The sequence below is a fragment of the Patella vulgata genome, chromosome 3 (assembly GCF_932274485.2).
Source record: "Patella vulgata chromosome 3, xgPatVulg1.2, whole genome shotgun sequence".
NCBI classification, from domain to species: Eukaryota; Metazoa; Mollusca; class Gastropoda; family Patellidae; genus Patella; species Patella vulgata.
The window spans coordinates 65,618,738-65,729,679 of record NC_065881.2 but is presented as its reverse complement, the minus strand read 5'-3'; the positions used below and the strand labels follow the sequence as shown (position 1 = coordinate 65,729,679).

At 34.4% G+C, this 110,942-nt stretch overlaps 3 protein-coding genes across 5 annotated transcripts; 1 reads left to right on the top strand and 2 right to left on the bottom strand.

Moving 5' to 3' along the window:
• Window positions 1–3,380: 3,380 nt before the first annotated feature.
• LOC126816890 (ras-related protein Rab-27A) lies at window positions 3,381–66,654 on the bottom strand. 3 transcript variants are annotated; one of them, XM_050543690.2, is made up of 7 exons: window positions 66,508–66,654; window positions 47,579–47,791; window positions 22,269–22,364; window positions 19,803–19,909; window positions 17,003–17,088; window positions 9,841–10,068; window positions 3,381–6,414 (listed from the first exon to the last, which is right to left on the bottom strand). In XM_050543690.2, the coding sequence occupies exons 2-7, from the start codon at window positions 47,586–47,588 to the stop codon at window positions 6,228–6,230; spliced, it is 714 nt and encodes a 237-aa protein (XP_050399647.1). In that variant the 5' UTR covers window positions 47,589–47,791; window positions 66,508–66,654; the 3' UTR covers window positions 3,381–6,227. The 3 variants fall into 3 exon arrangements, with proteins under 3 accessions (XP_050399647.1, XP_050399648.1, XP_050399646.1); XM_050543691.2 differs by lacking the exons at window positions 47,579–47,791; window positions 66,508–66,654 and adding an exon at window positions 46,793–46,971; XM_050543689.2 differs by lacking the exons at window positions 47,579–47,791; window positions 66,508–66,654 and adding an exon at window positions 30,124–30,155.
• Window positions 66,655–68,925: 2,271 nt separating this feature from the next.
• Window positions 68,926–80,642, bottom strand: LOC126816891 (AP-3 complex subunit sigma-2). The gene is made up of 6 exons (XM_050543693.2): window positions 80,498–80,642; window positions 76,974–77,065; window positions 75,268–75,379; window positions 74,768–74,839; window positions 72,567–72,674; window positions 68,926–71,526 (listed from the first exon to the last, which is right to left on the bottom strand). The coding sequence occupies exons 1-6, from the start codon at window positions 80,564–80,566 to the stop codon at window positions 71,407–71,409; spliced, it is 573 nt and encodes a 190-aa protein (XP_050399650.1). The 5' UTR covers window positions 80,567–80,642; the 3' UTR covers window positions 68,926–71,406.
• A 4,679-nt stretch (window positions 80,643–85,321) lies between these two features.
• Window positions 85,322–105,643, top strand: LOC126815395 (cysteine dioxygenase type 1). The gene is made up of 4 exons (XM_050541010.1): window positions 85,322–85,790; window positions 97,205–97,443; window positions 100,261–100,430; window positions 102,906–105,643. The coding sequence occupies exons 1-4, from the start codon at window positions 85,558–85,560 to the stop codon at window positions 102,954–102,956; spliced, it is 693 nt and encodes a 230-aa protein (XP_050396967.1). The 5' UTR covers window positions 85,322–85,557; the 3' UTR covers window positions 102,957–105,643.
• The last annotated feature ends 5,299 nt before the right edge of the window (window positions 105,644–110,942 follow it).

The window sequence follows — 110,942 nt, the reverse complement described above, 5'->3', positions numbered from 1 at the left end:
CCACAACCACAGATGTTCAGCTTGTGACATGCTGACTACTCTCAGTAAAGAAGTGTTAATTAATCTTTCTCACCAATACAATAGGCTTAATCAAGACCTGTTCAATACTATATGTGATCTTAAAATAAACCTAACTAAACCAACAAGGAGAGGAACAAGGGGTGGAAAGAGAAAACAAAAGAAGTTTGATGTGTTCACAAGAAATTTAGTTAAACATGACATTAATTCTCTTAAGAATAACCTTACTACTACTATCACCAATATAGATACAAATAGTTCAAACTTTCTTAAAATTGGGTTATGGAATGCTCAATCTGTTAAAAATAAAACAATTTCTGTTTCTGAATTAATATTGGAATCAAATCTAGATGTGTTGTTTATCACAGAAACTTGGTTGAGAGAAGATGGCGATCAGAGTAAAATTGCAGAGTTAATTCCTGATGGCTATAAATTTATCCATGTCCCTAGGCTCCAAAGGACCGGTGGCGGATTGGCTCTTTTACATATAAAGAATTTAGTTCTGGATATTTCAAAAATACCTGCAGAATTTTCATCTTTTGAATTATTGACATGTATAATTAGCTGCGGAAAAAAGTCTTTACGCTTTGTGTGTCTGTATAGGCCACCTCCATCGAAGAAAAACGAACTGACACAATCCAGTTTTCTAACAGAATTTGCTACTCTTTGTGACCTTCTAGATAGGAAGAAAGAAAGCACCATCATACTCGGAGACTTCAATATTCATTTTGATTCTCAAGATAATTTCCTAACAAAGAAAGTACTCAAGATTCTTGACAGTCATGATTATATTCAACACGTTCCAACTTCAACCCATCGTAGTGGTCATATTATTGACTGGGTGCTTACCAGAGATGCTTCCCTTATTCAAAACATAGAAGTGTTAGATAAACAAATTTCAGATCATCTCCTTGTATCCTTTGATGTTATTTTTGATAGACCTGTAGCACCATCAGTCACATGCACCTTTCGTGGCTTGAAAAATATCCATATTACTGACTTTACCCATGAATTGTCGCAGTCTGTCTTAACACCACCATTTGTCTGTGATTCTTCGCAACTGTTAGATAATCTTACTGATGTTCTTACAACTCTTCTTGATAAATATGCACCATTAAAGACAAAGACTATCCGTCAACGTAAAAACACTTCCTGGTTTTCACCCGATATTTTAGAAGCAAGAAACAAGCGCCATAGTTTAGAACGTAAGTGGAGAAAATCAAAACTTGAAATCGATAGACAAATACTAAATTCAGCTCGTAATTCCGTAAATTTAATGATCAAGAACGCTAAATCTGATCACATCAACACTATTATTAATAACAACCAACAGAATCCAAGAGTTCTTTTCTCAACTCTCAACAAACTTTTGGGGAAATCACAGGATGTCATTCTGCCTCGAGGTGAAGAATCTGATGTAGCCAACAAATTCTGTGAGTATTTTACTGATAAAATTAACAAAATCAGATCTGCACTAATACCAGAAACAGATGAAAATCAACAAGTCAACACTTTTCAAGGTAAACCATTCACATCATTCAAGGAAGTGACTGAAGATGAACTAAAGAAAATTATTTTATCTTCAAAACCAACGTCTTGTGTTTTAGACCCAATTCCAACCAGCTTTATGCTAAAAATATTGGATGTTTTATTACCTATCCTGACAGCCATCATTAATAACAGCTTAATCTCTGGTTTTGTGCCACAGCCATTCAAGCATGCTTTGATCAAGCCCTTACTTAAGAAACCATCTCTCGAGTCGGAAGTATTAAAAAATTATCGCCCTGTTTCGAACCTTCCATTTATCTCCAAAATCTTAGAAAAAGTTGTCAAAATACAACTGTTGGAACATATGCAAAATCACAGTTTAATGTACGAGTACCAGTCAGCTTACAGAAACAACCACAGTACCGAAACTGCTCTAAACCACGTTTTCAATACGATCCGAAGTGGAGTTGACCAAGGTTCCATCGCTATGCTCGTTTTGCTTGATCTATCTGCTGCCTTTGATACGCTGGATCATAGCAGAATACTCAACAGACTGGAATCCGAGTATGGTATCAATGGCCTTGTGTTAAACTGGTTTTCATCATATTTAATAGGTAGAACACAGGCAGTTATGGTTAACAGCTCCTTTTCTAACACAGTCGATCTTACATGTGGTGTACCACAGGGATCAGTATTGGGACCAATTATTTTCTGTATGTACACAAAGTCACTCAGCAATCTTCTCATTAAAAAGGATCTAAATCACCACTTTTATGCTGATGACTCTCAGATCATGGACTTTTTCCTCCCTGAACAAAATAGTCAACTATCTTGTTGTGAAAAAATTGAAACATGTGTGACAGATGTAAAAAGCTGGATGACAAACAATATGCTTAAACTAAATTCGGACAAAACAGAACTGTTATTGATCGCCCCTACACGCAGACTACATAAGAGCGACATAACCCATTTAAAAATTGAACAATCTTACATCAATCCATCAAAATACGTCAAAAACCTCGGTGTTATTATGGATACGAATTTGTCTATGGAAAACCACATCAGTTTTCTGTGTAAAACATGTCACTACCACCTTCGGAATATTGGCTCAATACGTCATTTTATAACATCAGATGCTGCAGCTACCCTCGTCCGATGTCTTATCCTCTCTCGCCTCGACTATTGCAACAGTGTGTTATCTGGGATTACCAATGAGCAAACAAAACGCCTCCAACGTATACAAAACTCAGCAGCCAGACTAGTCTCAAGAACCAAAGTCCGTGACCACATATCTCCAGTTTTATCCTCTCTTCATTGGCTTCGTATTAATGAACGTATAGAATTCAAATTGTTGTGCCTAACTTATCAAGCTGTTTATAAGACTGCACCTGTTTATCTTCAAGAACTTGTTAACGAACATTTACCAGTCAAAAACCTTCGATCTAGTAACACTTGTCAACTACAATTACCAACATACAATTTAAAAACTTTTGGAGCAAGAACATTTTCATATCAAGCTGCTTTCCATTGGAATAAACTCCCAACTTCCTTAAAACAGTGTCCGTCCCTAGCAAGTTTTAAATCATCACTGAAGACACATCTGTTCCGTCGCTATATGTAATGAGATGACACAGTATATTGTTCAGACTTTGCAGAATTGACTTGAGCGCTATGAGCATACTACACAGTGTGGAATAGCGCTATATAAATGTTATTATTATTATTATTATTATTAATGAATGAAAAATGTGCTTAATGTTTAAATGTAGTTAGTTCCCTTTAGGTGACCAACATTCACTATTAAAATTTTCCCTTCGTGTACAAAATAACATTCCCCTTTTCCCCATAGGCATGTGGAAAAGTCCATTATGACAAAAGCTTCAAAGATTTTATTAACTAAGCCCAACTACAAGCAAACATATAAGATTTTTTTTTATTTCTCAAAAAATATTTATGAAGAAAAAAACAGAAAGTAAAATATACAGAAATATTAATTATATTCTTGATTATAACAATATTATATATATTATTACATAATATCTTTTTATTAATAGTTTAATTAATTAAATAGAGAATAATTAACAATAACAACATAACGACCCATCTTTACAATGGCAAAGTAGTAAGACATACATTTGATATCTAGACTGCATTAGACTTTGTTTTTTCTTCAACAATACCATTTGTTAATAATACAAAAATCTAACTAAATGCACCAATCACAGATCTTGTTACAACTACCCAACCATTTTGATCTTCTCATAAATAATTTTTTTTCTTTTTCATCAGAGCATATGACAAAGCCAGCTAATGCAGTCTAGGTATAAGATTTATGTTATGGTACCTTGACAATGTAACAATAATAATATATATATAGTTTATATTTACATAATATACTGAGTTCAATTAAAAGAATTGAAGATGATTAGTTTGATTTAAGAATGTGGAATTAAGAATGTGGAATAAACAATTGAAAAATTACAAGCAATATTAACAACAATTATGTGTATCAATAAAATTATTTAAAATAAAAATAGAATTATAACAATACTGATTAATAATGTAGGTATAAGATTTATATAAATTAAGCAATAAACATATTTCACAGCTGCATATTATGACAAGAGGTGGCAGAAACAAAATCATAAGTTTAGATCAACAATTTTCTTTCTAAATTATCCAACTTGGAAACACTACCATTTTATGATCCAAATCAAACAAAAGTGTCAGAAATTGGAAGTATAAATAATGAGAGTGAAAGCTCCTTGATAATTATCTTGGGACTTTGGAATGGTATAATGTTTATTAGTCAAAAATATATTTGGTATTAATAGGAAGATAATAAGAACAGGTTGTAGTAATGTTATCAACTTTAGCAGCTTTTATATTATTAGAATTTTAAGTATTGATCACTTTGCAGTCTTAAATTCTAATCTCTATTAAAAATTTGACTTTTAAAGTGTTCACAAGAAATTGTGGACGGACAGATGATGACAAAACATGTCCACATGTGTGCAAAACAAAAAACAGATTGAGGAAATTTTCCACTTTTACTAATTTTACTTTTAAACTTCGAAACATGAGATAACTACCGGTAAGATAAATTTTATACAATTAACATTGTGGGGCTCACGAATTACAATAAATTTATATAAATATAAACAATAATACAGAAATCACAGCAGTTTAGAATACCATTACAGTCAAAATACTCATAATAATTAACATCATATGCATTATTAATGCTATGTTTCAGCACTTGTAAAGTTATGAGCAATAGTTATTAGATATAACTTTCTACATTTAACTAAGACATTTCCATAAAATACTTTCCCTCCCAAATTGTTTATATAAAAAGAAGTACAGACAACAGCATTCAAATAATAAAATACATACAAATATGTACTGTAAGATAAAGTTAATTTGGCTATAAATTTTAAGATATTTCACTAGAAATGATAATATGATAAGATCTTTGTGACATATTAAATTGTTGGCGAAGAGGGATTGGAAGATCGGCTTGGCCAGGCTAAATATAGGTAGACAGCATTATGTGGCCTTATTTAATATTTATATGGTAGCTGTTGATAAACCAGTAGAATAGATGGAGAATGTCATCCATAATTCTACTAACATTGGCATTTAATATTACATTCTGGTTGTGAAATATGTGAAATGAATAATAACCAAGATATTATAAGTTCTAAACCAATAGCCACAGCACCAGAATTTGATACAAGTAGATATAACTGTGCAAATCTAACAGGAGTTGTAAATAAACTAAATGCAGTTTTATTTACATACAAATTGATATATATAACATCAGTAAGTAAAACTAATCATATTGAATTACCGGTAAATAATTATATGTAAGTACACTGGTATTTAGTTACAACGTACAATATAATATATTGTATACCATATTCTTTTTTTTTAATAAGGACTTAATTTCTTTGCTGGCTTCATTATATTTTTACTGACTGATATTGTTATCCAGTAGTCTTTAAATTCCCACGGTCAAAGAATCGTTTATGTTGTTCAATTTATTTCAGCAATGCAAATAGTGTTTCAGAACTTTACCATCCAAAATGCACAAATTTCTTTATTTTAGCTTTGCTGTTCAGTCATTCAAATTATTTATATCTTGCCCTTTTCATTAATGTAGGCAGGTCCATTAAAGTTTACTTTTCGCAAGATCACAACCATTCACATCAATAAAGACATTATGACTATCATCATGTCAATAATTCTAATAAGTCATTAATTTGCCATTATGTCACTAACAAAAAATATATGTGATCTTACTTTGAGGCATAGATTCTACATGCTAACATAGATTTAACTCATTTGCTACCACAAACCACTCACAGCAACTTGTCTTTCCGTCAAGCTTCAACACGAGCTGGCTTCAGAGTATTTATGTGAAAAAGCACATGTATTAAAAGATATTTATTAAATGAAATGGGGTTGAACATTCTACTGTTCTGCTCCAACTGGGCTAATGAAGACGGAATATTTTTGAAAGTGAAACTGATAAAGTATAGTATTTTTGCTCTTCGGACAATTTTATTTGGGGTATTATAGTAAAAAAAACAATTAAAATTTTAATTTGTTTCCTTGGTCACCGTATGGTTGTTAACTTGGTAGCAAAAGAGTTAAGTATGTGAACATCTGAGGTCGTAAAATGTGGAATTAAATGTAACCAAATAACATATTAGGTGTTAGCAAAAACATCCTGTCTCACCGCCATCTTTTTGTTTATATGTTTGACCATTGCGTTGTCGACTGCCAGGTAATTTGGTTTTATCTGTACATTTTTCCATTCTTGTCATCACCATGTCTAATAAACATTCAACAGCTTTAGAAACATTGTGACCTGTAGCAGCACTTGTCTCAAAATATGGCAAACTGTAAAATAGTTTATATATATATATATACACGGTAAATAGCATATAATTTTATTAAGAATGTCCATATTGAAAGTGTAGGATATTGTTGTATGTAGTAGTACCTTGGTTCTTTAAAGTCTGCTTCCACTTGTTGTATGAAGGGAAGATGTTTTAAATAGTTGGAAATAATGCTAGTAGTTATTGATACTAGTCATGATTCGACATGTATCGCATATGTAGTATTTGACATATTCAGGTCATAAATTTAACATGGAAACACATCCCAGATCTACCGGTAGTTGAACATGTGTATTAACACATATGAAGAGGACTATCTACAGTCATGTTAATTTTCTCTCATTGATATTATGAAGTATAATTGTTGCATGCGGACCAAATACAGTTATTGTAAACATGTATGCCCCTAAAGCCGAAATATTGTCTCAGATCTTCTGATTTTATAAAATTCGCTTTTTTTTAATATAAAGATAGGTTGCCAGGCAATGAAACATACGCCCACAGCAGCTAAATCGTCCGAGCAGTCGACAAGGGTTGTCGCATATTTATTCTTTTGCAGGTAATTGGGGGCATTTACAAGACAATTTCATACAAATCAGATTATAATTTTTGTCGTTTGAGGGTTCACAAGGTTCTACAAACTGAAAAAAGGGCCTTAACTCTGGAAGTAATTTACAGAAATTATTGAAATTTGACAGCTTTTTCGTTTTACTAATTTAAATAAATTGTCATTCGAATGTTCATAAGGTTCACAAAGTGAAACAAAAGCCATAAATCTAGAAGTAATTGATGGAAATTGCTGAAATAAAATAGAATTCGTCGTTTCACTAATCCAAATGATGCATATAAATTTCATACAGACTGGACGATAACTTTTGTCGGTCGAGCACTGACGAGGTTGAACAAAGTGAAACAAGGGTCATAACTCTTATAAGTAATTACGGGAAATTATTGAAAATAAGCTTCTTCATCTCACTAATGTAAACAACATAATATATAAATTTTAAAACAATTTGCAACAAAGTAATTAATTAGGCTTCTTCATCTCACTAATGTAAACAACATATACTATTCAAAAAAAGTAGGGGATATTTGATTTTTAAGTGTTATTAAAGTCACCTAATGAAACTGACGAAGAAACAAATGACAAAATGAAATGAAGTTCACATTCATCGATTTATTCCAAATGATCGTTAGACTAAGTAAGGCACAGACTGACCATTATAAGGGTAAAATGATACCCGGGGTCAAACAGCAAAGTTACCACAGCATCACAACCAAGTCAGTAACGGGTAAATCCTCCTCTGTTTGCCAAACAAGCATTGATCCGACGTGGCATACTCCTAATGAGACGTCTAAGGTCATTTTGGTCCAGATTGTCCCATTCCTGTTGCAACGCAGCCGCAAGTTCTTGGACATTGGCAGGACGTTGTTGACGTTGACGTAACCTCTGTCCAAGCATGTCCCAGACATGCTCGATGGGGGAGAGGTCGGGACTCAGTGCTGGCCAAGGTAATGTGGTGATGTTCTGTTGTTGGAGGTAACCTGTAACGATCCTGGCCCTGTGACATCTTTCGTTGTCATCCTGGAAGATGAAACGGCGGCCATGACGTCGTGCGAACGGCACAACATGGACTGCCAAGATGTTGTCCCGGTAGTACTGGCCTGTAACACGCCCTGCAACAACATGTAAAGCCGTTCTTCCAGCAACAGTGATGCCTCCCCACACCATAACAGAACCACCCCCAAATCGATCATGTCTGATGACGTTAACGTCTTGGAAGCGCTCGTTTCGACGACGCCACACCCTCCTACGTCTGTCCAAAAAATCAACAGTGAACCTTGACTCATCTGAAAACATCACATTGCTCCAGCGTCGATTATCCCAGTGTTGACGATCCCTACACCAACGACGTCTTGCCTGAATGTGATGATCTCTCAAACAAGGGATCACGCGAGGACGTCGGGCGCGAAGGTGACCCCTATGCAGTTGATTCCGAATCGTCTGGCCACTCACTCTCACACCAGTGTCTGTTTGAAGACGAGCGCTGATCTGATTTGCTGTGATGACACGATTTCTCAAGGCCAGGGTACGGATAAATCGATCCTGGGCTTGAGTTGTCGCCCTTGGTCGACCTGAGCGTGGTCTGTCCTGTACAGATTGTGTATCACGGTATCTGGACCATAGCCTGCTTATGACAGACTGAGAAACATTCATCGTCCGCGCCACAACCGTCTGTGTTGTGCCGATCTGTAGCATGCCAAGGGCACGTAACCTTTCATTTTGGGTAAGCCGACGCATATCAAAATTTGTTTTCTGGTCACTAAAACAATTAAACTGATGTTTCCACCCTGGAATTCAATGCCACAATGACTGTAACATTCAAAGTCAGAGTCGTGCAAATCTTGGGTTGGACCCCCATGATGATCCCAAGCATCACCTGCATTCCATGCGGTAGCTATTGGTGCGTTTGGGCGTCACATGTAACTGGAAATGTTTCTTCTGTTAGGTTCTATAGTGACTTTTTTCGTAGTCATTTGCATATTTTAGTATTATGCCCCCAAAATCAAATATCCCCTACTTTTTTTGAATAGTATATATCAATTTTAAAACAATTGGATGATAACTTTTGGCGTTCACAAGAAATTGTAGATGACAGACAGCATACATTGTACATGTAAGCAAGTGTAATTCTTTATTAAAACAACAACAAAAACAACTCTCATCTCACTGAAAGTGACATTACTAATATGGATGACTTTTTGTAAGTTTACATATTCATTCACTCTGACATTTATATGAAATGACCTGCTCTGGTTAAATGAGACTCATTAGTAGATAAAATAATTGATCAAATCTAGCAAGTTTATGTAGCAGACCCCATATATTTGATTTGATCAATATAGACTTTCCAGCACATATTTGCCTTCAAAAATTACCTTTTTAATTCCCCCGAAACTTAAGCAAAATGCTGGAGTCTTGCTTGCTTTGTTTATATTAGGTACTTTTAATCGCTTTTTTCTTAATATAATGGTATTTATATCAACTTCTAAACTGAATATACCTGCTATTTTCTAAGATAATGCATGTCACATACCGGCGCCAATTTAAAAATCTTTAAACACAGAATTTAAATTCAGAGAGAGAGAGAGAGAAATGGGGTTTAACGTCTACTCGACACAACTAGGTCATTTCGGGACTAACATATGGTTTAATTTTATTTCAATAATTCGCTTGCGCATAGGGGTCTTTAGCAGTGGGAGGAAACCGGAGGACCCTACTCCTTGTCACGTACAACCAGGGATGAATTTAAATTCATCTATTGTTGTATAGATTTTGTGGTCAAATTAACCTCTGTATTCTGTTGTATTTGTACTTTGTTTTGCAGTCAGTTAGACAACATTATCTCTTAGTACTACTGCTTACCCAAATTTTTCTGCCATTTCTCGTCCCCGATCTTCTCGTATTTTTCTTTGATCTTCTAAATCCATTTTATTTCCACATAGCACAACATCAGGATTCTCACAATAAGCATGAGTCTGAAGCTGGGATAGCCAGTTACGAATATTCATCAAAGACTGTTCATTAGTTAAATCAAATAATAGGAGAAAACCCATCGCATCACGGAAGAAGGCTGTAGTTAAACTACGAAACCTGAAAAGAAAAACATTAAACGGATTCATCTTGTTGTTCCATGTTTCAAAGTAGAAAATTCATTAATTGTCGGAGTAATATAACAGCTTTGTTACCTTTATCACCCGTCAAATATAAAATCTAAAGTATTCTGCCATTTAAAAGTGTTAATAACAAGGGCAATAACTTTGTTCATCTGCAAGCTTTGAAAGGACTATACCCCTATATCATATATGGATGGCTCCAAAGTACCATATCATTCTATTTGTATAAGTCTTTGGATAAAATAACTATCATAGGCGATAACTATAACTATACCAGAGGCCTAAGTCGGCAATTCACGATACAACAATACAAAAACACCAAAACAATGTCAACTGATTCAACAGCATCTAAACAGTCGATCCATTCTGTAATACAATAGTTGAGTTCATGTCAAATGCATTGTATTAAGTTGAAGTACTGAGATAAAGATTGACTGAAAATATAAATATTATGTCCTTTAACTATCTAATAAATTACAACTTATTTGTGATATCACATTGAACCATAAGGCTTAAGGACCTTCTATGGCATGACAATGACAATTTGCAAAGACAACAAACGCAACTTGGATAATTTCTTATGAATAAGCTCGTTCCTCCTATGTACTAGGCAATGCTGTAACTAAATACTCTAAATAAGCTTGTAAAAAATAATTACGATTGCATCGATCATAGCTCAGCTCGTGCAGCTCCCCAGAAATGATCGAAATTTTGAATTTCATTTAGCAAAGACTTTCAAATCATACTTTTACTACATAAGAAACTTTACTGTTAAACTATTGGCTTGAGGTGCCTGTGCCCGTCATCATAAAACAAAAGGCTAAATTAACCAGTCTTATTATTGAATAATATAATTAGCATTGCGTCACACGATCATCCAGACTACTACTAATTTGACCATTACACCTCCATTAAATCTTTTATTGATGTTACTAGGAAAAAAATGTTGTTAAGTGTTAAAACTGATGTTAAATGCCATCAGAAAAGTGTGCTTCCTACCCTAAAATGTTAGAATTGGCACAATAATAATCATGAAAAAAAAATCCACCTAGTTACTAACTGTAAATTTTTCCATGGAGGTTCCCCAGGGCCTGGCAGGGCCAATCACAAAAAGATAATGATTAGTACCTAATTCTACTCATGGAGGAAATCGATAAAGTTCTTACTGAATCCTTAACAATTTTGATGCATTGTAAATAATGAGAATGGCAAGTTTAATCTTGATTTGTCATACATCATGTGACATTTTGATTGGCTTATCTAGAAACACACAGCATATTTCCAGTAAGATGACAATGTGGCTTCTATCTCTTGACGGGCAAGTTAAAATTTCATGAAGGAAATGAGTTTCATGTCATATATTATGACAGAATTCATTCTTTCAACCCTCCCAATAGAATTAGAAATAAATTCATTAATAAATAACTATTCATCGCACAGTGAGGTAACATAATATTTATTAATGATTATGAGGAAATTATTAAAGGGACAATGTCTCTTATAATATGTACATAATAGTCAACACAAATTTATTATTATCCAGATCAAGATTAAAGATACATTCCCGCGTACAAACTGGGTGATTTAATGGTATATGTGGACTAAAAACATATTCAAACTAATTAATTTGTCGTAATTTTTCTTAAAATCCTTCTCAAAAATTGTAATTGCGAAGGAATGCCCTGCTATAAAAATTTGATCAAACCAGGTCATGTTTACGTCACATGACTTACCTCTCTTGGAAGTCAGAGGAGAATTCAAATACAACAAATAAATAACATTTTAAAATAAAAAAAAAGAAGATAGGTTGCCAGGCAATAAAACATACGCCCACAGCTGCTAAGTCGTCTGGGGAGTCGTTAGTTAGTTGTTAGTTGTGTTTTACGTCCGCTTCCACCGAGGTGATATCGCAGACAAGTCAGGGGAGTCAACAAGGGTTGTCTTATATTTTTTCTTTTGTCAGAAATGAAAACATTTTCAACACATTAAAATGTGATTACGAGTAACACCCATTTGGCTTCTAGTTCTGCCCTACTCTAACATTTAGCATACAAAACAGTTATTATCAATTGCCATAATCATCGGAAAACGTTGAAAATTGATAGGCTTTTTTGTCTCATTACCTTAAACACTGTGTATAATTTAAAGTCAATCAGATATTAACTTTGGTTTCTAGAGCATCCACCTGATTTTTCAAAGTGATCAAGGGCCATAAGTCTGACAGTAATTATCAGAAATCATAGAAAAACGATAGGCTTCTTTGTCTAATGACCTTAAATACTGTGTATAATTTAAAGTCAATCAGATATAAAGTTTAGTGTCTAGAGCATCCACAAGCAATTGTGGACACCGGACCAACCGACAGTGGCGACAACAATATATGACCACATTTCAATGAAGGCTATAAAAAGCAAAATATTGCTTCATGAAACTTTGTGACTTTTTACATCACACAGGAGAAGGATGTAATTTATACTAATAAAACATAGACAACCTTCATTACATAAAAAACTGTTATCTGATCCAGGATGCATTTTTTGTATGCTAGTCTGAATAGTATTGGTTGAAATTCTAGTGCAACAGAAATGAAATAGTGTTTAACATCCTACTTTTCAGCACCAACCTAGTGTAGAAGAACCTGAGTATTAGAATTGTTTTATGGGCATAAAGGCAATTCATTAATTACAATATATTGTGTAATGTGGTACAACACAGGGTGATAAGGGGGGGGGGGGGGAACTCTTGTGATAAAAACACCAATTTTGATTGTTTTTGATCTGTTGTGTTTTTCAGCAAAAACTCTATCAAAATTATTCTAAGCTAAAAAATCTTGTTGAATTTAGAACACTGATATCGGCGCTTTAGAAGAAAATTTTGAAAAATTCTTGGTGAAAAACACCACAGAACTCTTGTGGTAAAAAACACCAGAGACCAAAACCACTTTATCAAAATCATGTTAAATTCAAAATATTTACCAAAATTCATTTGTCCTTTTCCTATAATCAGTATAGAACCTACATCCATATTGAATATTAACTATATTGATTAGCATTATTTCTTATATACATACAAAGGCCCAGTCTACTAACTTATTAATGAACTAGCACATTTGATCATTTTCCAATTTATTCATATAATATTGATCCGAGCTTGAATATTTTTCTGTTTTTGTTATATTCTGACTAGATATAATACATATAATATTTAATTGTTATATTACTATTTATGGAGCCTACGATTATCATCAATAATTTATTAACAGTGAATTATCACATCTCTTGCCATCTATATAACAGTACACTTGATAGGAACAAGCAGAATTTTTAGCAGAATAAAGTACCAATGGTAATGTTTCATATGTATACAATTGATATTAATCACCAGTCAACTGCAAAGAATGTAGAAATGTGAGCTTGGTGATAGTGTTGACCTAGGAATACAAAGTTATGGTAATTGACAATATTTCAACAACACTTTATATTTTAACAATTTGCAAATGCAAATTCAATGCCTACAAATGACAAACAACACGCAAAGTAAAATAAATAATTTTGATTATGAAATCACGATTAATATAATATAAAGTGTGATGATGGTGACACAAAATTACCAAAGCTATATTCTTCAATATCCACAAGATTAGTTTACTATTCTGTATTCTGCTGTCAACAGTTCCAACGGTTCTAAAAAATTCCATTTTAATGGTTTGGTCTTACATCAATACAAGATTCTTGTCACGTTTGTTTCAGTGATGCATGATACATCAATAATCAAAATGGTCTATATGGGTATTTTTGTATATACACTAGGTATACAATATGTCTATGGAATCAATAAACAAGGGGATGATTTCTTTATTCATATGGACAGAGAAACCTGGATTTTATTTTAATTCCTTATGCTCATAAATAATATGAAAAACCAGCGGTTGCTAGGCAAGATATGCTCACATTTTGCAAGAGATGAATAGAGAACAAGCTAAAAACAAAAGCGATTTTACGTACATTCAGGGGCCATAATCTAGAAAGCTATGGTCTGAAATGTGCAAATATCAAAAGGAATTGAGATCTTTTGGATATAAAGATATATTTTAAGTTTCATCAAAATCCATAACCTTTGTATTACATACTTATAAATTGCGTACAAAGAGCAGCCATTTTGTAGGGCACTTTCACGAAATTCCAATTCAACCTCCATTATGGTGGAATGGTGATATATCTAAACAGTTTTCAAAATCGGAAAAAAATTTGTGACCTCTAGAGAATCCACAGGCTAAAATGCGATTTTTCAACCAATTGGGGGCCATAATCCATGAAGTTATGGTCCGGTACATGCCAATATCGAAAGGAACTGAGATCTTTGGGGGATAGACCTATATTTCAAGTTTTGTCAAAATCGGATAAAAATTGTGACCTGTACAGTGTCCACAAACAAATTGTGGACGAACAGAGAGACGTGGATGGACATGGGCGAGTCATGAAATTCGAACTCAACCATCATTATTGTATAACTAGGATATATTCACACATTTTTTTTTTTAAATTGGATAAAAATTGTGACCTCTATAGGGACCACAAGCTCAAAATTTGATTTTTTTGTACGATCTGATATGCACGAATATTGAAAGGAACCAAGATCTTTACGTTATAAACATGCATTTGAAGTTTCATCAAAATCAGATCAAAATTGTGACCTCTCGAATGTCCACAAGCTAAAAACATGATTTTTCTTACAATCAGGGGCCATAATCCATGAAGTTATGGTCCGATACATGCCAATATCGAAAGAAACCAAGGTCTTTGGGGAATAGACCTATATCTCAAGTTTTGTCAAAATCGGATAAAAATTGTGACCTGTAGAGTGTCCACCAACAAATTGTGGACGGACAGACAATATACGTCCACATGAAAATGTGGGCGTAAAAAAATGCGATTTTCCGAACAATCGGGGCCATAATCCAGGACGTTACAAACGGATTTGCATGATTATAGTGTGACGGACAGACAGACAGATGGATAGATAGAAAAACATACTCATTTTGAAAGTCTTTGTTCCTTTATGCCCAGATAAGATAAATAACAATTATACTTCTTGAAAAAATCAATTTCAAGACTTTCTCACTCGACTTGTGATATATTCATCTGAATAATTTCCCTGACACCATGCATTAAATTGGCTGACATTTCAGCAATCAGGTATGCATTTTAGGTTTACGGGTCAACAGTTAAATGACAGTTATTGAAATGATCATTATCTAAGATGTGGAAGTAGTTAGTAAAATATACAAGCAGATTATACTGTGGTCGCCAGAACAATATTTTATCAATGAATTAAATTTTCACATAGGAGGAAAGATTTCAACACATTATACCGGTACCAACATTTATCATTCATATTGAAAAAGGTAATTAACCATACATGTTCATGGATCACATTGATATCCAGACTCTGGTTGGAGACAGTTATTACACACATATTTAGGGTTTCACACTGCGTAACTTGTGTGGAACACTATTATTTACTAAACTTATTATTAGTCTTTGTACTACTATGTAATTATCAGTAATTATCAGTCAATCGGATATTAACTTTAGCCTCTAGAGCGTCCACAATTGCTTGTGGATGCCGGATCGATGGACGGACCGACGGGGATGACGACAATATACAACCACATGTATTTCTATCCTTTAAAATAAATTTTTATTAAGTATGATTTGCTACGTTGTGAAAATTTTAACTTTTAGCTTAAATCAACAGATAAATAAAAAGAATACGGTCATACAGACATCACAAAATCTTTTCTAACTTGTTCAGTTGCAGAGAAATAGACGATTTTCTACAAGTCACTTTTCAAGGTTTTTGGTCCATAAAAGTGTCAATTATTATTCGATTTTCATAAACTTTTCAACATGTGAAGTTTAATGCCATTTATGGTTTCATAAAATTATTTTAAGATTTTCACTATCACCAAAAGTATTAAAGTAATGTCATTTTTAGTCTCCAAAACAAATATTTGTATGAAGTAAGTAATATTCATTATTCGAAAAAAAATTAAAATATTTGATTCCAATGGACAAACAGTATGAATCAATAAATCATATAGATATGACAAATGTGCTTCTAACATCTTCAAGTGCCAAGAAATAACCAATTTTGTCAGTATCACTTTTTAAGATTTTTTTCGCTTTTTAGTAATGGCTTGATAAAGGGTTAATTCTGTTCAATTTTTAATGAATTTTTCTGTCATCAAACGGACAATCAGACTGGTTATTTCTGTAATCTGATTTAAATATTTTGTTGATAATGGAAGTGATGTCAATGTGTCGAGTCTTCGTTTACTGCATTTTATTTTATGACATATATAACAAATCTATAAATGGAACCGATATTACTGGATTTACTGGCTAATTATGCATCCATTTTATAACATCTGCGCAATGCTCATGTGGAAATCTGTTTAACGGTTCGATGGTGTCATTTCAATGGTAAAGTGGCACCGGTGAAACCCGTCATCACTGCATCACAGTTCTAGTTATAGTTTTAGTTGTTGGTTTTAACTGGATTGACAATCAGATGGCAGTGAGCTAATTAAAATGTACCAAAGGCACTATGTTCAAAGAATGTTTATTTCAGTTAATTGGAAGTAGCTACTGCATTTAAAATGATAAATCTGATTGTATTTAACATGCAGATGGAATTTATGTTAGGGTAGACACATTGAACAAGAATATAGTTAGTTGATTTCTATGTTCATTAAAGATATTGCATTTCATAGAATGAAAAGAATTGCCATAGACTAATTTAAACAATCCATATATGGTGTTAATGCTTGAACACAGGCAAGTGATTGCAATAAAATGTATGCATTACTATTTCAACACCCTTAATAAATTGATAATATAATGTAATACCTTTCTTGCCCAGCAGTGTCCCACAATTGTAAATGTATTCTTTGGCTTCTGCCAATAGATCCATCTGCTGCTGGCATCCGATGTACCTAAATAAAAAATTCATTTTAAATCTGATTATCATAATCGAAGCAAACATACAACAGAAACAGGATCCATATAATTGCGATCCAAAACTTGCTGCAGTATTATAACAGAACAATACGTTTTTGTAAGACTCTGAGAAAATCATGCCAAGATCTGAACATTTTTTCTACTACGGTTTTGAAGCCGAGATAAGAATTAATGAGATTAAGAATTTGAAGGCAGATTTAGCTCTTACATAATGCATGATTAATTGTTTTTTGCGATATAAACTATTAATTAGACATTTATTAACATGACAAGACCATAAACAACTCTCGATGCCATCTGATGGGTTCGATTTTAAACAGATCTGAATCCGGCAATTGATGATTAACCGTAAAAATGTATAATCAAGACTTCGTTTATTATCAATGACAATCAAGGCTACAGTGTTATTGAAATGAAAATTTCTTGGCTCAGAGTGAAGTAATTTGACTGAAATTTTCGGCATATTCCCTTTACATTGTCTATTTTTTAACTCTTATTATAGCAAAAACTGTCAGCTCTTTATCTAATCTCCCATAATGCTGCTTCAAATGTTAACAATTGGAACACAAGTTTCAATTTTATTGATACCTGTACGCAATTACTACCCACAAAAGTATTTATCCGGTGGTTATTTCCAATAAAAGTATGGCAATTTTGGTAGATATACATGTATGGAAAGTAGAAACATCCAATCTTACTAAAAAAAAAAGTACTGGATTCCCTGAAAAACACCCATGAAGTGCATACAGGACAAAAATATAAGGATTTCCCTAACTGGCAACCCGACGATTAAAAGTATGTCTGCTCGAGTGACGTCAAAGGTAGCACGCAAAGGTTATCTGATCTCTCAGTCTCAGCATTAATGAGCGTTTGATGTATATGTTTATAAACTTGGTGGTGAGCTTAAACGTACAACAGTTTCAGAGATAAAAACCACAGAACTAGGTACCGCGGCAGCTAAGTCACGTGACACAAACATGGCTTCTTTTAGTAGATTTTTTTTATAGCAGGGGTATTCCCTCACGAATACAATGTTTTGAGAAGGATTTGAGGCAAAATTTTGATTGTATATTTTTTCGGTCCAAATCTATCATCCAATCACCCAGTTTATACGCGGGAAGGTATCTTTAATACGTAGGGATGTTTCGACGAGGATACATGTACTCTCGTCTTTATCAAGCAAATGATAATGAAACAGAAATATCTTTCAGCCAGATTTGAATGAACTAAATAAAAAATTATAAAGTTGTTGTTTTACAGTAACAATATCCTAACTATTTATTCACTGTCTGGTTTGGTTCACAGCCATTTTATTAGTCCTCTGCTTTCTTCAAAAGGCATGTGACAATAAATATGTAATATGTGTCATTAGTTTAATATAACCATTTGTTAGCATTGAAAGATTAATAGGTGTATAACTTAAGGAATGTATCAGTGAATATATTATTGAATGAATGAAAGAAAAAATAAATAAATACAAAAATGTTACACTATTCATTCCCTAATTCTAATCTACACAATGTCTGGATGAATTTGTAAACATACATTTACATGTACCGAAATTGTAAATATACATTTTACAGTATTATGTATCAGGTAGGTCTATCAGACACAAAGCTTATAATAGTTGGTCATCCGTAGCATATAGTACTCTCAGGTGAAGCAGTTCAAGATATTAAAACTATTTGTTTTACATTATATATATATCAAATACATAATCATCCCACGAAAATTGAATTAGAAATATCAGCAAATGTACCAAAATGACTTGTTAAACATACATTATGCACGAGCTAAATCTGCCTATTGCAGGTATTTCTTTAGGCCTGAAATGTTATCTAAATTATTAATTAGACATTAATAAACTCATCCAGACCATAATCAACTCTTGATGGCATTGCTAGCCTGCGATGTTTATTGGATTAGGTTCCAATTTGCTGTTCGACTTCCATTCATAATAAAATCAAAAAATGGATAATCAAGACTATGTTTTTTTTATCCTACCGACTTTAGTAATGATGATCGAGGCTAGGCCCAATATTCAATCGCTAAAATCTCGGTTCAGAGTGGATCAATTTGACTGAAATTTTCAGCAAATTCCCTTTACATTATCTAGTTTTTAACTATTATAGTGAGAACTGCCAGCTCTTTATCTAATCTCCCATAATGTATCTTTAATGTCAAGAGGACCTTAAACCCATTTTCACTTTCTATCTTATTATCATGATCAGGTCTACTGAATTCTGTATATTATGTCTGCCTACAATGTTAATTACAAAAATGTCAATCATGTTTTTGTAACAAAAAAAAAATAAATGGTACTGAACGAAAACAGGTACCGAGTCAAAACGCTGTACACAGTGTTGAGGCTTTGACCATGTTGTAAATACATGTACTATAATCACAGTTCATCACATACAAACACTCAAATGTTGATTGGGATGATATTTTATTGAGACCTAAAACAATCAACCACAATCACGACCAATTTATCAAAAGCTAAATGGAGGTTTCTAGCTCTCACATTTAAATGGTAGATAAAAGTCTAAAATTCCTGAGGGAATTCACTGTATCACATACCTCACTAATCAAGATCAATCAAACTTTATGGTTGTTCTTTGAAAGGTAGAATAAAAGACAGAAGTAATTGTCTTTTTAAGAAATCTATAGGGAGAAAAATGAAACTAACCACACGTTTCTCTCTGAAATCTATGCCGACAGTAGAGATGAATTTATTATTAAATGTATTGTCTGTATACTGGAATAATAGACTTGTTTTACCTACACCGGAATCACCTGAAAAGAGAAATACTTCAAAATTTGTATCCGATAAAATTAATTAAGAGAAGCAGCCATATCAAATCTGATTAAGACTGACCAGGTGTGGGGGTTCATTAACTTCTCACAATAAGACATCAGTCATTTTATGACTAACATCATGATAACTTTTATTTCTATGGTTACAATGTTTCTGTTTACTATTCACACTTTCGAAAATTTTAACTGCTAAAGATTCTTTATGTTCAAGAACTGCAAACCAATCTGTACCCAAAAGGATCTAAAGTTTTCGACACATCCGAACATACTTTTACAGGGCCAAGGATCTACATATGTCACCCCATCTTTGTAGGGGAATCTTTATTGCACTGAACCTTGCACTGAATATTCCGGAGAGCTACAGTACATATTAATTGTTTGGTTTTTTTTACATACTTTCACAATTAAGTGCTCTTTTTCTACTATGATAGAATACAACAAAATAGGCTTTCCCCTTAACTTAAACATGCATTATGCAAGAGCTAAATCTGATTATTTCAAGTCTTAATTTAGGCTTCAGATGTTATAGAAATTATAAATTAGATCTTTATTTAAACAACAAGACCAAAATCAACTCTGTAGACCCACGGATGGCTCGGCTACAGCTCGGATTTAAATAGGATTTCACTAATTGATTAAATCAAATAAGGGGTAACCTGATGAAAATACGTCAGTTAGATCGAGGCTAAATGATAGAGTGTACTTAGCGAGGCCGCTGTAAAGCGTTTCCGTATGCCATTGAAAACTTTACTTGATAATCGAGATATGTAGGTGGAGTTAACGCCTGTCAATCAAACGATCTGCAAAGGTGAAGACACATTTAGCTTCCATTTCTAGGCAAATATTACAACGATGATAACTATGTTCAGAATAAAGTAATTTGACTGAATTTTTCAATATATTCTTCTTTCATCATCTACTTTTGAACTGTTATAGCAAGAATGGCCAACTCTCTATAAAAATCTCCCATAATGTATCTTTAATGACGTATGGGCAAATAAACAAGCCAACAGTGATCGTTTTCAAAAGCATCGAGCAATCAAACTGATTATCAACTATACACTAAACTTCATCACTCTCTATCAGATAGAATCAAAGTTATCTTGTCTCAAAGCATCGACCAATGAAATTGCTTAGTTCTGCTTAGCTTTTGCGGCAGCCGGGAAATGTGAATCATTGAACTCAGTCAAGACATTCAACTAATGAAAATCTAGATCAAGTTTAAACATTCTACCAAAATTAAAAGCAGAGTTGTTATGCTCCAAAGTCTTGACCAATCAAATTGCTTATCGATCCTTAGCCTAAGCAGAAAATTCTCATCATCGAACTTAGTCAAGGTAATGATATAATGAATCTATACTCAGAGTTTTATCGCTCTCACTTAATTATAACCAGGGGGGTTGGATGGCTGAATGGTTAGCGTGCGCGCACTATATCATAAAGTCTGTCATTGAGTCGACTGGCGTGGTTTCGAATCCCCGGTTGTACGTGACAAGGAGTAGGGTCGCCTGTCCAACCTCGTGGGTTTTCTGCATGTCCTCCGGTTTCCTCCCACTGCTAAAGACCCCTATGCGCAAGCGAATTATTGAAATAAAATTATACCATATGTTAGTCCCGAAATGACCTAGTTTGTGTCAAGTGGACGTTAAACCCCATCTCTCTCTCTCTAATTATAACCAAAGTTATCGTGTCCCAAAGCACCAACCAATCAAATTGCTTATCTCTGCTTACCATAAGAAGACAATGCTCATCTTCGAACTCCATTAAGACATTCACATAAACGCCTAAACCAAATTAGACCGCATGCTATTGGTTCCATCCAAAGTCTTGATCAATCAAATTGCTTATCGCTCTGCTTACCCTCAGCAGAAAATGCTCATTATCAAACTTAGTCAAGGTACTGATGTGATGAAAGTATACACCAAGTTTCATCACTCTCAATTACTTAGAACAAAAGTTATCGTGTCCCAAAGCACCAACCAATCAAATTGCTTATCTCTGCTTACCCTACTAGACTAGAGATTCTGTCCTACGTGGATTGGCAAATGTCTGACCTCATATATGCCTAATCAGACATAAAGATATGGTAAATCAAACTCAAAATTCCAGAAAGGTATCTAGCGTTCACTGATCATTTTTGAAATACACACGCTAGACTATACTGTACAAACATAAGTGCATGTGTCCACTAAAGCTTTTGAAAGCCACTCTATTAAGCAATATAATAATGAGTTATAAGAATTTTAAAAAGTCTATTTTTTTGCAATGTATAGTCAGATCTGTCAATATAATCACTTTTAAAACATTTACAATCAGTGCAGTTGCCTCTTTAACTTACCTAAAGCAAGGAATTTAATGAGGTAATCATAATCAGGCTGATTGTTGTTTCCCACAGGTCCATGGGCATGTGGAGCCGAATCACCCATCTCCAGATCTGAAAGTTAGATACATAAAGAGAAGTTGATTATTAAAAGTGAAAAGTTTAAAAAAAAAATAACATGACCAAAGGCTGAAATGGTTACCTGACTGCAGCTTTGATTGCTTGCAACCTAATCTGACATGTTAGTAAAAGAAAATTTCGGATTTTTCACAAAAATCACAGTAATTCAACATTTGACCGCAAAGTTCTTTTAAACAGATCTTGTCTACTATATTCCTGTGAGGTGAGGTGAAGTACTATCTCAGATCCATGCACCCGTAAAAGTTTGCTTCAAATTCGCAAGCATCTGTTGCCATAGGTACCAAAATGCCAGGTGCACAATTAGATCATTGGTCTGACATAACAAGCAATTTTTGTCAAGTTCTAAGCAGTAGTGTCAGAGATGACAAAGCAAAAAAGAAACAAACCAACAGAATGACATCTCAACAATTAGAGTAATATCTAGCATCATTTAACGATAAACAATTTTTAAGAATAAAAACGATATATTTTTTATTGTTGAACATGTTTGTTCTTTAATTAATTAGTTATGCGCAATTACTTTCGATGAATTATTGTTCAAAGACAGCTTAATTCCATTAGTCTTTTTGAACATCAAAATGTCAGCAGGACTGGTTTTAATAGATTAGATAATCACAAAAATGTTATAGCAATTTAATGATGGCTGCCAACAGACAAACAGAAACATATCTACCAAGAATAAGCTGAGAACATAAAAGCTTTTCGTCTTAAGGATAAATGGAACTAAAAATAACCATAAAAGAGAATTTTGTATCAAGATTTCTCATAATGGAATTTATAAGTATTATTCTATTTCTAGAATTAGAACAATATACGTGTGCTGATCAATCATCATGGAAGTTTCAATGGTTCAGGCAAAAATAGAAAATCTAATAGATTACATAAAATGAATTTTAAAATTCATCTACCAGTATTTGTATGTTGGGATAGAATAGTTTTAACAGAAGGAAATAAGTGCTTTTAACTCAATACCGAAAAGTGCAAAGAAAGGGTGCCAGGCAATGAAACATACGTCCACAGCAGCTATATCGTCCGAGCCGTCAACAAGGGTTGTTGGATATGTATTCTTTTGTAGGTAATTGGTGGTATTTACAAGATAATTACATACAGATCAGATCATACCTTTTTCGTTTGAGGGTTCTACAAACTGAAACAAGGGCCTTAACTCTGGAAGCAATTTACATAAATTGTTGAAATTCGACAGGCTTTTTTGATTTACTAATTTAAATAATGCACATAAATTTCATACAGATCAGATGATAATTTTTGTCATTTGAATCTTCAAAAGACTCAACAAAGTAAGGGCCATAACTCGAGAAGTAATCAACAGAAATTGCTGAAATTCAAAAGGTTTCTTCGTTACCTTAAATCAAATGATGCATATAAAATTCACACAGATCGGTTTATAACTTTTGTTGTTGGAGCGCTGAACAAGGGCCATAACTTTAGAAGAAATTAACGGAGATTGCTGAAATTCAATAGGATTCCTTGTCACACTAATTCAAATGATGCATATAAATTTCAAATACAGATCAGATGATAATTTTCTTCATTCAAGCCGTCATAAGGTTCAACAAAGTCCAACAACGGCCATAACTGTAGAAAAAATTAACCGAATTTGTCGAAATTCCATAGGCACCATCGTTTCACTAAATTAAATGATGCATATAAATTTCATACAGATCGGATGATGACTTTTAACGTTCACACGGTTCAAAAAAGTGAAATGAGCCTTAATTAACAGAAATTATTGAAATTAAATAGGATTCTTCATCTCACTGATGTAAACAACATACAGTGGACTCTTGTCAAATCCAACATCGTAGGGGATCGTTACAATATGTCGGATTATGCAGAGTGTCGGAATACTCAGTTTTCTCAAACCACGAATTATTATTGTAACTTCGAAAAAAGGAAGTATTATTATAATGTAGCTTCGAATCCCAAGAAAGTTATTCCCAAACAATGATAAACCTTTCTGTACATTCAAAATTTTATTACATTAATTTTTATTTCATTTAACATGCGTAGGTCAAGTCTGTCGTTAATTCATCCTCTTCATCGTATTCAGTTGATCACACACTTGTCTTTGGTGTCACATGTTCATTGATAATCTGTCGTGCTTTGTCCAGGTCATCGTCACTCGGTTCGTAAAATTCAGGGGTATTCTTGAGTATTTGTCACAAGTGATTATAAAATTATCAAAGTTATCAACAAAGTTTAATCTCACCGATAATTGATTGGTGATTGCCTGTTATTCTTTTGTGGCTTCACACCCACCGAATGAAGGCCGGATTATACAGTGTTGATTCAATGGAAATCATGTGACGGGACGGCTGATTGATGTCGTAATTCGGAATATTCAGAGTATGGATTGCCGGAGTATTCAGGTCGGATATGACAGAGTCCACTGTATATCAATTTCAATATAATCAGAAGATAAATGTAGTTTTTACAAGAAATTGTGGACAACAGACGTACGGAAGGACATAAGGACGTCGGCGAGGACAATATACGACCACATTTCCATGTGGACGAGTGGACGTATGGTAACGGAAATTAAGAACTTTAGAATCATAAAATTGAAATAAAAGAATTTACTTTCTTTCTTTGAATGCTCTAAATTTCATAAAAGCTATAAATATTGCAACATATTCAGAATAACAGTACTCTATGTTTTCGCAATCGGCATCCATATTCAAAATTAACTTCATATACTCATTCAACATTTGTAACTGATAACAGATACTTGAATAAATTTGATTCAGATAAATAATAGGATGGTGAAAGTAGGAAAGAAACACTGAATGCAATTATCTCTTAATCCATGATAAACAACAAAATGAATCAATTCATCTCATCAACAACAAAATGGATCAATTCATCTCATCTGCTTACTGGCACACAAATTCTAATCCTGTCAGTATGGACACAAACATGGATCCCAAACGACTTGGTTTAGGGAAAAGCAATGTCAACCTCGTTAAATATGGAATCAGTTGTAATTCCATCATCAGTAATCAACTATCCATAACCGATAATAATCTGTTGTCAGTAAAAATATGTACTGTATAAGAGTTAAATTTGTCTATTGCAGGTCTTTTTTATGGCTTCAAATGTTATATAAATTATTATTTAAACATTTATTATCATGACAAATCCATAACCAACTCTCTGGGCCATCTGATGGATTTGTTTTTAAGCAGATAATACATACCGCCATTTAAGAGTTTAATAAATACCTTTTCTACGATGATAACCAATCTACACTACAGTTTGTCAAAACTTCAAACATTCCTAACTTCGCACAGAGAGAGAGAGCGAAATGGGGTTTAATGTCCACTCGACACAAACTAGGTCATTTCGAGACTAACATATGGTTTTATTAAAAGTTTGCTTCAAATCCCCCTTAAAATCAGTATTATGTCCTTGACATGTTAATTTAAAGTATTGTAATGTAGACTATTGTGTAACCTGCTTCCGTATAAACATATATAACAAGAAATTGTTGTAATATTGTTCCTGATAAACATATAATTCAGCTGTTGAAAATACATACACAGCGTTTGAAGTCCTAAGTGAAGTTGAAGTCCAAAAGAAGAAAATTACAATAACATCCACTCCAGAGTCAAACCTAGATGATCACAAGGCTAACAAAAGATATGTAGTCAGATAGTGTTACTGTGGGTGCCCCATTGGTGTTTGTAATGGAATCCAGAATTTTTTTTAGTAAGATTGGAGATCTCTACTTTCCATATATACCAAAATATGCCATACTTTTAATGAGAATTACTACTGTATAAATACTGTATAAAGTGAGATATTGATTTAGACTGTTAAGACTAGAAATGCAGATTAGATACCATCTTGGCAATATGAAATGAATAGAATTGCTACTGCTGTTAGATGGACATAAACATTTATCAGGTTTTTGGAACAATATGGACTGGAAGTCTACATTCGCTGTTAAGTTACTTTATATAAAGCTGCTGATCGTCATTTGTAATTTTTTTTAACAATATCTAATTTTTAAAGCTTAATGCACACTAAATTATAGTCACATTAATTATTTTATAAATTCAATATATCAACTGAAGATATTAAGCCTAGCTTAAAAATGAGGATCATTAGCCTATTAGTCAAATAATATAGACATAGTTACATGACAACAAGGTATATATATTCAAGGTATAAATATGCAAAAACAGTAAATTCAGCTTTCAACCACCAATAATATTTGGAAAGAATATTCCACAAAAAAAACAACCTAAAAGGCCCCACCATGCAAGAATAAAGGTTAAATACTAGATGTATTGAGTTTTAAGATACCGGTATGACCAAACGTTTTTGTATGAGAATTTCAAATCAATCAATTCTCACTTTACTCTTTAATTAAGAAAAGACAGTGACAACAGCTACTGGTTTTCATTATATACTACTGGAAATCTCCCAATTGCTAATAAATATGTAAATGATGAAAATTGACCAACCAAGCAAACTGTGTATTTGTGTATTGTGTATTATATGATGAGTCCCCCCCCCCCACTCTCTTACCCTGACATTGTTTCCAGTTTTACTAATTATCTGCTCAACAGGTCATACTCATGTTGTCTGAGTGGATGTACAGTCTTTAGTTTAAGCATGCTTTAGGACATTGTTTTTGTTTTTTTTTATATTCCCGAATCATGATGTGCAATATTTTGCTAATATACTGAGGATTAGTTAAAAATAAATTGATGGAGACCTGCAGAGACCATACTGATTTTTAGATAATTTATAATCTTAAAATTTCAATCAAAAAAACTGATCCAGATTAGTAAGAAAAAAAGTTGCATATTTGTTCTTTAGGCTTATGCCAATATATACTTTTAAATTTCAAGTCTAAAGTCAACTGGGAGCGACTCGCTACAACTGAAAGGATACGATAAGTTGCCAGTTTATGTCGATATACGCACGCTTGCAACTGTAAAACCACCAGTTGACATTCTAATTTTCAGGCAGCTAGTTGTACTTAGTTTCTCTAAAATTATCTATGTTTGCGCAACTAATTGTATTTTGTATGACTTTTGATGTAGATGCAGCCATGAGGTTGTTTTTCTGTTTTGCAATTTTGATGTATGCCAAGCGCATAGATCAATTGCAACTGATCAGTTGTGTTACTCCCTGTTACCGTGTCAATGCAGGCAAAGCCTTAGGCACACAATATCAATATTTATGTGTTATGGCTACTTTTGTAAAGAATGATCGAAAAACTGAATTTACCTAAAAGTATTCTGTACAGATGTGTTAAAGAGATAGTCAATCAAATTTGTAGCTGAAGTATACTAACCCTTTCGCTGTGGGACTCAAAATGGATTAATCAATGCACAGTGCTAAGTGCAAAATGGCTGTTTTAAACAGAAATGCATGAATATATTCTGGGCCCAAAAAAATCCCAAAAACCAAGATGAAATGGTTTTCGACATTTTATGTAATTAAAGAAGTTGTTACATTTGAATTTGATTATTACTTTCCATTCATCAGATTTAGAAGTTTATACCATTATGCTAATTTCTTTGACTAGGCCTATTTTGAGGAGGGGGAGGGTCAGATTCAGAATATTTGTTTAACGCTGGGTCTTTGCGGGTTTTTTTTCTATATAGCTAACCGATATTTTGACAGTGTTTATCCCCACACATTAGAATCCGAAATTTTGTCCTGTAAATCGATCACATAAACCACTCGAATCGAGCAATGCCGCCTCAGAATCACTGTCAGTGAATATGTCTTACAGCACTGGCTCCACAATTTGTACATAAGTTTAGGTCCTCAAAGTTTTTAAAAAGAAATACCAATTGTTTACACGCTAAAATTGAAGCAGAAGCATTTATCGGTCACACAGTGCCACCTATAAACAAAGGGAGGGAGTGAATGCACTTCATTCCGCCGGCCAACTTTCGTTCATACAACAAAGTCGTAGAAATGCAATGTGTCGCATGAATGGAAAATAAAGCCCGTCATATTTTTGCGACTTTTCGCAGCGAAAGGATTAAAGGGACTGGAAGCTTACTGACCATATTTCCTGATGCTGACAACCTCTAAAAATTTTCAAACAGCATTCCTGATCTATTGAAGGATTAAGTAACACTAATTCTCCGATCTTCTTTGTAAAAGCTAGCCAGAGTCTTTGTGAACATATTTTTTATACACAGGTGTGTTTAATCACTTTACAAGAGCCCTAGTGGACTTAATCACTCATCAATGGGTTGAGTGAGGTTATCATAAATAGAGATTAATATAGTAATCAAATTTGTGTTGATGTGATGTGGTTTAGATGATGTCTGGCATGTTTTAGTCTGAATAAGTTCAGTAAAGAACATGAAGATAGGGTAACTATTACTTGTTGCCAATTTGAATAGTCATGTTTCAGTAATTTTGTAGATTCCGGGGGGAATGTTGTCGGAGACTGAAAAAACAAATAATTTATCTGTTTAAGTGATAATGTCTACACTTGCCCAATTCTAGCTTGCACCTAAAACCAAACTTTTCCAGAAAATGTTGTTAAGTTATAATAATTCCTCTTTTAATGTGGACCTGGGAACTATATTTGAACATATCTGTATAAGTATCATCCAAGCAATACAACATTTCACTGAAATGCATCATGTAGTTTAATAGAAGAAGTCAAAAGGGTTAAATTTGGTTGAAATCCATCAAGCGGTTCTGAAGTAAAAAAATTAAAAGATAGATTGCCAGGCAACGAAACATACGCCCACAACAACTAAGTCGTCCAGGCAGTCAACAAGTGTTGTCGCATATTTTTCTTTTGTCAGTAATGTGAGCATTTACAACACATGAAATCTGATTACAAGTAATTAATAAGCCATGAAGTAATTATCAGAAAACATTAGAATTTGTTTCTACTGTTTGTCTTGTGACCTTAAACAATTTATATTAACTTTAACCTCTAGAACATCCACAAGAATTTTCAAAGTGATCAAATGCTTTAACTCTTGGAAATCGTTGAAAATGAATAGGATTCTTTGTCTCATGACCTTAAACATGTGTATAAGTTTAAAGTCAATCAGATATTAACTTTAGCCTCAAGAGCATCCACAAGATATTTTAAAGCGATCAAGGACCATAATTCTGGAAGTAATCATCTGAAATTGTTGAAAATCAATAGGCTTCTGGGTCTCATGACCTTAAACACTTTGTATAAATTTAAAGTCAATCGGATATTAACTTTAGCCTCTAGAGCAGACGGACGGATGTGACGACAATATATGACCACATTTCAACGTGGGCGTATAAAAAGGTGATTGTGATGTACCAAGACGGGTAAGGAATAAGGGATATGACATAAGCCTGACCGGTTGAAAATAGTTTATTTGTTTACATCTGAAATGTATGTATGTGAATATATATTGTGGATGATTATGGATTTATCTTGGGGTAAAATTCACCTACAACTTAAATTGTTTTTAAAAAAAGTATCAGAAATTTATTCAAGTCATAACATTATTCTTGTATTATAGTTTTTTAATGTTTCAATGACATTTTCAATTCAAGTTCATTTAAATTTGATTTTCTAATTCAATTTCCTTTACCAACAAATAAAATTTACATATGAAATCCAAATAAAACTAATACATGTAAAACAAAAATAACCATCACCAAATTAATTTCATTAAAAGAATTCAAAATCCACAAATTCAGGCAAATAAATTAGAATAATCACGAATCAACTTACCAAAGTACTCATTCATTAGGCTATTAGCAATACTGAATGGGAAAACAAATCTTTTAAGATATCACTTTCGATAACGATTTTCTATAGGAAACCTCTACTAAATATTGCACAAGACAAATTACAGTAAAAGGTTGTGCAGTAAGAAAATACAATGAGAATACTGATTACAGTAATTTGCACCCACATTACAATCTGATATTTTATTACAAGTAACATAATACTACGAAAGCCCAGAAGGCTCATTCCAAATTCCAAATTCTAAATGCGAAATTCAAAATTCCAAATGCGAAATTCAAAAGTCATGTCTTACCAATCAAATGAATCAAATAGCAAATTGGCAGCCCCCTCAATTAAACAAATTAGAATTTAAATAAATTGTAATTTTACACAACTAATTACTGTAATTAGTGCTAGTTTACCTATCTGATGCCTGGGCCGGATAGATACCCGTTCCAAATTATTAGGGTTTCACACTGCGTAGCCAGTGTGAAACACTGTTGTTTTTGTTCGGATTATTATTTTTATTATTATTATTATTATTTTTCCATTTGAGCATATCTCAGAAACTACTTGTCGGATCGATTCGATGTCTTCGGTTTTACTGGAAAAGTGGGTTTGACTTAAATTTTAAAGCTATTTCCAACATTCTGCGACAATGCGAAATGTCCGAAATCGCCGAAGTTGTCATTTTTCCATATTTTGCCGTAATGTTATCAATAATTGTCGGATTGTAATATTTGATACATTTTGACATAGCCAGAGACAAGGCACATAGCGAAGGTTCTTTGAGATATTAGGCGCCAAATTTTGAAAATTTAAATTTTTACAAAAAACTTTTTTTATTAATGAATATTTTTATGTGGTATTTTACCAAGGGTTAAAGGGTCATCTGATTTGACAAAAAATGTCAAAATTTTTTGTCACCGTATTTTTCCTTGGTCCCCATTGGCTAATTCAGTTTTTCAGTCCTGGATTAATTATTTATTGTTCGATTTGTATAAAACAAAGTTCATATGTTCCGCGGTCCAAAATAGACGATTTTCTACAAGTCCCTTTTCAAGATTTTTGGTCTATAAAAGTGGCAATTATTATTCAATTTACATAAAATTTTCTCCATGTGATGCCTTATGCCATTTCTGAATTCATAAAACTAATTTAACATTTTCATTATCACCGGAATTAATGTACTTTTGTCAGTATCACTTACATGTAACAAATGTATACAATGAATTGATATTGCTGGATTTGGTTGATTCTGCGTACATTTTATTTGATGTGTGCAATGCTTATGTAGGAACCTGTTTAATGGTTTCATCGGTACCGGTAGTGACATATGTTCAAGGGTAACAGGGTACCGGTGAAACCCGTCATTACTGCGTCGCAGTTCTAGTTAGATTTGAAATTGCAAATCCCAAATGTGAAATTCCAAATTCCAAATTCAACATAATCACGTGACATTACAAACATCATGGCTGCTGCAGAGAAGATAATACGCCCACAGCAGCTAAATCGTCCGGGCAGTCAACAAGACTTGTCGCATATTTTTACTTTTTGCGGTAATGAAACATTTATAATACACTAAAATCTGATTAATAGTAACAACTCGTTAAGTAATTATCAGAAAATCATTAGAATTTGTTTGATTTTTATAAAGTTCTGCCCCATGCTAATGTTTAGTATACGAAACATTTAATATCATGGATTTAGCTGTTCAAGTTATCAAAATTCAATGAAAATCAATATACTTGTTCGTCTCATGACCTTAAACTCTTCTGAAGTCAAGCCGTGATAACTTTAACCTCTAGAGCGTCACAAGATTTTTCAAAGTGATCAAGGGCCATAACTTTGGCAGTAATCATCGGAAATCGTTGAAAATCATTAGACTTTTTTCTTTCATGACCTTAAACACTGTGTATAAATTTAAAATCAATCGGATATTAACTTTAGCCTCTAGAGCGTCCACAAGATTTTTTGAAGTGATCAAGGGCCATAACTCTGGCAGTCATTATTCGAAATCGCTGAAAATCAAAAGACTTCTTTGTCTCATGACCTTGAACACTGTGTATTAATTTAAAGTCAGTCGAATATTAACTTTGGCCTCTAGGGCGTCCACAAGATTTTTTTAAGTGATCAAGGGCGATAACTCTGGCAGTAATAATCGGAAATAGCTGAAAATCAACAGGTTTCTTCGTCTCACGACCTTAAACACTGTGTATAAATTTAAAGTCAATCGGATATTAACTTTAGCCTCTTGTGCGTCCACAAGCAATTGTAGACGCTGGACGGATGGGCGGACGGGGGCGACGACAATATACGACCACATTATACGATCGCATTTGGAATTTGGAATTTCGCATTTGGAATTTGGAATGAGTCTTCTGGGCTTTCGTATAGGTAAACTAGCACCAATTAGTTGTGTAAAATTACAATTTATTTAAATTCTAATTTGTTTAATTGAGGGGAGATGCCAATTTGCTATTTTATTGGTAAAACATGAATTTTGCATTTGGAATTTGGAATGAGCCTTCTGGGCTTTCGTATAATACTTATATAGTTATTTCTGTCTAAATGTTTACAGGTTGACAGAAACTAACAGAGTATCTTCTTGAAACATTTTTATTTGGAAACAAAATTGGAAAATTTCCACTTTTGGATAATACTGGTCCCTTAATATACACCAAAGGTTGCCAGGCCACAATAGATATCCTTCCTGAACAGACTATACCAATAACAGAATTTAAATTTATTTTTTATACCATACTTCTTCACAAATCTTGTTATCTAATGTTGAAATACAATTAAAGAAAAACACTATAGGTCTACCTCATAAATCAATGTAAATATATGATCATATAATAAAGGATTCTCTAGAACTACAAATCAACTTAATATTGAATTATTTAAAGATATATTATGGTGTATATATGGTTTCCATGCCTCCTGCAACAATAGTTTGACCAGACTGAGTCCAATAATTACTTCCACAGTTGTCCCATATAATAGTCAATAAACTAGATGACCGTTTATTGTACATGTAGCCTATATGATAGTTTATTTCTATTAGGAATAAATAATACCAGTCTAGGTCAACAAGCATAGTTAAAGTTACATGAATACAGGTCATTAATTCCTTAAACTGGTTACCCTTGAATCTAGTGCAAAAGCTAATTACAGTCCTCTCTCTCTCCCCTTTTGCATGTTGTTTTTGGTGTAGAATCCAAGAAGGGGGTTTGAATATACATTTTCTGCCAGGTTTTGGTCATTAATCATGATTTAAGGCAGAATTATAAGAGAGTTAAGAGGTTGGTTACCTTGAAATGTAGGGCGAACAGTTGCATGTTTACTTATATGCTACTTCCAGTTTGTTTATCAAGATTTCCATACATGCATTTGAGTAAGAGGTAGCCATATGATCTTTAATGATCTTTAAGGGGCATTTAGTAATTATCAGTGGTCTCACTGATCCTTCATATGCACTCTAGCTGCCTTTGATCATGTTGTTTTCATGCCTTTGACCTTGTTGTTGTCATGCATGGTTTCTGATTTGTTGTTATTGCTTGTCCATATATAATTGCCCTACACACTTGTTACTGTACATGTACTTACTTGAAAACGTTGAGAGAATACTATTCGAAACGTCGCCTAAATAAATCAGTAATTGTTCTTCCATAAGTATGTGTTATAGTTTAGGTTCCCACATGTTGCTCCATATGTGGTAGAAAGTGCCCAACCCCAAATCTTTTTTGAGAAAAGTCAAAGAAAATTAACATTTAGAGTCAATGGGGAAATTTTTTGTGTCTACTGCAGCCATATCGTATCTTGTTTATATCTACAATAAATTCAGTAAACTTAGATATTTCGTTTTTATATCCAGGGTATATTGTGAAGGGCTAGAAATAAGACAATTAGTGCTCTTACGGTTAGGACTTTTTGTTATTCGAATAGCCGTAGCTATTAACCGGTTAGTAACCGTTAACCGTATGGTATCAATTTTAAACATAAAACAGAGCTTGTCAGGAGGTGCGAGTCATTACTCGTGCGCACGCTATACTCGCCTAGACATGTACAATTCTTTAATGAGAATTTAAACTACCTTAGGCCGTAGTAATTTATTTACCTAGTTAACTTGGTTCATTTGAAACATTTTTTAATTCAATATAACAATAATATACAAAACAATACTCTGTTTCCCTTCGTACGATTACACAATGTTACTAAGAATAGAATAAAGTAAATTGGAAGGCGTCTATTGATTGTACAATAAAGAAATAATTCCTCGCTTGCAAGTAGAATTTTTATGATTGGTTAATTTAACAAAAAACCAAAGTAAATTCTTGCGAGAAATTACGAGATATGAAACGTGTTGAATGTCGTAACGAATCTAGTATAATGTCATTTTCTAGCCTTTATGATTATATTTTGAATGGTGGTTACGTTTTGAAGTAAATAATAAACAAGGTAGAATATAGTTAGAAATGCCGAGAAGTATTTAGATTGGATTAACAATAGCTAAAGTCAGAACGTTGACTTTGCCGTATGACTACGACGAGTGCTATTAATAGTATTATTTTTTAGCAGTCGACATCGTAGGACGACTGTTACATTCTAAGATTTTCAAACATCAAAATGACAACGGGCAAGTTTTGTTATAAAGAGGAATATAATCAGACACAACTCTGTGTAATGGGGGACATCTCCGAATAACCGTACCGTTGAATTCAAACCGTTTAACCGTCCAGTTCTAACCGTTTACGGCTATCCGACTAGTCATAGGAGCACTAAAGACAATAGTATGAATATTCCATGGCACCATCTCAAGATTTCTGACAACACAGGAAAATTCTATGTAGTGTTTTAGAGAAGAAGCTCATCTACCATGACTACCTCACAATGTTATCACTATCCCCATCAGGGCTGCCGACAACCAGTATCGCAGCGCAATTTGCGATACATATTTTGTCCGTTGCTAATCAAAAATTAAAATCTAAAGTTTTTGATTCGCAGTAACTGCGAATCATTAATATGCCTGTCATTTTGGATATTAACACAAGGATAATACACATTTGAAGACTAGAAGGCTTTCTGAACACTTTCAACGTGTATAAAATATTGAATAAAATTTTATAAACAAAACTAAATTCTCTGAGTGACATTTTCTACTCGAACTACCCAGACACAATTCATTATACGGTACTATATAATACAGGGACATAACTCTATGAATAGGGACTATTAAACCGGAAATAGGGAATCAAGTAGTACCACTCACGTTGCGAGACATCAAGTAATTATATCATATTCATTTTGAAAGAAATAAATCCAGTGTATCCCCCACGTATTGTAAATAAAATATAAAAAAATAAATATATGTTAACGTATTGTAAAATGATAAATCAAAGTAAAAATTCCCGTAAAATATCGTGTGTGTCTAGTTAATCGAAGTGCGCCCGATTTAACAAAAATAGCAATACACGATAAAAAGCAGACGAAATTGTTTTCTAACGATGATTTCTAACGTAACAAAAAATAACAATTAAAATGATTGCGGCTTCGGAAGTCACTGTTAAGAATTGGCTTCAGACATAAGACCTAACTAAATGTCTACATCACATTCACAAACTGTCACAAGTACTTGTGGCAGTGCTAAAAAAATCTAAGAATAGTAAGAATGGAATCTAATCATATTTGTTATGAGCTAAAGTAATATCTTCTTATTTAGGTGTTTTATGTTGAAACTGAAAAACTGCTAATCAATTTTTAAATTTGCTAATCAAATTTGGCAAGATTGGACTTTTTGATTAGCAGTGCTGCTAATCAACTGTGAAAAATTACCGACAGCCCTGATCCCCATGGTTTTATACATGTAAAAATCATCTATGAAAATTCACACAATAAAACGTAAAATGAGAAACCATTTATTTTGTCAAAAAAAAAACAAGAACAGACTGATTGGAAAGCTTCTTCTTGCTGAGCACATTTTTCCGTAAGAATTCCAGAAGACAAGACAGTTACAAAAATTTTTTTTTTCCTTGAATTTGCAAAATGTATGATTCACAAAACCAAACAAAATAGTCTAATCCTGTTATATCATTCTTTTAGGATTACACTCCATATTGCAATCAATATACCAGTACAATGTCTTAACAGTATTATCTTTTTTGCATGCAACTAGATGCAAGTTGATTCAGAATTCAACTACAGCATTTACAAGAAAATTTAATCAGTTCCTTTAAATAAACATGTATGCACTTTTTTCTATTTCAATCATGAATTACTATTCGTGCTTAAAATCTTCAATGGATTAACTTCAATTAAGACAACTTTATTTTCATTCCAATAAGCAGAGACAATCTTTATTACTTGTCTCTCGAGGCTAAGAAGACATCAAATTACAAAACAGAGCTATCGTTCCATGGCAAATTGACCATACTTAGTGTCAGAGAAAAGCCAATCTGCGTGGTTTTAATTCTTCTTTTGTATTGAGACAATTCAAGGACATTTATAAACATTTTCTTCATTCTTGTCACAGGATTCAGTTTTAAGTAGAGATGGAAATTCAGACTAGTGCCCATAGGAAATCATCAATCAGTTTTGACATCCCAGAGCTTCTCAAAGAAATGAGAAAGATCTCTTGTTTATTGATAAATTAATGAGTCAATAAGAAGGTAAAACGAACAAAATGTAATGCCAAATAAATTCACTGTTAAATAAAAATTACTAACAATTGAAACAAATAAAAGAAATTTGGTGTAATTTTTACTCACTTTTGGTTGAATAGTATTCCATTTTAAAGTTCTATATTTCTCCTATAGATTTCAACTGTATACAGATACTAAACTTTGGAATATTTTGCAATTGAGTTTAAATGATACTTTCACTCAGATACAACTGAAACTGTGGCATCATTTTTTTCTATGACACTGGAATTTGGAAGCAATTATAAATTTCAAATCTACACATTTTCATACAGAAAACTCATTATGTGTCAAGTGGCTATATAAAGGAGAAACATGAAGATTTGACAAATAAAGACTGAAGGACAGAAAAGATGTGACAATATTAGTTTATGTATATCCCATAGGAACACTTTACTTTGTTCCACACTTTGCTCAAATCCATTAAGCAACATAGAAACCATTGTGCTGAGAAGATCTGACAGCTTATTAATGGACAAAGTGATTCCTATATTTTAAGATTGTTGCCACTTATTTACATACCATGCACCAATTTCTAAATACATAAAATCAGATGTGTCAACGCATACTGAATAGAACAAAATTACATATTTGAATCCTTTATCATATTTTTAACTAAAGACACATGAATGTGAAATAAGATAACATTGGTTAAAAAGGATGTGCGCAAAATAACAAATTTGCTAAAAATAATGAGTACCGGTAGGCTTACAGCCTTACTTTATTATCACAGGGATGCAATGTACCACTTCTAATCATCCAATGCGTCACATTTGGCCATCTCTGTGCTAGCAGATCATTATTATCATTAGTAGTATTATTATTACAGCATATTTATAGTGCGCCCTTTCATATAACATGTTCAAGGGCACTTTACAAAGTGACAATGTAATCATAAATAAACAACAAGATTATGGACATGTTAACGATTGTATACAGAGTCAGTTAAAAGCCTGATTAAATAAATGTGTTCTAAGTTGTTTTTTAAAAGAATATAGAGATGTACAACATCTTAAACTAAATGGTAGATTATTCCATAAAACAGGTGCTTGATAACTAAAAGAGCGCTGACCATAAGGGACTATTGAACAGTTTTTGGCTTTAAAAGTAGTTTATCTGATGTACGTAATGTTCGGCCAGGTGTATAAAGTTCTAAAAGATCTGAGAGGTAAACAGAAGCTAAATTATTTAAACATTTAAAAGTAAGTAATAAAATCTTAAAATCAATTCGATATTTAACAGGTAACCAGTGTAAATTATATAAAACAGGAGTTATGTAGTCACATTTCTTAGTTAAAGTAACAAGTCTAGCTGCAGTATTCTGTACTTTTTGTAATTTATCTATAAGCTTTAAAGGTAAACCAACTAAAAGTGAATTAAAGTTATCTAATCGAGAAGAGACCAGAGAATTAACAAGTAATTTAGTGGCCTCTACAGTTACAAATTTGCGTATTTTACCTATATTTCTGATATTAAAATAGCACAATTTACAAATATTATTTACTTGAGCTCCCATAAGCATAAAACTATCAAAGATTGCACCAATATTACGAGCAGAATAAGATGAAAATATATCACAATTACCAATTACAACAGGGGGGTTATCATGTGCAAATTTACATAATTGATGCCTTGAGCCTAATAACAAATACACATATTCGGTTTTATCATCCTTCAATTTTAGAAAGTTCTTTGACATCCATTTTCTAATTTCACTAATACAGTTCTCAAGTTGCAATTTTGATAAATTGAAAGAAAATGGACAATTAGGTGTAAATGAAATATATAATTGAGTATCATCGGCATACAAATGAAAGCTGAGGCCATATTTTCTGACAATATCACCTAATGGTGATGTATAGAGGGTAAATAAAATCGGACCAAGAACAGAACCTTGAGGAACCCCAGATGACAAAACAGATTCAGATGACGATTTACAATTAACTAAAATACACTGTTTTCTACCCACAAGATAGCTTTCTAAAAGATTTAAAGCAGAGCCACAAATACCAAATTTAAATTGAAGTCTACGTAGAAGAATGGAAGATAAATCTAATAAAATTAAAAATTTACATGTTCTATTATCAATTTCCATTAAAATATCATTTGAAACCCGGGTTAAAGCTGTTTCAGTACTGTGAAATTGTTCATAAGCACGTTGAAATGGCTCATACAAACAGTTATCATCTAGATGGGCCTTTATCTGAGAAGCAATACATTTCTCCAATATTTTAGAAGTAAAACTTAAGTTAGAAGAAGGTCTGTAATTTTTAAAAACATTAGGATCCAGTGTAGACTTTTTAATTAAAGGGGTAACATAAGCTTGTTTGAAAATGTTGGGAATAGTAGAGGATGATATACAAGAATTAAAGATACATTATGGGAGATAAGATAAAGAGATGGCAGTTCTCGCTATAATAGTTAAAAACTAGATAGTGTAAAGGTAATTTGCTAAAAATTTCAGTCAAATTGATCCACTATGAGCCGAGAAAGAAGCAAGTGAAATTTTTGCATAGTCTCGGTCATCATTACTAAAATCATTAATATAAACAGCATAGTCTCGATTATCCACTTTTTCTGATTTAATTATCAACGGCCGTTAGCGGCATATAGGAATCTAATCCAGCCAACATCGAAGGCTAGCCTTGACATCGAGAGTTTATTATGGTCTGGATAAGTTAATTAATGTCTAATTGATAATTTAGATAACATTTCAGGCCTAAAGAAAGACTTGTAATAAGCAGATTTTGCTCTTGCATAATGCATGTTTAATAATATTGGTAAAAACTGGAATAACTTCAGCTAGACAGTCCTAAAATAATCATATTCAAATCAAATATCTATGAATATATACTTATCATTGCAAGTAGTAATAGTATTGTAAACTAGTATTGTTCTCACAAGATAGAAGTATCAGCATTATCATAAATAAATAAGTAAAGTGGTATCAGGTATTTTAGAGAAAGTAAGCATATCCTGTCTCGTCTTGGCTCCCTCTCTTACTCATAACTAATGGGAGCTATAGTTATACTGAGGGAATTAAAAAGCACTGCTCCAGTCAGACATGTCACTAATAATTATATGGCAGATTGCGATTTCTATCATGTCAAATCTCTATGGAAAAGTCTTGATTCACTAACAGTGCCGTTAATTATTTACCAGAGACAGAAATGTTACTGAATATTTGTTCATGGTAAATCCAAATTGAAAGTGCAGCTAAACTGAAATCAAATCAGCTATATACATCCACATTTCCATGTGGGTGTTTAAAAATGGTCAGAGAAGATAATTCTTAGCACAGAATTAATATATCAATGACAGATTATGCAAGGATTTTGTCACAAACAGAATATTCAATATTAGGGTTTACATTTATATTGCTAAATAACGTTTGCTAAATCATGAAATGACCACTGTTTACTACTGAATTAGTCCACAAGTCTCAGGCTTTAACAACTAACAAATAACGCGACAAGATGTTACACTTTGGTGGTAACATATATCCTTACCATTACATATACCCCAATGAACCCAACACAAGAATGGAATTTAACAGAACCATCTAAACTGTTTTAATTTACATGAAGTATTTTCATTTAAACCTTTTTGGACTAATTGCTGACCATCTGCCGATTTATATCTCAATATGAACATAACCTACTAGACAAACATTTGCCTAATATATCAACAAACATCAATGAAAACCTTATCTGCCTATATTTGGATTCCAAAGATTAATCTTTGCTACAGAAATTGATCCAATTTTATCAATAGTTTTATCATCCTGACCTTTCTCACAAGTCGAAATACTGGAGAATTCAAATTTCTAATTACTATTAGATTTCTATTTACCATGTATTTTATTAAATTTTTCCTCTGCTACATATCTTAATGTTGGACTTGTTTAATAATCTTGACTATAAATTTACCATATAGTGGCAAGCAAATCAAGTTCTGGTATATTTCATTATTGGTTCTTAGTCACTGTCTCAAAGTTACCGAGTTGATAATGAAAAATGTTTCAAGATTGTTTCATCCATCGAATATCAAATCCATTAACCATCAATTTCCATTCTGTATATATTTGAGACTGTATATAAAATGGAATGGAATGGGGTTTGATGTCTCATCAACAAAATACTTCGGTTATTTTGAGATTTGAAAAATCCAATGGTTTTTCTTGGGCCACAAAACTGACATTGAAGTCGAGCAACCAGTGTTCTCCCAACTAACTTTTCCATGTCTTAGTTGACTGTGTATACAATATGAGAGAGAGACAAATGGGGTTTAATGTCCGCTTGACACAAACTAGGTCATTTTGGGACTAACATATGGTTTAATTATATTTCAATAATTCGCTTGCGCGTAGGGGTCTTTAGCAGTGGAAGGAAACTGGAGGACCCGGAGAAAACCCATGAGGCTGGACAGGCGACCCTACTCCTTGTCACGTACAACCAGGGATTCGAAATCACGCCAATTGACTCAATGACAGGTATGATGATAAAGCACACGCGTGCTAACCATTCGCCATCCAACCCCCCATGTACAATATGAACATGCACAACAATAAGAATGAGTACAAATTGTATTCTAGGTATTATCATAAATAACTATATACTATGTGCAATAAAATACAATTACCTATATCTCCTAGCTGAACAATATTCTATCATCTTTCATAACACATATTTTTATAATTAATAATGAGGATTCTAACATTTATGTAAGCGGTCAAGAAGTTATATATGAGGTGAGTGAAATCGATTTCTACTATTACTAGTCCCCAATATAAAACGTATACAACTTTGAGATGCTGTAGATGCTGTAATTCTGAGATGCTGCACTGTAGAGATAAAATTTCCTGTGTGAGGACTGGTAGTGTTTGAATGGGTCTACAGATTGAAGTTTTGTAACTCTAGCAAACTACATTGTGTAATTGAGTTGTATGTTGTACCAATTGAATAACGTCCTATTACACATGATGACAGCTTTATGTATAATTGAATAAACACCAAAGCAAGAATTCCTGAATGTCTTACATTACATTACTCTCATGATCAATTTCATGTTGGCATGAACGTTCATGTCTCTGCATAAAGATTTGGACAAAAAATTAAGACCAATATTGCATGCTGTAAAGTAAAATTCTAAAAATCTCAAATATTACATATCTAACTTAAAATCCATTCTTAATATAGTAACATTCCATGTACAGAAATGGAATAAGAGACCTTTCAATAGGATGGTACATGCATAGGCGTACGAGCTCGGGGGGGCTGGGGGGGGGGCGGCCGCCCACCCATTTTGGGCACCAAATGCTGGGAAAATTTGGGCACACAATTGTACTTTGTAAAAGTTGTATAAAAAAATATTGTGTTCTTGAATGCGTCCAATTTAACAGCAAATTTAAATTCAGAGTGTCTATAGTTAGGCAATTAAATAGAAATCTTAAGACTCGAACCCTCTAATGTTTGGAGTACAGTAAGCCACGAATTACAGTTACATAAACAACTGTTTTTAGTTGTGTATATTACAAGTGAATAAAATTTAGTTCTCTTTTATTGATGATTTAGAAATTAAGAACTTATTCATCGCAAAAGAGATATTATGATTATTATGTAACATATGTGACATATAAAGTATTAATAGGGTTCATAAATCAAGGGGAGCAATTCTAAGAGTAATTCTGGAAAATTGTTCAAAATATAACTGTATTTTAAAATGATTCAATCACATTGACTGTGAAATGTAAACCAGGGTTCATAAACCTAGGGTTGTAACTCCTGGAATAATCATTCAATATCAATAGATGCCTTCCTTTTAATAAGCTGAACAACCAATTAAAATATTAAAATGATCCTATGATTTCTGTTGTCTCCAGAGTGATACCAAGAAAGAGATAATGAAATTTAAGACAGACTTGTGGACAGGGGAGAGAGAGAGAGAGAGAGAGAGAGAGAGAAATGGGGTTTAACGTCCACTCGACACAAACTAGGGGTCTTTAGCAGTGGGAGGAAACTGGAGGACCCAGAGAAAACCCACGAGGTTGGACAGGCGACCCTACTCCTTGTCACATACAACCTTGTGGATAGGGTGACAACACTATATGAAATGTGGGCATATAATAAAATGGGTCAATTTAAAATCCAAAATTAAGTACATGTATGCCTATTTATGATTAAATAAATGTCACGGGTTTGCAGCAGATGTTCCATTTGAATGTGATTATAAAATATCTCTCTTAGGATTAACTTTATGACTATGTGTCCTCTGTTAAAATATTTAAGTTTAAAATCAAAAACATCATACAAGAATAAGTTTTCAGATGCATGCACATTAGACATTTTTGTGGACATTTTAACCCAAAATATACTTCTAAAACATGTGTTTTAGGCCACACTCTTTGGAATTACATGTCAATAAGGCAATTGTGTTATTTGCGTAAAAACTGTTAAGCAGAGAAGTACACAGAAAATTGTTCATGATTTGCTACTTATCACTATATTAAAAATGTCCAGTCTACTCACGAAAAGCACCTATATTTGATCTTACGTACATGTTTTCTTGCATGTACATTCACAGATTTGTATACTGTTTAATGCACATATAAATGGAAAAATCAATAGTTTCTCCGAACATTTATAGCTAGAATTAATTTCTGAGACTTACAACACATGATCAGCTAACTGATTAGATAATTATACCACCATATTCATATACTAGACTTAACTTTCCTCTCCCCAATTCATCATGTTGTATCTAATAAGTTATATCCTTTCAAAATACAATAACATACACAGAAATCATGCCTAAAGACATTTTTCAGTCCAAACTCCCAAGTCAAGCAAATATTTATTTCACTATTTGAAAGATATTAATATTTTCTGTAAGGTGTCCACAAGAAAATCAATACGCTTCTTCATTTTATGAACACAAACAATGAGTATCAATTTGAAGTCCTTGTAAACTAGAGCATCTACAAAGAAATCAATAGGCTTCTTTATCTCATTACCATGAGCTCTGTGCATAAATTTCAAGTCAATTCAGATAACTTTAGGCTCTAGAGCAGTGATTCTCAACCAGTGTGATGCGGCACATAGGTGTGCCACGCGATCTTCCTAAGTGTGCCGCAAAATTTTGAACAGCACACTAAGAAAATTTCTCACTAAAGAAGCCAGCTATTTAACTGATGAAATTTGAAACACTGCAATAAAGTATGTTCTTTATTTAGTTTGAGTCATTCTATGTGTCTACGGTTGTATGTCGTCTATGACTTGCCATGTTTTTATTTTGCAAAATTCAAATATTTTTCATATATATTTAACCAGGTGTGTCGCTATTTTTTCATGTGTTCCAAGGTGTGCCGTTGGCTAAAAAAGGTTGAGAACCACTGCTCTAGAGCTTCCACAAGATTTTCGAGATTGATCAAGGGCCATAACTCTCCCAGTAATTATGAGAAATCAAGCATCTTATTTATCTCATGACAACAGACAGACAGTGATGATGCCAACATATGACCACATTTTAATATCTGTGTATAAAAAGATACAGGTGCTGTATTATACAATTAATCCAGCTTCTGAAATGAAATGAAATGCAATGGGGTTTAACGTCCTACTGTTCTGCTCCTATACTGGGCTAATGAAGACGGGCATACGCCATACAGTGTGCTATGAGGGAAATTTTGCCCGGGCACTGGCACTATTGCCTACTCTTATATCGAATTCCAACTGCCAAGGGATCTTTTATGTGCATTCCAATGTATACAGGGACTTTGTTTTTTGTCTCATCCGAAGGACTAGACAGCTGTCCGTTCTGCACCATTGACAAGGGGAAACCACGTCGGAAAATTAGGATGAACTTTCTAGGCCAATGCAGGGATCGAACACCCGACCTCCAGGCTAGCGAGCCAGCGTCTTAACCACCTAGCCACCGTGGCTCCCCTCGAGCTTCTGAAAATTCAGAAGTATTTCATAAAAATATATATCATAATCAAACAAATATATAAGTATTCAATCAATATAAACAATTTATTTTATTTCATCAGGTCATATTTTTTTTGTGTACACAGATTCTGATTTCATACCTTAATCAATTGGCATGAATGATTTGATCAGCAGACTGCAATCCGAGTTTCCAGTTTGCAGTCATTCTATTAATCTCACAGGAAATACTGTCTAGCCTATGTCTTGTTTTATATTGATGGTTACAGAAATTGATTTCAGCCTATTGTTGATACAATTTATCCCCAACCATTCTTCATCTTCATCAACTAACTAAACAATTATAAGCTATCAGATACAAGATTACAACTCACAGTCATTACCAACAGAATAAACAGGGGAGATCAGCCATTAATGTTTGAGGTCATTCATGAAAATAATAGATGATTTATATATATTACCATCATGTCCAAAGTCAAGTAAATATTTATTTCCCTTAAAAGATATTAAAATTTTTTCTGGCTATTTGAAATTTGTGTATCAAATCATAGCTAATCTTAAACTATACTGGCTTTTGTTTACATGTGTCACTTTTCTTAAAATGTATTATCGCTTAAACTTTTACAGCATTGATGATTGTTAAGAAAAGAACGGCATGAAATGTTGAGCAATATGGTTCTAACTAATATAGTTCTACTGACCAACAATGATCCTATCCCAAAACATTACTGGTACCACATTTCAAAGGTGTATCTATTGTCCATCCAAGTATGGCTGCTTTAATTTGGACTAAACACAAAATTGTTAATTTCAAGGATTTTATGTATTGCTTTACTTTGGAGGATGCCAATCTGCCTTGATGAAAATACCATGTCGACAGATAATTTCAGTTTTAACATGTAATCAATTTTTGAGATCCATCGTCATCACAGTAAGGCAATTAAAATTTGTAAACAAGTTCATTTGTGCGTAATCTGTCAAAACAAAAGATAGGTTGCCAGGCAACGAAACATACGCCAACAGCAGCTAAATCGTCCGGTAGTCAGTAATGAAACTTTAAAATCTGATTAAGAGTAACAACTCATTAAGTAATTATCAGAAAATCATTAGAATTTGTTTGGTTTTTATAAAGTTCTGCCCCATGCTAACATTTAGTATACGAAATATTTATTATCATGGATTTAGCTGTTCAAGTTATCAAAATTCATTGAAAATCAATATACTTGTTCGTTTCATGACCTTAAACACTGTGTATAAATTTAAAGTCAATCGGATATTAACTTTAGCCTCTAGAGCGTCCACAAGATTTTTTGAAGTGATCAAGGGCCATAACTCTGGCAGTAATTATCCGAAATCAATAGGCTTCTTCGTCTTATAACCTTAAACAATTTAAAGTCAATCAGATATTAACTTTAGCCTCTAGAGCTTGTGGACACCAGAGCGATAGGGCAACACGATATACGACCACATTTCAATGTGGGCATATAAAAACTGATCCTATAGCGCTTTCCCCATCACTTATCAAATTCGCCCAATCAAATTCTTAATTCTGATGTAACATTACTCAAAATGTAGTCTGTATCACCTCTTGATGGTTAATATTTAAGAGCAATATAATAAGAGTGTAAGCCAAGGTCTAGTATTGAATGGACTTTCCAATCCTTCAGATGATGGTACCCTGTTCTTACTAGGTAGGAATACACATACAATGTACCTCAACCGATATAATGTTGGGATGCAGGTACAAATAGAATGACTGAAAATACAAAACTATCCAAATACAATGTATTGGAAAAGACCCCAAATCCTGAGAAACTTCTGGAACGGAGAGTACCCGAATTGAGAGCCACCTTATTTTTCTGATTGTAACTGACTAACATCTACCAAAAATAGTTATCACTAGACCAAGAAGAAATTTGAGCAATGTGATTACTGAAATTTTAACAAGTCTGCATTCAGAACACTTCAGTTTTAGCCGCAAGTTAAATGATGTTTATCCTTGTCAGTAATTATCTGAGATAAAATAAATACCTGGATTAAACTACAAAGAATAGTCACAGCAAACTATTCAAATCTTACTGCCTTGGGGTCCTTTAACCACAACAACATAACAAACTTCAATAATTATGTGTTGGGAGTCCCACTAAAACCTTACAAAAACATTTGCTGTTGCAATATCAGCCATTATAAAACACAGCAGCCTATGTACGCATGTGATGTTGCACATAAACCACGAACAAAGAACCAAATATTTATATAGGCGTAACATCTTTAAAGTTATGTTTAGTATACCACACTGATAAGTTTATCATACTTGGGTAGTATATGAAACGGATATGCATGACAGAAGTTTCCATTCATAATATATGATGTCTGGATGTTAGCCAACCAAGTGTCAAGTTTCTATACTGTGTAAAAATTGTCCTTTTATTCACTGTGTATCATTTATTAGACCTTTTTCTACAGTAATCTTTAAATATCCCTTTCATGCAACACCGCCAATAACAAAGATATGCAATATAAGACACGCAAAATCCGGTTTAAATACGTAATTGAAACATGCAATCTAAGTAAAAATACATATACAGTTACATCCTACTTGAAAAACGTGTATACAAATACTTACATGAATATACAATGTACATGTAAACTGCTGTCCTTGTAAGTCATCTACAACTTACTAGAATCTCAATCCATTACAAAACATATTTCAATAATACACTTATATCGGTATATACATCCACTATTCTTCCAGATCAAAGAAGTTAAAATAATTTCAGAGCTAGTGAACAAAAATAATCAATAAAATATACTTACTAGTGAACATGCAGCTTCAGATAATCAATAATGCAATTACATTCAATCCTTCTGGATCACACTGTTCTAACCTCTAGTATCCCTTGCCACCATATTGTCACCATACTACCATCACTACTGTCAAACTGAGTTCAAAACCTATTATCACAATCAAGCTCCACAATGGCAGACAGCTTGTTTTCTGCTGACCTTATCACTGTATGGGTATATGAGCTACCAATATAAAAATACATTCATCTATAAATCATTGGCTAAAATATTAATGTCTGTTGTTTTGTTATGTAATGGGTATTACTACATAAAAAAAGCTGAAATGATTAATTTCAAATGAGAATTAACACTGCGACTCTACTCAACTCTGGTTACTATGGCATTACTACCATTAATGTAACATTTTTTGTAAACCAGCCCTGCGATAGGGTACATGAATACAGCTTGTTAGTGTATCAGTAGTTCTGTACCATGCAAGTCCACAACGTTGTAAAATAATATCACCGTTTTATTGATCCTAATATTGGATGAGCATCTAATTTAGGCCATTAGGGAAAGATAAGTCCCTAATTATATCTAGAAAATCATTTCTTCTATTAGATGTCTAATCCCAAATGCATGTCACACAAAATCATTTCCTGAAGCAACATTACGCCATTTATTAACAAGAATTCATGACGCTCTGTTCAAACGACAAGATTCATTCAATATTTTTTTAATGATTGTCTTTCTTGTTTGAAGCAATATGGGCAAGGATTTAAATGAATGTACTTTCAACGAAGAAGTACACAAATTCTGTGGTAATTATGAAAGAAATCTCTGGTATAATTTTACATAATATTAAGTCAATTGCTAAGATTTATGTTTTAGGATATGCTTTACGAAACAAAAATATCTTTCAATAAAGCAAGAAATTTTTTTTAATCAAAAAAATCCATCGTAAACAAGGCTGTCACATTTTTATTCTTTTAAAATTTATCTAAACATTCTCCATTGATGATATGATGAAAAGTTGCTGGCAAGAGATTTACTGAATTATTCAAATTCCTCCAAATCTATACTAATATTTGTGACTGTGGTTTGCCTGTCTGTTCAGGGTCAGTGGCTATACAAGGGCTATCCATAGGCTGAAATTTGGTATATAGGGGCAGCTTTTACCAGCGAGTAATAATGGCCTGGTGACGTTGACCTACCGCTTCCAATGTGGGAGTTACAGCCGTTACAGGATGATTCTGTCTACTTCTGTTTTTGTTATTTGACATCAATGGCCAATAGAATTATAAGTACATGTACATCTGTAACCCCAAAGCTACACACTTGCCAGGAGTCATTTAAATGGTAGGCCATTGGATGTTGACTGAGAATGGACAGAGGTCGTAAAATGTGTTAAATTGTCAATTACATTAGATGGAATTCAAAGGGGACACACCACTATCCAGGCAAATTTAACTATTTTTTTTATCACTGTTGAACAAATTGGATGGAATTCTTAACAATATTAAATCCCAGGCATTAAAATAACGATTTTAGTTGCATCTGACACAAGAGCATCGCTAACGCAGCAATATACGTCCACATTCCTGTTTTGTTTGATATGGTCCAGTTTGCATTGAGGGTCTGTGAAATAAAACTGGGTTGTAGGACTGCTATCAGTTTAACACTTCGTTCACATTAACAGAACACAATTTTTATTTTAAAACAATCGATGTCTTTATTCTAAAAGCATGACGTTTCGAATAGGTATGCAAAGTTTCAAAAGGATCTGTTAAGAATTGCGGTCTGTAGGCAAAACACAGGACACACAAACGTTAGGCGTGGCTCTGTCCCAAGGGGTCGAGCATGCACCAAAAATAATAATAGAGGTCGGCCTTAGGATTAAGGAATAAGTATAAAAAGTAGCCTTAGGCTATAAGGAATAAGTATAAAAAAGTTTTCAAGATGATCGATTAAGAAATGCGGTCTGCAAGTGACACACAGACATAAAAAAAGAAAATGGGCGTAGCTCTGCCCCTGGGTGTTGGGTATTCACCACTAATAATAGGGATGTTCCTTAGGATAGAAGGAATATGTATGCTAGGTTTCAAGGTGATACGATAAGAAATGCGATCTGTAGATGACAAACAAATAAATAAATATAAGGGATGGGCGTGGCTCTGCCCCTGGCGGTCGGGCATGCACCAAAAACAATAGGGATCATCGTTAGGGTATAAGCAATTCATATGAAATTTTTTCAAGACGATTGATTAAGAATTGTGGCCTGTAGGTGACACACAGACATAAAAAGAAAAGAAAATGGGCGTGGCTCTGCCCCTGGGGGTAAAAAAACAATAGGGATGATCGTTAGGGTATAAGCAATTCATATGAAAAAATTTCAAGACGATTGATTAAGAATTGTGGCCTGTAGGCGACACACAGACATAAAAAAGAAAATGGGCGTGGCTTTGCCCCTGGGGGTTGGGCATGCACCCAAAACGATAGGGATGTTCCTTAGGGTACAAAGAATAAGTATGCAAAGTTTCAAGATGATACGTTAAGAAATGTGGCCTGTAGACGACAAACAAACAAATACAAAAAATGGGCGTGGCTCTGCCCCGGGGAGGCTTGCATGCACCAAAAACAATAGGGATCATCCTTAGGGTATAAGGAATAAGTATGTAAAGTTGATACGTTAAGAAATGCGGTCTGTAGATGACAAACAAATAAATAAATATAAGGAATGGGCGTGGTTCTGCCTCTGGGGGTCGGGCATGCACCAAAAACAATAGGGATCATACTTAGGGTATAAGCAATTCATATGAAAATTTTTCAAGACGATTGATTAAGAATTGTGGCCTATAGGCGACACACAGACATAAAAAGAAAAGAAAATGGACGTGGGTCTGCCCCTGGGGTCGGGCATGCACCCCAAACGATAGGGATGTTCCTTGGGGTACAAAGAATAAGTATACATAGTTTCAAGATGATACGTTAAGAAATGCGGTCTGTAGATGACAAACAAATAAATAAATATAAGGAATTGGCGTGGCTCTGCCCCTGGGGGTCGGGCATGCACCAAAAACAATAGGGATCATACTTAGGGTATAAGCAATTCATATGAAAAATTTTCAAGACGATTGATTAAGAATTGTGGCCTATAGGCGACACACAGACATACAAAGAAAAGAAAGTGGGCGTGGCTCTGCCCCTTGGGGTCGGGCATGCACCCCAAACGATAGGGATGTTCCTTAGGGTACAAAGAATAAGTATGCATAGTTTCAAGATTATTAGTTAAGAAATGTGGCCTGTAGACGACAAACAAACAAATACTAGAAATGGGCGTGGCTCTGCCCCGGGGGGTCGGGCATGCACCAAAAACAATAGGGATCTTCCTTGGGGTATAAGGAATAAGTATACCAAGTTTGAAGAAAATCCATGAAGAATTGCGCCCTGTAGGCGAACCACAGACACACACACACACACACACACACACACACACATACATACATACACACACACACAGACAGGGGCGACGGCATAATACGTTCACATTATGAATGTGGACGTATAAAAATGGCTGGCACCACTGAATTAGTACCAAAATTCATTTATTTTAAACGTTCTTTAACTAGTTCATGACATTCTGAACTTTTTCAGAGATGTTTTAATAAATCAATTATTAATGAAATCAATAGAAAAGACAAATCTGTACTAGACAGGCTTGTTAACGCCAGTTGATCGGTGTCTAGAACAAAGCAACAGCATTTCGACAGTTTGGGATTGAAAGTTACCAGGTAAACTACCACAAGAACAAATAACCAAATTAAATAACTTAATCACCAAAATCTATTACAGATTAAAGAGACTGACAGAATTTTACACCTCAAATCTTGTTCATATGGGATAAATCATCCATTTAATTTGTTGAAACAATACATATTTGTAAAGAAATTCAAATTATTTTTTAATTATGTAAAAAGTATTTTTCTTTGAATATATAAGTGAGAGCGGGAACAGCAACAAAAAGGCAGCAGAGACTAGACAAGTCGGTGAATCTGAGTAGTAGGATGATCAAAAGCTGACGCAGGTGGATTTTTTAATCATCTAATATACAAGTACAAATTTACATTTAATCAGTCGACTTGGATTTCTTCAACCATATCATTAGATTAACAAGCCAACAGTGAGGCTGATGTCCCCCGCCGAAATAGGAAAATAATTAGAGGACACATATAAATTTATCACAAATTATCTTTTACAAAGTATTGAACAATCAAACAGTATATCTTTACTTATAGTCTAAGCATACAATGTTTTTGATGGAATAATTATAGCATATTAAGGGGAAAACATGCTCTATGCCTACAGATCTAGAGTTTGGTTGTATCAACGGGTCTATTTTCCATCTTGCTGCAAGTTGTGCAAAGTTCACTGTTTTCTTTCTGTCATTAAATGTCAATTCATTATTGCATACTACATATTTAATTAATTTATAATAGTTTCTTTTTCAATTTGTTTTTTCCATTTATTTGTTTATTTACCTTGCCTATATTCATTGTATTGGATTGTATTGGAATTGCTCAATTGATGCTTTTATGAACCCATTTTAATAGTTCCCTGCTTTCTTCGAAAGGCGGGGGACAATCAAAGTAGGAGAGTTATTGTTTTCCAAAGTCTCGACCAATCAAATTGCGTATCGCTCTGCTTACCCTGAGCAGAAAATGCTCATTATCAAACTTAGTCAAGGTATTACTGTAATGAAACTATACACCAAGTTTCATCAATCTCACTTAATTAGAACTAAAGTTATCGTGTCCCAAAGCATCAACCAATCAAATTGCTTATCTCTGCTTACCCTAAGCGGAAAATGCTCATCTTCGAACTCCATCAAGGCATTGACCTAATCAACACATACACCAAGTTTGAACATTCTAGCTCAATTAGGAAGAGAGTTATCGTGCCCCAAAGTATCAACCAATCAAATTGCTTATCTCTGCTTACCCTAAGCGGAAAATGCTCATCTTCGAACTCCATCAAGGCATTGACCTAATAAACACATACACCAAGTTTGAACATTCTAGCTCAATTAAAAGTTATCGTGTCCCAAAGCATCAACCAATCAAATTGCTTATCTCTGCTTACCCTAAGCGGAAAATGCTCATCTTCGAACTCCATCAAGGCATTGACCTAATCAACACATACACCAAGTTTGAACATTCTAGCCCAATTAGGAAGAGAGTTATCGTGTCCCAAAGCATCAACCAATCAAATTGCTTATCTCTGCTTACCCTAAGCGGAAAATGCTCATCTTCGAACTCCATCAAGGCATTGACCTAATAAACACATACACCAAGTTTGAACATTCTAGCTCAATTAGGAAGAGAGTTATTGTGTCCCAAAAAGTGTGACGGACAGACAGACGGACAGACAGACAGACAGACAGACAGACGAACCCATTTTAATAGTCCCCTGCTTTCTTCGAAAGGCGGGGGACAAAAACTTGTAAAAAAATAAAATGATTATCAATTCAATGCTTTTATCTTTTTAATCCTCTTATTTAAAGTTACATTAGTTAAGTGTTTAATGAAGAGTTGGCCATTCTTGCTATAATAATTCAAAAATAGATGATAAAAAAAGAAAATGTTGAAATTTTAGTCAAATTACTTTGTATTGAACTGAATTGTCACTGTTGGAAGTTTTGACAAGAAAAAGGCATCAATAATGACAATTGTGTCTGCACCATCTATGAAAATTATCAACAAATGTATATATAGTAACACTATACTTATAGAAAGACGTCCAATTAGCCATATGCACATGTAACAATTTAATTATCAAATGGATATAAGGCTTTATATAATTTATAGTACAATGTAGTTATAATACATGTACTTAATTAATATACCCTTATAGATAACATTTGTTTCACAAGCTAGTTCATACATATTTCAACATGATAATTACATGTAGCAAGATGGACTGTTTCACAAAGTGACATAAACATGTACACATTTAAGTCTATTTTATTGAATCTTTGTGTAACTTTAAATAAGATAGGTTGCCAGGCAACGAAACATACGGCCACAGCAGCTAAATCGTCCGGGCAGTCAACAAGTGTTGTCGCATATTTTTACTTCTTTCGGTAATGAAACATTTATAATACACTAAAATCTGATTAAGAGTAACAACTCATGAAGTAATTATCAGAAAACCATTAGAATTTGTTTGGTCTTTATAAAGTTCAGTATACAACGTTTAGTATACAAAACTTTTAATATCATGGATTTAGCTGTTCAAGTCATAAAAATTCATTGAAAATCAATATACTTGTTCGTCTCAAGCTCTTAAACTCTGTGTATCAATCTGAAGCCAATCGGATGATAACTTTAGCCTCTACAGCGTCACAAGATTTTTCAAAGTGATCAAGGGCCATAACTGTGACAGTAATTATCGAAATTTCACTGAAAATGAATAGACTTCTTTGTCTCATGGCCTTAAACACTGTGTATAAATTTGAAGTCAATCGGATATTGACTTTAGCCTCTAGAGCGTCCACAAGCAATTGTGGACGCCGGACCGACGGACGGATGGGGGCGATGACAATATACGACCACATTTCAATGTGGGCGTATAAAAACTAGACAGCGTTCTCAAAATTATGGCCCCTGATTGTACAAAAAATCACATCTTTAGCTTGTGGACCCTCACGAAGATTGTTGACCCTCTATATAAGTCACAATTTTGATTTGGATGAAATTGTTGATGTTCAGGCGTTTCAGACCATAACTTCTTGGATTATGGACCCTGTGGGTAGAGTAAGACGCTGGCTCACAATAAATTAAAGAGATGTAACTCTAATTATTCAAACAAACAATATTTACATGCAAATACTTTGAGGAAAATTAAGACAAGAGAATGGGAAAAAACATGTAATGCATCGCTCTCACTTAATTATTAGAACTAAAGTTATTGTGTCCCAAAGCATCAACCAATCAAATTGCTTATCTCTGCTTACCCTAAGCAGAAAATGCTCATCTTCGAACTCCATCAAGGCATTGACCTAATAAACACCTACACCAAGTTTGAACATTCTAGGTCAATTAGAAGGAGGGTTATTGTGTGTGTGTCCCAAAAAGTGTGTCGGACAGACAGACGGATGGACAGACAGGCGGACGAACACATTTTAATAGTCCCCTGCTTTCTTCGAAAGGCGGGGGACAAAAAATAGATGATAACAAATCGCTTGGGTTTTTTTTTTCAACATGATCTCAAATAAGGACACAGAGATATGTATTTCCACATTGTATATTTTTGAATACAATAATGCATTATATTAAGCCACATGATGACTAGTCACTAGCCATCTTGAAAAAATTAATCGTAAGTGATGACTAAAATGAACCTTATAACACATTTATTTTCCCCTCGAAGACATACATTAAACTATTAGTCGCAAATTTGTGACTTGTTAGAGAATATGTTTCTCTTTATTACCATGACCTCTTATTAGTGGACCAGAAAATGTCATGTTAGTGGATAACCAAGTAGATCGAAATACTGAAGTTTCAGTCTGTTACTATTAGGCCCACTACCAATATGTGTCATTATCAAAAGGAACCAAGATCTTTATGATAACCAGCGGCTGCCAGGTAGGATATGACCACATTTTGCAAGAGATGGAATGGATAGAGAATAAGCTAAAAACAAACACGATTTTTTGTTCAATCAGGGGCAATAATCCAGAAAGTTATAGTCCAAAATGCACAAATATCAAAAGGGACTGAGATCTTTGAAACAAAGTGTTTTTTAAGTTTCATCAAAATTGGATAAAAATTGTGACCTCTAGAGGGTCAACTACCTTCGTATTATATACTTTTACACAATTTACGTACAAAGATCAGCCATTTCCATTTCAATTTTCCCCAAAATTCAAATTCAACCTTCATTATGGTGGAATGGTGATATATCTAAACAATTTTTAAAATCGGAAAAAAAAATGTGACCTTGAGAGAATCCGTAAGCTAAAAATCTGTTTTTTTCGAAGAATCAGGGGCCATAATCCGGGAAGTTATGTTTGAATATGCGCGATTATCAAAAGGAACCAAGATCTTAGTGTGTAACGGTGATATATTCAGAGTTTTTTTTATAAATCGGATAAAAATTGTGACCTCTACATTTTGTACAATCAAGGGCCATAATTCTGGTAGCTACGATCCGATATGCGCAAATATTGACAGGAACCAAGATCTGTGGGTTATAACATGTATTTCCAGTTTCATCAAAATCGGATCAAAATTGTGACCTCTAGAGGGTCCACAACCATGATATACTAGATGAAGTTACGATCCGATATGCACAAATATCAACAGTAACCAAGATCTTTGGGTTATAAACATGCATTTCAAGTTTTATCAAAATCAAATCCAAATTCTGACCTCTAGAGGGTCCACAACCTTGATACCAGATGTTTACACTATTTGTGGAGTGGGGCGGCCATTTTGTCGGGCAGTTTTCGTCTGATTTTCATGAAATTCAACTCAACCAACAATACAGCGCAAAGGTGATATATTCGAACGTTTTTTAAATCAGATAATAATTGTGACCTCTAGAGGAACCAAAAGCTAAAAACACAATTTTTCATACAATCAGGCGCCATATTTCTGGAAGTTACAATCCGATATGCACAAATATCAACAGTAACCAAGATCTTTAGGTTATAAACATGCATTTCAAGTTTCATCAAAATCGAATCCAAATTTGCGGAGTGGGGTGTCCATTTTGTCGGGCAGTTTTCGTCTGATTTTCACGAAATTCAACTCTACCAACAATACAGAGCAAAGGTGATATATTCAAACGTTTTTTTAAATCTGATAATAATTGTGACCTCTAGAGGGACCACAAACTAAAAACACGATTTTTCGTACAATCAGGGGCGATAATTCAGGAAGATATGATCTGATATGCGCGAATATCGAAAGGAACCAAGATCTTTGGGTTATAAACATGTATTTCAAGCTTCATCAAAATCGGGTGAACATTGTGACCCCTAGAGTCTCCATAAGCTAAAAACGTGACTTTTCGTACAATCCCGGGCCACAATCCATGAAGTTATGTTCTGATATATATGCAAATATCTTTTGGAGATAGACCTATATTTAAAGTTTCGTCAAAATCGGATAAAAATTGTAGAGTGTCCACAAACAAATTGTAGACGGACGGATGGACGGACAGGGGCGACGACAATATATGTCCACATGAAAATGTGGGTGGATAAAAAGCGCTCATCAGTCTTGACCTGTCATATTATGAGCAATAAGGCTCTATATATCATATTTCAAAATTTTTATTCACAAAAAAATGCAAAAAAAGATACAGGCTAAATTTAAAAAAGAAAGTGACCTTTTTTCTATGATTTGAGTATGATCAATATTCTGTTCTTTATAATCCATAATTCATCTCTATATCAAGGAATTATCAAAATAGTTTAAATATTGTACACATCCCAAGCATTACTAATGATTTTCTAGTCACCATATCAATTGTTTATAATATACATTTTGCAAAATTTCATCTTTCCTTTCATTAACTAAAACAAGTGCAAAATATTTTAAGTTGTTCTAAATTTTGCTTTTATGGTATCAATAAAACAATTAACATTTTTATATATAAAAAAAGATAAAGGAACTGCATAAAAGTCAAGTTTTATTACAAAGGTTCAGGTTCATTAAGAAACCTCCTATTAAAGCAATCAATAAAAGCCTCATGTACTCTGTGAGAAAAACCAGTAAGGTGTAAAATGTCTTCATATTACAAAAGAATGGCAATTTATTAAGAGATAAAAGATCATAAAATGTGACAAGCAAGAGTTCTTGGAAGTATCTTTTTCTCCTCTAAAAGCTTAATTATACATTCAGGTCAGGTTATAGAGCACCATGTCTATAGATGATTTTAGCCGATTACACAGAAAATGTACCTGATCAAGTACAGAATCAATGTTCTGTCACCCAAGCGTAGAAGGAGGTTTCAATGCTCACTTGAAACAAATTAGGTCATTTTAGGAATAACATATAGTACAATTTCATTTCAATAATTCGCTGCTATGTGGAGGTCTTAAGATGTCGAAGAAAAATGGGGGAACCCGGAGAAAAACACAATTTCAAAGTCGCAGTATTAATTTGCTGTTCATGTATGTGACTACAAATACAATGATGTTACGCCTTACGCATGTGTTTTGTGAAGATTTATTAGGAAGAACATCAAGAATATTGACAGTAACCAAGATATTTGGGTTATAAACATGCATTTAAAGTTTCATCAAAATTGGATCAAAATTATGACCTCTAGAGGGTACACAACCTTGATCTACCATATTTTTACACTATTTGCGTACGAGGGGCGATCATTTTGTCCAGCAGTTTTGGTCTGATTTCCACGTTATTCAAACTCAAGCGTCATAACAGTGTAACAGTGATATATTCAAACAGTTTTTTAAATCGGATAATAATTGTGACCTCTAGAGGGACCACATGCTAAAAGCGTGATTTTTCGTACAATCAGGGACATAATTCAGGAAGTTACGATCCGATATGTGCAAATATCGAAAGGAACCAAGATCTTTGGGTTATACAGTACACTTCAGGGAGAAATTCTAAATTTCCCCAAGGTCTGACCTAAGCGGAAATGAAAAATCGCGGACGTCAGTTAATCAATCCGCTCTGGCCACGCTCAAAATTCCGCTCTAAATTTCCTCTGCGAATTTAAATAAACCGCTGACCTCCGCGTTTATTTTAAACCGCCGCCCACCGTGAAATTTTAAAAAGTCGGACTTTCCACGCATGTAAACATGCATTTCAAGTTTCATGACAATCAGATGAAAATTGTGACTTCTAGAGTGTCCACAAGCTAAAAACGTGATTTTTCGTACAATCAGGGGCCATAATCCATGAAGCTATGGTCCGATATATGCCAACATCGAAAGGAACCAAGATCTTTGGGAGATAAACCTATATTTTAAGTTAAAATTGTAACTTGTAGAGTGTTCACAAACAAATTGTGGACGGACGTCCAGACAGGGGCAACGACAATATACCTCCACATGAAAATGTGAGTCCAAATCAATATAAAGTGAGAGGAATCCCAAACCATTTGAATAACATAAACTTAGATGGGATCGAAGTCATAATAAACTTGATACGGTGACACCAGTAGTAGGAGTGGTTAAAAACAAAGTCTTGGGTATCACAAAACCATCTTTATAGAATCTAATGTTGTGATACCCAAGCCTTTGTTTTTATCTAGATGAAAATGTGGGCGTATAAAAATCTACATGCATTATTCAAATGTTTGTACCACTATGTGTTATGCATGATTTCATCTGTTTTCTCTTCCATCATAACAACTTTATATAGTCTGGTAAATAATTAAGGATGCTTAACATTAACAGGTCTTCTAATTGACTTCAAATCAAAATCGTATAGACTTCACTTTACAACAACAGAAAATAAATTTTCAAGAAATATGGAGTCTTAAAGATACATTCTCATGAAATTCTTAGTTGTTTGCAATAAAAATATGTCAATTTTGGTATACATGGAAAGTACAGATACTCAACCTTATTAGAAAAATACTGAATTCCCTGAAGAAAAAACCACCAATGAGCTGCCTTCCCAGAAAAATTTCAAATATATCATAAATGGCTGACTGTCAGGTTGGGTTGTCATCTGCTTGACAGCACAGCGAGTGCTTGGTATTTGTTAATCAAATGAATAACTATTGGGAGAACAGTGAGAGACATAAATGTACAACAGTGAACAGACTCTGTTTTAACAGCAGAATAAGAAATAGGCAATCAATTTATGGTAAATGGACAGTGATTAAAGACGCTGAAAATGGATCCTCCGCATCAGTCAAATCATGTGACATAAAAGGATGTTTCAAATAGATTTGTATTACTTCATATAAAATGTTTTGAGGGGGATCTGAAGAAAACTTTTAATTGATAAATCAGTTTGAATATGTTTTTAGTTCAAAAATATCATCAAACCAAACAGTTTGTATGTAGGCCCAAGGTATCCTTAAATGGCATTTCAACAAAGACATGCAGTGATTGTAGTCCATTTAAGTGATTGCTATCCTATGTCATCATATGATTCTATGGAGAGAAAATGACCAAACTGGATACTGTAAGCTTGCTTATCCAAACTTGTTCCATTTTTAAATGGTTATTTATAATAGGTTTTTCTTCAATCAAAGTGCTGACATTAAGATTTCTTGTATGATACAATGTTTGGGAAATATTCCTTTTTCTTCGCTTATATCACTACAGGCCTGGGACTGTGCAGCGTAGTGGATGCTTACAACTTATATTTATGTTTGTTTGAAATGTCTGTTTATATTGTGTATCTTCTCCAATGTCCACACATTCATCTTGTGAAATTATTTGCATGTGGTGCTGTCCTCCTGCACTTACTAACAGAGATGTGTAATTAACAACAAAAATAAACCTTGACCAAGGTAATAGCATTGACACCGAATTAAATAAAACAAAATGTTCTGGATCCATTCACTTGATTTGATATTTGTTTATTTGGTCCACTGGCAGGAAAGCCATTGCCACCGAAAAAAGTCTACAATGTCTAACAAATACACAATTTTGAAATTTGTCTTCATGACACCTTCATGTATTAGAATAAATGCTAACACTTACATTCTTGCTCCTGATGTAAACAAAGTTAAAGTGTTGTTTCCAGTAGTGATGAAGAAAACGTTATAGAATTAAAAATTTCACAGTAATGTATGTGGAAGTTGGACTGTTTACTAATTTAAGTTTAAATTTTTTAACTTTTGCAGACGACTGTTTATAAAATCAGTTAATTCAAAAAATCTGGAGTTATGATTGTGGACAGAATTTCACTTCTTAAACAATGACATAAAACTATAATAAACTAATACACATTGTTTATCTTATTCTTAGTACCCAAATCAAAGGTTGTGTGCTTTGAAATAAATAATCTAATTTTATCTGTGAAATTTACAATATGTGTGGAGAGAGAGAGAGAAATGGGGTTTAATGTCCACTCAACACAAACTAGGTCATTTTGGGACTAACACATGGTTCAATGTTTATTTCAATACTTTGCTTGTATGAAAAGGGAGGAAACAGGAGGTCCCGCAGAAAATTCATGAGGTTGGATATGCGATCCTACTCCTTGTTGAACCATGGAATCGATACCACGCCAGTTGACTCAATGACAGAACTTATGATACAGCATGCACAGCAATCCATCCCCCCAACAATATTTGTGGATATTACTGCACAAATGGTTGAAACAATGAATGGTAGCTACATGTATTAGAATATAAACTGATGTCTATAGAAATAACAATAGACAAACAACTGTTTATCTTTCAAATGTTCTCACCATATAAAGATTCACAAGGCGATAGTGAAGTCCATAGATACAAACTTTCTCACAGTTGTGTTCAAATATTATGTCATGTTTTAAGTAATTTATGACGTCACAATACAATAACAGGCCATAAAAAATTCAGAGAGAGAGAGAGAGAGAGAGAGAGAGGGGGGGGAGGTAACTTCCACGACACAAACCACGTCATTTCGGGACTAACATGTGGTTCAATTTTATTTCAAAAATAAGATTTTTTTACTTTTCGATATTTTTCAATTTAATGAGAGAATATTATATGTCTGTATGGTATGATTGTCTTTTCCAGCTGCTCAGAGAGTTGGAAAAACTAAATATTTATCTAATGCAGAATAAAGTTCATACAAGGTCATAAACAGTGCAGTTATAGGCCTAATCTCATATTGCATTTGGGCAATTCCGCGAGTAACAGACTGACATTTGGAGCAGGTTTTTATTAGTCTGCTGTCCGCTTCAAATTCAAAAACAAATGATGGTGTAAAATATTTGGCATATTTATGTAGTTATCTTGCAGAATCATTTTAATACAAAACAGTGTTACATACTTTTAAAAAATTGTTCATTCACTGCTTCTCAAAGTCATGGTAACAGACTGACATTCTCGCAACCTAACAATGAAGGCACACTTACTCGGTGTTAAATTCCCGTGAAGTTTGTAGATTTACAAAAACTTTATATTTTGAATTGATATCATAGATGGGTATCCTTTGAACAAATATGAATAGTTTTCACTTGTGGCAATCATTTTCAAGATCAGAATTGAAATTACCATTGGTAACAGACTGACATGGTCAGTAACAGACTGACACCTTCTGATTGAAGATGATTTTAAAAAAAACAAAGTCAATTTTTCCTCAAAATCTTTTATGAATAAAATTAAATAAGTTTAAATATTTATGTGAAACAAAAAACATAATAAATAAAATAATTTAGTTTAAATTTAACAAAAATAATAAATAATGATAGGGTGACCTACGCACCTACAGAAATACAGTCAACCGCTGAAAGTTCGAGACTACCACTGAAGCGTGCAAATTCGCCGTGTCGAGGCCAACTTTCTGACAGTATGATACTATAAATAGCCATGGCACGTGCAATTCCCTACAAATCTATCAACTATTACAGCCGTAAAAAAATTATTGTTGACGATTTTGAATAGCAGTAAAATTAAGCTTCTTGGTTATTACAGCAGATTTAGAAATTACGTTCGTTTCATTTTTTAAATCGCTTTATCATTAACTGTACCGTTAAGAGCGGCATCTTTTGGTTTAGTACAAATAATATCTCAGAAACACTCGGGTTAGACAGGAACATGATACTAGCAGTAGTTTCATTTTACTTTTACAAGCTTCTTAAAACAATTGTTGAGCTAGCTAACGTGCTCATTTCTAAATTCAATTTCTTGTTCTAGCTTTCTGTTATGTTTCGTAAAAAAGTAGTCTTGATTATCCCGACCTGTCAATCAGCCCTAGAATGGTCGATAGACTGGTTAAGCGAAACTAATTTCAAAACAAGGGCACGTAACCTATCTTTTACTCAAAAGTGTCTGGATGTTATGGACGACACATGGAACCAGTTTTCAGTCTATTATTTATAGATGATTAATGGTCATAGCTTATTAAGTACAACATGATCGTTTATTTAGTGACTATAATTGTGTGAAACTGATTTGAGGCTTGGCATATATATAAATATTGTAGCGAAATTGTCGAGATATATGGAGATATTTATTTATGGTGGGTCACCCTAATAATGAATTAATTTATCACCAGAAAATAATTGGAGCATAGAAATCATTTCATTATAACTATAAGTTCACATAACAAAACTAGATAAGCGGCCAAAAGGCCTACAAAGGAAAAGAAAACAATAAGTATTATGCAAATTTCTTTATCATTGCCATCAGACTTTTTCACACCAGTCAATTGGACACGTCTGGAAACATCGATTCTGTCAAGATGAAATTGAATACCGCTGGATTTAAGTTTCAGCTAGAAATAATCATTGCAATGATAAATGTGGAATCGCAACTATAAATAAAACAATAAATGAAAAAACATTCCAGGTATGACTTTGATTTACTTTGACATTCAGATAATACGTAGCTAATGCAAATTCTGATTGGACTTACAAATATCCTTATACTTTTGATGAATGTGAGAAATTTCAGGAATTGTAAATGGCCCATTACCCAGTAATACTAAAGGACCATAAAATAAAAACTTAGTTTCAACTGTAGCAATATCATTTTTTGCTGGCCACTTATACTGGTTAGGGAATTCTTCATGCAGAAATTTTATGGTAACCATATTCTCATTCATGCTAGTGGAAACAACTCTACCAATATAAAAACGGTTGTCATAATACACAGCATAATAACGTTCTAAAATTATTTCCACAGATAGGTTGCAGACTTTTGATGCATTTTTTGAGAAAAAGTAGTGGTTAACCCAGCTAGTCGATGAAGAATATTCGGAATAAGTTACATAATTGACCTCTAGTACCTTAACACAATGCAATTTATGTGTTCCTGGTATTGCCAGAGAATTATTCCATCGTTTATCTAGTGTAGTTTTTATTTTATCTATGTCAATTTTATCTACATATTTTACATTTATCTTAGAAGAAATTTGATTGACAACATTAACAAATTCCTTGGCATTACTGATGCTCTGTCCACTTAAAGCAGCCAGTCGAGCTTTGCCCTTCACTTTGCCACCAATACCATCAACAGCCCCCTTACCATGAGATGTGGCAAAAAATTGCCATGCAACTGTAACATCATCAATATACGCTAAATTACAAAAATTGTATTTTTGCTTAAACTGACTGGCAGCCCCATCAGAAAAAAAGTGGACAGAATCAAAATTTACCTTCGTTTTCATGTCAGACAATATATTTTGAGAAAAAACATGTACAGAACATTTGTCATGGTTTAAGCTATTAGATATGAAAGCATAGGATGAGGTAGTAATTTCTGAATTCTGAACAAACCAGACAACTGCAGTAAATACTGTAATCTGGCTGTGGCTCCAATGAGCAGATTGAATTTCATTCTGTTCAAAGCAAGAAAAATTCTCTGAAAAATCAAGCTGAATAAAAATTTCATTAGGTTTAAGATTTCCATGCAATGCTTTAAAATAATGTGCTTGTTGACGCTTAATAAATGTGTGCCTAAGGAATACTGGTAAATTACTTTTCAAAATTTCAAAACAATCTCCCACAGTCCCAGTTATTTCTTCTTTTTGTATTGTATCCACAGAATTTGTCCACTGATTCCATTTACACTTTGTATCAAGTTGATTTGTAGATATTTTTATATGATCAATACCTGGGCAGTTCTCGCATTCTCCAAACATACAATGTTCTGATGACTGGTCACATACTACTTGGTCAATAAAACTTCTAAATTCATTACTAACGTGGCCATCATGTGCATTTAAAGTTTTCAATAGAAAACGAATGTTTTCATGAATTTTACATAAACAGACATTGTGGGGTATTTGTTTCTGTAGTAAGACGTGTGCTGGACGGAGTTCTGCAAACTTGGAAAAACTGACTTTTATATCTGGGAACTCTTGCAAAAAAAGCATGTGACATTCTTTCAAGTTAATCATCAAATATATCGTTTTTGTCTTTTATCTTTTTGACCATTATTTTCTACTATAACATAATCTTTAATGCCAGGTGCTTGCCATGACACAGAATCACCATTATAAAATTTATCAATTTTTGCCTTCACTTCGTTATCAATGCTTCTAGATGTTTTATTAGGCCCATTTGAACTAACATTTTTCAACTCCAATCCAAATGATTTAGCAACAGACGTTAAAATTGCAAACTTCTTAGCTGGTTCTGTAGGTAGAGATTTTATTAACTTTTTTCTTGCTTTACCTAGTGATTGTCTGGATGAAAATGGTGTGCTGGTGGAAGGAACATCCGTTGGATTATTACTGTATGAATTATTTAGTACATGTACCCTCTCTTTAGTTCTCTGTAATTGTTTGTAAAATTTATTTCTTTCTTTCAGCTCTTTTCTCTGCTTAGCTGACAACTGTGATCTTACTGTTTCATGTCGTATGCGGTCCTTTTCTTTACAATAAATGTATCTCCCCTCCGCTTTTAGTTTTTCACGATATCTTTTTTGTTTTTCAGCATTAGAGAGTGGCATTTTTTGTATTAAATGATGTAGGCTCAAAACCACTTTTCCACCAAAAATTTCCCGCCAAAAAGTTTGTTTACTTCCTGTTTGAATTACCCAGAATTCTCAAGAAATGTCAGTCTGTTACTGTCAGTCTGTTACCATGGGTTAGGGGGAGAAATTTAAGTGACATGTCTCTTTTCTTTTTATATATAAATAAAAGATGGGTTGAATTCAGAAGATATTCACATTTTTATTGGTTCTGACAAAAAATAAATTACTGTAGACAATTTTTTGAATTTTTAGTAACAGACTGACATCAATATAATAACATACCGGTACATTGATGTCAGATTTTCTACTTGAAAACATGGTCTATTATCAGCATTCTGATTTTAATTTACAGGAAAATCATATATAAAACACAATTTCATTAATATTTTACATAGTAAGATTTAGGAATATGGTAAACTGGGACATTAAAGCGAAATGGTAAAAATCACAATGTTTGACTGGGATGTCCGTTATATGTAAATAAGCTCAGTCTGACTAAAAAGAACAGGAGTAACTAAAATATAGCATTTAAATGCTTTTTTTTGGTACCAAAAACATTGGTGTATCTTAATATTTCAATTTTACCACTTGGGTTGACATTTTCACGGTTGCCCATTTACATTATATCATAAACTATAAATTTTTCCTCAAATTTTATCTAAATCTACTGATGAAATATTGTCTCAGCGTTTGCATAAACTATCAATTTTCATTTGTGACTAATTTTTACCAGTTGCCTTATGATTTCAGTATTCCACTAATACTTTAATCATATAAAAAAAATGTCTTAGTTTGTCTTAGTCTTTACTTTCACTTTGTTTGACATTTTGTTTTAAAATATTGAAGACTCAACTCAAATCATTGCAAATCGAAATGTATTTTTTTTACTCACCAACGAAGATTATGGTAAGTACAGAACAATCAAACCCACATTTAATATATAACAACAAAATGGAAAAGGAGAGGACTCACAGACTAAGAAAAAGATACATAAAAATCAAAACACATTAATTATAAATAATAATAGTAATACTGTAGCCGTAGGTAACCTATGATCAAATCAAGCGAATAACTGTAAGCGTCCACTGAGGAAGACTGGCTGGCTGAGCAAAAAAGTTCACGCGCATAATATGACGATATGTACGTATTCCTCTGTGACTGATAAGATAAGAAATGAAAATAATAACCAGGTACAGGAAGGCCTGTACACAAGATAGGCCCTAATTCGCTCAATTATTGTGCTTGAGTTTCAAGAAGAGTTTTGTTTGTGAATAAATATCTTAGATCAGATGTCGTTAATACTTAATAAACATAATGAAACTTACCGACTGTTTTTTCTGGGATCGACGCCACGATTTTTGTTCTATTTTTAATGTGATTCTACTACACCCATGAACACTAATCTGACACTTATCTCCCCAAGTAAACAAGTAAAAGTAAATAATCAAACCGGAGAACAACAACCAACTACTTCCGGTATCTCTGTCAATCATGAAAGGTGCTTGTTACCTGATTGGTCAGCATATAGGCACGTAATGTAGTCTTAAAAGAGCGCGAATATTTAAAGGGCCGCCAGCGCCATTGTGTACACTCCATTTTAACGTTGCATATTTTATATAGATTTTTTTTTTATTATTATTATTATTATTATTATATACCTTGTTTATGCTTCTTTCTTAAAGTAGCTAAGTCTCTAACTCAATATCATCCAAAATCTTCAACATTGAAAACACAAATTATTTGTCAATTTAAATCAACATTGTTGATGCTGGGATCTTACTGGAAAAAGATGGGCTTCTGATATCCAATATTTAAGACAAAATAAACACGAATCGTTTACCATAATGCGTTTCAGCCCCAGTTCTAGCAAGAGACTCGAGGAACGAGGCTAGACATATTGCACCAAACCAAACAGTGTGTGTAGACTGGAATAACCAGGCGCTAGAAATTTGCATTCGATTGAGACTGCAGGCTTATTTCGCGGAACATAACTGATTTGAAATTAGAGTAAAAATGGAAACCATTGAATGTATATCAGTTTATATACATTCATATTACAGTATTATATGATTTGCAACCCACTTGTGTCGATTTCTAGGTCCCATATGTTAGCGATTTAGCTCCTTTAATGTGAACAGTTTTAATTAAATCAACGTGTCCATAATATCATATTCTTACATAGATTAAATGTATTGGACACTAAAATTGTAATAAACAACAATTTTCAATCTGTAAATGTACATCTGTTATTATTATATTTATAGGCCTAATATCATTGTCAGGGAGAGTTAATGTAGCTAACTCAGTATCATCCAAAGTCTTTGACATTGAAAACACAATTTATTTATCAATTTAAGCCAACATTGATGTGGTGATCTTACCAGGAAATGATAGGCTTCTGATATCCAATATTTAAGAAAAATCAAATATTTTAGTTTTACCATACAAGAATCGTGTAGGGCCTACCATAACAATGTGTTTCAGTGCTATTTGTAACAACAAGGGACTCGAAACACAAGGCTAGACATATTCCACAAGTCATGTCAAACGGTGACATCTGGAGAGCATGCACAATAAATACTATCACTGACTATCAGTGTAGACTGTAATAACCAGATATTAGAGATTACCATTCGATTGAGACTTCTCACGTATTTCGCCGAACATAACTGATTCGTAATTAGAGTTTAAACAGAAACGATTGAATGTAAATCGGTTTATATTATATACATTCATATTACATTATTACATGCGTTGGGACTTGCGACCCATTTATGTCAATTTCTAGGTCCCAAATATAATTAGCGATTTAGCTCCTTTAAATAAAGCTATGTCACACACACTCATCACTTTTGTGTGCGATAGCACCCTGGTGGAAGCGGACATTATAAGCCCCATGAACAAACTTTCACCACTACAGATGCAGACATAAACACCATCAGCTGCTACTACTGCATTCACCAAGATATAAAATATTGTTTATTTCACATCAGTCTAATCTAAGAAGCCCCACATATGACAAATCCCAACACTTTCTTGTTTATAATTTCAGGCCAGTAGCCTATCTGGCTTTTTAAATAAATATCACCAAGAATTTTGTACTGCATTGCATCATATCCTTGAGCTTAAAAGGTCAAAATGTTCTTAGAAAGATAACGCAAAGCACATTCATAATTTACTATTTGAAAATTTGGAAAATAGATGGGTTTCTTTCTTATATACCCTAATCAACGGCCCCAGTACTGTAAAGACCTTTATTCAATTTTGACCTATTTAAGCACAACCAAGGCCTGAATAAACACATTTAAAGAATGTGCTCACTTGTAATGAAACAATTGCAGATTATCATTTCTTTATTTAGCTAAAGCCTAGCTCACAACCCACTGTACAGGCTACTGGGGAAATTTTAGTAAACCTGTGTGTAAGACTAGAAGATCGCAGACTGGCTGTAGAGACTTTTGGTCCTGCATATACAAAATTTCCACCCGGTTACTTGTGATTGGTCTACGAGCTACCAAACCCTACGACCTATGCGTGTCAAAACTAAATTAACGTTGGTCCCATATGTTTTAGCAAGATTACCTTTGATTCGATTATAGTCTCTATATAAGATGTAATCTTATAAAAAAAAAAACAAGCCACCAGTGCAACTTCTAAACAATCCTTGAATTCTGTCATTTCAAACTGAACACTGATCCAATAATATAAGAAGGATCACTCTTCGTAGCAAAAAGAAAAAGTAATATATTCAACATATTATTTATTCACATTTTATAATCTTTATTTTTTACAATAGCCCATATTGTTATGTATATACCCTATGTGGAAATGCTTACTGTTGATTTAGCAATTCAAATATTTCTATTCATTGATGCACAAATACACTATGTACAGATACTTAAAAATCAATGTTTGATAGAGGTCAAAATTTATTCTTGTCCTAAAAACAAACCAGATATGCAAATTATATTGAATCATGCGTTCATATCAGTATCAACACTATCAAATGTGAACTTTCTCATACTGAATAAGTAAGTTAAATACGGATTAAATAAATACTTCAGTACCGACATCGAATAGAAATAATAATCTATAACATTCACTCATTTCACCAGTCAACCATGAAAATAACCATGTTTATATCTGATAACAATCTATGTAATACAACATGAATCAACAACCATTCATTTATCACACTAAACAACAAAACAATAATCAGTGAAATATTTTTCATGCATAATAATCTTGAAAACCCGAAAATATTTCAATATTTCTTTACATTACAATATAACCACATCTGTTACTCAGTATGAATTAGTTATAAAATTTCAACATATATAAAGTGTGAGAATTATGTATTTGAAATATTGATTTTAAATCGTACTATGGTACATTTATATTATTTTGTATTACCTCCCTTTGAACAAACTGGGGATTACCTACTGAATGTTCCAGAAATGCATCTTTTTATATCCTTCAACTGATGACTATTAAGTAAACACAAATATTTCTTGCAAGAATACATGTGCCAACTGAATATTTGGAGCATTTTAGAAACACCCACTACATTACACCCAATATATATAAATCATATAATTCGGAATGGAATAAATTGTGATTGTTTGTTAAGGGAAAAAGATATGAATATCTCTAAAATATAGTGGATAACAATCGCCAGTGAGCATAAGGCTGTGTTAAATTGATTCTTTGTTTGTTCTCGCTCCCACAAAAAAAAAAAAAGTTAAAAACTACTAAAAAAATATAAGAAAGATTATTATAAAGACAGACACTATCATACTGTGACCCTGAGTTACCATTTTTTCATTGGCGAACATTACCATATACGTCATTATTATTCATGTAGTTTCCAATCATATAGTGTACTAAATTACGCACGACTTACAAAATGACGAGCGGCACTATTATTTCTTTAAAGATGAATAATGTACATGGATTTGTTTATCGTGACTTGAATCTGATTGGGATACCAAGTACTTGTCACTCTTAATAATCCACATCACACATTATCCATAGGTACACAAATACTTTCAAATCATTTCGACCTTATTTTGATCCATATGAATATCATGATATAGGCCTAAAACAGTTTTATTTCTTTGACATCGGCAGGATTTAAAATTCTTGCGAATCCTGAATCTGCTTTGGCCGTGTCAGTGACTTGAAGATTCATAACCATGTGGATTCTACCAAGTAGAAAATGTACCCAAATTCAATGCTTTATATTTAAAATAAGACGTTGAGAAATGTGTTGAATTCCAATTCTAAAATATCTGTGATTGAATATCAAAACACAACTACAATTCACACCTGTGCATATGTCATTTATTCTATTATTAACCACATGTGAAGGACATCTTATACCCCATAGAATTTGTTCTCACATCCAGACTATACGCTAAAAATTATAATTATAAAAAAATATCCTGACCAAATTTTTTTGACATTTCGACATTGTTTTTTAAATGTTTAAATACACAATACAATGAGCCTTTCGCCTTTCAATTCGAGCCACAATATTTATTGTGGTGCCATTACGGTATTAGTAGAATTAGGTCACCTTAATTGATTGTGAATTCACTCTATCAAAGTACGGTTATTTTATATTTTAAAAACTTAAAACAAAGCTACTTGGTATTGAATTTTAGTTATTAAATTTATTGAAGTTAAATATTGTCTTTGTCTTTTACCTTCACAGTAAAGGGTTATTACAACTAATTAAGATTATATTATAAGTAAAAAGTACATCACCCTTAGACTAGATAGTATTACAGCATGCTAGAACATTTTGTTTTGAAACCCACTACCGCACATGTTTGCCAGAGTGGGCAGGAGAAACAAGGAATCAATTCAACACGGCCTGAACTGAAACAATATTTTTAATAAATCGAAATGAAACTTTTCAAATGCAACAAGCATTTTGAATATCAATATTATAATATTCAAATGCGCTGATTACCAATTATTTGTATCATTTATGCTAATATAAAACCCCTAAAACAAAATCCAAATAATCAGCAACAATTCTTGATTCCATAAAGTTAAAGATATAGTTTCAGAGTATCATTTTTGGTAAAACCATCTTGTTCTTCCTTTCAAATGTTCCATTTGGCATCAACCAAATTGATGTATCCACACTATTCGCACCAATGGAATTTTCAAATATCCAAAAGTCATGTTTAAATAATAATCTAATTAACTGAACACTAAAACTTTAAATTTCCAATAGATGGTAAATCTGGTAATTTAATGTCTTTTATTTTTTGTGGAATGTTCATTTCTTTCACAGCAGAAACAGCTCTAGCAGGAGCAGCTGCTATACCAGCCTGATAATAAAAAAAAAAACATCATAAAAATCATAAACAGAAATATTGGTCTAGAAGATATGATTTCTTATTAGCAGTTTATGCTTTACTTTTGTTTTAGTACCACACTATATAGTGTTGATATAGCATTTATACAATTATGCATTGTACATCTTTTGAATAACATAGCTGCACTATGGAATAACTATGGAAAAGTGTAATGAAGTGTTATTTGCCTGTCGCTGTTTGTCAGTTATTCCCGAACTCAAACAGGTCATGATTTGTTTATGACTATAATATGTTTTTCAGATAATTGTTCTTCATATGATATACTTTCTTACAGATCACCCATGTTGTGCTTCATCGTGATTTTCCGACGTGGTTTCCCCTTGTCAGTGGTGCAGAACGGAGGGCCTGACAAGGACAGCTGTCTAGTCCTTCAGATGAAACGAAAAAACCGAGGTCCTGTGTATACATTGAAATGCATGTAAAAGATCCCTTGGCAGTTGGAATTCAATATAGCACACTGATTGGCGTATGCCCGTCTTCATTAGCCCAGTATAGGAGCAGAACAGTAGGACGTTAAACCCCATTTCATTTCATTTCCCATGTTGTGATGTTACAACCCTATCAAAAATAACCTAAAAATTACATGAAATGAATATTTCTCTCAAATACCATTTTTAGAATTTTTTTTTTTTACTTTCTTAATAAAACTAAATCAAACTATCAATTTGTCAATATTCTTTACACTTTATCATCATTAGACAATGTAGACATTGTTTCAGATAAAATTAATACTTAACAATCTTATCCTACCCAGTTCAAAGTCAAGGAATATGTCACTGTAATCTATCTGTAACTAATATACAGTAATAGTCTAATGTCCTATTTATTGCATTTTCCTCAGATCACAATCTAGTAAACCAAAACAATTTGATCATTTTGGAACAATCACACAACAATGTATGTTACATCTGAAAAAAAAACTAAACAACTGGTGGCACATGTAAGTAAATGAAACCAAATACTGAGAGAGAGAGAGAGAGTAGAATTTATACCTCTTGTTTTTCCATTTTATTTTGTTCTTCTATTCTAGTTAATATTTCTGTCATATTAGTTTCTAATACCATACCACCCATTACCAACTCTTGTAATATATATAACACCTATACAAAATCAAACAAGCCAACAGTGAGGCTGATGTCCCCCGCCGAAATAGGAAAATAATTAGAGGACACATATAAATTTATCACAAATTATCTTTTACAAAGTATTGAACAATCAAACAGTATATCTTTACTTATAGTCTAACAATCAAAGTAGGAGAGTTATTGTTTTCCAAAGTCTCGACCAATCAAATTGCGTATCGCTCTGCTTACCCTGAGCAGAAAATGCTCATTATCAAACTTAGTCAAGGTATTACTGTAATGAAACTATACACCAAGTTTCATCAATCTCACTAAATTAGAACTAAAGTTATCGTGTCCCAAAGCATCAACCAATCAAATTGCTTATCTCTGCTTACCCTAAGCGGAAAATGCTCATCTTTGAACTCCATCAAGGCATTAACCTAATCAACACATACACCAAGTTTGAACATTCTAGCTCAATTAGGAAGAGAGTTATCGTGCCCCAAAGTATCAACCAATCAAATTGCTGCTTACCCTGAGCAGAAAATGCTCATTATCAAACTTAGTCAAGGTATTACTGTAATGAAACTATACACCAAGTTTCATCAATCTCACTTAATTAGAACTAAAGTTATCGTGTCCCAAAGCATCAACCAATCAAATTGCTTATCTCTGCTTACCCTAAGCGGAAAATGCTCATCTTCGAACTCCATCAAGGCATTGACCTAATCAACACATACACCAAGTTTGAACATTCTAGCTCAATTAGGAAGAGAGTTATCGTGCCCCAAAGTATCAACCAATCAAATTGCTTATCTCTGCTTAGCCTAAGCGGAAAATGCTCATCTTCGAACTCCATCAAGGCATTGACCTAATAAACACATACACCAAGTTTGAACATTCTAGCTCAATTAAAAGTTATCGTGTCCCAAAGCATCAACCAATCAAATTGCTTATCTCTGCTTACCCTAAGCGGAAAATGCTTATCTTCGAACTCCATCAAGGCATTGACCTAATCAACACATACACCAAGTTTGAACATTCTAGCCCAATTAGGAAGAGAGTTATCGTGTCCCAAAGCATCAACCAATCAAATTGCTTATCTCTGCTTACCCTAAGCGGAAAATGCTCATCTTCGAACTCCATCAAGGCATTGACCTAATAAACACATACACCAAGTTTGAACATTCTAGCTCAATTAGGAAGAGAGTTATTGTGTCCCAAAAAGTGTGACGGACAGACAGACGGACGGACAGACAGACGGACAGACAGACGGACAGACAGACGGACGAACCCATTTTAATAGTCCCCTGCTTTCTTCGAAAGGCGGGGGACAAAAATAAAAATTGATATTACATCCTAGAGTAATCACAGTTTAACAAACAATCTAAAACAATATTTCTATCAACTGATAAATATTTCAGGATATACATGTATAATTATTGGCATATACAAGGCAATAATTGATTGATAATATCAGCAATTCCTGAAATATGCATGATTAGGTTCCCGTATTTGGAGGCAGATCACCACTAATTTTCCCAATGACTTCGTCAATTCTGGTCTCTTTGCTTGGCTCAACTTTTTACCAAATTTCTGTTGGGCTGAACACTTTTCACTACAGATAGAGCGACAAATGATCATGTCTTTGATCCAGATTTTGTATGAGGTTAACCAATGAAATTTTCAGATAAACAAACTTGTAGTAGCATACTAAAAACATATAACTATCCACCAAACATATCACGGTAGCCAACCTCATTACTCTGTTAGCCTTCCACCTCTTAGTCATGAGTATTTACCAAAACCTCGCAGAAAATGTTAATTCAAACCCTCTTCTTTCATTGTAGACCAAATAATCCCCATGGAAAAGGGAAGAGAGAGAGAATTGGTATAAATAGATGAACTACTATTTGTGGGTATCAAGGCGGTGATATGTAATGGTGGTCTGCCACCATTGTAAATGTGGAGTTACTCCCCTTACAACTTAGGATGTATTGCACTAATTGTCAGCGATATCTTCCTAGCTGGCAGTGGACATAAAACCCTAAGTAAGAAGAAGACATCATCCAAAGTGCTAAAGAATCTTATTAAATTACTAAATAAAATATCTTAAAAACAATCGTTACCTTATCCACATGGAAAATGAGATCCAATTCACAAACATTTTCGAAACATTTATCCAGTGTTTCAACAAAAACCTGAAAAGAAAAATTGTCAATAATGTTTTACAGAAGTAAAGCATTTCTTTGAGAATAATTTTGCTATTTGTTGGACCCATAAAGCATTTTGTACATATGATGTAGAAAATATGAAATTGCTAAAATAAATTATGTAAGTCAACTGGTTATAATTATCTGTGACGGAAAACAATTATAATGGCTACATATTAAAAAGACAAGAGACCTTAAAAGGCCTGCATACACTAAGGATTTGTTCCAGGCAGTGGGATTCATCTACTTACCTATACTGAGCTATATAACAGAAGAAGACTGATTCGCTAAACGGATTTCTATCTGACATTGGTTGGGTCGGCATCTGTCCATTATACTTTTAGTCAACAGCACATGTAATATATGTTAATGGGTACTAGTTTCAGTCTTTAAAAATTAAGTGAAAAATACAATACCTGTATTAAATCTAAAATGCCCAATTCACTTTCTGATGAATCAACACAAAACACAAAATATAAAGTAGCATAATGTCTGTAAATCAGTTTATAATCAGATCCTCCAATTAACCTGTTAAAAAATATGTTTACGATTAAAGATACATTCCTGCGTACAAACTGGGTGATTTAATGGTATATATGGACTAAAAACATATTCAAACTAATTAATTTGTCATAATTTTGCTTCAACATTGTAATTGCGAAGGAATGCCCTGCTATAAAAATTCAATCAAACCAGGTCATGTTTACGTCACGTGACTTACCTCCCTTGGAAGTCAGAGGAGAATTCAATGCATACATAAGACGATGTTGTCTTTAATCGCTTACTATTTATTACAAATATCGAATCCTAATTAAATTCTCGGATTATCCACTACCCGCGTCTCTTTCAGTCATTTTTATCTCAGAAAGTGTTGTACGTCTAACTCTTCATAAAGTTTATCAACTTGTAAATCAAGCGCTCAATGTTCGTGTGTGACCTTTGACATCACCCATGCATAAATTCCTAATCATCGGGCTGTCGATTAGGGGAACCCTTACACATTTTTGTTCTGTATACGTTCCATGAGTATTTTTCGGGGAATCTAGTATTTTTCTAGTAAGATTGCTGATTACACTATTTTGCCCTATTACACTATTTTGCCTATACCATTTATTTAGGACTTCGAATTTTGTCTAATGGTTTAGATTGTTCGTACTTAGTTTTATTTTATTGGATATCTCTACTTTCCATACATGTATATACCAAAATTGCCATAATTTCATTGGAAATAACCACCCGATAAATACTTTTCTGGGAACTTATCTTTAAAGGGCTATGGCTCTTATTTTTTGGAACCATAAAATCAACGATAATGGGTCAAAAAGTACATGTTAATGTAATATGAGTGTATGGGAGTGATTTATATGCAATTTTTAAAAATAATTATTGTAATTACTAATCAATTATGTTCGTTAAAATACCGGAACAGTCAAAATTGAATGACATCATTTTTTAATTATTTTTTTGTGAATCAATCATTACTGCCGCAGTGTCTTGTAGGATATGATTTGCTCTGTTCATTATAAATGGCTCTCGAAACCACAACGGCAAAATAACAACATCAATATTGATTGAAATGGACGAATTCTAATTCATATTTTTAATTTCAAATATTATGGAAAATAATGAGTTAGAGGTTTGGCTCCTTTAAGCTTTCAAGAGTTTTTTGCTACTTCTTCAAGAACACATTTCTTTTACAACACACCTGAGGTCCTGTGAAAACATTCTCTACTTCGTTCATGTTTGCACAAATCTTTCATGTTGAAAGAATTTAAAGCAACAATGTTGAATCAGTTCTTATTTAAATGGCTTCATAATACTTATTTTCGGGTAAATCAATCTTTAGACCTACAATTTGGATAGAGTTGTTATTTTTACATGATATCGTTGATTACTTGGCCTGTCAATCAATAATAACCTGACCCCTCTTAATACATGTATACTCAGCTATATAATCAGCTATTCGAACAATTTCAACTTGCAACGAGAGATCTGAATTGGGGAAAGATACAATGAACCTAATTATTTGTCATAAAAGTGATTCCCCATGACAAGACTTTTTATCTACTAGTATTAACATTTATAAACTGTCATTTTATAAGTATAATCAACATCCACTTACGTTCCGCCTTCTAAAAAATTACAAACATTATCTTCTCTTTTAGACACCAGATGAAACGTTTCCCGCACTATTTGATGTTGCATATCTTCGGGCTGAAATAAATGAATGATGATTATTTTTTAAATACAACTTTAAACCCATAAATACACAGCAACATAATTGAGTAACAGATCCTCGCATCCAAGCAAAAGAAAACTCAATATAATTTTACATTTTTGACCAATTTAGATGAAACTTAAAATATTGACCAATTTAGATGAAACTTAAAATATGCCAAAAAATAGACGGTGTATCAACCCATACACCTTGAAAACAAGGTATATAACTATTACTTAATTACACAATTATACAATTATATTTCCATGAGATATGGTCGCATTCTCCATTCTCTGATGCTTGTGCCCGAAAAAACTGAAATACATTGCCCGACAAATGGACGGTTCATGGAATCCGGGAGGTTGGGGGGTGGGGGATATAAGTTCTCCCAAAATAGTATTTCTACTAATATATCTTCATTACAATATTTTCACTCCCTTTACAGTATTATTTAGTTTTGACCATATCTATTTTAGAGAGAAAACTACATTTCTGTAGATGCTATGTTTCAGGTTAAATATTTGTTAAACCTTTAGCCTCAAATCCTATCTGAAAAAAAGTTAAACTTATATAGGTCCTAGTCTGTAGTTAAATCCTATTCAGTTTATCAAATAAATTCTTTAAACAAAATACTGTTATCAATGATTAATGATATTTTCCATAAAGGGAAATAATTCCTTTTACCATTAAATGGATTTCCGAAATTCTGTATGTTTCCCTGTCCTTTATGGTTTCTGCATTTTGCTTTAAATCAAAATTTAACCAATAGCATATTCTTTGCATAGGATGAAGGCATCTGGTGTTTTCACCAGTATTTAATTTTATGTCAACTTCACAATATTGCTAGTATAAATATAGCATTTACTTGACAATTATCATCTGGCCCAAAATTAAGTTAGTGCAAACTTTTTGCTTGGAACTCTCTGGATTTGTATTCCTGGTGTTATAAGCTTTCCAAAAATGTATAGTTTGTTTATTTGGGAGGACCATGTAGCAGAACTTCACGCTAGAAATTTTGGCTGCAGGCCCAATTGTATATAAATTGATTTACATTCAATAGTTTCCGTTTTGACTCTAATTTCAAATCAGTTACGTGCAGCAAAATACGTCATGAATCTCAACCGAATGGCAATTTCTAGCATCTGGTTATTCCAGTCTATTGCGGATGCTCTCCAGATAAGATATGGCGTGACCATTTGACATGAGATGTGGAATATGTCTAGCCTCGTTCTTTCTGGTCACTTGTTACAAATGACGCTGAAACGCACTATGGTACACGATTCGTGTACCAATTTTGTCTTAAATATTGGATATCAGAAGCCTACCATTTCCTAGTAAGATCACAACATCAATGTTGATTTGAATTGACAAATAATTCGCGTTTTCAACGTGTAAGACTTTAGATGATATTGAGTTAGAGACTTCGCTACTTTAACTTTGGTTATTATAAATTTACCTGTGTGTCTGAAATCACCTCCCGTTAAATAAAATCCATTGTACAACTAAATATCCCAACGAATGAAAGAGCTCTCTCTTGTAAAATTGAAATCATCACAAACCTTGGTCATCGAGAATTTAAAAAATGGAAGCTAATTACGTCACTTATCGGGGGGGATAGATCATTTTGTACAAGGGGTGGCCGCAAGGCTTCTCTATCGTAGCGGTGTCTGGCTCTTTTACGACAATTTAATTTTTTTTTTCCATGAATAAGCTATTGCTCTCAGACCCATGCAGTAATGAGGTTGGGAATTTACAAACATAAATAATAGTCCGTTATTTTGTTTCCGTCTTGTATTAATTATTTTATTAGAGAGTAGGGTGGGATATTTCTTTTGTACACAGACAGGTACTGAACAAAAATAACGACATTCATTTTATGGGCCTTGAATCTCACCGTTTTGAATATCTTTAATATTTCCTTCAATTAACCTCGGCAATCTGCTGTAGCCAAGGTAAATCCGTAAATATCAATGCATTTTACATTTTCCTCGGCAAAATCAATAGTCGTTGAATATGTATATAACGTTATTTTATTTTTAAAATACCAAACATTATTTATATCAACAGATAATACCGCACATCGGTTTAATTATTGACAGATAGTTACATTTCTTTCTATTTCTCTTTGTATATTATTTCCATTGTGCAAAAACTGTTAAAAATTTATAATTGTGTGTCTCGGTAATACAATTAATTTCTGAAAATCCTGGCTTCATTTTGAAATTCACAGGGCAATGTATTAATCACAAGTACAACTCCATTTTGAAATCCATGGAGAATGGAATTTTCCGATGGTATTTCTTAGATCGCGATCATGCCCCAGCCAATCAACGTTTTGAATTCTAGTTCCCATGCCATATGAGTTATTCTGTATGCAACACAGATGCACAAGTTTTTCCCATGGTCTGAATAATTAACACACAAGACCAAATAATGCACACAATCTGCGATGCCTCTTTTGACGAGTGATTTTTTGTTTTAAATACATTTTTATAAAGACGATAAATGTTTAGACATCCTGAACTATTCTTGTCATGAATGTTTCGATTTAAGTATCTGTCGAATAAACAAAAATAACATAATATTATCTGGAATATTATTGACACGCTCTACAGTCAGAATGTGAATAAAATATGAAAATTATTGAGAAGCGGTGACCTTTTTTTTGATATTTCATATGGTAATCATATAACTTTGAACATGAACTAATAACCACAAAGCATTGGGATTAGACCCCATTTTGATGACCAACTAAAATTATAAAGTGTGTTTATTATAAATGTTAGCCACAAAGTTGCTTATAATTTATAAATGACAGGGATGTAATAAAGTGTATAAAAATATGCATAATATACATGTACAGGGTATTTACAATTATGGGGTAATGATGATGTGAAAAGCAATACGAGTATCCGTGTAATCAGTGATATATTGTGATTGTGACAGAATTTAGTAGACTGACAATTAATTGTTTCCGAATTAATGTTATTGTCCAAACTCAAACGATCGGAAAGGTCGCGCGTTGTTGTGATTGCAACACATGTGATTGTCAAAATTTGTCAACCTTTACCCCCTTTTAACATCTTACGATGGTTTAGCTCATCACGTGACGTGTGCAATGTTGTCATTAACACAGCCGAAAATACAACCAAAAACATTGACTTTTGAAGAGAGAACTTTTTTTTCGTTGGGATATTTAATTGTGCAATGGATTTTATTTAACCGGAGGTGATTTCAGACACATAGGCAAGTTCTTAATAACAGTTATTAAGTAGTTTGTGCATAATAAATAGAAGAAATCCGTTTAAAATTTACGACGGTTCAGGCAGTTCAAAGTTGTTTGTTGAGTCTGAATAGTCATAAATAAACCATTCTCAGTCTCACGATGAGTTCACTGAAATCCAGAAGAATGGGGAAACAAAACTCACATAGTATTCGTAAAATTTGGTCATCCTCGCTTTTCCATGATTGTTAAAGACTAAAATAGCTCTTATCATCTTTAATTTTAAAACCAGATAGATATCATTTATTCAGACTTGTTCCACGAAAACAATCTTTTGCTCTGAATTCCTTTTCCGGTTATAGTCACAATCAATAAGTCTTTTGATCTTATACCCGTATTATGTATGACAATCAGGACCAATCAACGCCCACTTTAAGGGAGATAACTCCGTAAATAGATGAAAGGGAGACAGACCACCATTAATTTCCCCATTGACTTCATTGTTAATTCTTGCCTATTTGCCCGACTCCAACTTTTCCCCAAATTTTCGTTGTTCTGAATGCTTTTCACTACAGACAGAGAAACAAATGGTCATGTCTTTGCACCAAAATTTGTATGAGGTTGACCACCAAAATTTGGAGATACACAAACTTGGAGATGCATACTTAAAACATGTAACTATTCGCCGTACATATCTGGTAAGCCAACCTGATAACTCTGTTATCTTTCCGCATCTAAATCACGGATATTTACCAAAACCTGGCAGAAAACGTTAATTTAAACCTCCTTCGTCCATTCTAGACCAAAAAATCAACAGATATGGGCATGCCAAAGGGGAGAAAAGAGACACAGAGAGAATTGCTATAAATAGACGAACTACGGGTACCGAGATGGTGAAATTTAATGGTGGTCTGCTTCCAAAGGACTTCGACTAATAAAACCTCCAAAATAGAAAAAGAAATAACATGAAAGTTAACGGGGTTTAACGTCCTACTTTTCTGCTACATCCGGGCTAGTGAAAACTGGCATACGCCATACAGTGTGCCATGGGCCTGCTCTTATATCGAATTCCATCTGAAAGGGCTCTTTTACGTGCAGGGGGCCTTGGTTTTTCATACCACCCGAAGGGCTAGGTGCTGTTTATTTCAAGGCTCTCCTGCCCTAATATAGGCCTACCACTGACAAGCTGAAACCATGCTGGAAAATTACACAGCCAGCACCGGAATCGAACCTAGTACCCCCCCCCCCCCCAGGTTACTGAGCCAGTCCCTTAAGTGGGTCACCGCGGCACCCCCTTGATAGTTTTCAATGTCAAGCCAATGTTATTCCTTGTCCTATGACATTTTCTAGCGCGATATTACTAAAACAGAAGTTTCTATTGCGCTCTTCAAGCTTTCTCTATTGAACTATGGAACGCTTCAGTAAACAGGAACGTTTTAGCTGAGATTTAAATGCATTTAAGGAGGCAATGGTTCTAATGTTTAAGGCAATGAATTCCATCAGATCCCAACATGTTACAATCAATCATCTGGTACAATTATTGAAGGGGGTTGAATTTTTTTTTTCTTTCCGGTCAAACGAATTTAGGCATATAGGCTGTAACGTACGTGATGTTCCTAATCCATGCCTGTCACCTTCTGATCATTCAGCATCAAATACCATGAATATTCAACAAAAACCTAACATAAGAGTTAGACCAAGTGTTATTCAGCAACATCACCTGGATAGAAAGGGACACACTGCGCAACGGTGAATATTCGCTTCTCTGTGAAACGGGAGACAGGGGCGTTAAATGAACGTATTTCACACTCAGACTAGTAACTATTGCGAACGAGTGTCCATATAATTATAAAATCACTATGGATTGTGTATACAGTATAGACAAATCACGGTAAACCGAAATTTAACCCTTAAAAAAATATATTAGTGCCCATCACACAACGAAAGTTACAGAAAAATATAGAACATATCTACATGTATATACAAGCTTAGGATTAAAATAATTATATAATCATATTTGATAATAAATGTCAAATTGCCCATAAGAAACCGATGTTTAAAGATAGAAGATGATATGGACATAAGAACGCTTGTCAGGACCGTAACTAGCTCAGAGCAACGGGGGGGGGGGGGGGAGTGTTCACAGGGGTGCTGTAGAATTGTCTAATGTTTTCATGGTCGACAGTGTTTTCAAGGGGGGGGGGGGGGGCGAAACTTTTTGCAGTCGCCCCCCCCCCCCTGCCCCCCCCCCCCCAGTTACGGGCCTGTTGGATATTTAAAATGACTTGGCAGTAACATGATCAAAAATCCAAAAAGCGACTGGGGGGGGGGGGGCGAATGGTTAGCATGTGCGCGCTGTATCATAATAAGGCCTCGCAAGCGAATTATTGAAATAAAATAAAAAACATATGATGCTAGTCCCGAAATTACCTAGTTTGTGTCGAGTGGGCGTTAAACCCCATTTCTCTCCCTCTCTCTCCAAAAAGCGACTGAATTTAAGTACATTTATTCTGAATGATTATCCTATATCTTTTTAAAAAAAAAAAGACTACTCTGGTCCACATAGTATTCAAACAATATTCGTCATGGTGTGGCCTTTCATACAAATAAAACTGAACAAATCTTCAAAAAAATCAAAACTGAAGTTACTGCCAAAAGAGTTATGGGAGAGAATGTAGAAGTTGATAACGGAGAGGGGGGCATAGCCAGCTGATGGACCAGATAGACGCTGACGAAAGCCTCGCGTTTTAGTGGTATTACTACAAATGGCTTTCCTTCAAAGCAGAGATCCTCAAGTTATTCAATTATATAAAGGTAGATATCACGAAGATTATTCTGACGGTTTACCTAACTCGAATAAGCGCCGCTTGTTCACTTTTTCAGGAAGCCACACACTCGAATAAAACATTATTCGAATATTCGACGGGTCTTGAAATTTGTATTCGAATAGTATTCAAATAATTACAACTACTGAAAGGAATGGCCAGCCGAGACCCGATATTTTGAAGGTAGTCGACCAGGGCGTAATTCACACATATAAACTGAGCGCAAAGAAAATAAGAACAACTAAGGCTATAACACATATGAACTTGAACTGGAAGCAAATATTGAAACAAAGCAACGCACTTGTTAAACGGGGGTGAAACTATATTCATGCATAAATATACATGTATATGCAAGTCATTTGACAGATTCTTTGCCAACAAATGTACGGTACTGGGTTTGAGTCGAAGCAGATTGAAATTTCGATTGACTAGACAGCAGTTTGGTAGGCGGCAACGGCCGGTATGAAAAGGATTGGCGGCTTGGCGCTTAGACAACGGTAAAAGATAAATTGGACCCAAGTTGGGTCCAGCATGACCGCATGTCTTCTGAAATGGGTTTTAGGGTTGGTATTCCCCAATAGTAACCTTGTTGGACTCAATTTTTTATCTGATTTACCACTGATCCCAAGAGAATGGTTAGATCTAAATATTAAGACCAACTTCAGATTTTCGCCAAGGTCACGAGCCTCGGCAACAATTACGTGTCCTAACCCTGTTTAAATCTCGTAACCGGGCGAAATCTGCAGATGACCTTAATGTTTAGACCTGACCCTATGACAATAGCTGTTCTACAGACATGCGTGAACGTACAGTTAGTTACCAGGGTAACTAAAGTGATACGGCATCAGGCGTGATCTATTTTTTTAGAAACCCGAGCGCAATAAATATAACTGGCTAACCAAAGGCAAAGGAGGTAAAAAGCTAACTATTGAATAACTGTCTCTGAACAGACGATCTATCTCTGAAGACTGTAGGCCTACATAGCAGAGAGAGAGAGATCTCTGAAAACCGTAGGTCTGGGCATAGCAGCGAGAGAGAGAGAGAGAGAGAGACGGGGTGGGGATGTGGGGTAACGTCCACTCGACACAAACTAGGTCATTTCCGGACTAACATATGGTTCAATTTTATTTCAATAATTCGCTTGCGCATAGGGGTCTTTCGCAGTGCATGGGAGGAAACCCACTCCTTGTTGCGAACAACCGGGGAATCGATACCACACCATTGAATCAATGACAGACCTTATGATACAACGCGCACGCGCAAACCATTCGGCCACCCCACCCCGCCTACATAGGGTAGCACCCTTACAAGCTAGGCAATCTAAGTTAGCTTCGAATGTAAATGTGGCAAGGAAAGCAGTCTTTAATAATATTTGAGAGCAAATAGAAATAAATAATGCAGATATTCGAAAATATTCGAAAATGGTGATTGAATATTATCTTCGACGAGCGAATATTCTTACCGAACACTAATAAGCATCCCTTGTTCAATAAGGATGATGCAATCGGAAGTTAATTCATTTACCTAATATATGCGCGTTAGATATGGATAACAAAAATTATTAAGCAAAAATATTGAAGTAACATGTACTTAAATCGAGAAATGACCTAGTGCTGAGTGGAGGTTAAACCCCATTTCAATTGTTTCTTCACCTTTGTTTACTTTGATTAAATCTTATAATGTAATTATCATTTCTAGGACATTAAAACATAGTCGCATTAGCCTATTAGACGGAACTAACACCGTTGTAAGGGACAACAATGATAGGTTTATACAAGCATAACGTTTCGATATGTATCTTGTTATCGTTATCAAGCACAATTGACATTAAGTAAACTGAACGCAAATTAACACCAAACTTGCTATCGCACCTGACACTCGCCTTAGATTTAGTGTGTGAAATTAATTAGAGGCAAGTAATTTAACCCCTGATAAAAGCCACAATTGATAATTTAATTTTTTAACCTAGAGATTAAAAATGTTCAATAATGATGAAAGACTTCAAATAACTATAAGGTTAGCTCCTGATAAGAGAGTCCATTTATTGTTAAAGATTTTCGCTAACAGCAGTCCATAGTGCCCAATAAAAACAGGTTATCTCACTTTAAATAGGTCTAAAGTTTATCGCAAAGACGAACAGGGCAGATTGTAGAAACGGACTATAACTGAGTTTTCGTTTTCAATGCTTCAGAGCTGTATACAAATTATTGTCTCATTGATTGTTCATGTAGGCATAACAGTAAAGCTTACACGTGGTTAAAGTTGTATTATACTCGCCATAACAACAGAAGACATCAAACCCGTGGAAAATTTTCAAAGGTGAATGAAAATTTATTCAGGACATAATTAAGTTTTCTTGCGTGCCGTTCACAAATTCTTCCTGTTTGTAATTTAACAGTACACTGATTTTTAAAATAGATTGAAGATTTCAGACGGAGTCATGGAAATTGAAAGTTCTAACATACCGATGGAATGCGAATCCCATGAAGTCGAAGAACCGTATTCTGATCACACTAAAGTTGTACGACCAAAATCACTGGAAGAATTAATTCAAGAACTTCACAAGGTATTTGATAGCGACAAGGTGAATGTGGACTATGTGAAGCGTTTAATGACATTATATATCAGTAATCGCAAAGACTGGAAAAAATACGCCAAGTTTGACCCCCACAGGTAAGATTATTTATTTCGATCTAGAATCATTATATTTTCTGACGGTATATTTATTAGGGCACGGGGCATGACTGATAAAAGAAGTTTAACTGGATCCAAATGTCCGATCCACGCACTGGTGCCACTAGTGGTACTACTAATGAGTATGATAGCGATGAGATAATAAAGACTGAGCTGTTAATATACTGTCACCGTGGACCCCCCCCCCCCCCAACCTCACTACGCTACTGTATGTAATTATTATCTATAACGACATTATAGTCGCTACTGGTTGTATGTAATATGTAATTAGAATCTATTACGACATTATAGTTATTATTAGGGCACGGGGCATGATTGATAAAAGAAGTTTATTAATACAAGTATAGTCCTTGAATCCGGATGTCATACCATAAGGATTAAACTTGGCGCTAAATAATTTATATTTACGTTCTACGTTCTTAGTAAAAGTCTGGTTTGTGTACCAAATGATACGATTATTTAAAATAGTAATTTCCCAGAAATAATCCCTCAATGAGGATATGAATAAGGATATAATAATATACGTTCTCTCCAGAAAGTGATACCCCAAAATAGATATACCGGGAAACGGAACATTTAATCCCTAGAAATTATATGCATAAATCAATCTTATTACGCATTTGATTAAACGATCCACCCAGCCTATGATTATGAGCCATCAATATTTGTGGGATCAATACCGGAGACATCAAATGAACGTATATTTTGAAGAAAAATAGTGTGTTATCTTCCAATATAGGAATAATAACGATCTTGTGTACAGCATAGTTTCGCATGTACCAACATTGCCAATTTATTTTTTTCATAATGCTTATATAACGCGTTGTTGACTGGGTCATAATCATGATGTTAAACCAATGATGATATTCTCATTAACATTCCACAATAAGCAAACTTAACTTACTGCGCGGGTAATACGGATTATGATTCACAATAAACGGTTCTACAATAAATAATTCATTAATCAGCTTGGCATTTGAAATCAATTTTATTCAATGGGTATCTGGATTTTCAGCATATATATTCGACTGTTTGTCGTATTGAAAACACATTTTAACAAACATAGTACAGATTTGTTTTATGTGCGATGTCCCGTAGTTCGAAAAATGGCGAGCAACGTATATATACGTTTTGTTATTTGTGACAAAAAGTGTGCAAATCAACAACATGTATCTTAACTCATTAATCCAAATAGATAATGTTAATAACAAGGTTTTCACGAAATATCAATGCCCACTTGTCAGAGCGAGTTGGATTACAAAGTCTGGGATAGCAGTTACTCGAGCCCGGATATTTTTTTAAGTTACCTGGGGAGGTCACTCGCTAATTGTCAGAACTTCACTTCAGTGGAGATCTGAAATTTCTGAACTGCCAAAAGACAAGGTGGGGGAGTGGTGGGTTGGTGGGTTGGTGGGTGGGTGGGGGAAACCCCGCCCATTTAAATATCATGTCGTAATTTTGATACATTCCCCAAAATGGATCTTTAACAATTAAATCGTTGCCTATTTGTGTATTTAAGGTCATGTATGCTAATCTGGACCATTCTTATTTTATCTTCTCTTAGATAACAAATCACGCTTGATCATTTCTAAAGTCTATTACATCTGGTGCTTCACATGGAACAAAATTTAGCCCAAATGTGGACAAGGGGAGCTTCACTAATAGTGAGTGGTGACGGGGGGCTTGTGTGCTTTCTATTAGAAAACACGTATAGTAATATTACAACATAAGATTATTAAGATTTAAGAAATCACAAACACATTGCTGTTGAGCAAAGTTGATTCAGTAAACGTTACATCTATAGAGTTCCAACAGTTTTAATATGTAGAACCTAAAACTATCACTAATCTCGGCAATTCTTTATGAGAAATGGTGTCATGAATTGATATCAGATGACTTAATCTGGAAACATTTTCTGTTTATCTATCTATAAAGCACTATCATAATTTCCCCGAGGGAGCATATCTTTTTAAAAAATAGTCAATTAATAACTCTAACTTGTCTTATCACTTATATAATATTACATGGGCTGTACCAGGAGCTCGGGAGTTTCGTTGAGGTTCGCAAGTTCGTTCATTTGATTTGTCACTTTCCTCCCTGGGGTCGGATAAACTAGTGATAAGGTGACAGACGGTGTCTGGTCAGCTCTATTTATCTTGACGATCGGTGCCTGACAGAATACTGTCAGACAGCATTTACGGCAGTCTATTTTTCTAAATCTTTTGGGGGAGGACCTCCAAACCCTCCGTAATGACTCCCTACTTTGGCGCTCGTGAGTGGGCTTCTTCGAGGGTCGCAAGTCCGTTCGTTTGACACTTTATCTCAACGATCAGCACCTGAAATACTGCCAGACTGAATTTCCGGCAGCCTGTTTTTCAAAAATTTCTGGGGGAGCCCCCACCGCTGGTTGGAGCTCGTGCCGCCACTGCAGTTACTTTCAGCTGAATTGACAGAACTCTGTGATTTTTGTAAAAAAAAAAAACAAGAAAAAAAAACTACTCCAATTGTTCATATAGGTATTTCACGAATAACAAACAACGATTGGGGCTAGAGGTTGTGTATAGCTGGACATATTCTGAAATCGATGTGATGCAAGACTTCCAGTATGGGCCAGTATGGTACCATTTCCAATAGAAGGCTTGATCTCTCTTTAACTCCGTACATCTTATCAAGGAATTCACGTAATACTCTACATTTATCCAGACCTCTCAGATTCCTAGATAGAAAATATCCTCGCGAATACCATGTCTCACGATTTCCAACTGAAATGTCTAGCTGTGATAATCGAGTTACAAAGTTCAGAGTTCGTTCAATATCAAGGTTGCTGGAACTTTTTCCACTTTTCCGATATGATTATGCTATATCCACTTCACATCTTAGTCCAAACCTTTCTAATTTACTTTTCTGTCCTTCCATTATGCTAGTAAGGTTGATTTTATTTGGTTTTAAATGAGTTTTTCAACTAAAAAAAAGCTTTCAACGACCGTAAACGAATCTATCCCGTTATGTGTTTGTAACGCTTGTCTGTGATGAAGGGAGATAACGTACCTAAAGGTTTGATAATTTCAGACTAATCTAGCAACGGCTAAATGGAAATAGAACAAGCGCGATGGGAACAAATTCTAGCTTTCTGGAACTGTTTATTGGGACATAACGCGTCACCTTATTAAAATTAATAATAAGCCACAAAAATCTCGGCTACGCCATTGCATAAAAATACATTTAGGTCATACTATCAGAATGAATTGAGACGTACAGAAATCGTGCATTAAAGAAAACTGAAGAAAGGTGAAACTATGCTGTACACAACATCGTTATTATTCCTATATTGGAAGATAACATATATATTATTATATCCTTATTCATATCCTCATTGAGGGATTATTTCTGGGAAATTACTATTTTAAATAACGCGTCACCTTATTAAAATTAATAATAAATAATTGGGTATTTTTTAATACTTACCCAGTAAGATTTTTTTACATGGATTTCAGAGCTTGCAGGGACATTTCTGCTGGTTTGCATATTCTAGATTGAAATGAAAAAAGGTTTAACGTCCTACTGTTCTGCTCGGACTGGGCTAATGAGGACGGAAGAGGATTGAAAAGCCTAGCGTCTGTGTTGTTTTTTTGTCTTTTTAAACGCGTTTTCAAGACATAACGCTGTTTGGAATTGGATTTGAGAATCTACAAGCATGGGCTATTGACTAGGGTAGCTTCAGAGGCCAACAGCTAACCTTCATAGTTATTTCTGTAGTCACAGGACACAAACGTTACAGCTGTTGTGGTAAACATATTGAGCATTATGTAAACTCCAAGTAATAAATATTCAATAGCTCTAAACGTTGGTATTTAGTGAATAGAAGGCATATTACGAACTATTTTGCAAACAGACAATGATTTTGTCGTGTGCTGTTTCGTAATCATAATCATGAAACTTCCTATTTTTGGATGACATAATAGACGCGTCTGTTGTTTTAAACAAGGCATTTACATGTGGTAACCTGATTCTCGTTAACGTATGAAAGCCAATTATTGCAAAAAGTGTTACACGACATAATAATGGCCCATTCGCCGACTTTAGCAACGTTAAAATAAAATGATTTCGAATGTAATAATATGGATCATCTGGTTATAAAATTACTCTAATTATTTCGCCCGTGTTGTCAAATTCTTGTCTCAAGCCTCCTTGTGTTCAAATAGACAATCTGATAAGGCTTTAAAAAAGACCACGGACCCATGTCGTGTATCGCCTTCATAAGTATGTTCGTATTGAATCTATTCATGATCCTCAGGGGTGTCCACACACGCTACATAATGTACTGAATGTGAGAGACCACGGACCCATGTCGTGTATCGCCTTCATAAGTATGTTCGTACTGAATCTATTCATGATGCTCGGGGGTGTCCACACACGCTACATAAAGTACTGAATGTGAGAGAGCATCGACCGAGATAAGAATGAACCCAGTAATGATGCAATACAGGCAATTCTTTAGAATGAGACCCAGTAACACGATTAAAATTGGGTGTTATAAGCCGTGTAAATGTAAACAACAAATTTAACCAATATTCATAACCACAACGAATTGATGTTTTTGGATGAGCTTTGCCGCTAAATCGTTCTGAAAACACTATGTTGCAACTTATTTTAGCATGTTTTACACTTAAAATTTGTAACGTATGGCATTGCACTTTAAGGTTTATGTTCACTGTATATTTGTAACAAAGTTGTAGAGTCAAGTCAACGCTATCTGGGTTGGGCTAAACAACCTTTTTTGACTGCTTTACTGACCGTAGTCGTTTACTTTTGCAACAATGTTTCTAATTCTAAAATCGCTAACTGTCATTTGGGGCGTTGGGTGGCGGGGTTTCGATTCCCCGGTCGTACGTGGCAAGGAGTAGGGTTGCCTGTCCAACCTCGCGTGTTTTCTCATGGACCTCCGGGTCATTATCATTTTCGCGGACAATATAATATGTTTCTTCACTGCTTAATGCACACTAACAATAAATGTAGATGATCTCCCGGCTTGGATTGAATTGTGTTAAAGGAGCTAAGTCGCTAATATTTGGGACCTAGAAATTGACACAAATGGGTCGCAACGGATACAATAATGTAATATGAATGTATATAAATTGATTTACATTCAATCGTTTCTGTTTTTACTGTAATTTCTAATCAGTTAGGTTCGGCGAAATACACTATATTCTCAATCGAATTTCAATCTCTAGCGTCTGGTTATTCCAGTCTACGCCGATAGTATTTATTGGGCATGCTCTCCAGATAAGAATATAGCGTCACCGTTTGACATGACTTGTGGAATATGCCTAGCCTCGTTTTTCGAGTCCCTTATTACAAATAGCCTTGAAAAGCACTATGGTACGCGATTCGTGTACCAATTGTAAAATGTTTATTTTGTCTTAAATATAGGATATCAGAAGGCCATCTTGTCCCGGTAAGATCACAACATCAATGTTGATTTAAACCCACAAATAATTCGTGTTTTCAATGTCGAAGATTTTGGATGCATTGAGTTAGAGACTTAGCTACTTTAAAAAGAGATACATCAAAACATTTCAGCATACATTATAGTATAAATGGTTTCACTACTGATAACTTTCGTGTTTGACTCCAGCTACAGCAGTGGGTGGTTCTAAGGACTTCCTTGGAGCAGGTTTTGTAATCATTTGGTCACAAAAAGGTTACAGGCCTGCAACTCCTTTAATTGTCCAATTAATATGACCACCAAAGGTACTATACATAAGTTAAGATATAATTTCATTAATCGACATTGAAATAATGTGAAACCTTACCGCATAATTCTAAGATTTAAACAAATCCAACAGCTACTCAAGATTGTGCGGGGTTAACGTCATGGCCATGTCGCTTTGAAAATGTAAAACGCATTACCACAAAGAGAAATTGTTCGAAGACATTTGTTCATACTTCACTCTATGTGATAAAAGCATTTATTTCAATACATACTATGATGATGTGTGTTGAAAACCATTCGTTTGTGGCGATTTTTACTTGCACAAAGCTTCATCAACGATTGTACCAAGTATAGCGGCTATATATAATACCTCGTCGACGCTACATGCAATATTATTGCAGCGAGCATTATAGATGACGTTGGCTGATTTAAACCATATCCTTGAACCACTTTTGAGCTGATATTCATTTTAGAGATTCAAGTACCACAATATTGTAGTTTGCAGAGATTTTAATTCTAATAATAAACAAAATCTCACTTAAAAGTGTAAAGATTACACCCCTCCCAGTTTCAGTGAAATTTACTCGTGGCTGAGTAAATTATCAATTAAACACGGAGTTTATAGGTGTAATAATTAATTTGCACTCATTTAAAGTTACAATTTCATATTTTCTAAGAAAGTCAAAACATAATTATTTCTATGTCTTTTGCTCAATAGGTTGTCAACTCACTATTATACGATCATAGGTGTCATTCTCACACTTAAAACTCATTTACACCGGAAATAATAACACAATTACCTCCCAATTACCTCCCGTGTTTTCTATTCTCCACCATGGAGTAGCTATCTTCAAACGTTTGAATTTGAAGAGGAAAATGATATTTTTGCCAATTTCTCAACTGGCAATAGTGAATTATAGGATTATTCTTTAACAAGGTAGGACTGTTTAAAGATACCATCTATTTTAAGGCTTTATTTTAATACATTTTAAAAATATAACTTAAAAATATGAAATTGCAACTTTAAATCTGCATTTTGGTTAATGAAACACTATTTTCAGTGAGTGCAATACACGTCCGAATGTAGTTTATCAGTTCGCATCACTGAAGGTGTAAACTGACTTGTTAGTTTTCGCTGTATTTTGGGGGCCGTCTAGTCTGACGGTGACCAACTACGTGAAAAGAAACGAATAAATAGTTGTAACCTGTTTGCCTTTATAAAAGTACCTTACACAACCACCAGGGCTGGCACGTGTCATTTTACTAGTATGTTTCAAGGTTACCAATAATATTCACAGATAGTCCAAGATTACTTATATAGAAATGAGTTTGCGATGATATTAAAATGCTTCCGCGGTTGACGTTTTCTCCAAACAGCCCGTAGTGCTATTAGGTGAGAAGAAAATTGTAGAATTGCTTCTTTACAAAAGCAGTCAAAGTGCAAAAAAATTCCACTCGACAGCGGGTGTTTTTCCAGGCCACCTAGTTTTTCCAGGCCAGTAATTTTTATTTTCAATAAAGGGTGATAGACCTTGGAATTTCTATACGGGCTAGCTTAAGCATACTGATCAGGCGACCACTGTAGACTGGATTAATGAAGACGGGCATATACAGTGTGCTATGGGGGAAACTTTGTCCGGACTGTGGCGCAAAGGCGTATTCTTATATCAAATTCCAACCTCCATGGGTTCTTTTACGTGTTCACCAATGTGTACAAGGGACCTCGGTTTTCGTCCCACTCGAACTACTATACGTTATCCCGTCATACGTCTTACTTACTGAGCCACCGTGCCTCCCCGTAGAATTAGAACTAATGTTAAATGTAATTAACGGTAACAGCATTCTAGAGCCGAGCTATAGACATATGGAATGAGCGCATCAATTTGAAAACTTCCTTTATAGTCCTTTAGTGGCATTTAGCGATTGGAAAACATAACAAAACTAACACAGTTATATGGGACAACAATCACTGATTTATTATACACTAGCACGACGTTTCGATAAGTATCCTCTTATCGTTATCAAGCAAACCCGATAAATACTTTTCTGGGAAAGTATCTTTAAGAGAAAGAAAAGAGGGACAAAGGGTGAATTCTAACGTTAGAAGCACTAGCATCTTCAATAGAAGGCTTGATTTCGCTTTAACTACGTACATCTTATCCTAAAACCGCAGTCGTTGAAGCACGAGATGCTTTTCATCCTGGGCATGACTCCGTGTGCTTATTCTTGTATGATTTTCACAAATACTCTTAATGAAAGAATTACCAAAATAGGTGCTATATAACACTTGGCATAGTCCAGTAATTATTAATACTTTTAAACTTTTTGGGCCTACCCGGATTAATTAAGACGACCATACTCTTCATCGAATTTCAACCACCGAGGGTTCTTTTATGTGCATGTCAAGGTGTACGCCTACACACGGGACCTCTGTTAATCTTCCCATCTGAACGACTAGGCGTTGTTCCTTGCTAGATCCTTCATCCAACCCACCTCACTCAGGGAAATCAGACTATGGAATCGACAACGAAAGAATACACCCCCCCCCCCTTTCCCGCGCAGTGGCGTAGCTAGAATTTATGCTGCGGGGGGGGGGGGGGTAGATCTAAATATTAAGGCCACCTCCAGATTTCTTCAAGGTCACGAGATGTAAACAGGGCTAGCGCTAACCCTAGACCCATCCCTAACCCTTAGCCCACAATCGTAGACAACGATCACGTGCCCTAGCCCTGTTTACACCTCGTTCCCATATAGATATGCAACTAGCTCTCATCTTTCGCCCGTGTATCATTGAGTGCAACTATATGTATGACAATGACCCTAATTGATATTGACCCTAACTACTGACAAAACAAGCTCAAAAAACAACCAGAAAAAACTGATGTGAATAGATGAACAGCGGTAGGCATAGGCGTACGAGCCAGGGGGGCAGGGGGGCAGCTGCCCCCCTAACTTTCGGGCAAGCTGACTTTTCGGGCAGACGGGTAAAGTGAAAACAAAAATTTATTTCATCTACTTGGCTAAATAAAGTGCCCGAAATCTAATAAAACACTAAATTTACGGGCTGGAATAGCAGGAAAACGCGTTTGCGGCTGTCAAATATTGCAAAAATTTCTTGCGGGGTCCATACAAGGTCAGTTCCGCTTCTTCGCCTCTCGAAGAAAACCGGCGCCGCTGTCTGTAAACCCGAAATTTTTTCAGGCATTTCTAGTTTTGCTTCCCTTACTGTTATCGAGCCCTAATATAACACTAATTTTACTTTTCTTTTAATTGAATGCCACGAATTTGTACAGAGTTGACTATGGATTAAAAAATGTTGCCTGGAGTCACCCTACTTTGTGCGACATTTTTCGGGCATCGATTATTATTTGTGAATGCAGATGCAACAGTCTGATTGGATGGTTGGAATTCAGAGTGGGATTTCGGTTACAAAACCATTGGATACTTTTGGAGTTTACACGTGCTAGAATAGCAGAAAACGCATTTGCGGACGTTAAATTTTCAAAATTTTCTCCGGGAGGGTATACCCCCGAACCCAGGGACGATTGATTGGTTGTTTGGAATTCCGGTCGGCCAGGTAGGCTATATTGGACCAAATTGAAGTTGCTGTATTCACAGGCTGGAATAGCAGGAAAACGCGTTTGTGGCAGTTAAATTTTCAAAATTTTCTCCCAACGGTCCCGTCTTCGTGGACTGTAAACGATTGATTGGAATTCTAGTCAGCCACCTGAAGGGGGGGGGGGGCAAGGTAAGCTCCGCTCTCTTCGCCTCTCAAGGTAGACCGGCGCTCTCTGTAAACCCGAATTTTTTTTTCGGGCATACCGCGTTCTGCCCCCCTAGCTGTCATCGAGCCCGTACGCTTATGGCGGTAGATTAATGTTTGTGTTTGTAGTCTATTATAAACCTTCAGTATCGGACCATGAGTACAGTTATCGGTGTGGTGGCTTGGACGAACATAATCTATAGGCCTACATACAATCTGTTTCACAGAGAATTACGAGTCTTCTCTAATTTGCCTAGCGAATATTCACTGCTGATCAGTGTGGCCTACATGGCAATCTAAGGTTAGATCTATTTGATAAGGCCAACTTTAAGTTAGGTGACAGGCCACGCGATGCAAACAGGGCTAGCTATAGCGCTAATCCCAACTCTAACCCTGGACCTAGCCCTAATGCTTACCCTAACCTACTATTTAGCCAACAATCACGCGTCTTAACCTTATTTACATTTCAGCGACCTTGACGAAAATTGAGCTGGCCTTAACAAATAGATTTAGCCCTACAAGTCGATTGCCGAAGCGGGGTCTAGAAATTCATCTGCAATAAAGACATGTAGTGTAACAGCTGGGTTACATTCCAATGTTGATCAGTTTGGGTCTTTTTGTATATATAGAATATAGGTCTGAACAAACATTGGATGCCTTACTGAACTATCTAGTATCTAGTTAAACTGTGCCAGTCATATTTACTGTTGCCAAACAATCATTCATTACGCCATTTTAATCTGTTTACGTTATAATAGGCGGCTGTATTAAAGAAACATTTTAGATAGCACCTTCAATATATCCTTAGACCCTCAAATTTACCGAAAATTCAGAACGTATACTATCGTTAAATGTCTTTGTAATCACTACATAATTTGTACGACTCATAAGCAAAAATTAAATGCGTATTTTTTGTCCGCTCGCTTGGCAGACGTTTGGACACAATCTATATCAACGACTATGAACTTTAATCAGATCACATCAGATCGAAAATATTTTTTTAACAAACCGACTAAGATACCCAAAGTGCGAATGTCTCATTAAAATCAAGCATCGTTGGATTAAGACTCAAACGCTAGTTTGTCTGATCGAGATCCTGCTTACTGGGTATTCGAAATTTCCAGACTAATCGTTGATCACCTTCACTTTCAACCCGTAACGTTTTTAAACCAATGAAATGCTGCAAACGTGACACACCTCCGCAAATTAATTTATAGTCTATTTCTCACAAATGGACTAGGTAAATGTTTACTATTTCTGCACAGCTTTTGAATATATGACTAAATTCTTTTGACCCGTGATTATTTAATTTTGCAGCTTAATTATTATACACACGCATTGAAATATGATTATATATTACCCTTCCCACTGTCCGTCGTCGGTTCGTTGTCCACAATTTCATGTGAACACTACAGATAACATCCGATCTTTTAAAAATTCATGTTCTTTTAACTTTACAAAGCTATATCTGATGATATGAAATGAAATAAAATGAAATGGGGCTTAACGTCCTGCTCCGACTGGGCTAATGAAGACGGACATATGCCATACAGTGTGATATGAGGGAAATTTTGCCAGGATAGTGGCGCTACGGCCTATACTCTTATATCGAATTCTAACTGCCAAGGGACCTTTTACGTGCACGCCAAGGTTTTTCGTCCCATCCGAACGATTAGACATCTGTCCTTGTGAGGGCCTCCGTACTGCATCACTGACAAGGAGAAACCACGCCAGAAAATCTCGATAAACGTCTGATAATAACTTCTACGATTATTTCCCTGTTCACATTAGTGACACAGAGAAGCAATTTCCGACGGTTATTGTCCTATTTTGTCCTAGTTGTTTTGGGGTTTTTTCAACTGGCTATTCCTTCAATTACTCCTGAATTTGATCTGATACATGCAGTCCGTTTTTCAGGTATACAAGGAATCTTGTAGATGGAGGAAATGGTAAATTTAATTTAATGGTTTTATGTTGGGGTGAAGCTAATGGCAGCAGTATACACAGTCACGCTAATGCCCATTGCTTCATGAAAGTCTTAGATGGTTCCGTCCGTGAAGAGCTGTACGATTGGCCATCAGAAGATTCCACCGAAACAAGTATGAGTCCAAGACAGAAAAATACATACGAAAAAAATAGCTGTGCCTATATTAGCGGTAATGTAAAAATTTTTTCTTGATCTAAATTTGGGGGTATTTGTTGTGGCCTTTTTCTGCCTATCGTTCTCTATTTTGAAGGTCGAAATTATTATCCTCATATCGTCGTTTTTTGTTAATATCTTTAAGAGTTAGGCTCCTCGGAAAATATATCTGATGACTATTTCATGGATTATTAATCTTGATGGGTTGCATATGTCTTGTAAAATGCTACCATTACCCACAAAAAAATATATAACGTTTGTGGACTGCATGGATAGCTGCATATTCCCGAAGCAATGACCCGAGAAATCGCTCTCTGACCATTGCTGGATTACCTTCTGATACTTGAGCTTTTGAGGGGGCGTGTCTATTCTTCACGTTCAATCAAATCTATCCCAAGTACAGCACCATGACAGCCCTTCGTTTAAAGGACAATATTGGTGCCAGTCATTATCACATATGTGATAGAGCTGGTTAAACACATTCCAAATATAATTTTAATACAGAGAACATTGCTACGATAGCTGAGTAATACAGGTTTCCTGAATCGGAAGTGACGAACGCCAAAGGAAAACACGAATCATCTCTCTATATAACTGACTGATGTGATGAGTGATAACAGATACACGGCCGAATTTCTGCTCACTAATAATTCCTTCGAAGACCAAAAGTTGTTATATGGGACTGTAAGAGGATACCTGACAATTCAATAAAGTAATTGAATGTCATTAGATAAGAGAACACGAGAAAAATAGAAATAGTCCGTACATTCCATTGTTTATATTCATTCTATACCTTATAAAAACAAGGTAATGCACGGACTTTTTCTTTCGTGTTCACTTATCTAGTGGCAGTCAATTCTTTTTATGAATTGTCAGATATCCTCTCACAATCTCACACAACAACTTTTGGTCTTCGAAGGAATTATTCGCCCGTATATCACTCGCCACATCAGTCAGCTATATAGAGAGATGACTCGTTCTTTCCTTTGGCGTTCGTCACTTCCGATTCAGGAAACCTGTATTACTCAGCTATCGTAGCAATGATCTCTGTGTTAAAATTATATTTGGAATGTGTTTAACCAGCTCTATCACATATGTGATAATGACTGGCACCAATAGTGTCCTTTAATCTGGGGTCTTCCCTACGACTTTGGACAGTGATTTAGGGTATTGAAAACGGTGAAAGTATTATTCGTCTCCAAATAGTATTGTTTACATTGTATCCGTGTTGATAGCCTTGTTTGTCACGCGGTTAGTTTTTCTGCAATATTTTGCTATGCACTGGTTGATTGGGCATAATAAAATCGTGAGTCATGACGTAACGTTATGTAATCATATTTGGTCCAATTTTGAGCTCTGTTTAAAGCGTAATGATGTTGTTACGCAGTTAGCTATTGGTCGTTAATTTGGAACAGAAATGTGCTTCCTTTACAGTGGGATTAGCTCTAATCAAACGAAACACTGCGAGGACTATGGGATAGCTGATGTGGGCGTATGTTTCTCATTTTCTGACAACCTATCTTTTCTGTAATTTAAACTAGGATGTTTAGATTGTACCTTACTCCATTCAATCATGGTTTTAAAGATTGAGATTGTATCGAGACCTTGATAATATTTATCTTATCTTGGACCCCAGTTATGCCATTCTCTGTGCATGCATTGAGGGCATGTTACCCGCAGTACTTTTAGCGTGTGAAATTTAAATCAAGTAGGATTCTTTAAAGGAGGCAAGTCTCTGACTCAGTATTATCCACAGTCTTCGGCATTGAAAACACGACTTATTGGTCAGTTTTAATCAACATTGATGTTGTTATCTTACCGTGACGAGATGGGCTTTTGATATCCAATATTTAAGACAAAATGATAATTTTAAAATTGGCACACGAATCTCGTGACTGAATGCTTTCGAGCGCCATTTGTAATGAAGCGACTCGATGAACGAGACTAAACATCCCACAAAAGAATACTAATCGATGTAGACTGGAACAACCAGACGCCAAAGACTGCCATTCAATTTGGACTCTTCGCGTATTTCGCAGAACATAACTGATTAGAAATTACAGTAAACACAGAAACGACTGAATGTAAATGAGTTTATATACACTCATATTACATTATAATATGTGTTGCGATCCATTTGTGCCCATTTTAGGTTCCAAAGATTTAGCTCCTTTAAATCAGCATAAGTAAGAAATATAATAAATTTGAATAATTTTATAATTCAGAATATGATTGCCAAAAAACGAATCCTTTCACAATGTCTTATGAATTAAAAAGGAAATTCTTCAGTTGTGTGTTGTATAATTCTAAAAACAATTTCGAGCAACTTATCTGTCTTGAGTAGTTTTATTGTATACAATTGTGATGAAATGTAATGAAATGGGGTTTAACGTCCTACTGTTCTGCTCCGAACTGGGCTAATGAGGACGAGCATACGCCATACAGTGTGCTATGAGGGAAATTTTGCCTGGACAGTGTCATTACGGCCTACTCTTATATCGAATTCCAACTGCCAAGTGAACGTTTACGTGCACGCCAATGTGTACACGGGACCTCGTTTGTTTGCCCCATCCGAACGACTAGACAGCTGTCCTTGTCATTCCCTCCGTCCTGCATCACTGACAAGGGGGAACCACGCCGGAAAATCTGGATGAACTTTCTCGGCCAATGCAGGGATCGAACACCCGAAATCCAGGCTAGCGAGCCAGCCTCTTACCCACTTAGCCACCGTGCCCCCCCCCCCCCATAAAACTGTTGTGTCTGCAGCAAAAGAAAGAATAGAAAAAAATGAATACAATTGATTTTAATCCAGTTTGTTTATTACTATTTCCAGATGAAATTGGCCTCCATCGTGTAGAAAATCCAAGCCATTCCGACAAGGCTGTCACTCTTCACCTTTATTCACCACCATTCGATGAGTGCGAGAGTTTTGATCAGCGAACGGGTCACAAAAATACAGTTAAAGTTACATTTTGGAGCAAGTTCGGAAAGAGGACACCTTATGTGAGTATGCTTTAACCGTAACACCTTATCAGCTACATGACATTATTAATAATTCTACGCGAAGGTGATTAAGAGTAAGACAAAAATTCACCTTCTGTTTTGCCTCAGACGAATCAGATACTGAAAATTCTGTTAAAGATGTATTAGGTAAAAACTAAATATTCCCATTACTAGTCTTTTTTTGGCTTCAAATGTTATATAAATTATTAAGTAGACATGTATTTACATTCATAACAAAACACAACACAAGGTATATATTGATATAACTACTTCTCTATTATTAACAAGGTATATATGGATATAACTACTTCTCTATTCATTAACTTGAAAACGTGACCTGCATGTGTTACGAAACGTCGTTATTAAATAATAGAGAAGTAGTTATATTCATATATACCTTGTGTTGTGTTTTGTTATGAATAGTTAACCGTGCTTCTAGATGTCATTTAAAGAATAGAATAGTATTCACATCACAAGCCCATAATAAACTCTCAATGTAGATCATCCGATGGCTGAGATATTACATGGATTACATGTAGATCATCCGCGTCTTCTAATCGGCTAACGTTAAATTAGACAATCGGGACTAAATTATTGTAGCTTTTGATCAACGAAACTACTTAAGCTAAATCTTGTCAAAACTTCAAACATTCATAACTTCGCTCAGAATAAAGTCATACTATTGAGATTTTCATTGTCTATTTTTTAAACTATAATCTAAATCTCACATAATGCATCTTTAATGATGGGAGAAGAGGTAATTCTTTTTCTTTCTGGTTACGGAGTCAGATGCCAAAGGGTTTTTTTTTCAGTCCAACAATATTTACGATTTTTAGGGTGTAAATCTAAGTTCACAACCAAAAACAATGTTATTGTAACGTTATTTATTTTTTTATTATGTCCTCTATCCTTTCAAACTATATAATATCATTAAATTTATTATTTTAATCACGTATTAAATATTGAAGGCAAATTAAACTCATGCGGCTGATTATTTACAAAACTAATATAACTTTCGGGGATAGGTCTGTTAAAAGATATACATTGTACACGTGTACAGATTTATAATTGAAACTTTGATGAAATTGAATATCCTGCTGAGTAAAACAATCCTATAAAGTTGTTTTTTTTTAATTCTAATGTCCCTCGGTCGGAGTGTTTTTAAACTGTGTTTGTGAGTTTATATTATGAAATGCATATAAGAATACAAGGCAAAGAATTAAAAGAAGATTTTTTTCATAATGGGTACGCCCTATAAGTGAAATAAAAAATTTGCCAAACCCATATCTTAATTGTCAGTAATAAAACGTAAAATCTGAAAGTAACTTGTAAACATTATCTTAGATTAACTTCTATATTTTTTAAACCTGATCAGTTCAATGTGACAATCGACAATCTTCCCGTTACCACCACCCCCCCCCCCCCCCCGCCCCAAATACGCAATTAGTGACAAAGCATGTAATACACATGTGCCAAAGTTTTGTGCGATTCAGATTTAACCTAAAGCGATAATTTCATATTTTTAAGTTATATTTTTAAAATGTATTTTAAAAAATAGATGGTATCTATAAACAGTCCTACCTTGTTAAAGAATAATCCTATTAATCCTATAATTCACTATTGCCAGTTGAGAAATTGGCAAAAATATCATTTTCAACTTTAAATTCAAACGTTTGAAGATGGCTATTCCATGGGGGCAATAGAAAAACAAGGGAGGTAATTGTGTTATTATTTCCGGGGTCAATGATTTTTAAGTGTGTGAATGATACCTATGATCGTATAATGGTGAGTTAACAACCTATTGCACAAAAGACATAGAAAGAATTATGTTTTGACTTTCTTAGAAAATATGAAATTCTCGCTTTAAAATATATTTTGGGTTATTACCCCAGTTTTTTTATGGAACATTTCCTGTTTTCGGACATGAAAACCATGCGAACGCTATATATGTTCTACAATTTTTAACAGATTTTGTTTGTCATGGGAGGACGAACCCTGCCAGTATTCAGTGTTCCGCAACCTTCCATACCGGACTCCCCCTCACCCAATCCCATCATATCCTTTGCCGAATTGAACATAAACGCGATAGTGGCTAAAGTGTTTCGCGTCCATCTCTTGCAAATGCAAAATATGGGCGTATCTTGCATGTCAACGTCTTGTTCGCGTGTTTCCCTCTTGATAGAGAAGCAGAACTGACTGGCAGGCAAGGAATAGCGTCTGTATGGTCGTCCGGATGATACGAAAGCCAAAGTGCCGTGTACACGTTCTCGTGTACGTAAAAGAACCATTGCCAGTTAAATTCGACAAAGAGTGGGGGGAAAGATTACTGTCCATGCAAAATTTCCCTCATCATAGCACATCGTACATCGGTGTTGCCCGTCTTTATGAGCTCGGTTGGTGCAGAAAAGTAGGACGTGTTAAAACCCATTTCACTTCATAATAACGTCCTAATATTATTTTTACGTATATTTTCAGGGAGTATGCGCTACAACAAAGGAAGCAAGGAAAAATGCCGAAAATAATTAAGGATGAAGAATGATGGCTGATGACTGCCATTTAGGATTGTGACAGTGTGCGTTTACTAAAATGCATTTAATAATACATGTAATAGTATTTTGATTAGAAGTGATACATTTAATGAATACTTCCGCATAATATACATCATTGTATTTTATGTTTAATATTAATGCAAATAATTTAATACGCTAATCTCTTGGTTCTTGGTGTATATATTATAGGTCCGTTTCGACAACGTCGACCACAGTATAAAAAAGCTATAATAATTAATTTTTAGATTTCTGGGCTGGATCCTCATTAGTTTATAGGACGTTGTTCCGCAAAGAACACTTTGCTATCTCAAGGCCTGCACACATACCAAGTGTATCGATCTCCGTAAAGTCCTAAACTAACTCCGTTAAAGGGTATATCTGAAAATGGATTTATTATTCCCTACTGTTTCATCCTGATATGACATAATATTATTCTTAGATTTGTATAGGGCCCCCTACCTTGCCAAATTACCATTATCGCAGATCCATAGTGCGCGATAGAACCGACAATTTCACTTGGATCTATGGAATAGTGGTTATATAGGATTGTGTTACCTGGGCTATGCGATGGATTAGCTGTCGTGATGCACACCCAGGCGAAAACATGTCAGGACAAACAGTTTAGTTTGAAGACTTTGTCGTTATACCTAGGGCAGACAAGCGTATTTTTTCGCCCGATCGCGCCGATTTTTAAAATCGCTCTAAACAAATCGCCCGTCGTGTGCTCGTTCATGGCGACGGCAATACAGTCAGCGAACCATTCGGTCGACCGATCGCCCGTATCTAGTATGTTAGATATTTTCGGTCGAATATTTTACGCCGGCGAATCGATCGCTGGCATATCCGCTCGTCTGCCCGTGTCCAGCGTATATTGTCGACATCATTGATATGATCTCAAAATGGTTGACTCCAGAGTCTGACGAAAGAAGGAGAATTGATGATTCTTTGGTCGGAAAGGCCTTGCCTGTTTAACGTCACGATTCCAGAGTTTTAGAAGCAAATAAATAGCAGCTACCACAGCAATCTCACGTGATCGACGTAATTTACTCGCAGAGAGTGGCGTACGCCCTCGAGACGATCTCTGCGTGTGCCCGTTCGTGATCGGCCGTAAAAAATCGCTGGCGAATTTTAATCGTCGCGATGAAGCGAAAAAATACGCTCGTATGCCCATAGCTTTTTAATGATTATTGGTCAACTATGAATTGATGCTCGGAGTGTGCAAGCCTTTAGGCTACATAAGGGAGGCCTTGATCGTGAAATATTCAGTATTGCCCTTCGCATTTTAAGTGCCTTTATGTTTCTTTTGAAATATTTTTATTATGTAATATTTTATGTTCATGTGAAATATATTTTTAAAATTATACAAGACTAAACCTTATCTTAGTAGTCCCATAATTGTTCTTGTCGAGCGGCCAACTTACCTCAATTTATTTAATATAGCTTTAATTATTGCTCAATGATTGTTTGTTGAATATATTCAATAATTAGATTTCAAAAATCGTTTGTTCAATCCGGTTGACCCGGCAACATTTTTTTAATTGCTCAAATTTTTGTTTCAATTTCTATTTGCTTGCTTGATTAAACAGCATGTGTATTATGCAATTAGTTATCAAAATATCAACGCTATTTTATTCTGATTTTTTAATGTAACATAAACTGTGTGGTAACTTATGACTTTCATTGTAGGCAAAGGATACACAATACCTTTGGATGAGTCTTGCACTCAGAATTCTGTAACATTACGTCCAAATTAAGATGTTGATAGTTTACAATCCTTAAAGATGCATTATGTAAGATTTAGATTTATAAAAAGCTGGTCGTTCTTGCTATAATAGTTCAAAAATAAATAATGCAAAATCATTCAAATTATAATACTTTATTCTGAGCGAAGTTATCACCGTTTGAAGTTTTACAAGATGTGAGATATATAGATTGTTTTATCGTAGTTGTTATTTGAGACTTAGCTTCGATTCGCCATTTTTAAATTAATACATTGAATGGCGACCGTGATTTTTCCCTTTAAATCTCCGCCATCCGATGTTCTAGAGAGTTAATTATATATGAGCTTGTCATGTGAATAAATGTCTAAATAATAGTTCATATAACTTCTGAAGTAAAAATAAAGACCTACTACAGGCAGATCTAGCTCTTACATAATGCATCTTTAATATATGAGTTTACAACTAAGTGGAGCTTTTAATACTTTGTACTTATGACAGTAAATTTCATGTGTAATCTTTACAGAAACACCGTTTCATCAACATTTACGACGTCTATTATTGTCAGGCTTAATGCCAGTATATATCCATATATTTTTAAAAATTGTAATAAAATGTTTGAGAGGTAATTATTTTTTTTAAACATTAATAGTTGATTTTGTATTAAATGTGTTTTTTTGTTTTTTTTTTTTATTTCTGTTTTCTGTGTGTTATATTTTAGTACCAAATGCCCGTAACCAATTTTAAGCGTTATCATCATATATGATAACGCTTAAAATTGGTTACTCTAAAATTATGCTCTAAAAAAATACACATTTGACAGGGATAAGTGTTTTTATAAAACATTTTTACGTGAATTAAAATGATAGCAAAGTATTAAAACCGGTTATTATTTATTATTAATGTAAAATTAACTTTTTTTTCCCAATAAAATCTCATCATTGCATTTGTAGCTTTATTGTGTTCACCCAAATTTACATCGTTTGTTTAAGTGGCCATTAAGAACCACGGGTATATATGGAAAATCACGTTCACAATATTTTCAGTCGATATTATGACAATTTTTACCTTGAAAAATAGCTTACGATTCATTAACACTAATAAAAAAATCAACAAATAGAAACATACGCTAGAAAAATGTTATCGTCCACCAAACCACTGATGAATTACTCGATTTCAAAATCAATAGTATATGATATACTATGATATAATATACTCTATTGTCATTTGAATTTAATGTGGAATAATTGACACTATTATCGGTGATTTTACAATGCAATGAACATATTTCACATATTTGAAAATTAATATTTATAAAAAAAAAGTTTGTTTATCAGTGAACAGCTGGTCGAATTATACTGGTAAATTTCCCCCGCGTCGACCTATATCATTAATAGGTGTGTTTTGAAGATTCCATATGTTTCATCCACATTAAATCATATAAATAATATAAAACACGTGATCCCAAAATAGACTTATGTTTTACCCACTATACTGAATGATATGTGATTAAGCTGGTAAAAATTATTAACCTTTGTATGATTTTGTATTCAATTACATTCCAACGTTCTGGTATATTTTAAACTCTGTTTATATTTAACCATTGCGCCGGTTAATCATGATTGTTTGATATTGAATTGTGGTGTGGAGTGTAAACCTTAAAATTTATGAGGCATTTTTCATTCACGTTTGTATACAGAAAAATTAGATTTGCTTTTGAAACCTTATTGCCAAAGGTAACAGGTCATTCACATATAAATATTTAGGAGTATGTGGGAAAATAAGTGTAATAAAACATTCAAAGAGACATGTTTTGGTGAAAATTACAAATATCAAAGGCATGCTTTTGCCAGGCTTACAGGCTTACGCTATACCCTTAGATCGGGTAAAAACTGGTTGTATCTGATATTATGAGATTGAACAACCTGGAAGACATGGATGCACCCAAGACCAGTTATTGGCAGTTTCACAAAGGATTTAGTAAGTCGTGCATGTTCTGCTTTTGCCGCTGGTAGCAGACAATTTTGCTCATAGTCATGTTTTGATATGAATTGAATTGGCTAGACTATATATAGTTTAAAGAAGCTAAATCGCTAATATTTGGGTTTTTTTTATAGAAATGGACACAAATGATTCGCAATGCGTATAATAATGTAATATGAATGTATATAAATTGAATTACAATCAATCGTTTTTATACTGTTATGTTCGGCAAAATATGCCAGAAGTTTTAATTGAATGGCAATCTCTAGCGTATTCCAGTCTACACTGATAGTATTTATTGCGCATGCTCTCCAGATAAGAATATAGCGTCACTGTTTGACATGACATCACAGATTACTCTGTGATGACATGGAATATGTCTAGCCTTGTTCTTCGAGTCCCCTGTTACAAATGGCGCTGAAACACTGTATGAACAAGATTCTTTTTTATTTACCAATTGTAAAATGTTTTTGTCTTAAATATTAGATATCAGAAACCCATCTTTTCCCGGTAACATCACAACATCAATGTTGATTTAAATTGACAAATAATTCTTGTTTTCAAAATCGAAGACTTTGGATGATATTGAGTTAGAGATTTAGCTACGTTAAATGGACCGTGACTTGTAATTTTCTCCCCATTAACTTCTATAAATCATGACATTTCTTGACCTGTACCGCCTAACATGTTGCATGACCTGATAATAAATATTGAAAGGGTCTGAACATCTTGACGGGCTAAGTTTATTTGTTATGGCCAGCTCAATTTTCGTCAAGGTAGCTGAGATGTAGCCTAAATAAAGTTAGGGCACATGATTGTTGGGGAGATTGTAGGTTAGGGTAAGCATTAGGGCTAGGTCCAGGGTTAGGGTTGGGATTAGCGCTAGCGCTGTTTACATCTCGAGACCTTTGACCAAACTTGAAGTTGGCCTTGTCAAATAGATCTAACCCGACGGGGGTCGTTTATATTTGACGCCATGCACCTTTTCTCGCCCTCGGTCCACCCACCACTGGCGCACTTACAACCATGACTAAGCATTTTTTTTATACGCCCACATTTTCATATGGACGTATATTGTCGTCGCCTCTGTCCGTCCAGACGTCGACGTCCGTCCACAATTGTTTGTGGACACTCTACAGGTCACAATTTTTATCCGATTTCAACGAAACTTGAAATAGGTTTATCTCCCTAAGATCTCGGTTCCTTTCGATTTTGGCATGTATCGGACCGTAACTTCATGGGTTATGGCCCCTGATTGTACGGAAAATCGCGTTTTTAGCTTGTGGACATTATCGAGGTCACAATTTTTATACGCCCACATTTTCATGTGGACGTATATTGTCGTCGCCCCTGTCCATCCGTCCACAATTGTTTGTGGACACTATATACAGGTCACAATTGTTATCCGATTTCAACGAAACTTGAAATATAGGTTTATCTCCCTAAGATCTCGACAAATCGGCCCCGTTTGTCGCGACGCAGGAGCGCCATCACGTAGTGATCTCTAAAACTATTATGGTCACTTCCGCCTTCATTTCTATCGGGTTTGGAGCTCAAAGTACGGCAATAAACTCGCTCTAACTTGACTGAATGAAAAATCTAACATACCTTTCGACTTTGTGGAATAACAATCTATAATTTTACTGATTTTTTTTTTTGAAAATCTTATCGGATTCCTGAGAACAGATGTAGGCCTATTTTCTTCATGATCACCATCAAAACATTATGTCGTAAATTTTATGTTAATTAGATTGCCATTACTTAGATTTTCCTTTTTCTCACTGTTTTATTGTCGATTTGGGATGATACGAATATTTAGTATATATTAAAGACGTCTCTATTCATTTGACGTTTAAACCTATATAATGTACATGAATTTTAGGTACTATTTTTTTTGCGGATGAATACAGCTGTTCTGTATTGTATTCTGTTGTAGACTGTGAAAATTTTGGATCCATGTGTCGACGCTTTAAATCACATGGATCCATTAAACCTTCTGACTGTTTAATTCCATTTTTTTCATTGAAGATTCTTATATTACAAATCTTTCCTTATACTAGAAACGTAATCACTGGGTTCCTTTCGATATTGACATGTGAATTAAGACTAGTAATTATTTCCCGTTATTTCATGATGACGAATGTAGTGCGAGTTATAAATAGACAATTTTTCCCTTAATTTTTTTCTCCCCTCTTCCTGCATTTTTGGGTTGACTTTTTGGTCTAGAATTGGAGAAAAGGGATCAAATTTGCAATTTCATAGCAGTTTTGGGTAATACTGATGGTATTACAGCGGAGGGATAGGGGGTGTAAAGTGTCTTTCTGCAGAGCAGTCATTGTGTCGGAAGTGAGATTTTCACCCCAGTCAACTTCAAATCCGTGTAGCAAAAAATCTAAATGGTCAACCCCCTACAAAATTATGATGAGGAGATTGCCAAATGTTGTCCCCATTGTGCCTATAAAGATTGGAACCAACGGAATGTTGAGAAAAAAGCTACAGCCTGTGATGTTACAGCCATTTAACATTGAAGTCAATGGGCAAATAATTGCTAGTCTGAGTCCATGTATTGGACTGTAACTTCGTGGATTATGGCCCCTGATTGTACATAAATCGCGTTTTTAGCTTGTGGACCCTATAGAGGTCACAATTATTATCCGATTTATAAAAACGTTCAAATGTATCACCGTTACACCATAATCTTGGCTGAGTTCGAATTTCGTGAAAATCGGACAAAATGGCCGCCCGTCGTACGCAAATAATGTTTTACATCTGGTATATCAAAGTTGTGGACCCTCTAGAGGTCACAATTTTGATCCGATTTTGATGAAACGTGAAATACATGTTTATAACCCAAAGATCTTGGTTCCTTTCGATATTTGCGCATATCGGATTGTAACTTCCTGAATTATGGCCCTTGAATGTACGAAAAATCACGTTTTTAGCTTGTGTTCCCTCTAGAGGTCACAATTATTATCCGATTTAAAAAAAAAAAACGTGTGAATATAAATATTATCACCGTTACACCGTAATGCTGGTTGAGTTCGAAGTTCGTGAAAATCGGACCAAAACTGACGGACAAAATGTCCGCCCCTCGTACGCTAATAATGTAAAAATATATTACATCAAGGCTGTGGACTCTCTAGAGGTCACAATACACCCGATTTTGATGAAACTTGAAATGCATGTTTATAACCCAATGATCTTGGTTCCTTTCGATATTCGCGCATATCGGATCGTAACTTCCTGAATTATGGCCCCTGATTGTACGAAAAATCGCGTTTTTAGCTTGTGGTTCCCCAAGAGGTCACAGGTATTATCTGATTTAAAAAGACGTTCGAATATGTCACCGTTAAACCGTATTTTTGATTGAGTTCGAATTTCATGATAATCGGACCGAAACTGTCAGACAAAATGGCTGCCCCTCTACGCAAATAGTGTAAACATCTGGTTAATCAAGGTTGTGGACCCTCTAGAGCTCACACTTTTGATCAGATTTTAATGAAACTTGAAATGCATGTTTATAACCCAAAGATCTTGGTTCCTGAATTATGGCCCTTAATGTTACGAAAAATCGCTTTTTGTTTAGCTTGTTCTCTATCCAGCTCTTGAAAAATGTGGGCGTATCCTGCCTGGCAGCCCCTGGTTTCAGATTCTTTTTTCAATCACTGATTGTAAGCGACATGTCGTGCCGAAGTGCGATGTAAGCCCGGGATAGTTGGAATTCAAGTTGAATTCTAACTAAGGGAGGTGACTCGTATAAGCTTGACTTGTTAAACTTCGGACATATTCACCATAAGAGAACATAAAAATGTAATTTCGATTATCATAATATTAAAATAATGTAGCTTAAATTGTACACATTGCCATATCACAATATATTAAATATTATACATTTACAGCAATATTATATCGCGTGATAATATTTGGTAGTGTCCTTTCTATTGGTCTCTCGCCAAGTTATTGTGAACCGAAAATTGTGAGATCAATTTTAAATCCAGTTCTGTTCAAAATATTGTTTATATAAAGAATCTCCTACCAGTCTTTTTGATATCAAAAAATATCAACACAAGTTGATAAAGTAACAAAAAACGAGTAGGAGATTTTATTTATCACCCAATCCCTTCTTACATGCACATATAGATAAATATAATTCTTTGCTGTAGATTTCACTTTTACTGAACATAACGGCGTAGTGATACATCATTTTTTGACAGCAATTCAACCATTGCAAAGTCCTTTATATTGACCCAGTGTTTCCATCA

What these genes read in the sequence shown, in the direction of transcription:
- LOC126816890 (XM_050543689.2), bottom strand. An exon ending in ATTTCAGAGAGAAACGTGTG is followed by an intron (nt 17,089 to 19,802) that starts GTTAGTTTCATT and finishes TTTTTTATTTAG; the next exon opens with GTACATCGGATGCCAGCAGC. An exon ending in GACACTGCTGGGCAAGAAAG is followed by an intron (nt 10,069 to 17,002) that starts GTATTACATTAT and finishes TTTTCTTTTCAG; the next exon opens with GTTTCGTAGTTTAACTACAG.
- LOC126816891 (XM_050543693.2), bottom strand. Translation starts at nt 80,566, where the DNA reads ATGATAAGAGCTATTTTAGTCTTTAACAATCATGGAAAAGCGAGGATG. An exon ending in TCATTTTCCATGTGGATAAG is followed by an intron (nt 72,675 to 74,767) that starts GTAACGATTGTT and finishes GATTTTGTATAG; the next exon opens with GTGTTATATATATTACAAGA. An exon ending in ATAAAATGGAAAAACAAGAG is followed by an intron (nt 71,527 to 72,566) that starts GTATAAATTCTA and finishes TTTTATTATCAG; the next exon opens with GCTGGTATAGCAGCTGCTCC.
- LOC126815395 (XM_050541010.1), top strand. Translation starts at nt 85,558, where the DNA reads ATGGAAATTGAAAGTTCTAACATACCGATGGAATGCGAATCCCATGAA. An exon ending in GCCAAGTTTGACCCCCACAG is followed by an intron (nt 85,791 to 97,204) that starts GTAAGATTATTT and finishes TCCGTTTTTCAG; the next exon opens with GTATACAAGGAATCTTGTAG. An exon ending in TAGCTGTGCCTATATTAGCG is followed by an intron (nt 97,444 to 100,260) that starts GTAATGTAAAAA and finishes TACTATTTCCAG; the next exon opens with ATGAAATTGGCCTCCATCGT.